We start from the raw sequence: 127,756 nt of genomic DNA on the forward strand, positions 1-127,756 counted from the left end.
TGCGCGTCAGCAGTGTGTCCACCACACAAGAACAGTGACACTCGGGGGCGTCCCTGGGAGGAGCAGGCAGAGGGCAGCACCCTGGAGCCAGCAGGAGTGGGGGCTGGAAACAGATTCAGGGGCTCCTCCAGGAGACCCGCTGCCCCTCTGACTGGGCCCAGGGATCCCTGCCCGGCTCCTGATGGCCCCCATACAGATAACAGTTAAGGGGCAAAGTTCACACCGTCAGACCCCTGGGGAGCAGGCGAGGCCCTGGGGCTAGATGGAGGGGCCTCCCCGTGGCAGGGGACAGGACTGGAAGAGCCGAGAGTGGGTCAGGGAGGCACAGGGCCGTTCCGAGGCGCCACTGTGCCACTTTGTGCATCTGATCTCGTGGAGTTTGGTGGCTGCACCCGCGCACGTCCGGGAACTGCACTCCGGGCACTTGGTGGGGGGCCACGGCCGCGCAGGGTCTGTCTGGGCACAGCACCCCCTCCGGGGGTCACGGCGGCAACAGACACAGGGGGGCGGCTGCTGTCCACGCGCTTTATTAAGACATCCCAGAGCCTGCCCTGGCTCCGCTGTGGAATGTGGTTGGCGGGGCTGTCCGCCACTAGCACCAGGACCAGCGGGCGGCCCTTCACCCCCCCCCCCCCCACCCACGAATGGCCCCAGCCCTGGGAGAAAACGCTGCTCTGCAGGACACACGGATTCGAGAAGCGCCAGAAGCCCCTCCCACCCCCAGCCCCGCGCCTGCTGCCCTGCTGCAGCGTGGTGCTCACGGGGCTAGCTGAGGGTCCCCTTCCCTGTGCCCAGGATGGTGCGGAGTCCTGCAGCAGGGAGAGGCGGGTGGGCTACATCCTTCGGCAGCGAGGTGGGGGGCGGGGGTGGCAGGAGCGGAGCCTACGCACAGTAGGTATCAGCCTTCACCACCTGGCAGTACATGGTCATGGCGAAGGTCAGACCCAGGATCTGCGGGACATGAAGGGGGGCTGGGCAGGACTCCAGGAAGCCAGAAGCACGGACCTACCCCCCAGCTTCCCGGATGGCCTGCACCCCACTTCTCTGGGGGTGCCCCCCCAGCCCTGGCAGTCAGGCCCATCCTGGCCACATCCGCGAGCCATCCCAGGGCCTGCCCACCACAGGCAGACGGGGCTTCCTGGGGCTCGGCCCCGGGACCTGCCTCTCCCTCAGCTTGGCTCCCATGGGTTCCGCTGGCGGCTTTTTCACGTCCATATCACTCAGGACTTCCCTGGGGGCCGAGAAGACCACCCTCACCCTGCACTGGGCAGTCCCATGACTCCCACCCACCACAGCCACCGGGCAGGCCTAGGACCGCAGAACAAGGCCGGCCTGCCTGTGCCTGAGATGTCAAAGGTTACCTCCCCAGGGACTGGTCCCTGAGCATCCCCCATCAGCCGTGTGGGCTCAGGGAGCCTGAACCCGGGTGCTGACGAGCTGGGGTGCTAGGCTGGAGGCCGGGGTGGGTCTGGGCACCCAGCGTACCTGTACCAGTGCCGTGCACAGCCCGAAGATCCCCACAGCCAGGAGGTTCTCCTGGAGCCACATCTTCACGGTCTCGTAACACGGCTGGAGGAAGAGAGGGTGTCACAGGGGCTTCGAGATCAGCCCTCCACCCCCAGGTCCCGGGGCCAGGACAGGAGGGAGGGGCGATGCAGGCACTCACCGCCTTCCACCAGGTGCCAGGTGCGTGGAGTCCACAGCTGTCACTGAACTCCAGGCAGCAGGAGTCGGGCACACGGGTGGCATTATAGACCTCGAACCAGTCGGTGTAGTTGGAGACCCCACAGCAGCGGAACTGCAGAGGGGCAGGCGCTAGGAGGGCTGGGGAGGCAGGTGGTCCCTGTCCCCCTCACCCGACCTGGCACACCCCACCCCACTCCCCAGACTCACATCGGTCTGGATGATGCTCCAGGCATTAGTGAGGCCCACGTTTCCTGGGGTGCCATACAGGTGCAGACCCTTCTTAAGGTCTCGCTGGGCGTACCTGTCGATCTGCAGGTGCAGTGGGGTCAGCAGGGCCACCCCCACGGCCAGCCCTGCCTCCCTCATCCAGACCCTGCAGGTGCCCTGTGCTCCCCCCCCCCCCCTCCTTGGAGTCCTCTCCTGCCAGAAGCCCCGTCCCTGTGCCGGGGACTTTGCCCCTGCCCCCTGGGGTGAACTCTGTGGTCTGGACCAGAGTGAGACACGCCAGCATGAACCGGTGTCCGCTCAAGGTCCGGATACTGACAGACAGGTGCAGAAACCCGAGAGCTGTCTGTACACACGGGTTGTTTGTACACGTGGCTCCGACCGTCGGCCGAGAGGCCCAGAGTGACAAGGAGCACGCCAGCCCCAGAACGTGGCTCCCAGGACCATCCTCCAGGGAAGGAGCCGGGGCTCCCGGAGAAACGGCTGGGCCCGGGCCCGGGCCCGGGGCAGGAGACGCCAGGAAGGAAAGGAAGTGCCCACCAGCAAGTGCACTGAGGGGAGGCCGCCAGAGGGACACAGGAGGAGCCAGAGGCGAGCTCCCAAGGGGCAGAGAAGCCCACGTGTGAGCAAGGTAAGGCCCAGGGTATGACCCGGAGTGTGAAACACGCAAAAGAGCCCTCAGTAACGTAAATAAATGATTAAGCAAGTAAATGGAGGCAGGAGATTTTCCCACCCAACAAGCATGGCGCTGAGGACAGGAGGAGCCAGAGGCGAGCTCCCAAGGGGCAGAGAAGCCCACGTGTGAGCAAGGTAAGGCCCAGGGTATGACCCGGAGTGTGAAACACGCAAAAGAGCCCTCAGTAACGTAAATAAATGATTAAGCAAGTAAATGGAGGCAGGAGATTTTCCCACCCAACAAGCATGGCGCTGAGGACAGGAGGAGCCAGAGGCGAGCTCCCAAGGGGCAGAGAAGCCCACGTGTGAGCAAGGTAAGGCCCAGGGTGTGACCCGGAGTGTGAAACACGCAAAAGAGCCCTCAGTAACGTAAATAAGTGATTAAGCAAGTAAATGGAGGCAGGAGATTTTCCCACCCAACAAGCATGGCGCTGAGGACAGGAGGAGCCAGAGGCGAGCTCCCAAGGGGCAGAGAAGCCCACGTGTGAGCAAGGTAAGGCCCAGGGTGTGACCCGGAGTGTGAAACACGCAAAAGAGCCCTCAGTAACGTAAATAAATGATTAAGCAAGTAAATGGAGGCAGGAGATTTTCCCACCCAACAAGCATGGCGCTGAGGACAGGAGGAGCCAGAGGCGAGCTCCCAAGGGGCAGAGAAGCCCACGTGTGAGCAAGGTAAGGCCCAGGGTATGACCCGGAGTGTGAAACACGCAAAAGAGCCCTCAGTAACGTAAATAAATGATTAAGCAAGTAAATGGAGGCAGGAGATTTTCCCACCCAACAAGCATGGCGCTGAGGACAGGAGGAGCCAGAGGCGAGCTCCCAAGGGGCAGAGAAGCCCACGTGTGAGCAAGGTAAGGCCCAGGGTATGACCCGGAGTGTGAAACACGCAAAAGAGCCCTCAGTAACGTAAATAAATGATTAAGCAAGTAAATGGAGGCAGGAGATTTTCCCACCCAACAAGCATGGCGCTGAGGACAGGAGGAGCCAGAGGCGAGCTCCCAAGGGGCAGAGAAGCCCACGTGTGAGCAAGGTAAGGCCCAGGGTATGACCCGGAGTGTGAAACACGCAAAAGAGCCCTCAGTAACGTAAATAAATGATTAAGCAAGTAAATGGAGGCAGGAGATTTTCCCACCCAACAAGCATGGCGCTGAGGACAGGAGGAGCCAGAGGCGAGCTCCCAAGGGGCAGAGAAGCCCACGTGTGAGCAAGGTAAGGCCCAGGGTATGACCCGGAGTGTGAAACACGCAAAAGAGCCCTCAGTAACGTAAATAAATGATTAAGCAAGTAAATGGAGGCAGGAGATTTTCCCACCCAACAAGCATGGCGCTGAGGACAGGAGGAGCCAGAGGCGAGCTCCCAAGGGGCAGAGAAGCCCACGTGTGAGCAAGGTAAGGCCCAGGGTATGACCCGGAGTGTGAAACACGCAAAAGAGCCCTCAGTAACGTAAATAAATGATTAAGCAAGTAAACGGAGGCAGGAGATTTTCCCACCCAACAAGCATGGCGCTGAGGACAGGAGGAGCCAGAGGCGAGCTCCCAAGGGGCAGAGAAGCCCACGTGTGAGCAAGGTAAGGCCCAGGGTATGACCCGGAGTGTGAAACACGCAAAAGAGCCCTCAGTAACGTAAATAAATGATTAAGCAAGTAAATGGAGGCAGGAGATTTTCCCACCCAACAAGCATGGCGCTGAGGACAGGAGGAGCCAGAGGCGAGCTCCCAAGGGGCAGAGAAGCCCACGTGTGAGCAAGGTAAGGCCCAGGGTGTGACCCGGAGTGTGAAACACGCAAAAGAGCCCTCAGTAACGTAAATAAATGATTAAGCAAGTAAATGGAGGCAGGAGATTTTCCCACCCAACAAGCATGGCGCTGAGGACAGGAGGAGCCAGAGGCGAGCTCCCAAGGGGCAGAGAAGCCCACGTGTGAGCAAGGTAAGGCCCAGGGTATGACCCGGAGTGTGAAACACGCAAAAGAGCCCTCAGTAACGTAAATAAATGATTAAGCAAGTAAATGGAGGCAGGAGATTTTCCCACCCAACAAGCATGGCGCTGAGGACAGGAGGAGCCAGAGGCGAGCTCCCAAGGGGCAGAGAAGCCCACGTGTGAGCAAGGTAAGGCCCAGGGTATGACCCGGAGTGTGAAACACGCAAAAGAGCCCTCAGTAACGTAAATAAATGATTAAGCAAGTAAATGGAGGCAGGAGATTTTCCCACCCAACAAGCATGGCGCTGAGGACAGGAGGAGCCAGAGGCGAGCTCCCAAGGGGCAGAGAAGCCCACGTGTGAGCAAGGTAAGGCCCAGGGTATGACCCGGAGTGTGAAACACGCAAAAGAGCCCTCAGTAACGTAAATAAATGATTAAGCAAGTAAATGGAGGCAGGAGATTTTCCCACCCAACAAGCATGGCGCTGAGGACAGGAGGAGCCAGAGGCGAGCTCCCAAGGGGCAGAGAAGCCCACGTGTGAGCAAGGTAAGGCCCAGGGTATGACCCGGAGTGTGAAACACGCAAAAGAGCCCTCAGTAACGTAAATAAATGATTAAGCAAGTAAATGGAGGCAGGAGATTTTCCCACCCAACAAGCATGGCGCTGAGGACAGGAGGAGCCAGAGGCGAGCTCCCAAGGGGCAGAGAAGCCCACGTGTGAGCAAGGTAAGGCCCAGGGTATGACCCGGAGTGTGAAACACGCAAAAGAGCCCTCAGTAACGTAAATAAATGATTAAGCAAGTAAACGGAGGCAGGAGATTTTCCCACCCAACAAGCATGGCGCTGAGGACAGGAGGAGCCAGAGGCGAGCTCCCAAGGGGCAGAGAAGCCCACGTGTGAGCAAGGTAAGGCCCAGGGTATGACCCGGAGTGTGAAACACGCAAAAGAGCCCTCAGTAACGTAAATAAATGATTAAGCAAGTAAATGGAGGCAGGAGATTTTCCCACCCAACAAGCATGGCGCTGAGGACAGGAGGAGCCAGAGGCGAGCTCCCAAGGGGCAGAGAAGCCCACGTGTGAGCAAGGTAAGGCCCAGGGTATGACCCGGAGTGTGAAACACGCAAAAGAGCCCTCAGTAACGTAAATAAATGATTAAGCAAGTAAACGGAGGCAGGAGATTTTCCCACCCAACAAGCATGGCGCTGAGGACAGGAGGAGCCAGAGGCGAGCTCCCAAGGGGCAGAGAAGCCCACGTGTGAGCAAGGTAAGGCCCAGGGTATGACCCGGAGTGTGAAACACGCAAAAGAGCCCTCAGTAACGTAAATAAATGATTAAGCAAGTAAATGGAGGCAGGAGATTTTCCCACCCAACAAGCATGGCGCTGAGGACAGTAGGAGCTCAGCACAGCTCCCCTGCCACCCACTCCCGAAGCCTCCAGGGAGTCCTGGAGTCCCCTCCAGGCCTGGCCTCTGGCAGCTGTGCTTAAAGCTGAGTCCCCAGTGGGTGGGATGCCCGGGACCGCTGCCTGTCCATACAGAGCGTCCACGCCGGGCACAGGGCTTGTGACTGCCACTGTCAGCCCCGCCTGTACCCGTCACCCACGGTGCCATGGCCCTCGCTGGGTGGTGAGGACGGAGGGAGGGAGGAGGTGACCGACCTTGTCAGTGTAGGCGAAGAAGAGGATGGTGATGGTGGCCTCCAGCAGGAACACCAGCAGCAGCAGCACAAAGAACTGCGGGGGAGACAGGCCCCAGCGACTTGGCCCCCTCGGCCCCTGGCTGCGCCCCGGCCCCTGGAGCCTTCCGAGGGTGGGGCTGCGAACTTCAGATACCCCAGTGCTGGGGGGAGCCCCAGCCGGGTGTCGGCCCCCGGAGACCAGCACGTCCCCTGATGCTGCCACACCCGCCTTGGAACCCTCCCCTCCGGCTGGGGGTGGAGGGGGCCTCTGGTCTTGCTCGGGAGCACAACCTCACACCTGCAAGCAGGCACCTGTGCCACATACCTGTGTCCCTGTGGTGGGCGGGTGGGTGGGGCGATGCCTAGGGGGGCCCTGGGGAGGGGGTGTCCGAATGCAATGGCCCTGAGCCCAGGGTCACGCTTCTCAAGAAGCGGCCCCACCTGACTGCACAAAGCTTGCCCACTGGGTGGCAGTCCCCCACTCAAGCACCCCCTGAGGCACAGCCCTGACCTTGGCCACAGAGGCCCCAGGCCAGCCGAGCAGCAGAGGCATCCTTTGTCCACCATGCCTTTCCCGCAGACAGGGACAGGGCCAGGAGGTGGGACCATGCAGAGCAGGCCCTGTCCTCTCCTGGGGTCCCCGATCTGGCCTCCCCTCGGTGTGGGCTCAGGACTCCGGGCCCACCCTGCCCCCAGAAGGCCCCGGGCCCTGAACTCCCAAGTCACCCTGTGGGGAAGGCTGAGGTCAGGGCCCCACACACACCACGGCTTCCTGCCCCAGGGCAGCTGGGGACGCAGCCACACCCCCACCTGCTGCTCCAAGGGACCAGAGGGGCCCCCAGCCTTGATGGGAGCATCTGGACACACTGAACACCTGGGGGAGCTGCGCCCTCTGAGGCCCCACCCTGGGCAAGGGCTCCCCAGACAAGATCGATGAGCGTGTGATTTAGGACTTGGAGCTGCCCGAGGCCTCGGCCAGACATATTAATAGGTGAGGAGCCCGGCCCGGGGATCCTTCTCCGCCTCCGTTATCTGTGATTAATGTTCCCGACGACGGAGGGGAGACGCAGCCTGCCTGTAAATGGGCCTCCGAGGCGGAGGTGGGGACCGCGAGCCTCTCAGCGGAGGGTGCGGGGGCGGGGAGTCCCAGGAAGGGTGTTCTCAGAGGAAGCAGGCTCGGTACAGGCTGCACCCGCCTGCGTCTGTCTTGTCGAGGGGCTGCCACGGGCCACGGTGTCAGGGGCACTCACGGTGAGCAGCAGACACTTGTTCTCCTTGATGGCCCCGATGCAGCCCACGAAGCCGATGGCCATGACGAAGGTGCCGGTCACGATGAGCAGGTTGGCAGCCGACAGGGACGGGAAGGAGGAGGACAGGGTAGCAAAGTTCCCCTGCGTGGCAGCCAGCCAGATGCCAACCCCGAGGATGCCGCAGCCCCCCAGCTGGCACCGCCGGGACAGGGGAGAGGGCGGTGAGGCCGACGTCTGTGTGCCCCACACCACCCAGAGCGACACCCGAGGGGCCCTGCACACCCTCACCCACCCTGCTGACCTCCCAGGACCAGCCACCCCTCGCGGTGTCATCCCAGCACCCAGCCGTTCCCCCCTCAACACACCCCCAACCCACGGCATCAGTGATACGGACCCCAAGGTCCCCCACCTGTGGCGCTGGGGATACTCTGTCCCAATGACCCTGGTGAGGCAGCCTGGGCAGGGGGCCCCAGGGCTCCCCCAAACACCACCCCTCCAGGAGGCACCCCCCTCTGCCCCCACAGCCTCTCTGGACCTGGATAGTCAGGGAGACCATCCCTGCAGACCCTGCCGGACCCCACGCTCCCCTGGTCCTAAAACCACCTCCCCACGGGCCCCTCTGGTGTCCCCAGCTGTCCCTTCTAAGTGTGAGCGCCAAAGCACCCCTCGGGCCCCCACGTGGAGGCCAGCACCAGAGTGCAGCAGGGAGCCCGATCCCGACCCGGGCCGCCCCTCTCGACCACTGGAGCTTTTACTGAATGTCATCGTTGCTCTTATCACAAAAACAAAACGACAGGAAGGAGGAGAAGGCAGAGTGAAGAGTCGGGAGAGGGCCCTCGGCCTCGCATGGTGACAGGAGAGCAAGGTGGGCCCGGGCTGGCTAGGGGGCCCCGGGCTCTGGCCCCCACCCCTCAGACGCTGGGGCTAGGGCCCTGGGTGGTCTCAGAACGGGACGGGAGAATGTGTTCCAGGGTGCGGGCTGGAGGCGGTTAGCCCCACTAACACTGACCAGCACCTAGACCCCAAAACCTGGGCTTCAATGAGACCGCTTGGGGACCCAAGGCTTTCCCAGACTCTGGGAAAGGCCAGCCTCCTCACCATCTGGCCGGGCCCACACGGCCTCAGCCCCCAGCACACTCCTGGGCATGACGTCCCTCTAAAATCAGCCTAAATGCCCAGGACAGGCTGGGTCGCAGACCCCAGGGTATACGGCATCCACCCAGGGCTACCACAAGCCCTGCACACCCCGCACGAGCTTCCTGAGCCCAGATGGCCAGATTCCACCCCATTTCCCAGACAAGTAAACTGAGGCTGGGAAATGAGCCACCTGCCCTGTCGGTCGGAGGCAGAGCCAGGGGGAGCCGGGACTATCTGCACACAGCGCCTCCCCGAGCCTCGCCAGGACCCCGTGACACAGCAGACCCCACGGGCTCTGAGGCCCCTGCCCGAGAGGCCTAACCCCAAGTGCGCTGGCTCGCCCCTTCCCCCACCAGCAGGTCAGCCTGCCCCCCGGTCTCCACGACTCCCTGGGGACTGCGCACACCATGCAGTAAGCCGAGCTGGCGGGAAACTGATTATGGGGGGGATCCCTCTGGGCCTCACCTCGGGCCGAGTGGGGCAGGACAGCCCCCCAGCTGAAATGGCCACCACCATCGGGGGGGGGGAACCAGTCAGCACAGGGTGAACACGCGGGGTTCTGCACCACCCCCTCCCCGCCCCTCTTGGCACCTTCGACAGAAGCGAGAACTTCTGTCTAGAAATTGTAAACGACACCTGCTCTGAATGCTGCTGGCTCGGGACAGCATCCAGGAAGCTGGGGCTCCTGCTTCTGGTCTGAGGTCATCCTGCTTGTTTGAGCCCCTCCCAGAGTAAGGGTGGGGGTCTGCAGCTCAGGCAAGGTGCGCTAGGGGCGGGGGGGGGGGGGGGCTGTGCTGCCGGGTACCTACCAGGTTCGGGGGACCCTGGTGCAGGGGCTGACCTGCCCACCATGGACGGTGACCTCTGCCTATGGCCAGGGTTTGCACCTGGGAGGCCACCTCTGTGCCGTAACCAAACCCAGGGCCATGACCAGGTGCCAGAGGTCAGGGGGTCAGGGGAGGCTCAGAGGTGGGAGGGCAGCGGGGGGACCCGCCCAGAGGAGGGGCTCCCTAGGCCTGGATGTGTGCCCCATGTGAGGACCCAGCTGCCTGGGGGGGGGGGGGGGCACAGCTCCAGAGCAGGACAGGGTCCGCTGGCTCTATGGGGACGCACGTGTGCCCACACCTGCAGGATGGGCGTGACTTCCATGCGGGATGCAGACAGGCCCCCAGCCATGGTGCTGGCCTCAGGCAGGGCCGCAGAGGGGACACCCAGCGCCTCTGGGCACCCCACGCCCGCCTGCGACGGGCACCACTCAGCGCCACGGGGCACAGAAGCAGCCGGACAGGCCCTGGCCCGCCTCCCGCCCCACCTACAGGTGAGAAGCGGAGCCAAGCCCCTCCCCCGTGCCTGTTGGGACAGCCAACACCTCGTCCCCACGGCCTCTGGGATCCCCAAAGCCCCAGGGGAGGGTTGAAGCTGGGGCCACCGAGTAAGGTGACTGGGGAGGGGCCCGGGTCAGGGAGGGCGTGAGGGCGGGCCACCTCCCCCTGGAGGGGGACACAGTGACGGCTGCCATCTCCAGGCCTCACACCAGCTTGTCCCCCACTTTGGGGGAGTCACATCTCTGAGCTGAGCCCCCAGGACGGTGGGCAGTCCCATGCGGCAGGTCCCCGGGCAGAGGACAGAACCGTCCCCTGTGCTTCACAGCCCGACTGTCTGCCTTCAAGGACATCGGCGGACGGCTCCGTCAGCAGGAAAATGAGCCCGTCTGAGCGCCCTCACCCCATGGGGACACGTGGAAGGGCGTGGGGAGGACATCGCGGGCAGGCGCCTATGAGGGAGGGGCGGTCCAGGTCCCCGGAGCCCCCACCTCCAGCCCTGCTGGAAACAGATTTCCTTAATCAACACCACAAAACGTCCCCACCTGTCCACCCTGAGATGGCAGGGGAGATCCACGCGGTGACACACACAGCCCACACTGTCACCATGTTACCCCACGCTGTCACAGACACCCTCACCGTCACTGTCACACACACAGACACCCTCACCGTCACTGCCACACAGGCTCATCTCACAGACGTGCTGCCCTACGACCTGTCAACCCCATAAGCTCCAAGGCCCTCCGTGTTCACGCAGACCAGTCACCAAAAACTCAGACGCACACTAACAGAACGCATACACGTAGTTAATAAAATTATCTGTAATTTTGAAAATGTTTCTGCATACGCAGCTTTTAAAACATTTTGGCAGGAAAATTACAGCCTCCGAGTGCAGGAAGAAACAAGCCCCTGTTAGACTCGGACGCAGAACATCAAACACGGGGTAAGTGGGGCTGCGGTCGCCGGGAGGCCAGGACCCCACTGCGACCCTGCAGATGTCCAGCCGCGCTCACTGCCCAGGGCACTGGCTGGACCCTCCTCCCCAGCCCAGCTGGGTCCCGGGAGCAGAGCCCACGAGGCCTGAAGCAGGAGCCCAGCCCCACGGTCAGCCGTGGCCTCCCCGACTGCCTCCCATGCGCCCCGAGCACATGCCTTGCCTCGTGTCCTCACCTGTCACCAGCCCCAGCCCGGTCCCTGGCTTACGCTCCCCGTCCTGCGGTCCCCTCCCTCGTCTGCATTTTTCAGGTTGGCCCAGGGCTGGGGCACAGGGACCGCATGGTCAGCGATGCCACCCCCTCCAGGCCCATGAAGGGGCAGGTGTCAGGAGGCCCTCTGCCACTGCCCCTCCGGCCGGCAGATGGCAGGACAGCTGGCCGCGGCCTCGGAACACAGCGGAGGGCTGGGCGCCCACAGGGGCCACGCTGTGCCTGGAAGCCCCTCGCCTGGCAGCCGGCATGGCCTTGGGGGGGCCTGGGCACGGCGAGGTGCTCTACCACTCCGGGCCAAGAGCCGCCAGGAGGGGACCCCGTCCGCACGAAGTTCAGGAATGGCAACCTTCGTCCGCCGTGCCGGAGACCAGGTCTGCAGCTGCCCAAGGCCGGGGATCAGGGACACTGGGTGACGTGGCCTGGGGTACCTTCCGGGCTCACAGACACGCTCCCTACCTTGGCTGGAGATTGTTATCTGGGTGAAAACGCAGCAGGCCGCTCGCTTAAAATCTACACAATTGCCTGCAGTTAATTTTCTTAACCGCCGGCAAGCTCCCGGCGCCATCACCAGCCCCATTGGCTCACCCCCAGCCGCGGCAGTCCCCCGCCCCGGCCCATCAGGGGACAGCCCCACCGCCCGGGGACCCCCTGAAGCCACTGTCCAAAGAGGAGGGGTTGGGCCGGGGAGCAGAACAGCCCTGGCCGGAGGCTTCGGCGAGGTCCAAGATGAGGAGTTGCTCACTGGGCCTCAAAAGGGTCTCCAGGGGCCAGGTAAGAGCCACAGCAGCCGGGGGGGGGGGGGGGGGGGGGGGGGGCACCCGGCGGGCTCGGTCGGTGGAGCGTGGGACTCTTGACCTCGGGGTTGTGACTTCGAGCCCCACGTGGGGTGTAGAGATGACTTAAAAATAAATTTAGGGGGCGCCTGGGTGGCGCAGTCGGTTAAGCGGCCGACTTCAGCCAGGTCACGATCTCGCGGTCCGGGAGTTCGAGCCCCGCGTCAGGCTCTGGGCTGATGGCTCAGAGCCTGGAGCCTGTTTCCGATTCTGTGTCTCCCTCTCTCTCTGCCCCTCCCCCGTTCGTGCTCTGTCTCTCTCTGTCCCAAAAATAAATAAACGTTGAAAAAAAAAAAAAATTAAAAAAAAAAAATAAATAAATAAATTTAGGGGGCGCCTGGATGGCTCCGCCGGTTAAGCGTCCTCTCAATTTCGGCTCAGGTCACGATCTCACTGTTGAGTTCAAGCCCCAGGTCGGGCTCTGTGCTGACAGTGTGGATCCTGCTTGGGATTCTCTCTCTCTCTCCCTCTCTCTCTCTCAAAATAGATAAATTGTTTAAAAAGAATCTCTAGAAAACAAATTAGGGGGCGCCTGGGTGGCCCAGGCAGTTAGGCGTCCGACTCTTGGTTTTGGCTCAGGTCACGACCTCGGGGTTTCACGGGTTCAGGCCCTGAGTCCGGCTCTGTGCTGACAGCACGGAGCCTGCTGGGGATTCTTTCTCTCTGCCCCTCCCCTGCTCACGCTGTCTCTGTTTCTCTCTCAAAAAAAAATTAAATTTTTAAAATATATTAATAAAATTCAATTAAAAAAAAAAAAAAAAGAACCACAGCAACACTGCTTGCGGGGCGGGGAGGGGAGGGAGAGGCCATTGCCAGGTACCTGGGGCAGCGGGGACGGGGCTGCGGGGGTGGGAGGCGCCCCACCGCAGGTAGAAAGACGGGACCAGGGCTGCAGATGGCCGGTGCAACAGGGACACAGCCCCCCTGGCTGCTGCATGGGCCTCCTGACCTCCAAGACCCGCCCCAGCCCTTAATGGCTGAGGCCACATCTCTGCCCCAGACAGAGCCCACTCCACCCCTGCCTTACACGTAGAAGGTTCTGTCCCTGGCCCTCCCTCCCAGCAGCTGGACTCCAGGGACACTCACAGAGCCCGTCCGGGTCACTTGGGTGGACGGGCCCAACAAGCACCCAGCACAGAGCTGCAGCTGCCTGGACCCCCCGGCGGGGCAGGCAGGGCCCCCCCAGATCCCCCAAAGCTGTCAGGGGAGCCGCCAGCTCCCCAACAGGCACACGGGGCCTCCGGCGTCAGGGCCTCTGTTCGGAAACGGGTTGCTGCCGCTTAGAGTGCGTGCCTCCTGTCCCCACCGTGGGAGCGAGGGCTTGGTCTAGGGGGCTGGGCCCAGAGAAGTGGCACCTGCCGGGCCCCAGGGTCCCGGTCTGTCCCATCAGCCAGCATCGGGCCTGAAGGACGAGAGCGTCCTGACCCTTGACTTGACCAGGGCAGTCAAGCACCCCCACCCCCAGCACCTGCTCCCATCCCAGGATCTACCCGCCCTCCCCCCGCCCATCACAAGACTGCCCACCTACCCCTACTTGCAGCCCGCAGGCAGCGGGACACCCCTGCCCAGCCCTGTCGCAGAAAGAAGCAGAAGCCAGGATACGAGGATGCCCCCAGCACCACCAGGAGGCCGGAGCCAAGAGGAGGCACAGGGTCTGAGGGCTGTGACCTCAAGCAGGTCCCCGCGGCATGCCTGTTCCCCCAGCTGTAGGGAGGACTGGGGGAAGGTCACGGCCCCCTGCTCTGCAGAGCCCTTGCCACCATGGGTCCCCTCCTCCAGCAGTCTTAGGGGCCTTGCCCAAAGGCCAGTGACAGCAGACCGCGCCACCCACTTGGACGTCACCCGCGGCTCATCAAAGAGGAAAACTCAGGGGCCCACACGTGGTGCCGGTGGACAAAGTGCATCCTGGGCAGCAGGAGACGGCAGGCAGGGCTCCGACCCCCACCCCAGCCACGCAGAGGGGCCCTGAGCACAAGTGCAGGGAGAGGAGAGCAGGGAGCAGCTCAGAAGTAGGGGAGGTGTGGAGAGCAGGGGCCCTCAGCTTGGCTGATCCAAACTGGGGAGGAGTTAGGCCACAAGGCTGAGGCCCGGGCGCGGGCCCTGGCTGTGGGGGGACACAGAAGCAACCTTACCTTGCTGAGCTCAGCCCTGCCTCCCCCCAGGTCCACCCCCAGGACCACCTGGGCCACAGGGACTGCCCCCTGGGGGTAGCCCTGAGCACTCTGACCCAGGCAGGGAAGAGCCAAGAACCGCTTTCCTCTCGCCCACCCCCTGTGGCCTCCACCTCTACCTCTGTCATGGTGGAGGCCTGAAGTCCCCAGGGGCCGCGTAGGGGCTGCACACCCCACCTGCTCCCTGGCCCCATTTTAGGGACTCTGTGCACGTCTCAGAAGAGCTCCCTGTGCCCTAGGAAGGCCTCATATGCCGCGGGGAGGCAGGACGGGAGCCGCCGCCCCCTGCACCTCTGTTCCTCCCCTGCGAGTGTCACCTGTGCCTTCCCAGCTCCCCCGTCCCAGGGCACCCCAGCTCCAGGCACTGGTGACAATAAGCAGGCCTGTTTCCTTCCCTGAGACAAGCCAATGACCCAGGCAGGCTACACAGGACCAGGACAGACAAGCGGTGACTCTTTCCTGCAAGGACCCAAGGCTGGAGGCCTCAGTCCTGCCCGCCCAGACCCGAAGGAGCACCGTCAAACCCGGCACATGAACAAGAGTCTTAAGTAAAAAAGGGTCTTAAGTCTTAAGTAAAACGCTTAGGCCAAGCGTCTCCCGAGCCAGCCCCTTCCCCATCCTCAGAGCACCGCCCCCCCGCCCCCCACCAGACACAAGGCCCCCCCCATCCCACCCCCACGCTGCAGCTGATGACCTCCCCACTAGCCAGGGCGTCCACGGTGGCCCGGCGGGGCTCTGCAGGGTGAGGTCAGGACTGGCACAGGTGAGCATCTTGAGGTCCTGCCCCGGGGACGCCCCTCCCACTACCTGGGCCCTGATCTTACAGTGAGCTCCAGTGGGTGCCGGTGCGGTCCGTCCCCTGGCCTCCCAGTGACCGTGGGAAATGGGCTGAGGGGCCAGCACCCCCAGGGAGCCAAGGGGCTGGGGTCCCGGGGAAGCGGTGCTGTAGCCTCTGGCCACCTGCACTTACGTGGCACCTTGACAGGGACCCAGACTCCTGACTTCTCACCACGCCTCACCTTGGGTGCTTCCTGTGCACCGTGGGCAGGCCCGGATGCCCTTCCTGACCCACTGGTCTCAGACCCTGTCTGGGCACCACGCTGGCACAGGGAGGGGCACATGCCAGCAGCAGGGGCCCAGTTTGCTGGGCAGGGAGCTATAATTGTATAATAAAAGGGACTTGGATTTTCCAGCCCAGGAGGGGGTCCCAAAGGGGTTTCTGATTTACTCGTTTCCAGGTTGAGGACGTCATCCATGGCAGGGACTGGCGAAGCATGTCTGTCCTGCAGCCAGTACGGTCCCTCCTTTAGGGTTCACAGGGCAGACACAGCTCTGCCTGGGGAGCCGTTAGGGTGGGCAGCTCTCAGACCACCGAGGATGGCAAATCAGGGACAAAGCCAAGTCTTGCCTACCTCCCGGGACCAGACTATCTCTGTCCCCCATCCCACCCCCCACCGCCGCTCCCTCCAGTCAGTCCACCAACTACACTGTCACCACGGTCAGACCTGGTCACCTGCGGTATCTGCCATCAGGTTGCCCTGGACGTGCCGACCCTGCCAGCCACTCCACACGGGCGCCCGCTGCAGCTGGTCAACATCCCGCACCAAGATGTTCGCCCCTCCACACGCCTGGGCCCGAGCTCCCGCCGCCAACACCCCCTTCCTGGCTGCTGGCCTCAGGGGTGCTTCACCCCAGACCTGGGCCTCATCCCTCCCAGGATCCCCCTGTAGAGAGAGAGCAAGCCCTCGGGGCGGCCACCTCGAAGCGGGCATCTGGGCCCGGAGCCTTGGGTCTCACCCCGAATGCAGCCCGGGCTGGCTGCCCCTGCCCCCCAGCGACCCCTGATGGCCCCCCTCCACCAGCTGGGAAGAGAAAACTACAGCCCAGGATGGAAGGGAGGTGAAGAAAGACGGACCCGGGATTCTGGGCACTTGGCCTTAACGGGACTGCGTGCAAATGAGCGTGTGCAGGACAGCCGCCTCGCCTCGTGGGGTCCAGGCTGCAGCTAACGCCACACCCCCTTCCTCCTAGCTGTGGGAAGGAGGGCTGGCTCAAGAATTCACCATGGAGCAGAGAGTGACCTTGGCATCCTCCCTCCACCAAGCCTCGGGTAGCCCAGCCAGGGGACCCCAGCCTGGTCGGGTGGGACACCTGTCACAGCCAGAACCCACCATGCTCCCAACCATTATGGGGCTGGGGCCGGGTGGCAATTCTGTCAACTCCGTCATCATGCCTACTCTCCTCTGGAGGAGGAAGGGGCCACCCTGTGGCACCATCGCCTCTGACCCTGGGCCCACACATCCCGTCTGAGCAAACCCAACCTATTCAGCAAAAGTTCTGGGCACCAGCCCACACACATGCACACCGCGTAGGAGGAAGAGCCAGCAGGGAGGCCAGACACCTCCCCAGCACTCACGGTGGGTGGCCCAGCATCCTGTTCAGTGTCAGCCCCAGCCAGGGAATTCACCCATGTGCACACACCCCCTCTCCCTTCCCACAGCACCTGCAGAGACTTGGGGGGGGGAGGGGGACCACCGGGCCCCCAACAGCCCCTCGGCGACCACAGTCCTTAGGCCTGGTGGGTTACTCCACTGGGAGGGCGAGGGGGGTCGAAGAAAGGACGCCGGCTGGCGGCGCGGAGGGAGAGAAGGGGAGGGGAGGGAGGGGGAGCGCCGGAGCTCCAGCGCACTGCCGGCCACGACCAGCACATGGGAACCCCGGCGCAGGCGGGCGCAGGTGCGGGCCACGTCCGGCCCCAGAAAGAGGGGGAGCGAACGCGGGCAGAGCCTCGGCCACAGCCCCGCGGTACCGGAAGCGCGCCCCAAGGGCCGGTCCACCGGGCCCCCCGCCGGAGCAGCGACCCCGGGCACGCCACCGCCACCACCCCGCCCCGCCCGTCTGCGTCCTGGAGCCTCGCCCCCCATCCCTGCCGGAGCAGCGACTCTGGACCGTGCTGAGAGTCGGGCCGGGCCGGCGCCGCAGCCCCGGGCGCCCCGGGCCCGCCGCCACTCACCCAGAAGAGCAGGTTGAAGGCGAACATGAGGAACTTGACGCCCTGGAGGCAGCCGCGCGCCATGCTGCAACGCTTCAGCTCTAGGAGGAAGACGAAGGAGAGGTCCAGGTAGAAGAACACGTACTTGCTGCCCTTGGGCGACGCGCAGCGCGCCGGGGCCGCCCTGGGGCCGGGGTTGGCGTGCAGGCCGAAGAAGGGGCCGCCGTCCCCGCCGTGCCCGCACAGGCTGCTGTAGCGCCGGAAGGGGCCGCCGCGCGCGAAGCCCGGCTCCTTGCCCTCCGGCGACGGGCTGCGCCGGTAGGTGGACTCGTCCGTGCTCGAGCGGCGCATGGCGCCAGGGCCGCCGCCGGGCTCAGCGCCCCGCGCCCCCCGCCCCGGCCCCCCGCCCCGGCAGCCGGGCGCGCAGCTCCTCTCCGCCCCGGCGGCGGCCCCGGACACCTGCCCGGTCCGCGCGCCGCAGCCCCGGCCCCCGCCCCGCGCCCCGCGCCCCGCCAATCCGCGCCGGCCCCGCCCCCCGAGGACCCCTCCCCTCCCCGCCGGCCCGCCTCGCCCGCGCCCCCCTCCCCCCCTCGCCGCCCCGCCCCGCGGACCCCTCGCCTCGCTCCCCTCCGCCCCCCTCCAGGCCGCCCCGCCCCGCCAATCCTGCTGCTCCGCGGGCGCCCGCCAATCGCATTCCCGGGGCGACGACCCCGCCCCGCCCCCGGCCCCGGCCGCTCCGCCCGCGCCGGCGCCCCTGGCTCTCCGGGTCCCCGGGCTCGGGAGGAAGATGCTCTCGTAGGGCAGGGGCAGCCTTGGAGGGGGCCGAAGGCCACGGCCCAGGCAGCGCTCAGCCCCGGGAACGAGGCCCCCAGCCTTCCGCCGCGACCGCTCTGCTCCTCCCCTCCCCCCCCCCCCCCCGACCCCACACCGGGCCTGGAGACCCCCGACCGCGCTCGAGATACCACAGCGCTATGCAAATGAAGGGATGGCCCAGTTGCTTTCTGGTGGTGACCTGGGGCGGCTTTGACTTTGATTCCCACAGCGAGAGAGGGCTTACAATGTAGCCCCGAGCACGCCCTGGGGTGCGCTTTCTCCAAGCAGCATCCCTCACCTCCAGCCCGGGCTGGTGACGGCCGCGCGGGGACCCCAAGACCCGGGCGGCTCACAGCCTGGATGGGGAGAGGCGTCTGTGGGCACCGGAATCAGCCTGGGGTACCCAACCTGGGCGGGGGGGGGGGGGGGGGGCGAGAGGGAGGGAATCTTGCTGGGGCAGGAGGCAGGACTGCAGCTTAAAGGACGAGCCCCTCAGAGGGGCTGGGACGAGGGAGGGCAAGTGGGGAGGGTGCCCAGGAGGGCAGGTTACTCGGCAAGACCCGTGGGGAAGCTTTCAGACTTACAGAGAGGGGCGGGAACACACAAGAGGGTGTGGGTGATCACCGGGCACCTGAAAACAGGCGCGGATCCCCACTCCCGCGGCCCTTTGCTCCTTCAACTCAGCCAGGGTGTGCTGGCAGGGCTGCTGAGGGCAGACCCCCTGCCCTGGCCCTCGGCTTCCCTGCCGTAGGTCACACGCAGCCACACAGAGCCCCTCACTGCTTTGATGCCCTGGCGCCACTGTCTTGGCATTACTGGTCATTTTTGAAGGGGCCTCACAGCTCCTCGTGCACCAGCCTGGCCTGGAAGTCAGACCCTGCACCCCCCGGACACATCCACACTCGCACGCAGACGTGGGCCCGAGCCAAGCTCACAGGTTCCCTGGGTGACTTACATACACACGCTGGAACGTGCACGAGTGCCCCTTGCACTGCTGGTGTGCACACTAGCCTGTCGTTCTGGATGTGCCACGTGCTCGCGTACAGGCACGCGTACCAGGAACTGTCTACAGGTGCATACACACACCCCCAATGGCAGATGGGGACAGCTGTCCCCCCCAGCTGCGCCCCCACGGCTCACCCCACTGGTGGGGGCAGCATGGTCTCTGGGGCCCCCTGGTGTTTGGGGGGGGGGGTGCAGCAGCATGTAAGCCCGATGCCTCCTCCCTATCTGACCCTGGGCCTGCACCCCAGAGGCCAAAGGAGAGCTGAGCCCCCGCCTCTCAAGGCTCTGGGCCTGGGGGATGTGGGTCCTACACCTTGGGCTCAGGGCTGCAGTCAAGGCCTACCAGGTCGCCATGGGAGTCCACTGGCAGTGTCCCCCCCCCCCCCCCCCAACGGGACGGTCCCAGACTCTGAAGTCCAAAGAGGGAAGGGCTGGCTCAAGGTCCCTGAGAGTCAGGTAGCAGAGGGGAGAGAGAGGAGGGGGTGGGAGAGACAGGGGAAGGAGGAGGAGTCAGGAGAGAAGGGAAGGGGAAAGTAGGAGCAAGGGTGCAGGGGAGAGGGGGTGGGGAGTGACACTGACAAGGTGACAAATTAGAGACTGAGTGGTGCGGGAGACAGCGGGTCTGGGGGGCTGTGCAGCAGCCAGAGCAGGACTGTCTGGAGGGCTGCAGGCCGAGTGCCCTCTGGCAGCCCTGCTGGGCCCTGAGGCCCCCAAGCATGAACCCTCTGCTGCCCCCTGACGACTCTTCCGAGAAGCGCAGCTCTGCCCCCAGAGCAGAGCTGGCGCTGGCAGGGAGTGGGGACAGGACAGTCCCAGAGTCTCTGCCTGTCTCCCGCTGCTGGCCCACCCAGGGTTTCCCATGGCCCCTCTACCCTTTTCTTTTCCCAGGGTTCTTTGGCACGTCTGGGCCCCACGAAAGGGACAGAGCAGTGACGTGCCAGGGTCCCAGTGGAGAAGCAGGTGGTGGAGGGCCCCAGGCCCTACAGAAACCAGGGAACAAGCGGCAGCCGATGAGCCTGGAGACCCCCGTGCCCCCTTGGCCCAAGCCGGCCAGCTCCACAGCCCAGGCCGAGGGTGGGCACTCAGGGAGGCCCGCGTGTGAGACTGGGTGTTCAGAGTGCACTTGTGGGCGCAGGTGGGCCAAGGGAGGACCCGGGCGTGACTCCGCCTCACCCTACATGCCCCACACAGACACCGCCTCCCCCCACCCATGCATCACCCCTGCACGCCACGGCCAGACAACTCAGGGAAGCACAGTCAGACCTCCAGGGGCCGAAACAAATCTGCTGCCAGCCTGTCAGCTTTGTCCCCAAGGAGGCTGGGGCCAGAGATGTGTGGGGACAGGGCCTGAGGGCCGGAGCCTTCCTTCAGCCTGGCTCCCTGGGCCAGGCTTCCAAGGATGCGGAAGTGGCCTTGGCCACAGCTGGGGGGGGGGGACTCCCCATGGAGCCCTGGGCTCCCCTCTCTACCACCCCCCCCCATCACGCTGGAGCGGGGCAGGGCGGGGGGCAGACGGGGAACAGCCTGGGTTCCCCCACTGGGCCCCAGCACCCAGCTCTATCTCACTATCTCACTCAGCTGTCACCGTCCCAACGTCCCCCACAACATCCCATCTACAAAACCCTACACCCACTCCCCCCCAGGTGACGAGAGTCCGTCTGAAACGACATTGGAAAACTCAGCCAAGGGTCTTGGGGCCAGTTGGAATGAGGACACGCATGCATCAGGGCTGAAGCCAGGTAGGGGGGACCCTGTCCCCGAAGTCCAGCCTCTCCCCAATAGGAGTCCCCTTCCTCCAGCAGGCGGGGCCCCAACGAGACACATTCAGGAGACGGCATCTGGCTGGCTCAGACTCTAAGGACCCGGAGAGCATCCTGCTGGCCAGGCCCCCGGGCCAGGAGTGGGCGAAACCACGAGGCAGCCCAGGTCCGCACCCCTACTGCTCAGCCGGGCTGTGACATACCTGGGCTTGCCGCAGAGAAGAAGCCGGGTGGTGCTTGATTCTCCTGAAAGTGAGCCGGCAGGTCGGCCTGCGGTCAATACAGCCAAGGCGGGCGGGAGCCCTGTGGAAAGAAAGGTGGGCACGATGGAGGCCACCCCGCGCCCTCCGTGGGGGCTCCCCGAAACGGGACAGGCTCTTGGGGGGTTAATAGCAACCCTCCACTCAGGACCAGGTCCCTGCAGGGGCAGGCGAGAGCAGCTAGGGGGCGGGGGCGCACTGCCAGATTCAGGGGACCAGCCGGGGGTGGGTGTCAAATAGGGCTCTGCTCCCGACCTTGGGTCGCTCGTCCTGAGACGCAGGCTTGCACACACACACAGCACGTGCGGGGGCCACGCGCGCAGAGAACACACGTGTTCAGAAGCAGGAACTCAAGCACAACACGGGCCATGTCGTGCTGTCCCACCCCCTTGAGGTCGGCCTCCAGGGTCCGCTTCCCCCGAGACGCTCTGCACCCCGCCCGTTCCTTCCCTGAGCCACCAGCCTCACTGTCTCCCCACAGAGCCAGCTGGGGGTGACTCACCAGGCCCGCTCATCTGCCATCGGCACTCACGGGAGGGTCCTGTCCTCCCCCACCAGCCAGGGTTTTGAGAAGGGGACTCCAAGGTCACACGGGGTGGGGAGGGGCGGTTCTGAGGGCATCCCAGGCAGACCCCCCCAATTCTCCCTCCTCAGACCAGGTGCTCCTTGCAGCCTGGGGGTGGGGCAGGTGGTCCTCTCGGCAGCCCAAGGGGGGGACGGCACCATGGCGGCCATCCACTCCCTCACGCCCATCCTCCGTGGGCCACCCACTGCCCGCCAGTCCACCAGACCTGTGCCTGGGGCCGACGAGCAGACCAATTCCCAGGCCCTCAGCAGTCCCCGTGCCCAGGAATGAAGTGTCTACGGAGGGGTTTCAGGCCCGGTGCAGCAGCAAGGGCAATGGGGGTGGTGGTGGGGGCACACCTCATCCACTTTCCTTGATGAGCCCCCCCCACCCAGGGGCTGTGGGGCCCAAAGCCCACAGCAACATTCTAGAAGCTAAAACCCATGTATCATACCCTACCATGCCCCCACCCCAAGACCTGGGAACCGGGAGGGGCAGGGGGGCGGGTACAGAGGAGCCTCCTGGGCAGGGCCTAAAGGGCAGATCCACCAGCGGCCCCCCCAACCCTCCTGGGGCCCCTACGTGGGGAAGTCCCACGGCCAACACAAAGCTGAGGCTGGATGAGACCACTGTGCAGCCACACTCCCAGCCCTCACCCCCAAGGCAGCCCGGGACCCTCCATGAATGACCTCTAGCCCTTCTGGCCCCCACAGAGTCCTCCATGAGTCCAGAGCCCCCCGCTCCCACCTAGGGCAGCCTAGACAGAACCCTGTGGTTGGGGCAGGGCACAGGGGTTGAACAGGACCAGGACCGGAGCTGTCTCCGTCTCTCTGCAGGCCCGGCCTCCTCCTCCAGGAAGCCTCCCTCCCCATTCCCTGCTCTGGGCTTCCTTTGCATGCAGGGTCTGCACGCCCACATCCCCCAGAGCGGAACCGCAGCAGGGACAGGGCGGAGGGAGAGCCCCAAGACAAACACACCGGTGATCCTGGGCTGGGTCTTCTCGACTCTGCAGGGCAAGTGAGGGACCCCAAGGGAACCTAAGCCATGAGAAGGCCGTGGGCACCTACCTGGCCAGACCAAAGTCCCACTCAAAGAGGAACGAGCCCGAAAGCCGAAACAGAGATGGTGGGGGGGCGGGGGGGGAGGGCCAGTGGCGTGGCCCACCCTGAGCCCCAGAAGCTGAGAGGCAGCAGGGGCCTGGCCGGGCAGCAGAGCCCCAGCAGAGGCAGATCGGCAGGGAGAGCAGAGCCGAGGCCTACCCGGGGCCCCCCGGCCGAGCAGGCTCGGAGGCAGCTTGGAGGAGCCCGGAGGCCAACACAAACAGTCCTGTGCTGGCAGCCTTCCAGCTGCTGACCCAGCCCGGCAGGCCCGACGCCCACCCGGGCCCCCACCCTGCACACCCTCCCCACACGGAGCCCAGGCAAGGCCACCCCCCCACACCCCCCAACTGCAGCCGCCTCCGGGGCTCAGAGACACCCACTCCGGGGGAGGGGTCCCTGTGAAGAGGCCACCAAGGGGCCTCCAGGCTCTCCTGGGCCCAGCAAGGCCAACCCCAACCTCAGGTCTTCCCCCCACACCTCTGCTCCTCTCCCCCTCCCCCTGACCCTCAGGTCTGCTGGAGGCGGTGGTGGAGGGGACACAATTAGGACCCAGGGCGGGGGGCACCTTTCCACCTCCCACAGGCGCTGGGGGCCTCCTGCCTCTGGTAACCAAGGGTGTGCCCACCCCTGCTCCCAGCCACCAAGACCCAGACAGAGCAGTACCCTCAGGGAGCCCCAGTCGGGCCCAGGCAGCCCAGCTGGCAGACAGGCTCGTCCAGAGGGGGCGGTCGTCAGCTTAAGGCCAATCCAGCCTCAAGCACACCTGCAAATGGCACCACTCACGACCCCTGCGACCCCAGGGCCAAGGGCTAGTGTGGGTACAGCAGGCAAGCGACCCGCCGGGCCCTGGCGAGGCATCGGAGCATGTATGTTCACGGACCCCACCCCGCCCTGCGCACCCCTGTATGAGCACACATCCACCCAAACAAGAGGGGCCAGGGGCCAGGCCCGCAAGGTCAGGATTTTGACCCTCCAGCTGGGCAGCTTCTGGTTCCACCAACTTTACAGGTGGAGAAACTGATTTCAGGACCAGCTGACTCCCAGGCCAAGCTGGCCCTGCGGCTGGCCTGTTGACAGGGCAATGCTCCGGGCCAGAGCCTCTCAGCAGCAAAAACTTCAGCCGCTGATCTCTCCTTGTCCCCTGCGTGCCCTGCAGTGACCCTCTTCTAGCGGGAAATGTGGCTCACGGGTTCCCAACCACATGTGAGCACAGCCCTCCCTTCCTCCCTCCCTATGCCTCCCACCACTGGGGATAGGATGCCCCATTCTCAAGAAATTGGCCCTCTCTCTGGCCGGAGGCCTGGGCCACATCTGTGCTGACACTGCACGCCGAGAGGAGAAGCGAGGTCCCCCCACCTCCCACCAGTGCCCTAGGCCCCCACGGCTCCCTCCTGCCCTCTCTGAAGAGAGCCTGGCCCATGGCACACACACACACAGAGGAACATGGTCACCCACGACAGAGGCAGGGGACAGGGGGCAGGGCTGACCTCTGAGGCTCCCCAGTGTCCCCTGGTCAGGGCTGAGCCAAGGCAGAGTAGAGACAGACAGACGACAGGATCAAACGCCCGAAGGGGCCTCCGTGAACACCTATGTTGAGGGCACACAGGCTAAGGTGGGGCAGCCATGATGCTCCCCGTGGCCTCTCCTCGGAAGTCAGAGAGCTGGAGGGAGGAGCCCGGGAAGAGGAGGCCACCACCGCCCCCAAAACTACACACAGCTCTCAGAATTCCAGGAATGTCAACTTGGCTCCAGCCAGGATCAGGGCGGGAGGCTCATTCCCCTCACTCTTTCAGAGTAAACAACTGATCCGGGTAGGAGCATGGGTGGGGCAGGCCCTGGGCTCCTCCTCCAGGAAGCCTTCCACCCCCACCAGCTCCCCAAGGTCCACCCAGTTGAAGCCTGGATCCCCTCCCCTGTGTCCCTCACCTCCACAGTTGCCAGCAGCCTCTGCAGCTGAGCCTGGGTCTGCCCCCAGGCCACTGTGACTCAAGGTCCCCAATCCTGCCCCTCTGCCCAGGGACAGGATGTGCGTCCAGTAGCGGGGGGGGGGGGGGGGGGGGCAGCTGGGAAGGGAAGTGGCCTCACTCGTGGCTCCGCACGTGGCCGCGTGCGGGATGACAAATGCACTGGGCAGTCTATCCAGGACCCAGGCAAAGGTGGGGGCACAGACGCCAGGCAGGCAGCAGCTCTGGCCAGCCCCACCCAGGCCTCGGGGGACCCTGCGTCTCCCTGCCCCTCAACTAAGACCGGAATCCATCATCCACCCGTGAGAGGACAGTGAGCTGATGCCCGGGACTCGGCACAGGCCCTACTCACCCCTACCGGAGATCCAGAGGCCCCAGGCCAGGGACCCTGACAAGCCCCTCCCCCACACACACACATACCTCCGTCACAGGTGCCACTCTGTAACACATCCATCCCCCACAGCCCAAAAGTTTACCTCCTCCAGGGAGCCTTCCTGCCTCTCACCGTACACTGCTCCTCCCCATCTCCCACACCAAGATCAAGGAGCTCACGTCACCCACCCCATTTCCAGAGACACAGCTAGACCTTCCTCTAAATCCTCTGTGGCTCCTGCCCCTTCACCCCTAGCTCCACCTCTGGCTCTAGTACAAACCTGTGGCCGTGAGCCGTCGGGCAGGTATAGCCTCCAGGCCTCCGTCCAAGGGTTCCCTTTGCCAGGACCAGTCCACTCCCTTACACGCACTCAGGCTCACCCCCATGAAATCTTCCAGTTCAGCTCAAGAGGCACCTCTTCCACGACGCCCTCCCGGACCACCCACCCTTCTCCAGCCTCCCCCCTCTCCCGAGTCCTCAGAGGCCCGACGTCCCCAGATCAGAGGCTACCCAGCACTGCCTGGCCCAAGTTGGGTGCAGACCCATTCCGCACCCCACCCCCAGACCCTTCTTCGGGAGGAAGGGAGGGGGGACGCGGGCCGAAGCGGATCGCTGCAGCGCTGGGGGGGAGAGGAGCTGCCGCTGAGCCCGCCGCGCCCTCCCGCCGTCGGGGCTACAGGCTACTGCCGGGCCGGGACCGACACGGTGCGGACGAGCGGGCCAGGCCACGGCTGAGGATGGGACCGCCAAACTCTGCCACAGAGACCCCCGGGTGCGCGCGGGCAGCGGCTCCAGGCGGGGAGGGGCGGCGGGAAAGCCCGTGCGTGTCCGCCCGCCGCGGCAGGTCCCCGCCGGCCACCGGCCGGCTCCTCTCTGCCCCCCGTGTCCCACCCCACCCCATCCCCGCCGCGCGGGTCGCCGCGCCCCCGGCCCCGCCACTTGTTGCTGCGGCTAGGCTCGGGGCTCCAACTCCGCGCGGGTTCAGCTCAACTCGGCTCCCGGACCCGGCTGGGGGGCTGCGGGGGGGGGCGGGACCCTGGCCTCAGCCCCCGCGCGCGGACTCGGTACCTGCGCGCGGTCCGCCCGCCGCGCAGCTGTCAGTCATGCGGACACGAGGAAGGCGAACGGCCGCCGTCGGGGCCTTTCGGGCCCTCTAGGGACGCCGTAGGTCGGGATGTACCAAAGAGAAGGCCGGAGGGGGGGGTCCGCCTGCTCCTGCCGCGGCCGCGCGGGCCCCGGAACCCCCGGTCCACGCGAATGGAACTCGGCACGGGGGGAAGCGGACGCCGACGGCACCGGCGCCGGAGGGGCGGGCTGGGGGGCGGCTGGGGGCGGGGCTGGGCTCCCCCCCGGCGATGGACGCGCCCTAAGCGGGGCGGGCTCCGCGGCGGAAGCGCGGCGAGATCAGACCGAGCGAGCGCTGAGCTGCCGCCGCCATGATCATACCCGTGCGCTGCTTCACCTGCGGAAAGATCGTCGGCAACAAGTGGGAGGCCTACCTGGGGCTGCTGCAGGCCGAGTACACCGAGGGGTGAGGCGCCGGGCCGGGTGGGGGCGTGGGGAACGGGGGTCGAGGGGTCCCGGCCTGCGGGACTGAAGGGCGGGGGGTGGGGCTCTGGGGTCGAGGGGTCCCGATCTGTGCGGACAGAGGCGGAGGACGAGGTCAGGGGTCCCGGTCTGCGGGTGGGCTGCTGCTAGGCGCGGGGGCGAGGGAACGGCGGGACGGGGTCCCGGGTCCTGGCGGGGTGGGAGCGGGCATTTGTATCAACATAGGTGACTCTTCGGGCGCTTTCATTCCCTAGGCTCTCTCCCAACCCTGCTCCACTGATGTGTTCTCACTGGAGCCTTGCCACCGCCCCCACCCCCACCCCCTCCTTGCAGTTCGGGGAGAGGAGGGGAGTTGGGTATCAAGCCGCCGGTATCTTGGGGACTTCTAGGTATCCCCTGGCAAGCCATGGCACCTAAGTCGTCAGCTTCCTCCCTGTCCTCCTGCTCTCTCTCCTCTCTCTGCCATTAGACCCACCCCCGTGTCTTGGCAAAACCATTTGCCCCTTGGGGATATAGAACAAGCTTCCTGGCCACATAGCCATGTGTATCACGCTGTGCTGGGTGGCGGGGGCTCTTTTCTGGCTTTGCTCCTTAACACTGCAGTTACCACCACAATATTGTCTGAATCCCTGTTGCCACTACAGTCTGACTCTTGGCTGTGGACAAGTCTGTGGACAGACTGTGGACAGTCCCCTGTCCTGACCACATTCAAACCCCCTGGGGCCTGGGGTTCGAATGTTTTGGATGAATGCGGAGGCCCAGGATGGGCTGAGTGCTCATGCCGGGTACTAATGAGTCTGTTCCAATGTCCAGAGTGTGAGTGAGTGGCCGGTAGCCTGCACAGGACCCCCTTGCAAGCATACCACCGTCAGGGACCTCCCAACCTGGCCTGCTCTGTCCCAACCTGCCACCTCCGGAGCAGTGTTCAGGGTGACTGGGGCTCAGTCCCTGGCAAAATTGACAACTCTAACTGGCTTGAGAAATGAGACGGGGGGGGGGGGGGGGGGGGGGGGGGGGGGGGGGGGGGGGGGGCGGTGCTCCTGGCTCTCTGACTTGTGGAGCCGAGCTGGAACCATCCCACGGCAGCCGAGTGTGGCTTGCCCGAGCCTGGGCAGGGCCCTCCATCTGCCCGGAAGTGCCTGGATGAACGGAGCACGGCCTGCTGTCCTTGCCCACAGGGACGCTCTGGATGCACTTGGCCTGAAGCGCTACTGCTGCCGTCGCATGCTGCTGGCCCACGTGGACCTGATCGAGAAGCTGCTCAATTATGCACCTCTGGAGAAGTGAGGGCGCTGGAGCCCACCCGCCCGCTGTGCTCACCAGGCGCCGGCAGAGTCTTGCCCAGAGTTCCTCCCTGTGAGGTGTGGATAGCCTGGAGCATGCCCGTGCATTGCCTGCGGGTGTGTGTCTTCCAGTGTGGAAGGAACCGTCCAGTAAAGGTCTTTGCAGAACAACAAGAAGGTCCTAACGGTTGGCCTGGTTTTGTGGGACTCCCTTGTCTCATGCCTGAAGCTGCTTAGGGATGGACATGGCCCTCACTGCCCAGGGGGAGGAAGAGCCATTCAAATGACAGCCATTCAGCCTGGGGGTGGGGGGTTCCTGGAGTGTGGGCTCTCATAGCCCAACAAAGTCACAGACGGCCAATAGCACTTGGGTTAGGGGGCCAGGGGACACTGGCATCCCCACCCCCATGTTCTGGGTGCTCCTTAGACCTAGCACAGAAATTCCCCAAAACCCCTCCCAGGATCTCAACAACCAGATTTCCTGGGCCCTGAATAGAGTGGCTGCTGTGTCTCAGTTGCCCATCCAGAGGGTCTTGCTGCCAGAAGCTTCTAGGCACCAGCCAAGCCCAGCAGGCTCCTTCCCTTGGCCATGTTCCTGTAGGGGGAGGGCCCAGCCTCCACTGCCACCCTTGAGACCCTCACAGCAGCTTGAGGGTGGGCCTAGGAGGCTCTGCTGGGTGTCAGAGCCGGTCAAGCTCCCAGGGCCCTGGGCACTAGCATTTAATCCTGTGGCCCCACCGAACAGCTGTCTTCCGGGGACTTCCGTCCTGTTCCAGCTCAGGCTGAGGCTTAGAGCCCGCAGCCATCACCCTGGACGGGAGTCGGCAAACCCTGGTACCCTCCGGCAGGCGGAAGGCAGGAGCCTGTGGTTAAGAGAAACAGAGGCAACTTTCTCTGGCACCTTCTTCAGGGCCAGCCCCACTGCCCAGATGTCTGACATGGGGTCCTCTGAGAACCAGTAAACACACCTGTGGCAGGAAGGTAGGGTCTGCCCAGAGGAGACGGCCTAAGCCTTGGCTTCTGTTGCCAGTTCACGTCCTGCCAAAGCTCAGGCCTCCTTCCTCATTCCTGAGCCCACACCCCCTTTCCTAATCCCTACGTGAGCCAGAAGGGGGTTTAGAAACCAGCGTTCGAGGCCTCTGTCGCCTCTATGAGGCTCTGGCCACACCACCGTTCTTCCGTCCCAGAACCGGCAAGGCTCTGCAGGCAGCCTGTGCTCAGCTGTCTGCCATTGGCCTCTCGGCCCTGGAGTCCCATCAGTCCTTGGCTCCCGCGGGGCTGCCTGGGACCACCAGGATGCGCCCTCCTGGCCCCTTGTGGGACTGGGTTCTGTCCCCCTTGTTGGGGAGAAGGCCCTGAGGACCAGAACCAGGTCTGTCGCTCACGGAGTAAGCCCACTCAGTCCACAAACTTTTATTGAGTGCCTGTCACATGGCAGCAGCAGTTCTAGGCATTTGTGATACAGCAGTGAGTGAACCCACAACCCCCTGCTTCTGCCAAGGGGAGGTGATCGTGAACAAGTGAGCTTGTGGCCTTTCAGTGGGGGGAGTGGTGGGGAATCCAAGCAGGGGCTCGGGCAGCAGAGGCCTGACTGGGAGGGCAGATACAGGACCTGCAGGACAGGACCGGGCTCGCTTGGCTTTCCTGAGCGGGGCTGGAGGGTGGGAGGGGTGGCGATAGGCAACCCAGCGGCAGGTGCATCTGGGACTCTTTGCCTGCGGCTGTCCCCACCCGGCAATGCCCTGACCACCATGCAGAGGTGTGTCCAGGGGTCTAGGAGCACCCTGGGGGGGCCAGCCCCTTTCTGCCCAGTTCACCCCAAACCAGCCCCTCTGGCGGAGCACAGGCATGGGGGGTGGCCCCCCCTCCCAGGGCCCCAGCCCCACAGGAGAAGCAGAGAGGGACCTGACTGTCAGAAGCCAGTGTCCCCACACCAGGCAGAGTATTCCTCCCTCCCCGCAGCCGGAGGGCCCCGCCTCAGTCCTCTGGTCTGGAGAGAAAGGCACTTGAAGCTCCCTCTGAGGGAGGGGGTCCCCAGAGGTCACGGTGGCGGCATGGGGGTGCACACGTGAGAACGCCACCTCCCTGGCAGAGCGGGGGAGAGGGTACGGAGCAGCGTCCTGGGACTCTGGCCCTGGGGCCATCAGTAGTGTCAGCTCAGTAGTCAGGCGGCAAAGCTGCGGCACTCGCGGGGCGCCCGGCAGGGTCAGTAGTGTTCCAGCTTCAGGCTCTTGTATAGGCAGCACGTGAAGATCATGCCGAAGAGCTGCGGCACAGAGCCGGAGTGAGCAGGGCACGGCCACCGGCCGCCCGTGTCCCCTGCACCCGTGGGGGCCTGCCCGCCCCCCCGAACCTGCACACAGGCGATGCCAACGCCCACCGCCCCGATGATCCTCAGGTGCTCCTGGATGAAGGTCTCCAGCTTGGTGATGCAGCCACCCTGGCGGGGGAGGGGTAAGGTGCCAGAGGTGGGCGAGTCCGGCCCCTCGGGTGGGCCCCCAGCACCCGGGGCTGCCGCGGCTCCTCAGCCCTTCACCAGGGAGCCCAGGCACCTACCTCCACCTTGTAGATGTTGGAGGCGTGGTCCCGCTGCCCGCAGCCGGTCACCACAGTCTTGCAGCAGCTGTCGGGAACCACGCGGCCACCCGCCTGGCCGGAGCGGATCCACTCGCTGTCCCTCCAGTCATGGGAGTTGTTGCTGCCACAGCAGCGGAACTGCAGCGACAACGCGGCCCGGGCTGAGCCCCTGGGGCAGGGACTCCCTCAGGGGCCCCGGGGGGCCCGCAGGGGTGTGCACACCCACCCCCGTGGTGCCCACATACCTCCTGCTGCAGCTTGTCCACCGCACTGGTCACACCCTCGTGTCCTGGCTGGTGGTACCGCTTGGTCATGGTGTCCTTCAGGTGTTCCTTGAGCTCTGTGTTCAGCTGGGGGTGAGGGGACAGCTTCAGCAGAACAATCCAAGACCCTCCAAGCTGGGGCACGTGGAGGCAGGGACAGACCGGGGGGTGGGGGGGGCGAGGGTCTCCAAGCAGAGCTAGGGCCAGATGCTGGCTGGGGAGGGGCTGGGCTGGGCTGGACAAGTGTCCCAGGTGGCCGTGGACAGGGTTGAGGACAGGGAGGGAGCTCCAGGTCCCATGGACACCTTCCTCCCTGCATGAGCCCCCAAGTGGGCCTGTTGGGCACTACAGCAAGTTGTCCATCCGCACTGTGAGCCCCTACCCCCCGGGGGCCTCTGGAACATGGGGGAGGGGGAGCGTGTGTGCCTGTCTCACGTGCCCATCTTTGCCCTTGCACGGGCACGTTTCCGCGTGTGTGTCTGTGTCCCCGCGTGTGTGCGTCCCCGCGTGGCCTGTCTAGGCCCCTCACCTGCTGGTAGTAGATGTAGGCCAGGATGCCAGCGATGACCTCCAGCAGAAAGATGAGGAGGAGAAGGATGAAGTACTGGGGGGCGGGGGGGGCGAGGACGGTTAGCTGGGGTTGGGCGCAGACACCCCTGTCCCGTGAGGACTCCTGGCGCCCAGGCACGACAGAGCAGAGCCCCCAACCTCAGATCCCAAGTGGCCACAGAGGGCTCATGGCAGTGGGTGGGTGCTGGCACTCCCTGACAGTTCCCCTAGGCTGGCCGAGCTGGGATGCAGGGATGCCCCCCACCCCTGGCACAGGTGAGCACCGCAGAGGCTGTCCTGCGGCGTCACACTCGACCCCCACCACTCCCTTTCTCACCGGGGCCCCAGAGCCCGTCCCCCCCCCCCCCCCCCCCAGCAGCCCGGTGCCCTGCTAACCAGGCGCAGCAGGTTCCGCCGTTCCTTGAAGGTAGCGCAGCAGCCCAGAACGCCGGTCACCATGACAACTACGCCAGCCACCACCAGGATGTAGGCTGTGGCCAGGTAGGTGCCCGAGGCCAGCAAGCTGATGTAGTCACTCTTGAGGGCCAGCGTCCAGATGCCCACCGCCATGACGGCCAGACCAGCCAGCTGTGGGCAGCGCACACTGGTCGGCACGCCCGCCCCCAGGCCAGGGCTCCCCTTAAGGACCAGGAATGGGAGCGGCGGAGGCCAGCGGGAGGGGGTGCCCACTCCTCACCCAGAAGCAGCAGTTGAAGACAAACAGCAGGTACTTGAGGCAGACGGTGCCACACGTGGTCTTCTCGTTGAACTCCCCCATCCTGGGGCCGAGAGGCCAGGGGAGGTCAGTAGGAGGGGACACAGGCACCCAGGCCAGCCCCTGGCTGAAGCCAAGCCCACCACTGGCCCCGAGTGAAGGTCCTGGCAACGCATCCGTGAGATCCTGGACGCTTCCTGGAGGGGCAGTTCGGGAGCCCCCTTCCCACCCCCCACCCCCCACCGCAGCCAGGGCGGATGTCTAGTGCCCACAGCCAAGCTGAAGGCCGAAGGGCCTGGCTCCCCTGACCAGAGCCCAGGGCACCAGGGGGCCATGAAGGATTCCAACCGTCACCAGCTGACTCACCCCTGCTGGCAGCCAGGGTCAGAAGCCCCAGCAGGTACCTCAGGGTGAGCTCATGCAGGCCCCACCCGCCTCCCCACACACACACAGCATTCCCGGGGCTCCACATCACAGGCCGGCAGGCTGGCAGGCACCTACCGGCTGCTGGGGGAAGGAGGAGGCCACTCACAGATGGACGGACCTGCCCCTTACCAGCCCCATGGCCTCAGGGAAGCCCCTCAAGTGTCTGTTAAAAGCCAGGCCTGCCTTCCTCCCCACCAGCGTGAGAACAGGCGGTTCTGGGCATGCGGAGCCCGCAGAAACCCATCCCCCAGACCTGGGGGTACTTCCTCTGCTGGTCCTCTCTGCTGGAAAGGGGGCGGTCCCACCAGCCCCAGCAAGATGTGAAGCTACAGGAGCTCCCAAGTGGCACCCCAGGGACCCCTTCCCTGCTCTCCTGTGGGGTGTCCGCACTGGGGTGGGGGGAGAGGGCCCTGGGGCACAGATGGCAGCTGAGTGCCCCAGGCTACGTTTCCAGACTACACAGCACCACTCGGACCCGAACTTTCACCTGCCCCACCCCGCGCTCACCTGGTTGGCTAGTGAGGACGGATCCTCTCTGAGACAGGTGGACGGAAGTTCCCTAGGAGGCTCCACTGGGAGGGCAGGGACAGGGCACCGGTCTGGCCCACGCTGGATCAGCAAGGGCCTGTCACCCGTCCTTGCAGCCGCCCCTGGCAGTGGCTCTGACCAGCTGGGTTTCCAGAGCAGGCAAGGGAGGGGAGAGGCCAGGCCCGATATTTCGGTCTGTGCTTGGGCGGGGCAGGGCGGAAAACATTTCTGCATAGTGTGATCCGGGGAGGGACCACCCGCCTTCTCCAAGCACCCCGCCCCGGGGCCTTCCTGCCAGACCCGCCACCGTCCCTTAGCCCACCAAGCAGCGGTCCCTTCGGCCTCGGAAGGGAAAAACAAAACAAAACCAGACGCAGACCCCTGGGTTGGAGCTGGGCTTACGGGAGCCTCACGTGCCCGCAGGCTGCCCCTGGGCCCGTGGTGAGGTCCCAGCCTTCTGAGGAGGCTGATTCTCCCGACACAGGTCCGGCCCCCACGCGCGGGCGGCGGGCGGAGGAGGGGCCCCTCTTTCCGGGAGTGCCTGGCGGATGTGAGCCCCCTGGGAAGGCGCCGGCCAGAAATAGTTCCCGCGGCCCGGGACCGAGCCGCCCCGCCCTGGCCCCTGCAACTCAGCCGGGCCCGCCGCGGCCCGCGGCCCACGCCCCAAGCAGGGCAGCCCCGCACTCGGCGCCAGCCAGGCCCGAGGAGGAGTCCCCGCCCGGGCGAGCCCGCGGCGCGCCCACCCGCACCCCGGGGGAGGGACGGGCACCGGTGTCCAGAGACAATGACTAGGATGTTCGGGTGGGGTCGTAGGGGGCCGCCAGGCCTGTGCGAAGGCCCAGGAGGCGCCCGGCCCCGGGCCCCCACTCCGTCCCGCTCCGGAAAGGGCCGGGAGGGGACTGCTGCCGGCCGGCGGGACCAGGCCTCCCGGCGCCCGCAGCCGGGCCTCCGGGGCCGGGCCGCGCAGGGTCCCGGGACACTCGGCCCCTCCCGGCCCGCCCAGCCAGGCGGCGCACTCACCGGCCACGCGTCGGAGTCCGGGCGCGGGGGGGGGGTGGGGGCGGCGGCTCGGAGCGCGGAGACTGCGCGGCGGGTCGCGGGCCCGGGAGTGAGACGCGCCCCGCCCCCGGCCTGCAGGCCCCGCCCCCGGCGGCAGACACAGGGCAGGTCTCGGCAGTGCTCCGCCAGGGCGGGCGGCGGGGACGCCCGCCGGTGCGGGCGCTGGGGTCCGCCCGCGACTGCGGAGGCGGGTGTGCTGCACCCGGGGGTGTCCGCAGCCCAGCCCGGGCTCACGCCCTCTGGAGGCCGAGGAGCTGGGCTGGGGGCGGTGGAGGCGGCGGCCAGGCCAGCAGGCCCTCCTCCAGCCCCAGGCCCGTTCTCCCCACAACGCAGGGACACCCGGAGGCTTGCAGGGCCGGCGGAACAGATGCTGGCTTGGTGGGGTAGGGTCTGGGGGTGCGGTCAGACACAGGAGTGCGGTTGCTCTAGGTGCAGTATGGAGGACAGCCTGGAGTGGAGGCCTGGGGTCCCTGCCAGGGACAGTCCAGTCTGGAAGGCATTGGTCCTGGGAGGGGTCGAAAGGGGTGGGGTAGACAGGGCCGAGCCTTCTGACCTGCTGGGTTGGGAAACCCGCAGTGGGAGTAAGGAAGGGGAGGGGACTCCCAACCCACCAGGTTCATTCCCAGACCCAGGCAGGGTGGGTCAGATTTTGCAGTCATTTGGAAGCTCTCCATGGATAGTGGTCCCCAGCTCCTTGCCCATGGTTCACGGTCTGGCCAGCAGCTCCCCACTTCCAGGGAGGCGGCAGGGCGGGGTGGGGTGATGGGGTGGGGGGGGGTGGAGGAGGGACGGGCATGGGAAGCGGCCGCAGGACTGCCCCAGGAGGTCCCACTCAGGACTGGCTCAACTCCAGTGGGCTGAGCTGGTCCACCTGGGGCTGTGTGAGGACGGGTATGGGGAGGGGATTGTCAACTGGGGCCGGGAGCGGGCCCAGACAATGGGCCTCGGTCCCCTGGTTCCCACAGAGGGCCCCACGGGGCTTCAGCTTGACTGGACAGTGAGGGCTTGAAAGCATGACCAGAGACAGGCAGGAACATCCACAACCCCAGCACCTCAGGACATGTGCCACACGTGTACTGTCCAGTTGCCTTGAGAGTACCATGGATACCTCGTGTGCGTACCAGGGAAATGCTGTGACGCACATACACATAGGCTGAGAAGGTCACAGTGTAGTCAATGGACTTTATTAGGAGGAGGGAGTTTTTCTGCTGGTCAGAGATGGATTTGATGGGATGGGACAGGATGAGGCCCAGCAGGGGGGCACGTGAGACTCCCACCGACCCACCACTCCCTGGGTAGTTCCTTCATGTCTGCATGCAGGCAGGCCTGCAGTGCCCTGAGCAGAGCCCGAATGCTGGATGGGCCATGACGCCTCGCCTTCGAGGGGTGGCCTCTCCGAGGAATGCCCAGTGAGTCTCTGGGGGATGGTCAGCGGGCACTGGGAAGGTGGCCAGAGCCGCATCTTGGGGGGCGAGCCCAGCTGCAGCAGCAGCAACAGCAGCAGGTGGGGCCCGGCATGCGAGCCATGGCCAGAGCTTTCCTTCGACCGCTGGCTAACCGCTTGGCCTCACAGGCATCCCTCTCATCCCGTAGCCTCGCATTCAGCTCCCTGGGGAAGGGGAGCCCAAGGGCTCTGAGAGGCAGCATTCCGGGGGCAAGGAGGGAATGCGGGCTCTGCTGTCCCTCAGACGGGGTGCCTGGCTGAGGATGCCCCCGAGGGATGGGGGACAGACATGAGGACGGACTGCCTCCCAATAGGATGAGGCCGTGGTCGGGAACATTTGAGAGCTAGGATACCCCAAACTGTGTGGGCCCCTCCCCTCCGGCCTGCGCCTGACCGCACCTGAGGAGTCCCAGTTGCCGCAGGAGGCTGAGCTTCTCCTTTTGCATGTTCCTTGACACAGCGACCACATCTCTGCAAGAGAGAGGTGGTGACCTGGGTGCCGGGAGGCTCCTCGGCGCGCCCCACGACCCTGACCCACGCAGACCCTGAGGGCTGGGCCGGGACGGGGGATGGGGATGGGAGTGGCCCGGACCCGAGCCCCCAAAGCTATTCCCGCCCGCCGGCCGCAGCCCCTCCCCGGGCCCGCCCCTGATGGTCCGCCTCCCCCACCCCCCCACCCCCACCCCCCGGCTTCCCAGGCACCGTAGGGCTTGCTCCTGGCGGCTCCGCAAGTCGCCCTCCAGCCTGTGGAGCTGCTCCTGCGTCCCCTCCAGCTGCGTCCGTAGCGCCTCGTTGGCTAGCCACAGCTGGGCGTTCTGCGCCTGCACCTCCAGCTGCTCGCTGGCCCGGGCCTGCAGCTGCTGTTCCAGCTGCGGGATGTGGGCGGGGGGGGGGGGGGGGGGCAGTGCAAGCTGGGGAGGACCCCTCCACCTCTTCTTCGGGGTGCTGCGCTTGCCCCTGACTCCCAGTAATTCCGGGGTCGGGGACACTGAGGCACCGGGACCTCAAGTGTACCAGAGAGTGCACGGGTGACGGCGGGGATAGGGCCCCGCGCTGGGTCTGTCAGCACCCCAACCCTGCTGGGGCGGGTGGGGGGCCACTCACCTCCCGCTGCCGCAGGCCTGCCCGCTCCAGCTCCTGCTCGCGGTCCTGCAGCTCCAGCTCCAGGAGGCCTGTGCGCTCCTCCCGGGGGAGGTCCTGGGACGTGCGGGGAGCTCCTGAGCCCAGGCGGGCGGGGGAGGGGCACGCGCCGGGGGAGGGGCCGGGTGGAGCCAATCTTGAGGGGGCGGGGCCATGAGACTAGCGCGTCTGGGATTGGGCCGGGGCGGGGGCGGGGCTTTGGGCCCACCTGACTCCGGAGACGCTGGCGCTGCTCGCGAAGCTGCTGCTCCGTCTCCTCGTACAGACACCGCACCTCCCTCTGGTGCTCGCTTTCCCGCCTTCGAGGACGGAGGGGTGGGGGGGGGGAGGGGACTGCTGTTTGAGCCCGCCGGCACCACAGACCCCAGTCTCGCCTCTACCGCCTCCCGAGCCCAGCCGCCCAGGCCCCACTCCTCACCGCCGCAGCGCCTGCTCCAGGCCGTCCCGCTCTCTAGCTGCCTCCTCCAGGCAGGCCGACGCGCGCACCAGAACGTCCTCGAAGGAGCCCAGCAGCTCGGGTCGCTCGCGCTGCAATCGGGTCCAGAATGTCCGCACCGCTCGCTGCCTGCAGGGGGAGGACAGGGGCTGAGGCTGAAGCGGGGGCTCCCTGACCCCATCCCTAAGGGTAAGCCGTCTGGAGACACCTGCAGCCCTGGATAGACCAGCCGCGTTCGCCTCCTGAAATGCAAATTTTGCGGGAAATCACGCTCAGCCCCTCCCAGGTGTCACAGCAGACGGAGAACGACTGGGCCCGTCCCGGCCTAGGGACCCCGGCCTGGAACAGACACGCGGGCAGTGTGGACAGGCAGCATGCAGAGGGGGAGGCAGCAGAGGAGGGAACTGGGGGCCGAGTCAGCGCCAACTCACTCGCCCAGGACTGGGGCCACCCCCAGCTGCTCCAGCGCTTCCCGGAATCTCTCCTCCTCCTCCTCCTCTTCCAGGGAGCCCCCAGTGCCCTGCACATCTGACCAGCCCGACTCGAAGGTTTCCTCTGGAGCCTGGGAGGGCGGTGTGCTCTGGGCTGACTCCACCCCCACAAACTTCCCTGTGGGCATGGGAAGGTAAGATTACCAAAGCTGTAGGTTAGCACCCTGGCTCAGCCGCCACTCACCACCCCCCACCACACACACACACACACACACACACACACACACACACACACACATACATCCTGTCCTTATTCTGAGCCCAGTTTCCTGTTTTTCTTTCCTTATCCTGGTCAGACTCGTGGCTTAGGAATGGGAGGTGACAGCCGGGCCAGAACGGGGCAAGCCTGGCACCCGGCCCCACCTGGGTTTGGCACGGATGGGAGGGGGTCGGGTAGCAGGAGGGGCAGCTCCATACATCGCCTGGTGGTGGGGGGGGGCTTCCTCAGGGGCCTGTGTGCACTGACACCAGTGTGTGTTCCGCAGGGACACGACGGAGAGTCACAGGCTGCCATCTGTGTCTGCTGTGGGCTCCAGAGCCACATGTGCCACCAGAGGGTCTCTGGGCAGCGGGGTGGGGCGGGGGAGGGGGGCTCCGCTCACCCAGGCCGAGGCAGAACTCCCAAGCGGTGAGGAAGCCGGTGCCGGCCTGATCCAGGCTCTCGAACACAGCCTCTAGCTGCTCCGGTGTGAGGGGCACGTCGTTCTGCAGGCCCTAGCCAGGCAAGGGTGGCAGGGCTGAGTAGCCAAGGTCGCCCCCGGCTGGGCAGCCTCTTGGGACTGGGGATTCACCTGCAGGTCATGCCGTGTGAGGAAGCCCTTGGCGTCTTTGTCACACAGCAGAAACAGCTCCTGGGCCTGCTCCAGCGTCTCTGCCCGTGGCCTCCCGGAGCCCCCTTCTTCCTCTCCCTCCTCCTGCTGGTCCTCCCCGGCCCCGGGCTTCCCGGGCCTGGCCATGGGAGTGGGGGTCTCGGCCATCAAGTGCTGCAAAAGCCAAGGAAGAGTCAGGGCCTAAGCAGAAATGAGGAGGGAGAAGGGAAGGCAGAGAGGCTGTGGGTGAGGGCTAAGCTGGGGTGCTGGGGTCCCGGAGTGAGCAGCGGGGCCTCCTTCCAGCAGGCGGGAAGGCGGGAGAAGGCTCCACAGAGGTCCAGAGAGGAAGGTAGCTGGGGGCAGAACCGTGCTGCAGACAGGGGTGTCGTGGGTGGGGTGGGGCAGGCTCACGGCCTGTGGAGGCTGCGTGGGGCGGGGGGAGCCGGTTCGGGAGAGGACCTGGGGGAGGGGCAACCCGCAGTGGGGTGGCGGGGGAGTGGTGAGGGTGGGGAGGCAGCTACAGGAGAAACTTGTGATGCAAAATAAGGAGGTAGGGGCTCCGGGGCCGCTGAGGGGAGAGAGCTTGGGTGACGGACTGGCCAGCGAGGGGAGGAGCTGAGCAGGCCCTGAAGGTGGGCAGCTGGAGACCTGGCTGACCGGGCCGGGCCAGCTGGAGCGTTCAGACAGTCCCGGCCGGGTCCTAGCCCCCGAGTCTGGGCCTCAGCGCCCTCGGCCTCCGGGCGGCCGGCAGGCGGCGTCTGCTCCTGCCCTTCTGCCGCGGCCCCTCCCTCCGGGCCCCGGGCCCCAAGGGGTGCAGGGTCTCAGCTTGGAGCACCGGTGACTTCCACTGGCCTTGTCGGGAACGCGCCAGATTCTAGGCTTGATGGCCCTCCCCCTGGCACGAGGCCCTTCTGCTCCGCCAGACTTGCCCCCTCCGGGTGGCGCAACCTCCTCGCCCCCCACCCCCCCGCATGGCGCTCCGCCCCCTAATCAGACCCACCTGTGGTCCCCCCGGGCGCCCAGGCCCCGGATTTCCCAAAGCTAACCCCCAGCCTGGGGGATTCTGGGGTCCTCTCCCCTCCGTCCGGGACCCTAATTTTCCCTCCGCGCTCATACTCCAGGAGCGGCAGGAGGGCGCAGTGTCCAAAGAGGGCAGGTGTGAGGAAGGGCGGGAGGAGGCGGCCGGGGGACCGACCGGAGTCGTCTCCCCCCGCACGCCGTCGCCTCACCCCTGCGGGAGCGCCACCCCCACCGGCGGCCCGCGGGCTCCCCGGGGCCAGAGGTCCATCCCAGCCGGAAGCTGCGCGGCGCCGGGCCGGGGGAGCGGGGCCCACTGGCCGGCCGGGTCCCGCCAGCCGCCGGCCGCGCCCACCGCCGCTCGGCCCCCCAGGGCACCGGAGGGTCGGCGCGTCCCTCGGCGACCGCAGGGCGGGGCGCGGCGGCGGGGCCCGCGAGGCGCCTACCTGCGAGCTGCGCCGCCGCACCTGGCGCGAGGCCCCGCGGCTCCTCCGGGAAGGCGGCGGCGCGCGGGGGGCGCGGGCGCGGAGCGGCTGCTGCTGCCCCGCGGGAAACGGAGACCCCGGCGTGGGCGGCCCCGGGCGGAGCCGCCGCCGCCACTGTCGCCGTGTCTCCGCCTCTCCGCGCGGCCCCGGCCGCCTCCTCCTTGCTCGGCCCCCGCGTGCGGCCCCCCGCCGCCCCCCGCGTCTGTCCCGGCAGAGCTGAGTTCACGTCGGGGCGGAGATGACCCCGGTGGCTTGGGGACCCCTCCTGAGCAGGGCCGAGGCGAGGAGGGTGGGGCTGTCCCGAGGATCCCGATTTAAAGCGCCAAAAAGTGTGTGCAGGACCAAGCCGGGCAGGAGACAGAGCAAGGTATTTTCAACGGTCATGGCCAGGAGTGGGGGCGGGCACTCTGCCTATGCCTTCCCAGTTGTGGTCTTTCCCGTGGTTCAACAATTAGCAGGGAATATATTACAAAATGGTGCGTGCATCCGCTGCCTCGGCGTAAGGCGTGTACAAGTGGGGTGGGGGCACAAAGGAGCCCCCACCCCCGCCCACGGCGGCCTGCCCCCAAGCTGTCCTTTTGGGGCACAGCCTTGACTCGGGTTCCCCTTGCGGGCGAGCTGGGAGACGGAGCTGGGCAGGACTCGCACGTGACCTTCCTGCCGGGAGGAGACCCCATTCTCTTGCCGAAGGTTCCCCCCCCTCCCCCCCACCCCAGCCCAGCCCCTGAACCCACCTGGGAGGTGGTCGGGGGTCTGGAGGCCTCTGCTCCTGCAGGGGCCTGGGATCCTGCTGAACTAGAACAGGTTGGGCCTATGGGACGGGACGGGAACTGGAGAGCGAGTGGGGGGTGGCTCCCGGCACCGGGGACCTGCCCGGCCGGCTCTCCCAGTCGTGCAGTCCCTACCGTTATTGTTGGCCGGGGGCCTGCCAGCGCCCAAGAGCTCCGGCCAGCCAGCCAACCACCCGGCTGTGCTCCAGTGCCCCTCCCCCATGGGCCCTTTTTGGTCACCAGGAAGGGCTGGCTGCACCCCCTCAGACTGGCCAGGGCAGAGGACGCCTTCAGGAAACCATGTCCCACAGAACAAGGTCCAGCCTCCTCTGGGTCAGACCTCACCCTGCCTGACGTTCCAGACCCGACCTACATATCTGCAGGGGTCATAGGGGTGTGGTGGGAGGGGGACACGCGATGGAGAATGTGTGTGCACTGGCCGGTGAGGTTTGCCTTGATAAGGGGAGGCCCAGCGCCCTGCGAAGAGCCTTGTGCCACAGGCCCACAGTGGGGCAGGCCCCGTGGCTCCCAGGTCCCCAGGCCTCAGCTTGGGAACCTCGCCCTCCCAGCCTGAGGTCAGCCCCACACCACCTGTGTCACCATGGAGTGGAGATGCGGACACCACCTTTGGTAAGCATTTGTCGGTTTTTATTTAGTGACGATCTTGGTCCCGGCATTTCCGCTGGCCCTTGGAAAGCTGTGCCCAAGGGTCGGGCAGCACACCTCCGGGCAAAGTGAGGCAAACACAGCAGTCCCAGGCGGAGAAGTGGGCTAGAACCCGGGCCCACCAGGGCCTTTAGGGGAAGGCCTCAGGCCCGGAATGCCAGGCTGGAGGACAGTAGGGCCCCTGTGGCCCGGGAGTCACACGCAGTGAGAGAGGCGGGGCCGAGCTGTGGCATTTATTATATCTGCTTTGGCGAAAATAAATAATTCTTCACAAACGTTCTTCTCTGGCAAAACTTGCCGAATGAGGGAGGCGCAGGTGCAAAGCTCTAGGGAGTAATACTGCACGGACTGGGGGACGCTGGGCTGGGCCGGGGGGGGGGGGGGGGGTGGGGGGGGGGTGGGGGGTGGGGTGGGGTGGGGGGTGGTGCAGCCCAGCCCTCCTCCCCAGCCCTGGGGCAGGGCCTGAGGGGGGGGGGGATAAAGGCACAGGTGAGGGGAGGGGTACTCGCTACCCCTCTTTCTTCAGCGCAGCAAGAGAGTGGTCGGTGGAGGGGTCGACGGCAAGTCCCCTCCTAGCAGCCGTGAGGGGCCCCTTGTCCTGACTCCTGCGGTGGTCATGGAGAGAGGCCCAGGAGGGGGGACCTCAGCCCGCCCCAGGGCCCCCACCTCACGGGGCAGGGAAGCTGGGGGACCCAGCCCTCAGCACCGGGACCCCAGGGGGCTGGGGAAGGGCGGAGCAGGGTGGGGTGGGGGGAACACTCAGCAAGGGGGCGAGCCGGGTGGCAGCTGTGGGGGCGCAGGGGCAGGACTGGCGGGGGCGCGCATGCGCAGGGCATCGGGTGGGAAGGCCACGTTAGTGCAGAAAAGGCCCAGGAGCAGCTGGCGCTGGCACTCCTCCCACTTGGCCAGCGCGTCCCCGAGCGAGAGGCTGGTGCGCATCCAGCCGGGCAGGGCCTCGCTGTAGGTGGCACAGGACAGCTGCACAGACGGCAGTGACTGGGCGCGGCGCAGCTCCACCTGCTTCGACAGCCTGCAGGTGGGGAGGGATGGAGGGCGGGAGGGCTTTAGAGGCGGCCCCTGGGGCTTCAGGCCTGGGGGAGACACAACGGTGAGGGGGGCTCACCTGGAGGGCAGGTGGCTTCCCAGCTTCCTCTTGGCACGCATCACCAGGTACTGGCAGATGCTGCCCGTCTGCTCCTTCATCCACCGGATGTCCTCAGGGACGTCAGGCAGCCACTCCAGCAAGCTGGGCGGGGACGGGAGGCGTGGCCTCAGGGCCCGTGGCTCCTCCCCCTCCCCCACGCCCACCCCTCCCCGGCCTGCGCCCCAGCTTCTGGGACCCCCGACCCGGCATCTCTGCCGCATCCCCCCGCCAGCGGCCTTCTCCCCACGGTGTCCACCACTCACGGATGACGAAGTCTGGTCCCCCACGGTCCCCGCCCAAGCCCCCTACTCCCCTCACCGGATGGTGAAGGACACAGCGCTCTCCAGCGGCAGAGTGTAGGGCACCATCATGGCCGTGGCCAGACGCACAGGCAGCATGTTGGAGAAGGCGGTCAGCAGGTCCTTGGGCTCTATGCAGGCCTCCAGCAGGGCTGGGGGTGGGCGCAGGAGGGACGCTGACCAGCAGCCGGGGAAGCCAGGCCCTCCCCGCTCCTCTGCTCCCCACCAGCCAGGGACCCCCATCCCCCACGCCAGCTGCACACACCCTCATTGAGCCTCGCAGGCAGACGTTCCAGGATGTGGTCCTCCAAGGGTGGCTGCAAGGGGCCCTCCGCCAGGGCCCTCTCTGTGGCCCCCTGGGCCTCCTCCACATCCTCATCCTCGGGGGCACGGGGGCGGGCCGGAGGCAGCGCCAGCAGGGGGTTGGGCCTGTTCAGGAGGCCTGGGTGGGGACCCCCCAGACAGGTGATCAGCACAGGAGCAGGGGCAAAGGCGAGGAGCCGCCGCGCCCGCCCTCCCCACCCACGCCTGCTCCAGGGGGCACCCACGCACCGTTGCGCCTCAGAAAACGCAGCCCGTCCCTGTAACCCTGCTTGCACATCTCCCGCAGCACCTAAGGCAGGGGGACGATGAATAGGAGCGGGGAGGCACCAGGAGAGAGCCGGGGTGCCCTGCTCCGCCCTCTGGAGCCCCCACAGCCCCTTCCTTCCGCCAAGGTGACAGGGATCCGGGCTGCTGGATGGGGGGGCCTCGATGGAGAGTCTGTGCAGCGCCCACCTCTGCCTGGTCCCTCAGGAGAGGCCTTCCGGCAGCTCGCTCCCCTGGCACTGAGCCGGGACAGGCTCAGCGGGCCCCCTGGCCAAGGGCTCACCGTGGGCTCGGGCGGGAACAGGGCCTTGGACAGGCGGTAGAGATTGCACAAGTTGAACTGGATGCTGGTGTTGGTGAACCGGAGCTCGTGGATGTTGGTGGAGCTGTCCTGTGGGCAGATGTCACTCTCTCCCGAAAAGGGGGACACGGTGATGGTGTTCTTGAGCTCGTAGAGTGGCAGGTTGTCTGAGATGCCGCCATCAACATAGCGCTGGGGACGCACGGCCACACAGGGAGAGGCCTGAGGACTGAGCTGGCTAACCCACTGGGCCACCTCGGGCCCCACCCCGTGGCTATTTCCTTCGAGCCTTTCACCCACTGGGCACTGGCCACGGGCTGCCGAGCAGATGGCCAGACCTTGGGGGAGGGGCAGAGACAGCCACAGGAAGTATGCATCTCCAGGGGGCCCGCCTGGCTCTTGAGTAACGTGGAAGTGAGGCAACAGGCTGGGGGGGGGTTGGGGGGAGGCACCGCTGCCCTTCCTCCTCCCCACTGCCTCGTCCCACTGCCTGCCCAGGGAACAACTGTGGTCGCCCGGGAAAGGTGCCCCGGGGATACTCACTACGCCCTGGAGGGCCGGAGGGATGAGGCCGCAGTACACAGGGATGAAGGTACTGCAGACGTTGGCCTGCGGGGCAGGGACAGAGAGGGCGTGGTGAGCGGGGACCCTGAGCTCCTACGGTGCCCGATGCGGGATGCGGCCCACCAGGGCCCACCTGGATGAGCTCGTCCTTGGAGCCGAAGTGGGATATAATGACGTTCTCGCCATCAGAGACGCGGGTCAGGGAGATGCCCAGACGCCCGCTGGCGCGCTCATGGCTGTCAGCAGGCAGGGTCTTCAGCAGGCAGCCACGGATAGTCTTTACCAGGTTGAAGGAGGGGTGCAGTGGACCCAGGAACCGCTTCCGGGCCTCCTTAGACACCTCGATGATGTTGGCACCTGCCTCGCCTGGGTGAGCAGGGCCAACAGTCAGGGCTTGCCACCACCCCACGGTTCCACGCCCAGAGCCACAGCACGCACAGTCACGGCACCGCCATCTACCCTGGAGAACTCCCAGTATCCATCACGAGGCCTGGCCCATGACGGGGACTCTCGCTTCCTGCCCCCAGAGAGACAGAGGTAGGCTACCACCCCTGGAGGGCAGACAGCTGGGGCCAAGGCCTTCCCTCTGCCCAGTATTTCCCAACTGCTTGCCCTGATCCATGAGTCACTGGGCCTGACCTGGCGTGGCCCCCAGCCTGTGAAGGGGCAGGGGGGGGGGGGGAAGCAGAGGTTCAACCCTGACCGGCCTTAGCCTTCACACACTTGGCCAGACCCAGGGAGTCCAGCACAGGCCTGTGCGCATGGGATTGGAAAGAGTGGGGTCCCACCGCCCCTGAGAAAGCACCCCCAACACTCTTCTTGGACAGAGCCCGCCATGCTGTGGAGACCGTAGCTGCCCAAGACCGCTCCTGAAAAAGAGGCTCCTCGGGGGTAAGAGGGGGTGTCCTGGGAGCCACCTCCACAGCAGTAAGTCAGGTGTGGCCTGAGGCCAGCACGCAGGTATGACAGACACCGGCTGGAAGGCTTCCAGAGAGGGAGGGGCAGGGCCCCCAGGTCCCAAGGATGCGGAGCTGTGCTCCTTCTACCCCAGCCCCTCAGGGCAAAGGTCACCGGAAGGGGGCAGTGGAGAACCCCGGACAGGCTCCTGCTGGGCAGGGCATTCAAGGACCTGTTGACCCTTCTGTCACCCTGGCTGCCCTAGTAGCTGGGGGCTGGGCACCTTTCCCAGGACTCCTGAAGTACTCAGTGTGCTGTAAACAGCACTTGACGCGCCTGCCTGAAGTGCCTGTGAGTAGAGAAGGCCATCCCGGTGCACACCCACCTCTGCACTACCGCTGGAGGGGCTGGAGGGCCCGGAAGCACCCCTCACCCCAGGGGAGTGGGTTGACCACACCTGGGAACCCAGGCCCACAGTGGGCGGTGGGCAACGAGGGAGAGGGTGGGGAAGAGTTTGCCTTGCCCAGGCCCTACCGGCCAAGTTCCTCCTCCAGATGCCCTGGGAGGCACCAGGCTACGGTACCCAAATACTCTTCAGAGGCCACCCCCTTCAGGGCCCCAGGGACACGGCAGCCTGGAACAGCGTAGCCCCAGGACACAGTGACCTGGGCCACTGCCGGGCTACCGGGGTAGTGAGGCCCCTCCCCCGACTCTCACGGTCCCGCCCACGAGTTACTTTCTCTTTCCAGTGAAATACCTTTTGCCGCACCTGTCCGTCCTCCAGCCTTTGCGCCCTGAAAGGCCAGAGCCTCGGCCCCAGAGGCGCGCGTGGCCCCACCCCAATCCCTGGGCACCTCGATGCAAAACAAACCAGGCCCCGCCCCCGGGCCGGCGCCCGAGCTCGGACCTCCCACCCGGGTCCCGGGCGCGGGCCAAAGACCCCTCCCCACCCGATCCGCGCCCCTGCCAGCTTCCCGGAGCGGACGGGCCGGGGCGGGGCGGGGGGCGCTCTACCCTCTGGAAGAACATCCGCCCGGCCTCCGCTCACCCCGGCAGGACCCCTGCCGGATCCCGGCCCCGTCCCCTCACCGAGGCAGGCCCCCTGTCCCGCCCGCTCACCTGGCAGGACCCCTGTCCCGCCCCCTCGCCCAGGCAGGACCCCGCGCCGGATCCCCGCCCCGCCCCCTCACCCAGGCAGGCGCCGGTGACCAGCGCCGTGGCGGTGAGCGCCCCGGCCGAGGCGCCGTAGATGTGCGTGGCGTTGGCCACCAGGAAGGGCGCGTGCTCGCGGAGGCAGGAGGCCACGCCGATGTGGTAGACGCCCAGGAAGCCGCAGCCCGCGAACGAGATGTTCCACGTCGCCTCCTTGGGGAACATCGCTGCGGCCCTCCGGGCTCCGGGGCTCGCTGCGCGCCGCGCGCTCCCGCTCGTTCCGGGGCCGGGCCGGGCCGGGCCCGCGGTCGCTCTAGCTCGGGTCCCCGCCTGCGGAGGCGGAGACGCTGTGCCTGGCGGTGGCGGAGGCGGTGTTTTTAGTGGGGGATGGCGGGGGCGGGGCCAGCACGCGCCGCCCAATCGGAGCGCGCGGGGAACGGCCGCGCCCTCCGGGGGCCTTGGGGCCCCGCCCCCGGGCCCGAGACCCAGTGCCCGGCCTCGCGGGGAAGCTGGAGGGAACACACAGTGGCCCAGGGGTGTAGGGAGGGGGAGCGCAGGCCTGGGGCGCGCGGAGTCTGGGGGCCCGAGAGCCTCGTACAAATCCGGAGACTTGCGAGGGGCAGTCACCGCCCCGCTCCTGAGAGGCCCACCTACAACACCCACTCGGGACGCTGAGGAGCTCGCCCCAGGGCGAGGACCCCAGGACTCATCCACAGACGGACTCATAAGTATCTAGGGCTGGAGGCGAATCACACACAACTCCCAGAGCTAACACTAGCGCTATAGACCCCAACCTGACGCCCAGGCCCTAGCCGCTCGCGGGGGCGGCCCCTCCATAGCTGGGCGCTAACCAGGGTTCTACTTGAGTAAGAGTCAGGCCCTCCCCTTCCCCCTCCCCCCCCCCCCCCCCCCCCCGCTAATTGCCCCAGCAGGTGGAGCACTCCTGTGATGTCACCCTCACACCCTTCCGCATTTTTCTCCTGGAGTGTAGGGCAGGCATAGTCTGGCTTGGATCCAGGAGCCAGCCCTGCACCTCACCCCACCTTCCAGACAAGGGGCTGGTCTGTGCTGGGGTGGTGGGATGCCTCTGCCTCCTCAGGAACACCCACACCCTAGGCAGAAGCCGGTGCCAGGGCTATGGAGGTCTGGGCTGCGGCTCAGGACTGCACCCCCCACCCCCTTCAGGCCCAGGCTGAGAAGCCAGAGCAGGGCTTCCCCAGGACGGGACCATCTGGGTCATGCTGTCCATCCCTCAGCCTCTGTGCTCTCTCAGCCACCCATACTTGGCACCAACGGTGTGTGTTGATAGAGCAGTGGAGCAGGGTCAGTCCAGACCCAGCCCTATTTGAGGGGTGGGGGGAGACATTGTTTACATAAGCTCAAAATGAGGACTGATGGGGGACGGGGGGTGGAGGGCACAGGACTGCCTAGGCTGCGGGACAGCATGCGCAGAGGCCAGCATGCACAAAGGGGTGGGGAGGGGAGCCCAGACCCGGGTATTGGGAGAGAGGAAAACAGGAGATATTTAACTGAATTTGACTTAGACCAATTGACCTTCTCTTGCACATGGGGACCCTAACCCCCAAGTGCCTTGGATGGATGTACAGTGCAGAGACTATGGCCCCATCAGGATGATCAAGGCCCCTTCTGACTGAGACCTAGGGGAAGCTGCTGGAAGCGGCAGGGGGCAGGAGGTATGGTACAGTGGGGATGAAGCACACCCCAAAGCTGGCCTGGAAAGCCCAGGGGTTCACCAGGGTGACCACCAAGAGGTGCAGGCTGAGCCAGGGACCTGCTCCAAGGACAAGCCAGGGTCCAGGCCCTTCCTGCTGCTGAGGGACTGTGGGGCCTCAAAGGGTGGCCCTGCCCCAGCGCCGGGAGACCTCTGCCCCCGTTTCCACATCAGAGTTGCACTGTTTTGGATACACATCCCTCTCTCCAGGCCCCTGGGACTCTCTGCTCTGGAGCCAGGAACATAGCAGCACTTCCAGGAACCCTGGCTGGGGGTGGGAGGTGGCCCCCCTCCCTCCCAGTGTGGATGAAAACCCTGGTGTTTGCTGTGTAATCATATAAAAAAAATATTTTGAGAGAGGGCACATGTGAGCACGTGGGGAAGAAGGCAGGGGAAGAATCCCAAGATGTGGGGCTGGATCCCAGGAACTGAGATCATGATCGGAGCTGAAATCAAGAGGACCCTCAACCATCTGAGCCACCCAGGCGCCCCTAAAAGGTGGTTTGACTCAAGCAGAGGTACGGGACCCGAGCGTAAGTACTGACCTGCTGTGTAAGCATTCTGCCAGGCGGGTGTCATGCTTCCAGTCCCACACAGGACCCTTCTCTTCCCGGTCTAAGGTCTGCCCACGGACTTCAGGCCCCCTCCTCCAGGGAACCTGGGGCACCCACAACCCCACCCTCCTTGCCCCTTGCGGCACATGCTGCTGGAACACGTGCGGTGATGCCTCGTGGCCCGTGTCCCACCGACCACAGGAGCGGATTCCACCTCCTCCCCCAAACCCGAGTCCCACGCTAGTCCCCACTCCTCTGGGTAACCAGGAGGGCCTCAGGCCTTCTTTCTTACATCCGTCCCATACACGCTCCTGTCCCACAGGCCTCATCCTCCCTCCCTGAGAGAGGCCCTCCACCCCAGACGTTCCTTTTATGCCCCTTCCTTACCTGTTCCCTGCAGAACCACCCACGAGGACGTCAGAGCTGTAGCCTGGCACGAGATGCACATACAGTACAGCCCGGTGCTGACCCAGAGCCATCAGAGGGAGAATCAGAGTGTCTACTGAGTGGTCTGGCATTGGTGGGCAGAGGACCTAAGGCCCAGGAGACTATAAACCACTGCAGGGCCAGGATGGTGGCTGGATGGGCACGGGCAGGCCTGCCCCTGGACTCAGTGGGCACCTGGCCCAACATCACTGCCTACGAGCCCCTTCCTCATCTGGCCAGACCGTCAGATAGCTGTGGTAACCAAGCCTCAGAGCAGGAACGTGACTGCCCCGAGGTGCTGAGATTAAAAGTGGAGCTTGAACATGAACTGGAGCCCAGACTCCACAGGGAAACCTACAGATTGCACACGCACCACCACACCTCTTTCTCGTGTGTAACTGAAAAATGCTACCAGTCTTGGGGCAACTGCTGGCCTCCACCAGCCAGAGCCTCCTGAGAGCACTGCAGACCATCCACTGCTGCCTTTGAAGTGTTCCTGTGTGTCCCCTGAAGGCTTCGCTTCCTGGGGAGGCCCCGGCAGTCCTCAGGAGTCAGGACTGTGCCCAAGAAGGCTTACATCCCCTCCAGAGCCTACTCAAGGATTGGCGCACCCTAGATCCACAGGAGGTGCCCCCCCCCCCATCCCAGGTACCCATCTCTGCACCAGATCCCCAGTTCCTCACGTCACCAGGAAGGGCCTGGGTTTCTCCTGGAATGAAGGCCTGCCCACCCACTGTGGGACCCCCTCTTCCCCCACACCTGCCCTGTGCCAAGGCCGCACTCTTACAAAACACTCACAGGTCGCTCAAAAAATACGTAAAAAGGGTTTTATTTGCAGGAGAGCAGGACTCTAATCAAACAAGCCAAATCCCATGTCATCATCCGACTCCTCTGATTCTTCCTTCTTTTCGTCTTTCTTCTCCTCTGCTGTGGGGAGGAAGGGCACAGTGAGCAAGGCCCACAGCACATGCCAGATTCCCAGCAGAGACCCTGCCCCAGCCTCCACTTACCTGCAGCTGGGGTGGAACCAGCAGCGGGAGCTGCAGATCCTGGGGCAGCAGAGACGGCCACCGCCCCACCAGCAGGCACACTGGCCAGCTTGCCAATACCTATGGAAGTCAGGGGAGAGGAGATCAGAGCAGGTGCTCGCCTGAAGGCCCCTTGGGGGTGGACAAGACAGTCTGCCCGATATAGGGAGACATCACCAAGTGCCAGCGTCACAAGCTTCTCTGTCCTCCCACACAGGCGGCTCTGCCTCTGCCACATACACGCACACCAGCCCCCTACGATGTCCTGTCTGGAAACTGTCTAGGAATCCCTCCCTGCCCCCCCCCCCCCAAACACCCCTGGGTGACCGCACCCACCCCAAAGGAAGCTGGACAAATGCATTTACATCCGGGACAGGACTAAGTCAGCTACCTGGGTCCAGATCCTCATCCCCAGCTGTTTGCCGAGCTGGCTGTGCCCCATGAAGTACACACACAGGGACAGAACCACCGTCCCAACAGCACCACTTCCAAACAATTCCATCAGCTGCAGCCTCATGCCACCAGAAAACCATCTGCCCGGCAAAGAGGGGCAGGGACCTGTGGTCTCTCCCACACCCAGTCGGTGCTCCCAACCCCCCGAGAACACATGTTCTGTTCATAAAACCCCAATTCCCGGCTGTCTGGGTGGCTTAGTCAGTTAATCCGGCTTCAGCTCAGGTCATGATTTTACAGTTCGTGACACATCGGGCTCTGTGCCGATAGCACACAGATCCTCTGTCTCCCTCTCCCTCTCACATTCTCTTAAAAAATAAGCAAACAATAAAAAATATATTTAAAGATGGAAATAATACCCAGTTCCGAACCCTGCAGGTGGGGTGGGCAGCCGGCCCGGTGACAGCACCAGCACCCTCTGCTGCCCTCCCACGCAGAATGTCTAGAAGCATCCCCGGCACAAGCCCACTGAAGCTTGCTCACTTCTCTGGGTGAGGCTTCTCGAGTGCTCTGGTCCACAAGCGAAACCTGGCAGGCCACAGGCTGACCGGCAGGGATTAGGATGGACCACGAGAACGAAACCCCCCCAGCACACAATCTCACCCTGGGCAATGACGTCTTCGATGTTTTTTCCGTTCAGCTCACTGATGACCTAGAACCACAACCAGCAGTTACCAGAGGCTCACTACTGCGCCCCACACCCTAACTTCATCTCCTGGAACCAAGGAGCACAGAGAAAACGCCCCCGAGCCTCGAGCTCTGCCCTGTCCAGCCCAACCCTTACGGCCTGCACGTGCGTTCTCTAATCTAAGCCTGCCGCTAGCGGGAACCGGACCACTCCCGGCATTTCCCGAGCAAGCATCGCACAGCATCTCGGCTTATCCTAGCCACACGCCCGAACGTTAGCGAGGCGGATGAAAGACAACGCCATTAAAACGCGTCCTGCCCTTTCCATTTCTCTAACACAAAGTCACTCGGACGTTTTAAACTGCGCTGTAACTTCCATCTCGGGTCCCCGGAACCAGGCTGGAGTCCGCCTCACGCCCCCCCCCCCCCCCCCCGCCTCACTGTCCCTTCTTTGGGGTCGCAGCAACCCCACGCCCGCCCCGAGCACACCAAGCCGCGCTTTCTCAAGGGTGAAACCCGCGCCGCCGAGGCCACAGGCCTCCATATGCACAGCGGCGGGCCAACCGGGGGCTGCGGGGCCTGCGGGGCGGCTACCTTGTTGAGCCGGTCGTCGTCCGCCTCGATGCCCACGCTGTCCAGAATCTTCTTGATGTCCTTGGCACTGGGGGAGGCATTGCCCCCGAGGGCGGCTAGCAGATAGGAGGCGACGTAGCGCATCCTGAGGCGGGAGGAGACGGCGGCGGCGTGACTCGGAGGCCGTCCGCCCCGGCCCCCTCCAAGACCCGGCCGGCGCCTGCCCGCCCCTCCCCGGGACCCCCACGGCCCCCACTGCCCGCGCCCTGGCCCCGCCGCCCACTCACTCGGCGGCGGACTAGCCTCACGCGTGCGACCTCGGCGGCGTCAGGGACGGAAAGGAAGTCGCAGGCGCGGGGGGCGGGGGTAATCCGCTACCCAGAAGCCCCCGGGATCCGCGTGCCGCGCCGCGAGGGCGCCTCCGAATGACGTCACACGGCGCCCAGGCGGCGGAGGCGGAGAGGCCTCGCTTCGTACAGTCCCGCGGCAGCAAAGGCGAAGGGCAGCTCCAGGGCCGCCTTCCTGTACCACGCGGGGACGAGTGTCCCCCGACCTTCTTGGGATGGCGGGGCGAGCGAGCTTGCAGCGCGGCCGCGACTCCCGCCACACATCTCTGTGCGGCGGACGTGGCCGTCGCCGTGGGAGGACTCCAAGTCCCATGGTGCACCGCTACCGGAAGCGCAGGCGCGCTTTCTGTGCCGACGCACGCGGCCGGCCGGCTGCCGGTTGGTTCCTGGCCGCGGGGACTGTGGGGACCCGCGGTATTCCCGCGCAGCCAGGCCAGTGAGGTGGGCGAGTCCGGCCCGCGCTCACACTGCGGAGCCGAGCGGTCTGGGCCTGGTGGCTGCACCCCTGCGGGGTCGTGTGGACTCCGAACTCACCTCTGTGTCCACGTGCCACTTGTTCACTGCACGGTATCCGGGACCCCGCCGCCGGTTGGCGTGGCGAGAGGGAGCAGGCCTGGCCCTGCTTCTCCGGAACCTAAGTTTAGAGCGCGCGAACACACAGAGTAAATAAACGAGTCGATCCAGACTGAGATAAGCTCGAAGGGATGAGGTGGCCCTGAGAACTGGGGCGAGCGCCAGGCAGAAGGGTCAGGTGCAAAGGCCTCACCGTGGCTGGGGATGGGTCCAGAAGCAGGAGCCAGCCCAGCCCGTGGGGGGCTGTCACAGCGAGCCCAACCTTCGGGTGTAGTGCATCAAGCACGGGTGTGTTCATGCAAACCACACGGTTCCTGTGGGCGGCCTCGCTGTCTGGCGCAGAAAGGTTTTCTTGTTCAAGGTCTCACAGTTGGGGTAAAGTGGGGAAACTCCTTGCAAGGAGGGGACTTCTGCAATACCTAGGGAAGTAGCCGGTTGTGATTTTTATTTTTAGAGATAAAATAATACATGAGACCTACCATTTTAATCACCGAATTCAGTCGTATTGGGTCCATTCACGTTACACAACTGTCACCGTCATCCATCACCAGACTGTTGTTGATCTTCCCAAGTTGGATTAGACAGTAACTCCCTATTCTCTTCCAGTTCCTGGCTCCCACCATTTTAATTTTTTGTCTCTATGAATTTGACTACTCTGGGGACCTTGTATTAGAGAAAGCACACGGTGTTTGCCCTTCTGGATCTGACATTTCGTTTAATAATCTTCTGAAGTTTCAAGCACGTTGTAATGTGTGTGTGCGCGTATCCCAATTTTGTTCCCTTTTAAAGCTGAATAGTATTCCTGTGATTTATTTAAGACTTCCGGCAGCTATGTAGAAACTGAGTGGGAGACAGGAGCCAGGAAAGGGGGGGCCTGGCAGAACTGCCCATCCTGGGGGAAGGGACGGTGATAGCTAGGGAATCGGAGGAAAGAGGGTGCGGCAGTGTGGGCAAATGAACACAGGGAGGGCAGGCTCTGAGAGTCAGACCTAGTTTGAAGTTCTTGGCTTTGGCACTTACCGGCTCTGAGTCCTTGGGCAAGATCTAATCTGTCATAGCCTCCATTTCCTTTCCTTCGAGGTGCAAAGATTGAAAAAGGCAACGTGCGGGGAAGCCCACTGCTGGGTCACTTGGCCCAGAGCGATTGCCAGTTAATAGGATCACAGGAGCCGGGACGAGATCTCTAGAGGAGCCCCAGGAAGGCTCCAGGGAGAAGGAGGCCCCTGAGGCTGGCTGGGAAGTGGCCCATTTAGAGCTCTGGCTTCTGGCAGCAGCTGCGATCGGCCCCCAAAGCCTTCCTCCGTGCCGAGATTTGCACCAGCTCACTTTGACAGGGGCCCAGAATGCCCAGCTCCGGAGCAGGGCGGGCCTGAGGGCCAGGAACCTCTGAAAGGGCGGGTTTCCCAGCCGCTACGCGGGCCCTCGCGGCGGGAGAGGCTGGACTGAGACAGACTAACAGGAAGCCGAGTGCAGCTGGGCTGGCGGCTGCCGGTTGGGGTCCGCGGCCGCGTCTGCAGGGCTGCAGGCCGGCAGAGGGCAGGCGGGGCGGGGAGGGACCCCGAGGCCGTTGCCTGCGGTCCCACCACAGAGCTAGGGGTGTCCTGACTGGGCGGGACCGGGAGTCCCGGCCCGCTCCGGGAACTCACCGGCGGAAACCCGGTGCCGGACGCGCACCGGGGACCGCGCACAGCCTGGAAGGCAGGTATGCGCGGGGTGCTGGCGGGCGGTGGGGACGGTGGGGGTCGGGGGTGCTCTCGGGGCCAGGACCGGCCCCCAGGCGGTCGGAGCTCTGAGTGTGCAGACCACTGCCTTCATCTTCCGACCGAGATGCGAACGGGAAGCGTGGGAGAACCCTCCTCCAGCGGTCACGAAGTGGGGTCCCATCACCCCACACACACGTTCGCTTCTCTGACACATGCCGGCACAATCACCCTGTTCCACGTCTGGGCCACTGCCTCCACGCGGCAGATAAGAGTCCTTGACCTCTGGTCAAAGCTCCTGGGTGTGAAGGCTGGAGGTGGGGCTGGACCCAGAACTCTGAAAGGGGCGGGGAAGGGAGACAGCCAGGATGAGCTGACAGCTCTAGGAGTCCCTCGTGCCAATGTCCAGAATTGGGATGTGAAGCCTCACTTCTCCCTCCTCTCCCACTACATCTGCCCCAGCAGGTTTCCCAGGCTCCTCTACACACAGGTCTCCCTGCGTGCTGCCCTCCTAGCTCTAGGGCGCTCATTTCCCAGCCCTATTCCAGCAAAGATCTGTGCAGCCGAGGCCCTGGGCTCTGTAGGTCGGCTGGCCTGGCTCAAGGACTCCCCTCCAGCCGGAGTCTCCATTCCCCTGAGCAGGAGGAGGGCCCGGTCCCACTCCCTCCCACTCCTCCCCCTGACTGCAGCCTTCCCAGGCCCTGCCTGAGCAGGCCTGCTTGGCAGGCTGGGACATGTCTGGCCCCCGAGGACGGCCAGTGGGCGATGGCTGCGGTGGCGGAGGGGCTGGAGCCCGAGGCAGCTGCTACAGAAGATGCCGCACAAGATGCTGTAGATGCTGTGGATGCTGTGGACGCAGAACCCGGGGACCCCCCTGTCCTGGTTGGGAGCCGGCTGAGCCTGGACCTGTACCCTGGGGGCTGCCAGCGGCTGCTACACCTGTGTGCCCGGCAGTCCCCGCAGCTGCTGGAGGTGCAGTTCGTGCAACTGAGCAGCCACGAGGACCCTCGGCTGCTAGAGACCACCCTGGCCCAGGTGCCGTGCAGCTTGCGGCATCTTCGCTCCCTGGTCCTCAGAGGTGAGCCCCACCTGGTCCCACCCCCTCACATGGTGCAGCTGGCTGGGCCCGGGCTCCTGGACACCGCAGCTCCCAGCCGACCCTAGCGTGGCTGTCTTTCCTGGGGCAGGTCGTGGGTGACGGCTATCAGCCCAGAAGAGCCTGCAGTGTCCGTCTGCTGGCGTCTCAGTCTGTCCCTGTGTGGGTGGGGTTAGGAGAAGTCTGTGCCTCTGAGCGGGGACCTGACTTTGGCTCTGAGGGCCACATCTGCCTTCCCCCTTTCCCCTTTCCCCTTTCCAGGTGGGCAACAGCGGGATGTGCTGGGGGCCTGCCTCCGGGGCTCCCTGACCACACTGCCTGCTGGCCTGAGTGGCCTGACCCACTTGGCCCACCTAGACCTGAGCTTCAACAGCCTGGAGACACTGCCGGGCTGCATCCCCCAGATGCGTGGTCTGAACACCCTCCTGCTCTCCCACAACCACCTCTCAGAGCTCCCTGAGGCCCTGGGCGCCCTTCCCGCCCTCACCTTCCTCTATGCGACCCACAACTGCCTGCGAACGCTGCCCAAAGCGCTGGGAGCCCTGTCCACCCTGCAGTGCCTCGATCTCTCACAGAACCTTCTGGACACTCTGCCCCCTGAGATTGGAGGCCTGAGCAGCCTCACCGAGCTCAACCTGGCCTCCAACCGGCTGCAGAGCCTCCCAGCCTCCCTTGGTGAGTAGGAGCCGTGGCCCTCTTGGCTCCCTGGGCCTGACGGGGAGTGCCTGGCCTCCACTCTCACGTGGGCCCCCTTGTCCTCCACAGGGGCCCCTGCACACACAGGCTTGGCCCACCTCGGAGCCTCCACCCCCCTAGGTGACCCTTGCCTGCCTTCCCTTCCCCAGCTGTGGAGGCCCCTGCACAGACTTCCCAAGCCCCCTGAGTCTGGCCGGAGCGGGCAGAGACGGGACTAGTGCGAGTGTCCCGTCCTGGCCAGGGCTGGGGTGGCCCTGCATGGCCCTCTGCCGGCCCTGAGCTGGCACCTGCCCGCAGCGGGGCTGCGGTCCTTGCGGCTGCTTGTTTTGCACAGCAACCTCCTGACCTCGGTGCCCACCAGCCTGGCCCACCTCCCGCTGCTCACCCGACTAGATCTGAGGGACAACCAGCTCCGGGACGTGCCTCCTGAGCTACTGGACGCCCCCTTTGTGCGCCTTCGGGGGAACCCCCTGGGCGAGGCCCCGCCTGCCCTCCCCAGTCCCCCAGGTAGGCCTGTTGCTGGGGGAGGTCAGGCCACAGACAGGCCGAGGGGGCAGGTGCCATGGCTGTTCTAACAGCTTTCCTGTCCCTCCATAGGGACACCGACGTTCCCAGAAATGCCCCGACTGTTCCTGAACTCAGATTTGGACAGGTGTGTTGGGGAGGAGAGATGGGGCCAGAGAAGCATGTCCTGGCCCTGTCACCCTGTCCCTGATGGACACCTTGCTCATGCCTCCGGGGTCTCCCACGGTTTCCTAGGGGTGCCCAACTCAGATGTACACATGCCTTCCGGGTCTGACTGGATGTCCGCCCTGTCATGCAGCTTCCTCGTGACCCCCCAAGGCTGCTCGGTGACCTTGGCCTGTGGCGTCCGCCTGCAGTTCCCTGCTGGGGCCACTGCCACCCCTGTCAGCATCCGCTATCGACTGCGGCTGCCGGAGCCGCGACTCGTCCCCTTGGGTCCCCACGACTCTCTGCTCAGCCACGTCCTGGAGCTGCAGCCCCACGGGGTGGCCTTCCAGCAGGCACGCCCAGAACAAGTCAGGGGTGGGGTGCAGGTGATGAGGGCCCAGGCCTGGGCCCAGCGCTCACGCCACCCTTGCCTGGCAGGAGGTGGGCCTGTGGCTGCTCTTCGTGCCCCCGCGGGCCCGGCGTTGCCGTGAGGTGGTGGTCAGGACCCTGAATGATGACAGCTGGAGTGACCTGGAGACTCATCTGGAAGAAGAGACACCCAAGGTGAGAGCCGCTGTGGCCCTCCCCACCCCCCCCCCCGCCCCCGCCCGACGGCTCTGCCCAGACCCCGTCCCCGCTCTGACCCTGTTCCCTCTGACTCCCGTCCCCCGTGCCCAGCGGCTCTGGGCCCACTGCCAGGTGCCCCACTTCTCGTGGTTCCTCGTGGTTTCGCGTCCCGTGTCCAATGCCTGCCTGGTGCCACCAGAGGGCACGTTGCTGTACTCCTCGGGACACCCTGGGGTCAAGGTCACATTCCCCCCTGGGGCCACTGATGAGCCTCGGCAGGTCTATATGCAGGTACGGGCAGGGCCAGGGCGGGCGGCGGGGGCCGCCTCGAGACAAAGGTGAGCCTTCAGGTGGCCTCTTTGCCCCAGGTGGTGCGCGTGGCCAGCGGGGAGCTTCGGGCCCTGCTGGAGGAGCCCGGGGCGGCGGCCAGCCCCCTGCTCTGCCTCTCCCAGAGCGGCCCCCCCGGCTTCCTCCAGCCGGTCACAGTCCAGCTGCCTCTGCCCCCCGGCGTCACAGGTGAGAGGCGGCCGTGCGGCCGGCCGGCCCACCCGAATTCCTGGCCGCTGGGTTGAGGGGGCAGCGCTCGGACGGGGAGCCCCTGCGCGGGCGGCCTCAGCCTCCCACCCCCTCGCGTCCCTAGGCCTCAGTCTGGATCGCTCGCGCCTTCACCTGCTGTACCGGACCCCTCCCGAAGCCACGTGGGATGACATCACCACTCAGGTGGCCCTGGAGCTCACCCACCTGTATGCCCGCTTCCGGGTCACGCACTTCTCCTGGTCAGTGCCCCCCCCCCACCCCCGCTCCCTCGGCCCCTCCCCGCAGGACGCTCGTCCGGGCCACACTCACGCGCAGCCCCGCAGGTATTGGCTCTGGTACACCGCCAAGACCCGCGTGGAGGGCCTGGCTCGCAAGGCCTGGGAGAGGCTGCGGCTGCACCGCGTGAGCCTCATCGCGCTGCAGCGACGCCGCGACCCCGAGCAGGTGCTGCTGCAGTGTCTGCCCCTCAGCAAGGTGGGCGTCTGCCAGGGCCGAGGGGTGAGGTCCGGGTGCGGGGGTGCGGGCGTTGAGCTCCGAGCCAGCGGGCGCCCCCCTCCCCCCCCCCCCCCAGGTGGATGCCACCCTGCGGCGGCTGCTGGAGCGGTACCGAGGCCCCGAGCCCTCTGACACGGTGGAGATGTTCGAGGGCGAAAAATTCTTCGCTGCCTTCGAGAAGGGTATTGACGTGGATGCTGGTATGCACCCCCCCTCCTTGGGGGCGGTGGGTGGACGTTGGGGTCTGCTCCCCAGGCTCCCCGCTGAACCCATCCCCGCCCCCAGACCGCCCAGACTGCGTGCAGGGCAGGGTCTGCTTTGTCTTTTACTCGCACCTGAAGAACGTGAAGGAGGTGTATGTGACCACGACCCTGGACCGACAGGCTCAGGCTGTGAGGGGCCAGGTGGGTCAAGTGGGCAGGGAGCCCCAGGCTGCCTGGGCAGAGGCCAGAACACTGAGCCCCACCTCATCCCGTCCCCAGGTGTCCTTCTACCGGGGAGCAGTGCCCGAGGACGTGCCCGAGGAGGCCGAGGCGGCCCGGCACCGGAAGGGCACAGACAGCCCGTGGATGGCCACTCTGCCCATCAAGCTGCCGGTGTGGCCTGGGGTGGGGGGCGGTGTGTGTGAAGGGGGCACGGGTGGCACAGAGGCCGGGAGCGGGGAGGCCGGAGGGGGGCGGGCAGAGGGCAGGGCTCACTGCACCCCTTCCTCCTCACAGAGACTGAGGGGGTCCAAGGCGCCAGGGCAGGGGCAGGGGACTGGCCTCTCCCTGGCACCTTTGAACCTGGGTGATGCTGAGACCGGCTTCCTGACCCAGAGCAACCTGCTGAACGTGGCCGGACGCTTGGGCCCCGACTGGCCAGCTGTGGCCCTGCACCTCGGCATGCCCTACCGTGAGCTGCAGCGCATCAGGCATGAGTTCCGGTGAGTTCCTCCGGGCCTGCTAATGCTGGCTTTGGACCAGCCTCAGGCCTGGGTCCTGGCAGCCGCCAGGAGGACCTTCCCTGAGGCTGGCTGAAGTTCTGCCCCAGGTGGGTGGGGACAGGGCCAACGGGCAGGAAAGGGAGGGTCTGGCCACATCCCACCTAGGGAGCAGGGAACCTGCCCTAGGAGGGTGAGCAGAACGTTGGGTGTGGTGGCTGGGCCTCTGGGTCACCACTCCCCCTGCCCCCCCCCCCCCCCCAGGGACGACCTGGACGGCCAGATCCGTCACATGCTCTTCTCCTGGGCTGAGCGCCAGGCCGGGCAGCCGGGGGCCGTGGGGCGCCTCGTCCAGGCCTTGGAGCAGAGTGACCGGCTGGACGTAGCCGAAGAGGTGAGGGCGGTGTTGGAGCTCGGCCGCCAGAAGTATGAGGACAGCATCCAGCGCACAGGCCTGGCCCCACCGGACCCTTCAGCATCACCGTCCCCAGAGTCTGCCCAGGCCTAGACCCCACTGACTTTGGGCTGGCCCCCGATGCACCCTGGCCAGGGGGTGCCTTCCCCGTGTGTGGGCACAGTGACTCCCTGTTCCCCTCGCCCCTACCGCGTGTAACACATATGTACTGTTCTGGCGGCTTCTCAGAGCTCAGTTTATTTGTTGGGTGGAAGGCGGGTGGCCTGAGATCAGAGGCCTGGGCTCAGCTGGGATGGGGCCCTGTGTGAAGACTTCACTACCTGCTCGCCTGCTGCTCCCATGTGCCCGGGAGGGAGAGGGGCTACGGGTGCAAAGTAACGGCGAGGCACCGGTGGGTAGGGTCAGCTGTGTGCGGGGTGGTGCGTCAGCCCTGTTGGCGGGCAGGTGCCGGGCCAGCTCCCATCTCTCCAAGCACCTACTGCGAGGCCCGGGACACCACCCTGCCCTAGGACACCGCCGTCGCAGCATTCTCTGCCACCTGCTGACCCGGCAGGACTAATCACTGGGTCCCTGGCCCTTGCGGGGGCGCGAGGCCCAGAGACGAAGCAAGGGCCTTTTGGGGCCTCCGGGCCGCGGCCGGGCCGGCGCAGTGGCCGCGGCGGCCGGGAGGGGGAGCCGGAGCCCGCTTGCCGAGGGCCGGGGGCAGGGGGCGGAGCGCGCAGCGCCGAGCGGACGCGTCTCCGCGCCTCGGAGCAGCCGGGCGCGCGGCACGGCGGGGAGGCGAGCGCGGCGGCGGCGGCGGCGGCGGCAGAGCGCGCGGTGAGTGCCCGCCCGGCCTGTCCCTTCTGCGGCGTCCACCCGAGTGCGGCCCGGCTGCGGGGGCGAGGGGCGCCGAGGTGGCCGGGGGAGGTGACAGCTGCCCCGACAAGGCGCCTCCGGGGTTGGGGGGTGGGGTGTCCCGGGCCGGCGGATGCTCCGACCAGCTGCCGCCCGGGTGTGGGAGGCCGTGCGCGACCCCGGGCCGTGCCGGGCGCGCTCCCCGCGCACACGTGTCCCCACGGGGTGGGTACAGCTGGGGCTACTGCCCAAGCAGTAGAGGCCAGGCCGCGGGGGGGGGGGGGCACACACGTGGGACCCCCGCCGGACTTGTGTGGACACGTGCGTGGCTGGAGTCGCCATCGCCTGGTGGGGGCAGCGTGACCGCCCGGGCCCGGTCTGCATCCCCCTCCAGAGGAAGGGACAGGGGGGCCTGAGCCGGCCTCTGAGCTGGAGTCCGCAGCCCCCAACCCAAGCCTCCTTTGTCTGCGGATTGGGGCCCCTCTGACCGGATAGAAAGCGCCCCCTCCAACGGGGACGGGACTAGCGGGGGGCGGAGGGGGGGTTGAATGGGGAGCCTGCGGCCAGTGCCAGACTGAGCGTCACCCCCATCGCCTTTCGTGGGGGTAGGGGAGCTCCGCAGCTTCCCTGGTGGGAGATTTTCTCCCCGGGTGGGTCTGGAAGTAGCGGAATCATCCCGTGAATGGTGTCTCTGGGCAGCACCGGCCCCAGCCTGCTCAGGTCCTTAGTTTACCTGGCCGCACAAGTGGAGAAGGGGACAGTGAGGACGGACAGCCCTGGGCCTCAGGCCTGGCTCTGGAGGCCGGGTTTCTGTGGCAACGAGAGGGGCAGAGGGAAGGCCTTCCGCAGCTGTCTCATAAGCAGGGGTGGGAACCACAGAGTGAGGACGGACAGAGGGGGTTTCGGGTCCACTGGACCCCTGGCCAGTCTCCCCAGGCAGAGCCCCTCCATGTCACGGCTGTCGGTCCAGCGACCGTCTTCCCTGTTCCATTCTGCAGCCTGTGGCTTGTGATGTGGGGCCCCAGGACTCACTCTCTTCTCAGGCTTGGGATCTCTGGGCCTGCCTCATTGCTCCCCTCCTCATCTTGACAGTCTGTCTGACTTCGGGACCCCCGTCACCCAGGGGTCCCTTCCCTTGGATGGGAGGTGGGATCTGGTGATGCTCCAGGAGGCAGGGCTCACTCAGTTCCCCAGAGGGCAGGAGTAGACCTCTGGGAGACCAGAGGGAGGACCCGGACCCTGCCCCTAGGGCAGCAGGGAGCTGGCTGTGGCCAGCCTATACGTGGCGGGGTGGGGTGGGGGTGGGGAGGGAAAGGTCAGGCTGAAGTTCAGAGGTCACACCCTTATCTGTAGGATAGGGCCTGGGGAAGCAGGTCCTGAGGACTGAGGCCCTGGGCGTGTGCGTCGGGGGCCCTTGGCAGGGCAGAGGGCTCTGGGAGTGCCAGTCCTCATGCCCTCTGGACCTGGCAGGTGAGTGGTCCTATGGGCGGCAGCCAGTGGCCTCTGGAGACCTAGCCACCCCTTCTCTGGTGTTTTTAGTAAACAGGTTCGTCTTCCTGTGCCCTAGGGTGAGGTTTCCACGAAACGTGTCTTCATCCAACATACAAGTTTCACAAAGAGGAGTGGGCACAGACTCCTGCCCCCACCCCCCTAGGGACCAGATATTCTCCATATCTGTGCTCAGGGTGCCTGGGCACAGAGAGCGCCCCATTCTCTGGGTCCCAGAGTCCTAGACAAATCCAGCCTGTGGGCTGCAGACGGAAAGCCACTGGGCAGCTGGGGTCGCGGCAGCCGTGGGCTGGGGTGCCTGTGGGCAGCTGGCTTGGCTTGGCCAGGTCGGCCTGAGTCAGGCCCACCGCCCCTTCAGGCCGATCAAATCTCTGAGGCTGGCCCTGCCTCTCTGAAGCCGTCACACCCCTTCCCATCCCTTCTCCCAGGGCTGTGGGGAGCCTAGGCGCGCCCAAAGTGAAAGAGAAAGTCGCCCCCCCAAGGCCGGCCCCGCCCCGCCCAGCGGCCAATCCGTGCCGCCGGCACCTCCCTCGGCCACTGGATCTCCTCCGTGAGCCCCGCGGGCTGGAGTCCTGGAGGAGCTGAGTGCCGTCCTCGGGGTGAGCGGGACTGGGGGCTTCGGAGGTGATGGGGCCGGAGGGCCGGGGACACGGGGTCGGCTGGCCTGGGAAAGCCGAGGTGAAGGTCACCAGTCCTCAGAGGGACCACGGGTGTGAGCCAGCCTTGTGACCCTGGGCGGCAGTGCTGCGGGTGGGGGCCCCGGCAGAGGCAGCGGGGCCGGCCCCAGGACTCTGGGGGGCCCCCGACAGGAGGCCCTGAGCTCGGCTCTGGCTTTCCTGCCCGGCGCCTAGTGAGAGGGGCCCTGTCTCCTCCAACCCCTAGGGTGGATGGGGGAACCAACCACATCGAGCCTCAGAGAGCCAGCCATCCCCTCCCAGCTGCCCCCTAGCCTGTGCCCCAAACACCCCTGAAGCTTCCGAAGCCCCGGTCTGTGTGTGTGTGTGTGTGTGTGTGTGTGTGTGTGTGTGTCCGTGTGTCTGGGAGAGAGATTCCTGGGAAGGGTGGACCGGAGGGTGGGTGCAGGGCTGGGGTGGGTGAGCACGGTGCTTGTCTGCGGGGAGGGGTCTGTCCTAGAGGAGCCACGGCAGTGGAGCCGGCTCCTGGCGTGGTGTCATCTACCTGGGTAGCTGTGAGCTGAGCTCGGGCTGGGGGGCTCCTCGGCGCCTCCAGCCCCATCCCGAAGAGGGCAGGCACCAGCCGCCGCTGCTCAAGGATGAGGGGGTCACCCGCAGTCCAGGGCTGAGACGCCCGGCCGGCCGGGAAATTGACTCCCCGAGAGGCGCCTGGCCCTTTAAAGGCAGAGTGCGCTCACGTGTGTGTTCAGTGTGCACGTGAGTGTGTGTGAGCGTGAGCGAGGCCAGCTGGGAGGACTCACAGGCAGGGGGGTGGCTGCGGGGAAAGCAGGTGGCCCTAGAGATGGGGCCACGGGTGGGTGAGGGGCTTGGTGACCCGGCACGAGAGCTGGGGAGGGCGCCTGGGGGGGGAAGCTTACTTCCCTGATGTGCCTCTGTGTGGTCTGTTCCTCCCTCTGCTGATTCCTCACCCTCTTCTAGAAGAGAAGTGGTGGTTTTGAAATTCCCCAGAAAGTGGAGGACCGCCCCTCCCCCTCTGTCCCGCCCACCCTCTGCCGCCTCTACCTCGTCCATCCGTCTTCCACCGTCCACCTCTCCGGCTCCCACCTGGGCGCGCTCAGTTAAATGGCTGATAAGCAGATCAGGTCAGAACGCGACCCTGCCTTTGGTCTTGGCTCCACCCTACCCCGTGTGTCCTGACCTATGGCCGGGGAGGCCACTCTCCTGACGCTGCCTCTGTTCTCAGTCTGCCAGCCAAGCTCATCAATGGCGGCATCGCCGGGCTGATCGGGGTCACCTGCGTGTTCCCCATCGACCTGGCCAAGACCAGGCTGCAGAACCAGCAGAATGGCCAGCGCGTGTACAGCAGCATGTGAGTGTGCGAGGGGGAGGGGGTGGGGGGGGAGTTCGTGAGCCTGCGGGGGCGGGGGGGGGGGAGCGGGCAGTGCGGTGAGGCTCAGACTCCTAAGCCCTGCTCCTGCCTCCCTCACCCTGTTCCACAAAAGGGGAAACTGAGGGCAGGGCAGGCCTGGGGAGCTCTGTCTCTGGTCCCCAGCTCACCCCCTCCCCTTGGCTGCAGGTCTGACTGCCTCATCAAGACCGTCCGCTCGGAGGGCTACTTTGGCATGTACCGAGGTGAGGCCGGGGGTGGGGCAGGCGTGGGTAGAGGGGCCCGGCTCTAGGAGCTGGGAGGCAGGTGGCAGCACCAGGCAGGGCGGCACGCTTGGGCCAGGTGTGTGGGTGTGGACGTGACCCACGGGGGTCTGGGTGCTGGGCCAACGACACAGGGTGGGACCCGCGGGGAGGGCAGTCCTCTGCGGCACCGCCCCCACCCCCACTGCCTGCCAGCATGGCAGGACACGGTGTCTCTACCACGGTGGCTGCAGCCTTCTCCCTCGTCTTCTGGGCAGGTGGGGCTCCATCTGTGCCGGGAGACGGGAGGGGGTGGGGGTGCTGCTGCAAAGCCGATTAGGAGACAATCCTCAGGCCTGGATCTGCCCAGACGCCGTTCAAGGGGCTCGCCGCTGCCTCCCCAGCAGCCCTGGCCCCAGCAGCGTGAGCACCCCGTCCTCCAGGGGAGGTGCTCCTCTGGGAGGGGGAGAAGAGAGCCTGGAGGAGGCACTGCTCCTGTCCCTACCCGGTCCTGCCCCGCCTGGCACCAATGTGGGTGAGAGGGCAGGAGAAGCGGGCCAAGGAGTGACGGGGGCAGGGCTCTGCCAGCTGGGAGGCTAGTGCTGGCTGAGAGCCTCCCCAACCCCACAGGAGCCGCCGTGAACCTGACCCTCGTCACCCCGGAGAAGGCCATCAAGCTGGCCGCCAACGACTTCTTTCGATATCAGCTCTCCAAGGACGGGTGAGGGGCTGGGGGCCAAGGTTGTGAGGGGGAGGGGTGTGTGTCTCCTGACAAAGGACAAAAGCTCTGCTCTCCTGGGCCCCTCACCTTGACTCCCTCCCCGCCTCCTGCCCAGGGAGGGAAGCGGATGCTGAGTCAGTGGTGCTTAGGCCCCAGTGGTCCTGGCCCCTGGCCACTGTGAACTGCCCCTTGCGGGGTGGGATTTGGGAGGTGCTGACCAGCTCCCCTGTCACCCGAGGGTGGGACCGAAAGGGTGGCCCGTTGGGTACTCGAGACCCCCAGCTTTTCCAGGGCTGTGTGCGTGAGAACGGTCCTCCCACCTTCCCAGGCCCTGCTCGTGGGGCCATCTGTCTGTTGGGCTCGGTGCCAGGGCTGGAGGGCGCTGTACCCCCACAGGACTGCGTCCGCCTCTCCCACTCCCTGTACCCTTCACCCCCAGGGAGGCAGGGGCTTCAGCTTCTGCGCCTCGGGCCTTACTCCTTCCCCGCAGGCAGAAGCTGACCCTGTTTAAGGAGATGCTGGCGGGCTGTGGAGCTGGCACCTGCCAGGTGATTGTGACCACCCCCATGGAGATGCTGAAGATCCAGCTTCAGGACGCCGGCCGCCTCGGTGAGGGTGCAGGGTGGGGACGCAGAGCTGGGACGGGGGCAACAGCCAGGGCCCCGCTCCCGGCGCCCCACCCCCCCTTGCAAGCAGGCCCATCCCTTCTCTCCCCAGCCGCCCAGAAGAAGATACTGGCTGCCCAGGCCCAGCTGTCGGCCCAAGGGGGCGCCCAGCCCTCCGTGGAGGCCACGGCCACCCCCCGGCCCACAGCCACCCAGCTGACCCGGGACCTGCTTCGGAGCCGGGGCATCGCCGGCCTCTACAAGGGACTGGGGGCCACACTGCTCAGGTCGGTGGGGCGGGGGACGGTGAGGGTCAGGGGAGGAAGGAGGGAGGCCTGGCCACCGCACACCCGCAGGTCACCAGCGTCCCTCCCTCCCCCCCCCCCCCACAGGGACGTCCCCTTCTCCATCGTCTACTTCCCCCTCTTTGCCAACCTGAACCAGCTGGGCCGTCCGGCATCCGCGGAGAAGTCTCCTTTCTACGTCTCCTTCCTGGCTGGCTGTGTGGCTGGGAGCACGGCTGCCGTGGCTGTCAACCCCTGTGATGGTCAGTGCCGGGGCCACGGCTGGGGATGCAGGCCCAGGGGTGGGGTGGGTGGTGGGCAGGGCCCCACGCTGATCTGCACGACCCGCCTCTCCCCCCGCCTGCCCCGCAGTGGTGAAGACCAGACTCCAGTCGCTGCAGCGCGGAGTCAACGAGGACACCTACACTGGGTTCCTGGACTGTGCCAGGTGGGAAGGCCCCGTGGGGGTGGGGTGGGGCGGGGGATGGGCCGGCCCCAGCACTGACCGCCCCGTCCCCCACAGGAAGATCCTGAGGCACGAGGGCCCCTCGGCCTTCCTGAAGGGTGCCTACTGCCGTGCCCTGGTCATCGCCCCGCTGTTCGGCATCGCTCAAGTGGTCTACTTCCTGGGCATCGCCGAGACCCTACTGGGGCTGCTGCAGCCACCCCAGCACTGAGCCCGGAGGCCACCCATGCCCTCCAGCCGCGTGGGACCAGAGCGGGGCCGGAGCCGGGTGGCCTGCCCAGGACTGAGCGAGAGGAAGTCTCTGTCTGCCTCTCCGCACATGGATGGGGGGGAAGCAGAGGAGGGGCACAGGGTCCACGTGGGTGGTGCGCACAGGGGCCCCTGAGGGGTCCTGCCTGCACGACCATTGGGATCAACGTCGTATTTATGTAGAAAGCGCAGAAATCTTTACATTCCTGGAGCCAGCCCCCGCCACAGCTCCGCCCCGGCCTGAACACCCCCAGGGACAGAGCTGGTCTCTGGGCTGGGGCCCCCAGGCCTGGGCTGGGCAAGCGGGACCCTACCCTCCAGTCTACCAGCTCTCGTCCCCGAGGCTTGGCCCCTAGTCTACAAAGGGGACCCCGCACAAACCTATTTATTAACTTGCTGAGCACAAGTGCTCTGTCCATTCTTGTGTCCATCCGTCCAGCCTCCCCTTGCCGTCGCCCTTCTCGCCTCAGCCCGGACTCCACATTGCCCCCCAGCCAGCCTTGCAGGAGGTCTCCTGCCCCCCATATTGAGCCAGGAGTCCCAGGTGCAGGGGGGTCACTGGGTTCTGACTCCCAGGGCAAGCCCCCCTACTCTACTGTGGGACCCAGCATCCCTCCCGGTGGGGCCTCTCAACCCCCACCCCAGGCTGGGGACCCATGGTGTATAAGGTCTGTGTGCATGTGAGAATGTTCTGGGGGGCAGATCGTGTCCACCAGCCCTCAACCGGCCTGGCCTCTCAGAGACGGGGCTGTGGCAGGGCCGCCGGCCTTACCCACGTGGCCAGGCAATGTGTGCGTGTTTGTGCCGTGTGCTCTAGGCTCCCCTCTGACCCCATCCAGGCATTTATTTTTCCAGCCTGGTTCTTGTTGCCTCTCAGCAGACCCCTCTTCAGAGACACCCCCCTGCCCCCCGCCCCCCGCCCTGGGTCTGAGATTGGCCAGTGGGGAGGGCAGGCATGAGGACCAGTAGGAGCCTGGGGGTACCCACTTTATTTCTGGGGGCAGTACATGCCCCCTCAGCCCTCCCAGGGCCCACCCTACTCTCTGGGCCTCTTCTTAAGGCCCCTGACCACACTCCAGAACTTCTGCCCTCCCGGGACCCCCCTCTTTCATTGATGTTGTGAATTGAAGCCGGCCTGCCCCCACCCCCGCTCCGCCCCACCCCAGGCCACGTGATTGTGTTGGTGATTGATCCTGATGTGCTGGTGCTGTGTACCCCCACCCGGGCTCCCTCCCCGGAGGCCCCTTCCCAGTGACACTACCTGGGGCTCAGGCCTGGGCCCCCCCCCCACCCAGTTCACGGTTGTTCCTGGGAGCTGTCCTCTCCCACCACATCTGTACCTTGGAAGCTGCTGCTGCTGCTTACAGAATTATATTTTTTTCTTTTGAAGAGATTTAAGAAGTTGTAACTTTTTGTGTCTTGTCCTGTAAGAAGATAAATAAATATTCTAAGTAGATACCCTCTTCTCTGAGATCTGTTGGAACCGACTGGGGGAGGGCAGCCTTCTCTTTGGGACTGGCCTCCCTCCTGCAGACCTCCCTCTGTCCGCCCACCCGCTGACCGGCACCAGGCCTGGGCTAACCACCGGACTCTTGCTCTGGCTGGGTTGGGGGTGCGGGAAGGGCAGCGTCCACCCCTTGCTTTCCTGACTGCAAGCCGCCTTAGGGATCAAAGGCGGAGCTGGGTTTGGGGGCCCCCCCGGGTGGCTGCGGGTGGGCGGAGCCGGCGGCGAGGTAGCCCCCGCCCCCTCGGCTCTCTGCGCTGAGAGCAGTGCATTGTGGGAAACTCCCAGTCCCCGCAGCCGCAGCAGCCGCAGCAGCCGCAGCCGCCGCCCGCCCGCCGCCGGCCCTGGTCCCGCGGTGAGCGCGCAGCGCCGAGGTGGGAGCACCGGGAGCAGCAGCGTAAGGCACTGGGGTCTCTGGGGCCGGGGCGGCCCCGCGGGGCGGATCGCGGGCTCTCGCCTTGAAGGTCACTGGGGGCGCGTGCCGGGCCCCTGGCTCGCTCCAGCCCGGCGGCTCCTGGGAGGGGGAGGGGGGTGACGTCAGTGTGAGACAAAAATAACGGGGGTGGGGGGGTGGGGAGGCAGACCACCTGCCCTTTGCAAACTTGGCGCCTAGCAGCTGGATGCCCATCCAGAACAGCAGGGCTTGCGGGGCCGCTGGAGCTCCCTGGGAAGTGGGCCAGCAGCTGGGCTGCTCTCAGGACACCCCCATCATGCTGTGACCTACAGGTGACCTTCAGGTGTGGTTAGTGTGCCTGGCCTGGGTGGAAAACCTGGGCTGCTGCTTCCCAGTGGGCGCCCTCTCCCCGTGCAGGTGGGGGTGGAGGCGGGAGGAGGGGCTGGGGGGTTCTAATCCTCACGGAGGAGAGGCAGACGGCTGGTGTCCCGGTCTTTGGGGAGAGCGAACTCGGGCCCAGCCCAGTGTCCCCGGTACCCCCAACTCAAACACTGAGGGTCTGGGCCAGGCCTCTCCTACAGCCCCGAGCCCCGATGCTCTGCCCTGGCCCAGATTTGAGGGTGCTGGGACTGACTGACGTGGTCTGTCCACTCGAGGCTCACACCAGGAAACCGCCCCCCTTGCCCTAGAGGCAGGCACAGCCTCAGACTCGGGAAGGACTCCCTGCCCTTGAGCTGGAGCAGGCGAAGCTGTCCTTGGGGTGGGTACCAGGGGCTGGGGAGGGGCGGATGCCTTCCAGGAGGCACAGGCCTGTCACTGCCTGTCTGACTGGCTTCTCCAGCCTCCTGGGGAGACACCTCAGGTGTGTTGCATCCCTGCTGTGGCAGCCTTGGGCCCACACCCACCCTGCTGGCACCAGAGAGCCCGGACTCTGGATTCCTGCCCTGCCCCCTCTCTACTTGGACCCGGTCTTCCCGAGACGGTATCTGGTTGGTTCTGCCCCAGGCGCACCCTAGCTGCCATGCCCTACTTTGACCACATACCCTCCTCGGGGCCGGGTGGGGTCTCACTTCCCCATCAAGGGCCTCCCTACCCTGGCGTCAGATGGAAACAGCACGTGTATGGGCAGGACCATTTTGCAAAGCAGGAAACTGAGGTCTCTGGCCGGTCTCCTCTGGCACCCCCAGCCTGTTCAGGGCCCAGAGGCTCTGCCTGTGTGGTTGGAGGGGCTTCTCAGGGAGTGGTCGGGGGTGCTCTCTGGATGGAGAGCAAGCATCCAGAGCTGGGGGTTGGTCCGGAGAACTGGACAGGGTCTCTATGGGGGCAAGGTGGTAGGGGCTGAACAGGAGGGCTGAGTCTCTGGCCACAGCCTCATTGTGTCTCTCTCCAGGCCTAGATAATGCCCAGGAGTGAGCTGTCCTGAGCCGCTGTGGTCCAGCCACCTGCCTGTTCACGCACACCCCACGAAGCCTGCCAGCACCACCCGCCATGGAGTCCAGAGGGAAGTCGGCCAGTAGCCCCAAGCCCGACACCAAGGCTCCCCAGGCCGCTGCTGAGGCCAGAGCCCCGCCAGCTGTGGATGGCAAAGCTCCCTCGGCTAAACCTGGGAAGAAGGAGGCTCAGGCAGAGAAGCAGGAGCCTCCAGCAGCCCCCACACCACCGACTGCCAAGAAGACCCCTGCCAAGGCAGACCCTACGCTTCTCAATAACCACAGCAATCTGAAGCCGGCCCCTGCAGCCCCCAGCAGCCCGGATGCAACCCCCGAGCCCAAGGGCCCCGGGGACGGCGCTGAGGAGGACGAAGCCCCCAGCGGGGGCCCAGGGGGCCGAGGCCCTTGCCCCTTTGAGAACTTGACCCCGTTCCTGGTGGCTGGGGGTGTGGCTGTGGCAGCCGCAGCCCTAATTCTTGGTGTGGCCTTCCTGGCCCGGAAAAAATGATGGCTGGTGCCCAGGTGGGGGGCCCAGCCACTTCCTGTACAGACCTCGGGAATGTAGTGCATGCCGAGCTCACACACAGCTATGTATACATACGTACATACATGATATACACATATATACACGTTTGCCCCCACATACACGCAGAGGGAGAGAGCTGGACAGGCGAGCCATGGAAACCAGGCCCCCTCACTGGCCCCCCAGCACTTTTCCTTCCCAATCTCTGGGGCAGAAGGAGCCCAGGCTCCAGAGTTTACTGAGGAACACAAGACAGAGCTCCAGCTTGGGGCAGGGGTCTTGGCCGGGGGCAGTGGAAAGAGTGGACTGTGAGTGTGGCCCACCGCCTCTGGGCAGGTGCGTCCACAGCGGACCCACTCATGTGCGCCAGCTTGCGCCGAGAGGCCCCAGGGCCGGGTAGGGGTCTGGGACGGGCTCTGGCAAGGGCCCAGCCCGTGTGGAGACATTAAAGGGTACGGCTGTTTCACTCTCCCCATTTCTGCTCTTTGTTTGTAGCTGGGCAAGGTTGGGGGAGGTCCATCTGGGCGGAGCCGGTGCAGTGGGACCCCATTTCTGCCCTTTGTAGCTGGGCAGGGTTGGGGGGGGTGTTCCACCTGGGCAGGGCCGGAGTAGTGGGGCTGCCCTGAGTCAAATAGTCACAGGGGCAGACCTTCTATGCCACCCCTGCCCATCACCTGAACCCTGGCTGGGCGGACACACGGCCCAAAAGCCGGTCTGGGGAGGGGGCTCCCATTCTTCACCCGGCTTGTGCTCCAGGGGAGCCCCCGAGGCTGGGACCGCCTCACTTCCTGCCCTGAGCCTCCTCCTTGTCCTGGGGCCAGCTGGGAGCCTGGCGGGGAGGACGGGGATGGGGGCGCATGGAGGGGTCCCTCCCGCCTCTCCCAGCACCCTTTGATTCTAACAAGCGTATACATGCAATAACACAGGTAGAATAGAGCTGCTTGGTGGGTGATCAGCACCCACGTCCATCGCCCCTCTGTGCCCGCAGGGACACTGCTGTGCAGCCCCTCCTTAGCACATCTGGTCCCAGCTTGGCCCCTGGCACGGGGACAGTGGGCAGGCTCTGGAGGGTGGCCCTGGGCGCTGTGGGAGCCCGACGTGTCCTTGCCTGGCCAGCCAACCACAGGAACCCCGGGCCTGAGTGGAGGCCAAGTCTGAAATAAACTGTATTGTTCAATGGCTGGGCTGGTGTCCTCACCTACATGGGGCCGGGGGAAGGCTTCCCGGCCGGGGTGGGGGGTGGTCACATCCACACCAGCAGGCTTTCCAGGGAGGAATGGGGAGCTTCAGGTGGCCCTCACCGGCCCCTCCTGCCACCCCTATGCCTCTGATCCTGGGCCCTGCCCCACCTCAGGCACCCACAGCCAAGCCTCGCTGCCCGCCCTGACCCTAGATGGGCTCCTGCCCGCAGGCCTGGGCTGCCAGCCACGGTGCACAGGGCAGGGCTGGGACTGGAGCAGCGAGGACACGGGATGCGGCGGGGGGACCTTGCTCCCCAGGCTGACCCTCTGGCCAGCGGGGCCGGTGGGGGGTGCTTTCTCCGCCACTCTCTGCGGTGAGCTCCCCGTCTGTGGGGGGCACAGAGGACACCGTGGAGGTGGGCTTTCCGCTTCTTACCGCCCCGCTGCCCACAGCTCCCTGAGCCCACTCTGGCCAGACGTCCCACTGGACTGACCCCGGCTGTGGGCAAGGCTGCAGGCGCGTGGGCTGAGGGAGCTAGGTGCCACGGGCCCCAGAAGTGCTCCCGGGGGTCTGCTGCCTTGGGCCCCTCCTGCCCCCAGCCTCGTGGAGCTGGCATGCCTGCCCTCCCAGGGTGCGCACCCCATCTGGGTGTCTGCTCCTCAGGCCCAGACAGGCCCTGAAAGCTTCCTCGGAGTGAAAACATCCAAAACAGACCTGACGGCCTCGCCCGGACACGCCCCCTCCGGGTCCAGGAACCTCCTTCTGACCCGGCTGCTCCGGCTGCCCGGCCACATGGGGGCGCCTGCGGGGTGGACACTGCCCAGAGGTCCGGCCTCCTGCCTGGCGGCCCTCCGGCCACGCGGGGACACCCGCCACCCGTCTGCTGTGCAGTCCCTGCTGCCATTTTCTCCACTCTGTGGCTCGCTCCTTAAAAACAGACAAACCCCTCGGATATTTTAGAGGATTTTTGCAACGAGCAGAGGCGACCGTGAGGACGAGTCCGGAGTCCAGAGCTTGGCCTTTGACACACATATCCCCCCGAGGCTGCCCATCGGATTCACCGGTTCACAGCACACTCAGGTGGTTTCCAAACGTTTGCAACTTCAGACACAGCAGAGATGAAAATCCTTGTAACTCCCCTTGTCCCATGTGGCCCTGGGGTGGGACGTGTGTGTGATTCAAGCACATCTTTCTTTCGTTTTACTGTGGCAAAATACACGTAACATAAAATGTACCAACTCTTTTGTTTAAGTGTTTACCTTGAGAGAGCGCGACAGCAGGAGAAGGGGCAGCGACAGAGGGAGAGAGAGAATCCCAGGCAGGCTCCGCACTGTCAGGGCAGAGCCCGACTCAGGGGCTCAAACCCACGAACCGTGAGATCATGAACCTGAGCTGAAACCAAGAGTCATCGCTTCACCGACTGAGCCACCCAGGTGCCCCTAAAAAGTACCATATTCGCCGACTCTAAGCGCGCAGCTCAGGGGCACTGAGCACGTTCACGCCGTTGTGCGGCCGTCCCCACCCTCCGTCTCCAGAACTTTCCATCTTCCCAAACGGAAACTCTGTCCCCGTGAGACACGAACCCGCGGCCCCTCCCCCAGCCCCGGCGCCCACCGTCCGCTCTCCGTCTCCGGGAACCTGGAGACTCCAGGGGCCTCGTGTGAGGGGATCCCACGTGAGCATCACGTCCCCCCGGGTCCATCCACGTGGTGGCAGGTGGCAGAGCCTCCGTCCTCGTCAGGGCCGAGCGACAGTCCTGGGTGCCGACGGACCGCGTCCAGCCGTTCCCCGTCGGTGGACGCGGCGTCGCTTCCACCGTCTCACTGCTGTGAGTTAACGCTGCTCTGAACGTGGCCGCGCACAGACCTCTGCAAGGCCCCGCAGCCTCTTGTCTTGGATGCGAGGCGGCAGCGGGACCGCCGGGTCCCCGGTGGGGGGGGGGGTGCGTCTTGAACCCCGCCGCTCCGTCTGGTGCCTGGGGGCCGGCCGTGACAGCACTGCTCCCCTCTCCACCGCGACCGGGGGGTGGGGTGAAACACTCCAGCCCAAATGAGGCAAACTGCCCTCTTCTGGTGGTTTCTATTGGCACTGATGTGACGTACTCCTCTTCACAAAGTTCTTGGCCAGTTGGGTCTCCCCTTGGTGTGATTTTTCCTGTTGGCGCCGTTCGCCCGTTTTTTTTTTTTTTTTAATTTTTTTTTTTAATTTTTTTTTCAACGTTTATTTATTTTTGGGACAGAGAGAGACAGAGCATGAACGGGGGAGGGGCAGAGAGAGAGGGAGACACAGAATCGGAAACAGGCTCCAGGCTCCGAGCCATCAGCCCAGAGCCCGACGCGGGGCTCGAACTCACGGACCGCGAGATCGTGACCTGGCCGAAGTCGGACGCTTCACCGACTGCGCCACCCAGGCGCCCCCGCCCGTTTTTGTGGTACATGGAACGCCTTCCTCTCATCTGCCTGGGGGACTTCTGTAGGTGTGTTGCGTACGAAGCCTGTGCCACACTGCAAACGTCTTTACTCGGCGGCCGGCTTACCTCTGGCTGGGTCTCCTGAGCGCAGAGCTTCTGAAGCCTGAGTCGATCCCTCGTAACCACTGTTCCCTCCAGCGCATATGCTCGCGGATCTCGGTTAGGAGGAAGGACACTTGCTTATCGCCCGCTAATATTCTCAGCATTTGCTGGTGTTTAGTAAATGCCATTTCTCGGGGCGCCTGGGTGGCTCAGCCAGGGAAGGGTATGACTTCGGCTCAGGTCATGGTCTCACGGTCCGTGGGTTCGAGCCCCGCGTCCGGCTGTGTGCTGACAGCTCAGAGCCTGGATCCTGCTTTGGATTCTGTGTCTCCCTCTCTCTCAGATATGAATAAATGTTTTCAAAAGTGTCATGTTTTAATCTGTCTGGACCTCGGGCTTTGTGTGTGGAGTCAGCCAGAAATCCAGTTACTCCTTTCCCATCGGCAGATCCGACGGAGCACAGGGGGGTCCCTGTCACGTCAATGACACCACCTCTGGCTGTCACCGGTCAGCACAGTCAAGGCCTGTTCTGAGCCTGGCTCAGCCAATGCCTGCCTGCTACCTGTTGGTGTAGCTTTGTGACATCACTTGGTAAGAATCTCCTGTTTCTTTATTTCTGATTTCCCCCCATGCTCTGTTACTGGAGTCGCTTCCCTGGGAATGTTAGAATAAGTTAGCCGAGGTCCGGCGGGCCCCATGTGGGGTTCTGACGCTCAGTTTGTGTCTTGTTGCGTCCGCAAATCAGCAATGTAGGGACCTTTCCAAAATGAGGCAACCTCTGAGGGATAATCAGGGCTGGCTGAAATTGTTACTACAGAACTACTTTTAAGGTCTAAAAAAACTACCGTGTATGAAAAAGTACACACAGGGGCGCCTGGGCGGCTCAGGCGCTTGAACGTCTGAGTTCCGCTCAGGTCATGATCCTGTGGTTCGTGAGTTTGAGCCCCGAGTCGGGCTCTGTGCTGACGGCATGGAGCCTGCTTCAGCTCACCTGTGCCCCTCTCTGCTTCTCCCCCACTCATGCTCTCTCTCACAAATAAATATTTTAAATATATATATTCATATAAAAAAAAAGTACATACAACAGGGACGGCCGGCTGGCTCAGTCAGTAAAGCATGAGACTCTTGATCTAGGGGTTGTGAGTTTGAGCCCCACATTGGGTTGTAGAGACCACTTAAAAAATAAAAACTTTAGGGGCGCCTGGGTGGCGCAGTCGGTGAAGCGTCCGACTTCGGCCAGGTCACGATCTCGCGGTCCGCGAGTTCGAGCCCCGCGTCGGGCTCTGGGCTGATGGCTCAGAGCCTGGAGCCTGTTTCCGATTCTGTGTCTCCCTCTCTCTCTGCCCCTCCCCCGTTCATGCTCTGTCTCTCTCTGTCCCAACAATAAATAAACGTTGAAAAAAAAAATAAAAACTTTAAAAATGTACATGCTCTAAATCTAAATCGCACTTACAAGGACATCAGAAAAACTCAGGTGCGAGCATCGTCTCCTGGACAGAGGCGTCCACTGGCTGGATGCTGCCAGACGGGGACCCTGCCCCCCTCCCCGCGCCACAGGGGCTCCCCGGAGACCCAGAGTCTCAGCCCCTGTTTGCTGAGCCTCTTGTGCCGCAGCTAAGGTCTCCCTACGCCCATGCCATGTGGTGTCACGTGTGGGCTTCGCAGGGCACGTGTGAGCGGGTTGTGAGGACGCAGGCGACATGCGTGTGTGTCCAGTTCGCTTTCCCCTCTAGCACCCCTTCCTCCCCCGAGAGCGTGAAACTCCTCTTTGGGGAACTCCCATCCTGGCAGGTGTTCTCGGTGTGACTAGGGGGCAGAGCTGGTCACTGTCTCAGGACCCTGCCCTCCCCAGATATAGGCAAGGGGCCCAGTGGGGTCCCGTAGATCCTCTCTTCCTTGGTTGGGGCAGACTGACCAGGCACGGTGGCAATCTCACTGCCCCCGAGTCGCCGGGGCCAGTCCTCCCTGACTTCTGGGGCTTGGTCTTTGGGGCCTGCCCTGGCCCAGCGGCCCCTGACCTCACACTGGGTCCCAGGGCCACACTGGCAGAGGCTCCTGGGTCCCAGCGCGCCTGCACATTTCTGTCTGGTGTTTTGGCCAAGGCAGGGCTGGCGAGGGCTGTCAGGATTGCCGCGCAGGGTGAGGGGCTGTGCCGCCTGCCTGGTGGCCGCAGCACAGCGGGGGACTGTTGCCAGGAGAGCAGCCCCTCGGGCTGCTGCAGAGAACGCTCGGGTGATGTCCCTGGGACCCATCTGGGAACGGAGGAGGAGTGGAAGCCAGCAGCTGCCTCCCCCCAGCTCGGTGGTACCTGGAGGTGTTTGAGGGGACCCCTATTCAGACTCTCCTCTGGGTCCTCCCATCCACCCGCTGATCCCTGTCCTAATGTCCTGGGCAGGACACGCAGCCTGCCTGTCACATCACCCCACTCCAGGCCACCAAACTGCCCACTTGTCTGACATCTTCCAGCCACACCCTGCCAGCCCGGAGGCGGGTGGGGAACCAGCTACTCCCACCCTGTCAACAGCACCACCGAGCTCTACACGAGGTGAAGGCATCCTGTGCTCCCAGCCCACTGCCCTGGCCTCAGCAGCCCCCCATGCCCTAGGGGCTGCCATCTGCCACCCCCCCCTGCTGTCTGGTTCACAAGTGCCTGGGGTCTAAGTCTCCAGACCCCACCCGGCCCAGCCTCAGCCAAAGAAAAACCAGGAGCTGAGGGGTCCGAGCCCAGCTGGGAAGAGGGGTGCATCTGGGGCCAGAGACATGAGTCACCTGGCGGGCGGCCTGGCCGGCAGGGCTGCCCAGGACACACCCGCCCTGAGAGAGAGGCCAGTCCCAGGTCTCCTGAGGTCCACCCAGTGGTTGGGCTGAGCTAATGGGGGTGAGGGGCGAGGGGGGCTTGTAAGTTTGGAGGGTGTTCTCAGGAGGGGAGTGCTGGGCAAACGGTGCATCTGGTGCCCATGGGCTTTGAGGAACAGTTAGGAGTCTGACAGACAAAGAGGAACTCTAGCATTTCAAAGAGAGGCCCAGCCGATGCAAAGGCACCCAGGACAAGGCTCAGACATGCTCTGAGAATGAGGAAGTCGCCAAGGAAGGAAGGAGGGGAGACTGGAGGTCCTGAGGCATCGGTCAGCCCGCCTGCTGGAAGGCCCTCCAGGAATGGCTCCTCACGCACCCACCCTTCCTCCATCTGGGGCAATTTCCATGGACAGGAACGAAACGACGAAACCTTTTCCTGGTGCGTGACGACAGGTCATGTGATCCCTGCACCTGGTGTTTCAGGATCCCTGAACAAAAAGCCAAACCCCGGGTTCAAGGGCATCCCCACACCTCCAGCAGAGCCTCTGTGCTCAGTCCCCAAGCACCCCTCCAACCTTACCTGCCCCACCTGAGCAGTCACTATTGGAGGATGAGGTTCCCAAACAGCTTGTAGACGATGCCCCAGAACTCCACGCCCATGAGCCCCATACCCCGAGACCTTATGTGTGACTCTGGGCAAAGGCCTAGGGAAGAGGCTCAGCAGGATGGAAATGGGAGGTGCCCCCTCCACGGGGCCCTAGAGGGGTAGGCCCTTCCCCTTGGGCCTGGATCCTTCCCAGGAGACAGTCATCCAGATGTGGGCCACTGGCTGCAGACCCGTCTGGTCCGCCGAGGCCCTCCTGTGCTCCACCCCTGGGAGGAAGGGTTACCTGCCGGTCTTTCCCTCTGCAGCAGCCCCAATCACGCCCAAAGCAGGACCTGAGTAGCACCCTCTCCTCGCCTGCTGGAGGTGAGGGGGTCTAAGGGGCAGGGGGGCTGACCCACTGGAATGGGAACCCACTCAGGAAGTAGGCAGATGAGCCAGCACAGCTGGGTGTGTGCAGAGGGCAAGAGACCACAAGCCCACCTGGGGGGCACCCCCACCTCGGGCTCACCCCAGTCACCGTGACAGGGCCTCAGACGTCATCCTGTCCAGGTCCTTACTGTCCACAGGGACACACACCGAGTGGCAGGCTGCTGCCAGACCCGGAATGAGGCTCCTGGTTGGCAAGGCCCCATATCAGCACACCTGTCCCTGTGCAGGCTGCCCACCCCAACTCCACATGCCACGGGGGACCCAGACCCTTACAGGTGCCTGTGCTGGGAGCCGCTGAGGGGCCCAAGCACGCCGCCCTGGACTGGGGTCAGGGTCATGCACACGTGCGAGAGCAAGAGCGCACATACGGGGGACGTGGACTAGGTGTGCTCCGCCTGCTGGGGTGGGTGGGTCCAGCCGGCAGCCATCGTGCAAGGGCCTGGGTGTGCAGCGGGGCGCACGCTGGTGCACACACATGCATACAACAGCCTTGCTGCACGGTGTCACAGCCAGGCTTCCTTTTCCATCCTCTTAGCGACGGAGACGACCAATGTGGCTTAATGAGCCTGTGATGCAGGAGGAGGTAGGTGCTAGGGCTGCCCTGGGGTGGGGGGGACAGTGCCAGCAGGAGGATCCCGTGGTCCCTGCTGCAGCCTGGCATCTCCAGCCCCTGGGTCCCACGAATGTGCATGGCGGGGAAGCTCTTCATGTGGCTAGGCCCAGCTTGTGGTCGGACCTTAGGCCTGTTGGTTTCCATCCAAAGTCCCTCACCCACCCAACACGGCTCCTGTCCCCTGTCCCCTGTCCTGAGGCCCTGCCAGCGCCAGGAGGCCCTAGCTCCTGCCTCACTCGGGAGGGAGGGTCCTGCAGGGGTTGAGGTCCTGACTGTGTCGCTGCTAGTCAGGACTCCTGGGAGTGTGGGGCTTAGCCAGGCAGAGGATAGAGCCAGGGGCGGTGGAGGAGGGGTGCCCAGGAGATGCACCTTGGCCTAGACTCACCCACTCTGGCATTTCTTACCCATGACCAAGGTTTCCCTACTCAGGGCAGAGGCTGGCACGACCTTGGGGGAACCCTGCTGCCCGCCCCTCCACCCTGGAAGCAGGGGGTCCTGGAGGTGGCCTGTGGGGCCAAAGGGTGAAGCTGCTTCTCTTAACTATCAGCTTGCGCCCAAGCCCCTCCCTGCTCTCCAGCCCAGGCCTTAGAGAACACCCAGGAATCTGCTGATGGCCCACCTGACTGCCTCCTAGACAATCTGGAAACACTGCTCCAAATGCAGCTTGGCCAAACAACATCCTAGATTTCCTTACCAAACTCAGCACCCTGAAGCATCTCAGGAAGTGATACCCACATTCCTCCAGGGACTCATTGAGCCCCAGTGACCCTGGATACCTCTGTCTCCCCACAACCATCCTGGTGAGGCAGAACCCATCCATCCTGCTCCCGCTTCCGTGGACACCTGCACACCCCTCCCTGGCCTCCAGACTCCCACCCTGCCCTCACCAGGACCCACCACTGCAGGCCCACCCTCCGTGCCCCAGGTGAGTGGTTCATCCAGCTCCTCAGATGTGCCCCCCTATTACCCATCTGAGCTCCCACCCCAGCCCCCACCCCCTCTCCCTGTTAGCCTGCCCACTCCACTGCTCTTCTCACTAACAAACGAATGTCACCTTCTATGAATCCATATCCCAGCCCTCACCCCCAAGACATGAGCCCCACTGGGCAGGGCGCTTTGCCCCTGGCATTCCACGTTATGTCTTCAGTTTCAGTGATCAAGTATTAAATGTCCAAATCCACGAGGCAGCGACCATCATCCACGGGAAGGGACCCTGGTCCGCTGGGGGGGGGGGGGGGAGGGGGCGCGGGAACCTTCGCCTACAGGGAGGGACCTCCATCAACGAAGAGAGACCGTGATGTACAGGGAGGGGTCTTCATCCACAGGGAGGGACCCACGTCCACGGGGCGCAGACCTCCGTCCACAGGCAGGGGTCTTCTCTCCCGGTTCACGTTCCTGCCCCAAGGGACGAGGGAGGCACCGTGTTCCTGACTGTGTCCAGGGGCCGGGCCAGGGGTGTGCTTAGGGCCGCTGAGGGGTCCCGCCGGGAAGTCAGCCCGCGCTCTGGGGCCAAGGTCTGAGCCCCCGGACGCCCTCCGCCCCGCTCACGGAGCTGGAGGGGTCTCGGGCCCAAGGCGCAGTCGCACGGGGCGGACTCCGCCCCTGACGCGCGCTGGGGGGCGGGGCCGGGAGGGAGGAGGCACGGCGCGTGGGCCTGGCGCCGCATTGGCCCCGCAGCGAAGCGCCGCGACACGTGACCGGCGATCCCGGACCGCGCGCGCACACGCACGTACACTTCACGCACGCGCAGGCCGCCCCGGCCCCGGCCGAACCCATGGCGTCCGAGCGGCTGCAGAGCCGCCCCGCCTGCCTGCTGGTGGCCAGCGGCGCCGCCGAGGGTGAGGCTCGCGAGGGCGGGCGGGCGCCCCGCGGCGCCGGCGGGGAGGCAGGTGGAAGCCCCGCCGTGGACAGAGAGCGTCGCCAGTGTCCCGGGCGCGGGGGCGCTGGCTGACCGCAGGGGGGCCCCGCGCCCCGGCGTTTCTGTGGGAAGAGAGCGGGTCCCGGGCTGGCGCCCGCAGGTGCCGCCTCGGGGGCGGGCAGGCCTCAGTGTGGGGAGGAGCGGGGGGGTTTGTGAGGGGGCGGCAGGCCCGGGGGCCGGGGCCTTTCGGAGCAGGTGGGTCATGAGCCTGTGCCCACCTGTCTGCTGGCTGGCCCTGCGCACACCCAGGAGGGTGAGGGGTTGGAGAAGTTTGGTTCTGGGGGCCGGAAATGTGCGGGGACAGAGAACCCTCAGACCCGCCAGATGGTGAAGGCACCCGGAGGGGCCGGCGTGGGGCTCGAGCAGGACAGCGGGGCTGGTGGGTCTGCGATTCCGTGCAGATTCTCGCTCAGGGCCAGCAGGGAAGGGACGAACCGACGGGCGGCGGGGGGCAGCTGACTGTCCTGAGCATCTGTGCTTCCTTTGTCGGAGGGAAGTGATGAGCCCTTGGTCACGTGGTGGGGGAGGTGGCGACCCAGGGTTGGGACCTGGGGTCTGGCGCTGGAGCCCGGTCTTCTTGTATTCTAGTGGCGCAGGAGGGTGAGGGAGAGGATTGCAGGTCGTGGAGTCACTGTGTGCTGAGCCCCAGGGGCCCTGAGCGCTGTGCCCACACTGAGGGTGGGAGGAGACACGGGGAAGGGGTCGGTCCTGGAGAGGCAGGTTGGGGGGTACAACCAAAGGTGGCTGTGGAGTGGATGAGGGTGAGGAGGCGTTGGGCCAGCTTGGCTGTGCGGTGCGGAAGGGATGTTGAGGACGTGGGGGGGCGGGCACAGCTCTGACCAGGCCACGAGGCACCGTAGGCAGGATGAGGGTTCCCGCCAGAGTCCCTTGAGGAGGCCCTGGGGTGAAGCAGTGTTCAAGGAACTGAGAGCACCATCAGGCAAAGTCTGGGGGATGATTTGCGGGTACCGTCTTTGCTCAGCGCGTGCACTCTGCTCGATACGTACTAGTACAAAAGGACGAATAAAGATAGAGAAGAGGTTTAGGGGTGGGGTCGGGGATTGGGGTAAAGGTGGAAGGGTGCACACCAATCCCGTTTAGAAGCAGGTAGCGCCAGCCCCAGCAGCCAGGAATCTTGTGGGCCAGACGTGGACAGAAGAGGGCTGTGAGCAGTACTGGGGATGGGGGCAGGGTCCGGGAGCCTGGTGAGCAGAGGCCACGTGTCCTTCAGTGAGGGCGAGGCCTGCCCGAGGGGAGTGAAGAGGGTCCTGCTGACCCTTGCCCACCCCCCAGGACATAGGGCTTGCTCAGTGTTGCCTCTCCCTGGCTGAATGTAGGGGGAGTGGGGGGTGGGCTCAGTCGATGCCCTTGGGTTTGCACTTGGGTTTGCCTTCTGGAAAGGCCTTTAGTAGTCAGGCCAGGGAGAGAGCCTGTCCTTTGGGGGCGGGGCCTGTGGGCTGGGGCTGTGAGAGGGGGTCCTCCATTGGGGTGGGGGACCAGGAGAAGACTCCAGGCTGGAGCTGGGAGTGTGTGCCCTGCTGCCCCTCGTGCTGCCCCCAGAGCCTCGTGGCCTTTTTAGAGCCGTGTTCACCTTGCAGGTGTGTCCGCCCAGTCCTTCCTGCACTGCTTCACGTTGGCTGGCGCCGCCTTCAACCTGCAGGTGGCCACCCCTGGGGTGAGTCCAGCCAGAAGCACGGACGGGCTCCTACCTTTTTGGGGGTGAGGCCGGGGGAGTGCTGTTGGTCTCAGGGAGGAGCAGGGAGCCTCAGGTTGACGTGACCCCGAGAGAGGTGGCCGGGCTGAGGACTCGGACCTTGGTGGCATCGTCAAGGTCTGGCCCCACTGTGGTGCGGGAGACCTTTTGTCGTAGGTCAGCGCCTGCACACGTGCGCGAGGGTGGTATGGACCTTCACCAGTTCTCCGGTTTTCTCTGGCGCGGGCTTTAGGGGTCACAGCGATGCCTCGAGTGTGTGTCACTTGGCATGTTTCTGTGGTCGTCCCCAGTGGGACAGTTGCTGCCACCTTATAGGTGGGAGACGAGGGCCAGCAAGGGGTGGCTGGGGGGTGCGGCGAGGAGGGGCGAGGGGCTGGGCTGTTGGTGCCTTTGACCCCGAGCTCTCGTCAGCCTCTGAAGTCCCTGTGAACCGACAGTGGGGTGTCTGCCTCTCGGTGCTCCTGCAGGGGAGGACCATAGACTTCGTGGACGTTAGCGACAGCAACGCCCGCTGGGTGCAGGATTTCCGCCTCAAGGCCTACGCGAGCCCCGCCAAGCTGGAGTCCATTGATGGTGAGGGGCCCCGGGGGCCAGAACCTTGGGGGCTCGAGGTGTGGGATCCCAGGGGGGTTCGTGGCCTCCAGAGTGCTCCCTTGCTTCTGTTTCTGACGCACTTGCCGCGGAGCGCCACGACCGAGCCGCCCGCGTCCTCGCTGTCTGTGACCGAACTGCCGTGGTCTCCCCCCAGGTGCCCGGTACCACGCCCTCCTGATTCCCAGCTGTCCCGGGGCCCTGGCCGACCTGGCCAGCAGTGGGTCCCTGGCCCGCATCCTCCAGCACTTCCGTTCAGAGAGCAGTAGGTGACCCCTGGGACTGGGGGTGTGCGTGGGGCGGAACCAACGGCCGGGAGAGGCCAGTGGGGATGGTTTGGGGGGGCAGACAGGGCAGACGCAGAGAGCCTCTGGCTGACCATCGAGGGCGCACGTGCTTGCACGCACAGGTGCACACACACGCGGTGGGGCGCCCCTCCCTGTGCCCCCCACCATGTGCCCCTCGGTCACTCCCCCTGTGTGTGACCTCTTCCTGGCCTCCGTGGGGGCTGGTGGCTGTTTCCCCCAACTCGCTCTGAGGCGGGTGGGCGACCTGCCGGCTTTGTTCGTCACGGGGTTCAGGGCTGGAGGCCAGCAGGGCCAGGAGAAAGGCTGTTCTGTGGAGATGTGGCACGCTGCCCAGACCTGACAGGGATGGGGACAGGATGCTCATTAGGGACCAACAGACAGAAACCCAGGGCTCCACACAGCGACCTTTGTCAGTGGGAACAGGGCCGCCTGTGTCCAGTGTGGTCTGGACAGAGAGTGGTCATTCCCGGCCGCCGCTGCCACCGTGGGAATGCGCTCCAACTCCCCCCACCCCTGCAGTTTGGTCACTGGGCCCATCGCGCCCCATCAGTGGAGGGAGCTCTGAGCTGGGAGGTGTGGGGAGAGGGGCAGGGGCCCCGGCGGGTGTCGGCCTCAGGCCCCGCCCCTGCTTCCAGAGCCCATCTGCGCTGTTGGTCACGGCGTCGCCGCCCTCTGCTGCGCCACCAACGAGGACCGGTCGTGGGTGTTCCAGGGCTACAGCGTCACGGGGGTGAGTGCGGTGCAAGGGAGGGTCCCAGGTCCCAAGCCGTAGAAGGCTTCAGAGGCCCGCATACGTGCTTGGAGGCACGAGGACTGTCCTCTGGCAAGGGTGACAGTCATGTGTCCAGCCCAGGATCATGGGTTTCCAGCCCCAGGCAGTGGTGCTGTTTGTTTGCCCCTCCTCACCCCTCCCCTGCTGCCCTCCGGGATGGCCCCAGGGCACAGGCACAGGCTCTGGACAGGGGAGGGGAGCACAGGGTGGGGCTCTTAGTGTGTGTGTGTGTGTGTGTGTGTGTGTGTGTGTGTGTGTGTGTGGTGGGGGGTGACTTTGGGATGCCGGGGAAGGAGCAGGGGTCAGGTCAAGACCTTGCTTTTGTCCTTGTCAAGTGCACGGCACCTTTTGTGTCCAGGAGTGAGGGAGAGGGCCTGGTCAGACAGGAGGCTGGAGGGAGGGTCCAGACCTTGAGGACTGCGGCCCGACCACTTGGGTCTGCATGGGACCGCCCTGGCCAGTGGTGCGGCCGAGGTTGGGAGGGGGGAGAGCCGCAGGGGCATCTCACTGGGTGCCACCGCGGCCCTGGGGCGGCTGTACCCACCACCCTGTCCCTGGACTCTGCCTGTTGCTACCGAGGGGCTCAGCCCTGAGGCTGCTCGCCCGGCCCAGCTCCTTCACTGGCTCATGCGCCCTGGGGCCGTGGAGGGGTGCCTGATGGTTCTGTTGTCTCAGCACCTGCGGCGGGAGGGCGGACCCCCTGGAGCAGCGGCGCCCCGGTGTCCCTGCTTGATTTGGACCTTCCTGACCCCGGGGTGGGAACCCCCTCCCCTCTCTCCCCCCTCCCCTCTCCCCCCTCCCTCCACAGCCCTCTGTGTACGAGCTCGTCAGGGCGCCTGGCTTTGCCCGCCTGCCCCTCATCGTGGAGGACTTCGTGAAGGACGCGGGCGCCAACTTCAGTGGTGAGCTGGGTGGGGGCCGCAGCGGCGGCTGAGCCCTGGGGGAGGCCCAGGCCAAGTCCTCCCCAGCCCCTGCGAGGGGAGAGGGGGGCGAGCCTGGCGCGGGCACTGCCTGAGGCCCACGCTCTTGGGGCCCCTGCAGCCAGCGAGCCTGACGCTGTGCACGTGGTGCTGGACCGCCACCTCGTCACGGGCCAGAACGCCAGCTCCACCGTCCCGGCTGTGCAGAATCTGCTCTTCCTGTGCGGCAGCCGGTGAGGGGCCGTGGGGCGGGGGGGGGGTGCGGGCTCCTGGCTCCTGGCAGGCCCTTTGCCGGAGCCTGACCCCTGACCTGACCTGTCCTGCAGGAAGTGACATGGCTTCCCGCGGAGCCAGCCAGCCTGCCAGTGGACGCTGCCACCTCAGGCCTCCGGGGACCCTGCCTCCGCGACCGCCCCTGAGAGCGACTTTCCCGGCCCCTGCCTGACCCTGTGGGATTGCCGGGGGCCTCCGGGACTGAGCCCTGAGGGGCGTTTTCTTTGGAGCACAGGGAGAGCTGAGGGCCGATAGGTGGTCTCTGAGAATTCCAAGTGAGCGTAACGCGCAGAGCGGGTCTGAGTCAGCCGCGGGGGTCCTGGTGTGGGGTCTCGGCGCCCCCTGGTCTTCCTGGGCGCTGGGTCTCTCGCCCTTGCCTGTCCCCGTCCGCCCAGGCTGAGCCTCGCCAGGGCACCGGGATCCCATTTTGTGTGGTGACGGTGCGTGGGCTGCTGCCCCCACCGCTGTGGGTGTTGGGGAGGCTGTGCTAGCTCCCGGCCCCCAGAACGCCCCGGACCGGCGGGTGCTGAAGGAGCCGCCCTAATTGTAGCCCTTGCCTGGTGTGTGGTTTCGCACTGTGATGGCGGCACTGCGCCAGGCCAGGGTGGACCCAGGGGCAGGTGTCACCACGCTCCTGAGGGAAACGTGCTCGTGCGTCTTCAGAGCGGTACTGCTGGCCCGCAGCGCTGCTGCCGGGCGGCCTCCAGGCTTGCAGCCGCACCTCTGCTTATGAAATAGAAGTGACAGCGACACAGGCCCTACCGGGCGGGAGGCCTTGCGTGTGGCCGGCCTGGGTCTGGGGCGGCGGTCGGTCCGCACCATCCAGGACCCCGCAGGCCTTTGCTGGGGAGGCCCCTTCCCGGTGCGTCCGGATCACCCTGTGGTCTCCTCGGGGTGCCTGGCCCAGGCTGCGGCCCACGGTGGGACCTCCAGGAGCCGCCCGAGCCTTCTTGTGGGTCCCACCTTCCGCCGGCCCCTCCCCATCTGGGCCCAGCTCTGCACCCAGCCCCTTGGAACAGAGGAGGAGCAAGGAAGCAAGGCATCCCTGGGTCTCAGGCCGCTCCTTCCAGTGCCGCAGACCACTCTGAGATGCTCCCACGCCCTCTCCGCTTCGGGTGTTTGCTGGGAGCACTGTAGCAGGAGCTCCTGACACCGCTGTCGCCCTGCTCTGTGCCCACTGCGGGCTGGCCACCCGCACCCAGGGGCCTTGGTCCTACTCTGCCTGCACGGATCACCGCAGGTTTCTTAAAGATCACGCCCCGTGGGTGTCATCTGTACCATCTACAGAGAGCTAGTGATGGTTTTGCTTCTGAGTGTCAGATCAAGGTGCCGGCGGGCCCTGCCGAGCGCCCCACACAGCCGCTTCCTGGGCAGCCGCTGTGGCTCGGCCCTGGCTTTGCCAGGTCAGGGTGTGGGGCTGGGGGTGCCTCCAGGCTTCGAGAAATGCGGGCCCCCCCGGAAGGGGCAGGGTGTGGGTGTGGGCGGCCTGCTGCTCTGGGATGCCCCCACATGCCTAGGGCTTTAAAACAGACCCTGACGTCCGCCTGCAGGAAATGACCTACGGGAACAACGCGTAAGCGTCTGTAGCAGCATTAGTCACAATAACAAACGTAAAACAAATTGTAGTTTCCACGACCCGTGTCTTTTTTTTTAAGTTTATTTTGAGAGTGAGTGCGAATGGGGAAGGTGCAGAGAAAGAGGGAGACAGACTCTAAGCAGGTTCCATGCCGTCAGCACAGCGCCTGGCACAGGGCTTGAACCCATGGACCGTGGGATCATGATCCGGGCGGAAACCAAGAGATGGATGCTTAACCAACAGAGCTCCCCAGGCGCCCCAAGCCGAGCATTCTCACTACCAGACGATACTAACGTCCAGGTGGTAGAGCAACGAAGCTCTGAGAATATCCTCCAGACTGGACCCTGAGAACATCATGCAAAGAAGCCAGATGTCAAGGGCCATGTGTGCGAGCCTATTACCCAAACTCCCTAGAAAACCCAAAGTACCGTTTGTGGGTGGGAGGCTGGGGCGAAGGAACAGGAAACCTTTCAGGGTGGGGGCAGCGTTTCAGAGCTCCGTGGTCTGCAGGGTCTAAGTACTGATGTCACCAGCCCGTACATGTGGATGAGTGGGTGGGCTCGATGCATGTTGATCATACCCAGTCACACAGACCCGAGGCCCGGGGTCGGGATTGGGGGCAGATTCCAAATCCTAGGGTGCAGCCTCTTGACCAGCTTGGAGGGCAAGGCCTGGCCCCAGCCTGCCTGTCAGCCGAGGCCTCGATGAGCCTCAGGTACAAAGCCGCCAGTCAGACACCCAGCAGCCCCCCCTGCTGTGACCTGCCTGCTCCCTGCACACCCTAAGGTGGTTCTCAGCAGAGGCTGGGCCAGCTGGGGCCAGGCTCGTGTACCTGAGGTGATGCAGCCTACCGTGGGCCCTGTGCCCAGAACCCCACCCTTGGCAAGGTGGCCATTCTGGAACCAACACCACGCCCTGATGCTCTGGCCCCAGCAGAAAGTTGGGGGGGCCTGGGCATCTCTAGAAAGCTGTGGGCAACAGCTTTGTGCACTTGGTGGGCGCTCTCAGGGAGAAGGGGGCACTGGCCTCCCTGCTGGCCCTTAGTGGGACCCAGGGCTGTGTCTCAGGGCTGTCCCTGACCCCTGTCTTCACCTGCACAGACCCGGAATGGTCAGCCGGAACCCTCCCTACCTGGAGGGCAGATGGGTAGCCTGTGACCCTAACGTGACCTCTTCTGGGCAGCCTTGCCCAGCCTCCTGTGCCTCTTCTGGTGGGACAGAGGGGCTACCCCGGGGGCCCCCGTCACTGCCCCCAACAGGCCCTTCCCGGTGTAGTAGGTGGTGCGCCAGTGGACGTGTCCATTCGAGGCCACGCCACACTGGGCACTCAGGGCTTGGAGGTAACAGCCAGCACATACCCAACCGTCCCCCCGGGTGGCACCCACATGGGAACCAAAGCAGCAGGGATGCCCCGGGTGCTCCCGCCCCCTGGCTCCAGCCGCACTCAGCACAGGCTCCAGGCCCAGGTGAGGGCCTGTAACTGCGTCACCCCAGCTGGACTCCGGTTGTAGCCTTGGTTGTAGCCAAAGGCGGGGGCAGCGGTGCTGGGGGGAGGGGCTGCGGTGAGTCAGGAACGGAGCACAAGAAAAGTGATTGCTTTAATGAGTTAGGCAAAATTTTACACAGAATCCAGGATCCGTCCAGGCTCCAACCGGTAAAAAAATGCACGATTCATCGCCAGGCCTATCACTCGCCCCCTCAGGTGGTGCAGACCCATGCTCCGGCCTCAGGCACCTCCGGCCTCAGGCACCGGGCTACTTTCCGTTCTCTGCGCCGAACATGCGTTCCTAGGGAGGGAGAGGCAAAAGTGTGACAGGTGCCAGGAAAGGCCTTCGGGACCGGAAGGAAGCGGCCCCTCTGCCGGGGCTGCGCCAGAGTCCGCCTGCCCAGGCTGCCAGAGGAGCCGACACCCCCGAGTCCCCAGGGGAGGTCCCAGCCCTGCCCGACTCGAGCCCTGGGGCGCTCACCATCAGCACCCGCTCCAGCTTCACGGCGTCGGCAGCAAACTTGCGGATGCCGTCCGAGAGCTTCTCCACGGCCATCTGGTCTTCGTTGTGCAGCCAGCGGAAGGCCTTCTCATCCAGATGCACCTTCTCCAGGTCGCTCGCCTGGGCTGGGAGCACGGGCATCACCCAGGGCCTTCTGCGCCGCCCCCCCCCCCCCGTGCCCCCCCCAGGCCCCAGGCCCTTGGGCTCCAGACACAGGTGGGACATGGTCCCCGCCCCCGGGCTGCACCCGCCCCGCGGTGGCCAGGGTGAGACGGCCTTACCCGCCTTGGCCGACAGCATGGGTGCCAGCTTGCTGTTGTCCTTGAGCAGCTCCCCCAGCAGCTTGGGCGAGATGGTGAGGAAGTCACAGCCCGCCAGCGCCTTGATCTCGCCGGTGTTGCGGAAGGAGGCGCCCATGACGATGGTCTTGTAGCCAAACTTCTTGTAGTAGTTGTAGATCTTGGTGACGCTCTTCACTCCTGCGGCGACACACACCGGGTTCCTGAGTGGCCTCCCCGCCGACAGCGCCGCCCAGAGCCGCCACCCCCCGACCCTGCGCCCTGCCGCGCCCCTCACCGGGGTCCTCCAGGGGCTCGTAGGCCTTCTTGTCTGTGTTGGCCACGTGCCAGTCGAGGATGCGCCCCACGAAGGGGGAGATGAGCGTCACCCCCGCCTCGGCGCAGGCCACGGCCTGGGCAAAGGAGAAGAGCAGCGTCATGTTGCAGTGGATGCCGTGCTGCTCTTCCAGCTCCCTGAGGGGACAGGGCGGGGTGAGCCAGGCCGGGGGGCCCCGGGAACCCGCGCGGGACCCCGTGTGACCTGGAAAGAGGCTCGCGATTCACTCAGGGGACAGGCGGGATCGGGGCGGCCCCCCCCCCCCACGGCACCCACATCTGCCGCAGTCACCCGGGCTCTCCCTGGCCAGTGGGTGATGGGTGACTGTGAGTTTCGTCAACCCCGCGTTTCAAAACCGAGAGAAAAGGCAAGACAGGCCCCCTGGGAGCCACAGTGGGCCTCTCCGGCCCAGACACGCACATCTGCACCTGGGACCCCAGTCCCACGCCACCTCCCAGAGCCGGCCGGGGCCAGACACCGCGGACTCACCTGACCACGGTACCGTCCCGCCCTCTGTCCCCCACCCCCTCCCCGCATCCTGCAGCCTCCCCGCGTCACCACCCACCAGGACGTGCTGGGGTTGACCCCCGAGATGGGGCGATGCCCACTCCGCCACGCGCCGCGGAGCGAGCTGGGACGGCCGAGCCTGTGCTCAGGCCCCTCCAGGCACATTTCTACCCCAAGGGACAGCTTCCAAGTGGCCTCCGTGGCAGCGTTCGAGAAGTAGGGCTGCGGAGAGCGAGGACTGGGCGGCGGTGGGCGGCCAGCCTCTACCACGTCTCGTGCGTGGCACAGCCATACGCGTTCCCGGCGCGGGCACCCGCAGCTCAGGCCGGCCCACGGGAGGTGCCGCGCCCGAGGCCAGGCCCTCCTATGACCACCACCTCGATGACCCCGGCAGCTGCGCGGGTCCGACCTGACTGGCTAAGTGGAGGCATTTTCGGAAGCGGCCGGTGGGGCGCTCTGGGAAGGTGGCTTTATCAAAGTGTGAGACAGGAGACAGACACTGTGGGGAAACAGTCCCTGAGCAGAGGACTCACGAAGGACAGGACTCTGTTCCATCTAACACTGAGATGGGGAAAGACAGAGTGCAGAAGAAACAAGCCAGACTTGGCAGCGAAGGACACAGTCGACGCAGCTAATCCTCAAGAGGACTCTGGTCGGATCTGGACGGGGCTCCGTCCGCACAGCAAGTTTCCAGCGACCACGAGGACTGCGCGTGGGCGCCGCCCCGCCTTGCGTGCTGCGCGCCACCTGCCATCGGGCACGGTCCCGGGCTCCGCTTACTTAGCCCAGGCGCCCACGTGCCGACCGTGCTGCTCAGGGAGGTTTGCAGCCTCGTGGCACCATGTGGATGTGGCCTCAGAAGCGGCTCGGACACGGGGCACCTCGCTAGCTCAGTCGGTTCCTCCGGGTCTGACTGGCCCAGGTGATGATCTCGTGGTTTGTGGGTTCGAGCCCCACGTCGGGCTCTATGCTGACAGCCTGGAGCCTGCTTCGGATTCTGTGTCTCCCTCCCTCTCCCTCTCTCTCTGCCCCTCCCCCGCTTGTGCTCTGTCCCTGTCTCAAGAATAAATAAAAACATTAAAACAAAACAAAACAGAAGTGGCTGGGACACATCTCAGCCCCATCCTGACCCGGATCTCAGTCTGTCTGCACGAGTGAGTGCTGGAGGCGGTGCCCAGGACCCTGGGATGTGCAGCTGCCTGTACGTGTCCATGTTAATGGCACTTTCTTTCCGGCCTGGCCGTGCCGCCCAAGGACTCGGGACACTTGCGGGAGCAACGAGCCGTGGAGGGCTCAGGAAAGGGATGTGGTGAGCGGGACCAACTGACTCGGGGTCAAGAATAATTTCTAGGGTTCCCAAAAGATTTTCCAAACACTGCTGACAGAAATGACAAGTATCAAAGTAGAGGAGAAAAAACTATGGCCACAGACGGCATAGCCAGTGGGACACGGCCGGGACCGCGCTGAGGGGCGGCACGACGTGGCAACCCTACCCCCATTGGCGTGTCCCCAAGACGTACGCCACGTGCCCAAACCTGGACACGGACGTTCAAGGCAGCATCACCCGTGACGGCCCCAAGGGAGGACACACAAAATGCGGTGTGGATACGAGGGAGCATTAGCCTTAACAGGGACGCAGCCCAGACACACGCTGCCACTTGGGTGAACCTCGAACACCTGCCACGTGAGGGAAGCCAGACACAAAAGGTCACGTGTTCTGCGATTCTGTTGACGTGAGACAGGCGGAACAGGCAAAGCCGGAGAGACAGAAAGCGGGTGAGTGGCCGCAGGTGTTAAGGGGCCCAGAAAACCCACGCCCCATCGTGTGTGAGACGCCCTCGCTGGCACGGAGGCTCAGGTGTCGGTGGCCTCCGGGCAGGGACCGCTCGGGGCAGCTCAGCACATCTAGGACGACAACCAGTCGGCTCTTCACAGGTGGTGCCGGCGGGAGGACGGGAGCCTGGGGCCTCATGGAGGCCTCGCGCCTCTCTGGACGCGGCCACCCCGCACCCCGCCGCCGGGAGGAGGGCCCCCCCACGCGGCGCCCACCCCGGAACCTCCTGCAGAAGCCCCCTCACAGGGGTACTTACTTTCCGGCCTGAATCCCTTCCCAGGTGGACGACAGCTTTATAAGGACCTGGTCCTTGCTGATCCCGGCCTCCTGGTAGAGCTCGATGAGGCGCCTGGCACGGGCCACCATGGCGTCCTTGTCGAAGGACAACCTAGGACAACAAGCAGCGGCCTCGCCTCGTGACACCCACCGAGAAGGACCAGCCTGGAGCCCGGCTCACCCTCACACCCCTCCAGGGGCCTACGCGGAACACAGGCTGGACACCCGTCGCCGAACAGGGGGCACCGCCCCGCGCTCCTCACTGAGCGAGGCTGCGGCACCACGCGGGCCTGCGGACCCCCGAACCCGTCCACTCGAGTCCTCACCTGGCATCCACTTCTGTGGATACGCGGCCCGGAACCTTCTTCAATATTTCTGCTCCAAACAACACAAAAAGCTTATCCATAGCATTTTTAATCTGTTCCTCCTGTGACCTAAAATTCAAGGGAAAAAATTAAGGTCAAAAGCTTGTTAGTTTTAAGGGCACGGGATTCTACAAAACAAATTCCTTTCCCTCATCTTCCCCCCCTTTTTCTAATGTTTATTTATGTATTTTGAGAGAGAGAAAGAGAGTGAGCAGGAAAGGGGGGAGGGGCACAGAGAGAATCTCAAGCAGGCTCCGCACTGTCAGCGCAGAGCCCTACACGGGGCTTGATCTCAGGACCCATGAGATCACCACCTGAGCTGAAATCGGGAGTCGGATGCTTAACCGACTAAACCCCCCCAGGCGCCCCTCGTCTTCCTTTTCTTAAACAAACCAGAAAACCCCAAGAAAACAAAACACACACTTTTCCCCCTGAACTATGGTAAAACACACACAGCATAACAGTCACCACCGTAACCGTGTCTAAGAGCTCAGCTCGGGCAGGCCAACGGTACCGTCTGCCTGCGGAACTTCCGTCGTTCCAAACCGAATCCCTGCGCCTTGTGGCACTTGACAAAAATAACCTCCTCCGTCCCCTTGCAGTGGCCTGGGCAGGCGAGTGCGGAGCGCAGTGGTTTCCAAAACGGCCCCCCGTCCGGGGGTCCTCGCCAGCCCAGCGCACACGGGAAAATCTCCAGCCCGTGCGTTGCGGGCGAGGACCCGTGGGGTGGCTGGACACAGGGGTCGCTCAGAGCACCACCTGGTCACCCAATGCCAGAAGCACCGAGGCCTTGGGGACACAACGAGGTGAAAGAGCATGAGAAGGGACAGGCAGCTGGCTGAGGCGGGGGCCGTCCCTGGTGGAGGGCAGGGCACACATCACGCCCGCACGCCGCCCCGACCCGCGCGTCCCCCAGGTACGCCCTCGGCTGTGCACTGTCACCCTGATGAAAACTTAAAGTGACATCAGGAAGGGGTACGTGGAGGGGGAGGAGCAGGGACAGCTGGTAGATGGGCACCAGGGAACGTTCTAGGAGGTTCACGTACTCCAGGACCGGATTGTGGGGACGGCTGCACCACTGAATACATTTATCAGAACACACGGTGCTGTGCGCTTGGCGAGTCTTACTCTAGTAAAGCTGTTAAGAGATAACAAAATGACAGAAGGCAGGTCGCTGATTGCCGGGGCCGGGAGACTCGCCACAAGAGGGGAGGGAGGGACTTTCGGGGTGCTGCACCTTAACTGGGGAGTTTACAGAGGGTACACGCTCCGGTAAACGACATTCATTGAACCGGACACGTGCTATGGCTGCAGTTTCCTCCATGTAAATGACACTCTGAGAAAGTTGATAAAAACAAACATAAAAAACCCAGCTTCCAGAGTCTAAGAGGCTCAAGAACTAAAATGCGGTTGCGGCCCTGAGCTCACCCGCCCAGCTTCTTGCCGTAGGCGATGGCCTCGTCCAGCAGCCCCTCGTAGGCGGGCATCTGTGCCGCGGCCAGGATCAGGGAGGGGTTGGTGGTGGCGTCCTGGGGCTTGTACTCATCGATGGCTAGGGAAGAGATCAAGGAGAGCAGGAGAGTTGGTGGGGTGCTCGCTCCCCCCCCCCCCCCCCCCCAGTCCTCCACGAGTCCCCCAGACACGGACACAGAGTCGCACTTCGCACACATTCCTTCCCTGTCCCGGAAGGCTGGGCAAGGGGCGGCGGTTTGCACACTAACAAAACAACAACCAAGATTAAGGCCAGAGATCAAATAGAAATGTGCTCCTGTGAGGGCTGGTTCACCGCTGAGGCGCAAGGGAGGCCGGGAGGCGCTGGAAGAAGCTGGAAAGGCACTTCCTGCTGCCACACCGGGGCCAGCAGGCACGCGGGCAAGTCAGCGAGTGACAGCACGCGGTTACATTCAACGACCACTTGCCTTCGTTCCACTCTCCTTTCTTTTTTCACCCTAGCTTGTTCTCAGTAACCAAGCCAGGAATGAGGAGAGACCAAGGAGGCTGAACCCGGAGCCTCACTGACCCGACGCTGTCAGGGCAGAGTGTGGGGGAGCAGGGCCGGCCAACAGCCACCACCCCCACCGCCCACCCCCCACCCCACCCCGCCCCCTGCATCACGCTGCTCACCTCTGGAGGGTTGGCTGGGGCGGTAAACTGACTGCGTGTCTGAAAAGTAGCATTTGCAAAGTGCCCTTTGATGATAAGAGTACAGAGACGGAGAACAGATTGGGGGCTTCCAGGAACGGGGAAGGGGGGCAGCTCTCAGGGGCCCAAGGGACGTCTGTGTTCTAACTGTCCGGGGGCACAAGAGTCTACGCGTGTTATCACTCACTGTGGGCAATGCTGCTCCCCACCCCCTTTCAGGTTTCAAGCTGGTGAACACTGAGCCACGCCTGCCACCGTGCTGGCACCAAGTTCCTGCTTCTAACAGCACACCCACGGTCACATATAATGTCACCTCTGGCGGACAGCAGGCGGAGTATACATGGGATTCTATGGGCTAATTTCACAACTTCCTGGGAGTCTGTATTTCAAAATAACGAGAAGTGCTCTGGGGTGGTGTTTATGCAGGTGTGTCAAAATTCACGGAGGAATGCACTGAAATGGTGCCTTTTGTTACATAAAATTAGGTCTCGATAAGGCTGACTTTCAGCAAACTTAAGAACAAAACCAATACTTATCTTGAGTCAACATGTGGGCTTCAGGGTCCAGGGACCTTAAACCGAATGTGAAACTGGGGGGTAGGGGCATTGTTCAGTAAAGAGCACCCATGGCTTGGCTTGCATTTTCAAAGAGGTGTATGACCCACCCCACCCCCAACTCCTGCCAAGGTCACTTCACACAATGACCACAAAACCGGATACTCAATTTACAACTATGTAATGTTTACGGATATACGTTATTAACTGATGCACATTTGTTAAAAATAAAAAATGATGGGCACTTGGGTGGCTCAGTGGTTAAGCATCTGACTTCAACTCAGGTCATGATCTCCGTGGGTTCGAACCCCACATCAGGCTCTGTGCTAACAGCGCGGAGCCTGGGGCCTCCTTTGGATTCTGTGTCTCCCTCTCTCTCTGCCCTTCCCCTAGTTGTGCTTTCTTTCTCTCTCTCAAAAATAAATAAACATTAAAAAAACATGTCAACACTTGGGTTTAGATTTTGTTTTAATTGTTAATGTTTATTCACTTTTGAGAGAGACAGAGCACGAGCAGGGGAGGGGCAGAGAGAGAGGGAGACCCAGAATCCCAAGCAGGCTCCAGGCTCCAAACCTGTCAGCAGAGAGCCCGACGCGGGGCTCGAACTCACAAACTGCGGGATCATGACCTGAGCCAAAGTTGGACACTTAACTGCCTGAACCACCCAGGCACCCCTAGATATTTCTTTCTTTTTATTATTCTTGAGGAGACAGAGAATTCCAAGCAGGTTCATTCAATAAGTGTCCAAATCTTGATTTCAGCTCAGGTGGTGAGATCACGGTTCGTGAGTTCCAGCCCCGTGTCAGGCTCTGGGCTGACACTGTGGAGCCTGCTTCGGATTTTGTGTCGCTCACTCTCTCTGCCTCCCCCACGTTCATTCTCTCTCTCTCTCAAAAATAAATAAATAAACATTAAAAAAAAAAAAAAAAAAGGCAGCCAAATGTGCGCGTTCACTCTCCTAGATAAACAACCCTCTTACTCAGAGTTGCCAAAGAGGAATTAAGTCCTGTTTGTCAAGCCACCATGAGAAAGCAGAAAAGAAAGGAAGTCACTCTGTATTGTGTGCCCCACAACACTCATCCCATGAGCGTTTCACAATTTTCCTGAAAATCTTGTTTGTTAGGCTGGGCACGGGGCGCTAGGGCTTAACGGTATCGCCCTTCCCTCCGCCCGTCTGTGTTTCCCTGGTTCTCCCCGGTGAGCACAAGTCTAACTCCGGAAAATCTAAATTTTAACAGCAGGACAACCTTTGCTTTCCTAGGAGCACTGAGCTTTACCCACACAGTGCCGCGGCCCCAGGCTGTGGATGTCCACCCAGGGGGACACCCTGCCACTGACAGTCACCTGCGGCTATGGCTGTCCCCGGCGGGGTGGGAAGATGTGCAACAGGAGATTGCAAAAGCTGGTCTTTCTGGGCCCAGAACTGACCCAAGTTCCTGCTCAGTAGGTCAACCTGTGCCGAATAAACCTGCACCTCGTGGGCAAGGGGTCCAGGTGGAAACCAGTTCCAGGTCCTCCTCGAATTTCTTCTTCAGCATAAAGCCTCGGAAAGCCCTCCCGGGGTTCCCAACAGCTCGGAGGGGGCCCCCTGCCCACCCCAGCCTGCTGCGCTCTTCAACCGCTCCCCTCAGCCCCTGCGCTGCCTCCTCCCCTACCCGCACCGGCCCTCCCCGCTTCGGGACCCCCGATCCCGGGCCCGCGCCCCCCTTCAGGACCCTGATTCCCCGGCCGCCTCGCCCCCCCCCCCCGCCCCCCCTCCCCCGGGCCCCGCCGGCTCTCCGCGTCCACGAACACCCGCCCCCAGCACGGCCAGTCAGCGCGCCTCACCGTGGAAGTCGCCCGTGTCGGCCACCACGGTGGTGAACTGCTTGAGCTGCTCCAGCGCGCTCTCCATCCTCTGCCGCTTTACGGGGGAGCCCGACATGGCGAAGCGGCGGCGGAGCGCGGCGGCCCACAATGCCCCGGGGGCCCCTCCGCGCCGGCCAATCGGAGAGCGGCGCGGGAAGGCGGGGCCGAGGGCGCCTCCGCCGCAGGGCGAAGCCCCGCCCCGGCGACGAAGCCCCGCCCCGGTTAGAGTGGGCCTGTGTCCGTGTCCCCCAGTCTTCGTGGGGCTGCAGGCGTCCGGGATGCACCTCCCGCCCTCAGCCTGGCCCGGCGCCCCCTCCAGGCCCTCACTCCCAAGACAGACGTGCTCATTGCCTGGGAAGGAGCCGGCTGGAGACTAGGGCCCTGTGGATTCGTCCTCTCCCGCACAGATCCAGGGCCCTTCCTTGCCTTTGGTTCTGGGAATCTGTCCCAGATAAGGAACATGAAGTTCAGAAAGTGTCCCAAAGGCACTATCCATGAAATCTGTCGCAGGAAGCATACGACTGCTGGTTTTATATAGGTTGTTTCTCTCTCTCTTTTTCTTAATGTTGATTTAGTTTTGAAGGAAAGAGAGACAGGGTGTGAGTGGGGGAGGGGCAGAGAGAGAGGGAGACACAGAATCCGAAGCAGGTTCCAGGCGCCGAGCTGTCGGCACAGAGCCCGACGCGGGGCTCGAACCCACGGACCATGAGATCTTGACCAGCGCCGAAGGCAGATGCCTAGCCGACTGAGCCCCCCGGGCGCCCTTCGCTCTCTCTTAATTGCTAGGTGGTTCTTCATTCTGGACCAAGTTTTTTGTCAGAGGTGTGTGTATTGTAGGTGTTTCCTCCAAGTCCGTGGCTTATCTTTTCATTTTCTTCACAGTATTTTTAATGAGAAATTTTAAGTTTTCAACGTTTATTTATTTTTGGGACAGAGAGAGACAGAGCATGAACGGGGGAGGGGCAGAGAGAGAGGGAGACACAGAATCGGAAACAGGCTCCAGGCCCTGAGCCATCGGCCCAGAGCCCGACGCGGGGCTCGAACTCACGGACCGAGAGATCGTGACCTGGCTGAAGTCGGACGCTTAACCGACTGCGCCACCCAGGCGCCCCATCTGATGGTTTCTTTTAGAGATGTTTTAGTTTGACTTTCATATTAGTTTGTGGTTTTTTACGTTTATTTACTTTTAGAGAGAGAGGGAGAGAGAGCATGAGCCGGGGAGGGCGGAGAGAGAGGGAGAAAGATAAAATCCCAAGCAGGCTCCACACTGTCGGTGCAGAGAACAGCGCAGGGCTTGAACCCGCAAACTGCAAGATCGTGACCCGAGCTGAAGTCACCCTCAACTGAATGAGCCACCCAGGAGCCCCTGGCTTTCGTGTTAGTCTTTGATGAATCTCGGATTGATTTTGTGCATGTTGTGAGGTAGAGGTCAGGGGTCATTTTTCTCTACTTGGTCAATCTTTGTTGAAAGAACCTTCCACTCGTCGTGGAAATACAAAAATAGGAAAGACACACCACAGAAGAAGCTCATTAAATTAAAACCACAGGGAAATATCTCCAACCTCTTACTCCAATGGCAAAAATACCCAAAGGCCAGCAATCCCCAGCGCGGGGGAGGCCGTGGAGGAGTGGAACTCTGGAATGTACCATGGTGCGAATGAACTGTTGGGAGAAGGGTTTTGTGGTTTCTTATATGAAATTCAGCACCTACTGACCCCGTGAACCAGCCCTTCTGCTCCTCAGATAAAAACACGTCCACGCAACAAGCTGCACACATAATCATAGAAGTTTTAGTCCAGCCCCAAACTGGAAACAACCCAACATCCATCAGCAGGAGAAGGGGACAGGCGGGCGGCCCCACGCAGGGAAATGCTACCCTGCGACGACAGGAAGGGCTAGCGAGCCCGGCAGTGCCCTGCACAGCCCTCAGGAGCGCTGTGCTGCCTGACAGGAGCCAGACACCGAAGGACGCATGCCAAGGATTCCGGCGTGTTAAGTTCACGGACAGGCGGGCTGCCTCTGGGGGAGGCTGGAGCTGACCGGAAGGGCCACAGGGGAGCTTTCTGGTGCGATAGAAATACTCGCCCCGGATGCTTAGGAGTGTGGGCAGGTGGGTAGCAACAGGTCCCAGGAACTCTCGACATGTGCGTTCTCTCCCCGCCCAGACCCACCGAGCCAGGAGCCGTGGGGCAGCGAGGACGCTTTCCCGGCATGTGAGCGTCTGAAAACCTCAGCCCTGGATCTTTCAGGGGCAGCGGACACTCAGTGGAGACATTTGTCAAAACACTTTGAAATGTACACTTCACTGTATCAAGTGAGACCAGGAAAAAAAAAAAAAAAAAGACAATTACAGCAAAACAAAACAAAATACGAACCATCAGAAACAGCCCCTGTTTGGCAGCTGCCTGCTGGTTCTGAATGTGACGGCCTAGAGGGGACAGTCTGGCAGATGCAGAAAAACGGGTGCCGTGTCAGTAAGGTGTGGGCAGCGGTGTAGGGCCCGTGCCCCGCGTTGTGGCCTGGGAGGCGGAAGGCCAGGGGCGAAGGCGATCTGCGGCTCCGGGGGAAGGACCGGCTGGTCCGCCTGTGGAGACCTCGCCCTGGCGGTCCTTGTGCTGGCGCTCGCCCTCCCTTGGCCGAGGCCAGCAAGACGCTGGGCACGGTTTACTGCCTGCGGGGTGAGAACGAGATGGGTGTGCGTGCGGGTCCAACCCCTGGTGCGATTCCCCGGAGGCGGAGGCGGGAGCTCTCACGGGCCCTTTTGGCAGATGCAGAACGAGGCGCTGGGTCAGCAAGAGAGGAGGACATCCCGAGGGGCCTAGCCCTCAGTCACTCTCAGGGGGCTGCCTGACTGCCAGGGCAGAGGAGGGAAGGGTCCGTGGACTTTGCACCTGCTAATCACACTGACTCAGGGAAGGCCGGGACTGTTTCCTCCAGCCTTGCACGGAAGGGGCTGTGCCCGTCCCTCAGCCTTCCGGGAGCCCCGGGAGCCTCACCCTTTGCTGCTGTGTTCACCACACTCCCGCATTTAGGAAGGTGGGTCTGTAAACCTTTGTCCTCAATATGGCCATCCCACTTTGCAATTAAAAACCCGGAATCGTCGCCCGACATTTACAATCATCAGGGGACGCCTTCCCAGGGGCACCTCAGGCCTCCCTTCCCACAGATAATCGGGCCGCTCTCTGGGCCAGCCATCCCCCCGGAAAGGCAGACGATGCTGGGCCTCGACGGCTGGATCCCTGCCCCAGAAAAGTCACTGGTGCCCCTGGCGGGAGGCCAAGAGCAAAGACAGTGGCGGCGAAGGTATATTTGCTCCCTTGCTGCCAACTCCACGATCCCAGTGTGTGTGTGCTTCAGGAAGGGGGGGGGGTGGCGGCTAGAACCCAGAGGGACCCATAAGTCACTATATTGCCACACGGATGTTCTGACAGAAGCCCAGACAGTAGCCTTAAAGGGCCAGAGTTTGAAATGTAAGTTTTGGCGGAGGGGGGGAGGGGGGTGAAGGGGTGAAGCCAAAGCCTCAGAGTTATAGAAGCAGAGGGTGAGGAGGGGAGCTTGGGGGCTCTCTCTGGGGGAACATCTGGAGGCCTGCTGGCCAGCTCTGGCGCCATCCAGGAGGGCTAGGGTGGGGGCCAGGGGCCCGGCCCCTGTGCCTCAGCCCGCCCTGGCTCAGCCCTCCCCAGGATACCCCGAAGCCCTGATCCAGCAGGCCTGTGCAGCAGAAGACAGGGATGACACCCAGGGCCGTCTCGCTCGGGCTGCAGGGGACCCCCAGGAGCCTCGCTGGCACCTCTACCCAGGTGCCTGGTGTACGGAGCCCTGGGGACAGATCAGGCGGGGTCAGTGGGCGGGGGGCCGGCCCGGGAGGTCCAGCCTCACCGCAGGCCTTGGAAGCCGTGGACGGCCCACACAGCCCGGCATTCGTGGGAGGGGCCCCAGGACTGCGGCCAGACCAGGGCAGCCCCAGGGCCCGTGGCAGGAAAGAAGAGGGGCGGCTGAATGGATGCCGACGCTGTGCAGCCACATACCAGGAGCCGCGGGCCGGGCTGCCCACGGCGGCTTCAGAATAGGCCTCTGTGCGTGTGAAACGGCGCCTCACGCAGAGTGTCCCGAGTCCTCTCTTGCAGCAAGAGCTGAGCTCGCTCTGGGCGCCGAGCGGGAGCACGGCGGATCTGCCGCGCGGGCCGACTGGGCGTGGGGACCAGGAAGCCCGTAGGGCAGAGGCCATTGGTCTGTGCAGAGCAGGGACAGGCAGCAGGGAGGCCTTGCCGAGAAGCTGGCCTCGGAGCAAAGGCTCCAGGGCCTGGAGGAGAGCCAAGCAGGGCATCGCAGACCATCCCGCCCTCCACAGGGACCTGGGTCAGAGCCCGGAGGGCTTGGAGCACGGGGCATTGGCAGCGGGTGGGGGGGGGGGGGGCTGGGGGGGTGGATGGGGTAGGACTTGGGTTTTATCTTTTTATTTATTTTCGAGTTTTATTTATTTAGGTAATCTCTACACCCCAGGTGGGGCTCAAACTCACGACCCCAAGATCAAGAGTCACATGCTCCACCGACTGACCCAGTCAGGCGCCCCAGGACTTAGGTTTTAAAGGATCTGTCTAGGGGCTCCTGGGTGGCTCAGTCGGTGGAGAGTCCGACTTCGGCTCAGGTCATGATCTCCCGGCTTGTGGGTTCCCGCCCCGCGTCGGGCTCTCTGCTGACAGCTCAGAGCTGCTTGGGATCCTCTGCCTCCCTCTCTCTCTGCCCCTCCCCTGCGGGTGCTCCAGCTCTGTCTCAAAAATCAATAAATAAATGTCAAAAAAAAATACAGGATCTCTCCGGGCCCCGTGTCATGTCAGACTGACGCTGGGGGGGGGGGGGGCACCGCTTTTCCCAGGGGCAGGGACAGTGGGTGAGGCCGCACGCAGAGTCTGCTGGTAGAGCTGGCTGTGTGGGAAGGTGGGGGGGGGGGGCGAGCGGGTCAAGGGTGGGGGGCAGGGGCACCCTCTGGTTCAGGTGGGAGGGGAGCAGCAGGAGGGTTAGAGGTCTAGAGCTCAGGTCTGGGGTTAGCCTGGAGAGGCACTGGGTGTGGGAGCATCGCTGGGGGGAGCGTGGATGGCCCCGGGGGACGTGATGCTCACGTGTGATCCCCTCACACGAGGCCCCCGGAGTCTCCAGGTTCCCAGAGACGGAGAGTGGACGGTGGGCGCCAGGGCTGGGGGAGAGGCCGGGGGTCCGGGTTTCACGGGGACAGAGCTTCCGTTTGGGAAGATGGAAAGTTCTGGAGACGGAGGGTGGGGATGGGCGCACAACGGCGTGAAGGTGCTTAGCGCCCCTGAGCTGCACGCTTCAGAGTCGGTGAAGACCGTACTTTCTATGTTGTGTGTATTGTATCACAATTACAAAATAAAAAGAATCTGGGAGCGGCCTAGCTGGGTGGCTCTGCCCGGGCTGTGTCACCCGCAGGTGTAGACGGAGCCACTGCACCCTGTCCCACCCTCGTGGCCATGGCGGGAGGCCCCTGTTTGCAGCCACGGGTGCCTCCCCGCGGCTGGCTTGTCCTTGTTGGCGACCTTGGGCTGGGGCAGGTGAGGCTTGCCTTAAAAACTCTCTTGCACTTTTTAAACTTCCTGCTTAAAGACGCGAGCGGCGACCACGAACGGCATTCGGGGCAACGCACGCAGGTTGTGAGGACAGAAACGCGCTGGTCGGAAGGCCCCGCGCCTGTCAGGACAGCGGTTACTCTGGCGGTCGGGCCGCCAGACTCAAGGTCATGGGCGGGAGGGCGACTATTTGGTCGTCTGAATCTGTTCCTGCTTTTTAATTTATACGTTGCTTCCCTTTCAGATCCTTTTCCTGCCACTAAGGAGCGCTTCCAGCGTCTACGCTTACTCGGTTTACTCCCCTTCTCGCAAGAGGGGTATCGTTTCTGAATCTCGATTCTTCCCTTTTCGTCCGCGTGCTTCGTTCGCACGGTGTGACTGTCACCCTCTCATTTCCTCACTGAGCACCCTCTCCCACATGCACCTGCATTCAGTTTCTCCCCCTGCCCGGCTCTGCTGTGGCACCCACACGCCGCTCCCCTGCTCCCCGCACCCGCAGGGGGCCCTCGCCCCTCCCCCGTGTGCCCGCCACGGAGGGTCCCGGGGGGGGGGGGCGAGCTCCGGGGGACACGCAGACCCCGGGGGCCGTCCACGCGCCCGTCAACCTTGGCCATTGGCCAGCTTCCTGCGTTTGCCGCTTCCCTCTGCCTTTCTCCGCAGGCTCACTTCGAGCACCTTCTCCGGGGTGGCGGGGTGGGGGGGGGGGAGGGAACTTGCGGCTCCCCCACAGCTGCCCACGCACAGCTCGGCCATTTCCCACCGCGAGTGCGGGCTCCTGTTCCTCGGCAGGGGTGCACCTGTGGCGTCCACGTCAAGGGCTCTCAAAGCCGGGCCTCGGGACCCTTTCACACGGTCAAAAATTACCGAGGGTCCCGGGGAAGTTTTGTTTACGTAGGTTGCCTCTGTCGGTGTTTACTATAGCAGAAAACACAACTATGAAAATGGAAAGGCACACGCTTATCCTTCCTTCAACAACGGCACCGATAGACCAGGCGCCGAACCGCCCCCAGCACACAGCTCGTCAGCGGCACGAGGCAGGAAACACTGGGAAGATGTCGTTCGGGGGGTTTCCCGAGGCTGTGGCCCCAGCGGGTGCGTGGGTCCCCCGGTCGCTTCCGGCCCTCTACGCGCCCGCCAGTCCTGAAGGAACAGGTCTCGCGTTTGCCCGGTCCTCGTCAAGCGTCTAAAAACCCTGGCTTAATCCAGACCCTGAAACCTCACAGTACCCCTCGTCGCCCGCTCACCCCTCAGACCCCGCTCAGTGTCGACAGGCAGGCGAGCCCCTGTAGCTCGAGATCGAGCCACAGTCACGTGGTGGTATCTTGGGGCGCCGGCGCAAAACGGGTCTTCTTCAAGCAACGTGGCGAGAGGAGGGGCACCGACGGGTGTTGTGCAGATCTGGACGCCGGGCTCCATGCAGGAAGGAAAAGGAAAAGCCTCTTTTTAAATGGCAGGGAAGCCTCCCCACCCCCTGGCCGCCCCGTGTGGGCTCAGCCGTGGGATGTGAGATCAGCTGTCGGGGAGGGGGAGAGGGGAGCCACGCCGGTCGCGGGAGGGCCACAAAGACGCGCCCGGCCCCGAGACAGAGACGGGCGTCGTCTCAGGAGACATTGGCTCCAGCGTAGCCGGGCACAGGGCGGATGCCGGACGGCAGCCCACCCCCCTTGCCCAGTGTGCGGCTCCTGGCTCCGCCCATGGTCAGACGCTCTGTGGTCCCCACCACCCCTCCAGACCCTCCTCTTCCCCGCTTGGCCAGTCCGGTGTGGGAGGCGAGGAGGTGAGAGGTTAGGGACGCAAATCAGGCCAAGCCGCGTTGGAGTCCGACTCCTCCCCTGCTCTGGGGCCCTGGGCAAGTGGCCTGGCCCCTCAGTGCCTTGTTCCTCAGCCTTGCCTACTCCACAGACACTGAGGTCACCAGGGGGCCAGGGAGGGCGGAGCTCGGACATCCCCAGTCTGGGAGCCCCGGCCAGCAGTGCCCTCAGAGCAGAGGGCACAGTGACTCCTCGCAGCTGTCCCGATAGCTATGGGACTCTGGGCCCATCCCTGCGCTCCCCAGCGCGAAGGCGGTGTCCCCAAAGCCCGGACCATCCTGGTGAAGGCAAAACCCTGCTGGGTGGGGGCAGGGGGCGGGCGAGTGGGGGGACTGGGAGCAGGGGGAGCCGGGGTCCCCACCACTGCTCCAAAGGAGGGGTTCAGCCAAATAGGGCTGGGGGGGGGGCGGTGTCCAGTCAGAGGCCCATCCCTCCCGGTGGCTCCGGACTGAAAGTAGCTGTGGGTTTCTGGAAGGAGAGCCAACACCCCATCTGATCCCTTTTCCTTCTGCGTACTATTTCCCTGTCTCCCGGGTTCTGCCTGGGAGGATCGACCTTCCTCTCCCAGCCTCGGGTCTGGGGGAGGACCGTCCTCTCCTGGGGTGAGGAGGCCCCAGTGGTCAAGGCTGGGTGGTGGTCCAGAGGGCACGGCAGTCCCAGCTCCTGCTGACCCAGCCCTGCTGCCTAGACCCGGCCCCACGCGGCCTGTCCCAGCTGAGAGTTGGGGCTTCTGAGGCCTGAGGGCGGGGCCGGGCTCAGCGCCAGACCCGACGACAGCCCTCTCCGTCCCCCAACCCCACAGGTACAACCTCTGCATCCGAGCCCCCTGCGGTTGTCCTGCCTGCCACATAGAGACCCCAGGACTGGTCCACCAGCTGCTTGGGGGAAACACGGGTGGAGACGCCCCCCATCCCGCCAGGTACTAGGGTGCCCCCCGGGACGCCAAGCACCACAGCACTCAGAGCTGCCAGCAGAGGGCGCCAGAGGCCTCCTCCGAGGGTGGGGCCCATGTGAGCTCAGGTGGGCACTGGCCTGCGGTCAAGTGTCCTGGGGCTCAGAGAGCAGCCCACTGTGTGCTCAGGGACCCCTCCACTCCTGCACTGACGCCATCACAGCTGACGGCCAACCCAGTCCCATGTCCGTCCATCCACGCCCTCCCCTAGGGTGCCTCCCTCACTCAGCTTGGGGCCGAGATTGGGCCTTCTGGACCCCTGGCCTGAGTCGGGGGTCACGGCCAGCAGAATGGGCAGGGCCCCCCTCAGGCCCTCACCTCCCAGAAACATCCCCCAGGCCCGCTCGGACACATGTGCAGGCGAGGGGCTCCTGGGCGCACCCCCTGGGGTCAGGGGTAAGTGGCCTCACTTGGGATGTCCACGGCCTGCCCTCTGCCCAGTGGCTCTTACAAAGGGTGCCATCGCAGGGGGGAGCTCCAGGCCCACAGTGACCCCATCCCCACCCGCAGGAGACAGACTGGCTGCGAGCATACTTAACTGGTTTAATGACACGGCCTTTGAACCTTGGTCACCTGTCATCTCTGCAGAGTTCAGGGCTCCAAGACTCACCCACCACCCACACAGCACGCAGGGTGAGCCTGGCCTGAGACCCGGTCAGAGAAAGTTCCTTTCTTGGGCTCTGCCTTGGGGGCAGGAGAGGCGTTGGGATGGGGGCGTCGCAGGCCATGCTTGGGTGAGAGCATATCCAGTCCAACCTGGCTCCCCGCTCCCTGAAAGGGTGGAGCACGCACCCTGCCCCAGTGGAGCCTGGAGCCACCCCCCCCCCCGGCCACCTTTGGGGAGCGATGCGCTGGGTGGGTGCTGTGGGCAATACCTGGGGGCGAGGCCCCGCTCGGCGCCCAGGGTGGCTGAGGCCTCCTGCCCTTCTGGCCCACAGCCCATCCACAGGCACGTGAGAAGCAGCAGCCAGGGGCACGAGGTTGGGGCCAGGGTCACAAGCGCCAGGAGGAGCCCCCATGTGAACGGGGCGGGGGGGGGGGGCAAAGGATAAATCCCGGCCGCCGCGTGGGGGTCCTGTGGCCTCAGGGAGGGGGTGGGTCTGAAAGCCGGGAAGGGGGCGGGGCGGGGCTGGAAAGGCCACGGCTCTGGCTTCAGGGGCAGGTGCGTGAGGGGCTGGCATCTCCAGGCGGCTAGTTTGGCGGAACAGGGCCTTGGGGCAGGCAGCCTGGGGGGGGGGGGGCCGAGGCGCTGGGGAGCCTGAGGACAGGCCACGTGCCATGAGGCAGGCGAGGGCCCCCAGCCGCCCCCCACTCCACGTCCATGATACGAAACATACACACATCCAAAAATAACCCTCCATGCACTGGGGTGGGCCCTGCCGGCGGCTCTAGCTGTCCTCCTCCACTCTCCTCTGGTTCTTGGAATGAAACCTGCTCATGAGTTCCTCCAGCTCCGAGCCACCTTGCTGCTTCTGGGGAGGGAGGGGTGCGGCAGCCTCAGCCTAGGGCCCCGCAGGCCAGGGCCCCAGGGCCTCCCCCTCGGCAGGCGGCAGGCCATCTAGGAGCGCGGGTAGGGGGGCGGCGGTGGGGAGCGAGGCGCGGGGCGGCGTGGGACGCCCACTCACCTCCAGGACCGCCTTCTGCACGGTGAGCTGGCTGTACACGCGGATGCCCTCCTCCCCACACACCTTCTTCAGTTCCTCTTTGTTGAGCGAGAAGAGCTGGGGTCCGGTCAGAATGCCCAGGTTCTCCACGATCCTGGGGCCGGGGGCGGGAGGGGGGTGGGCGTCAGGGCGGGCCCCCCCCCCAGGTGAAGGCCTCGCGCACCCCCGCGCCGCCCCGCCTGCGCGGCGCCCCGCTCACCGCGGGCTGAAGGCCTTGGCTTCCAGCCAGGCGCGGACCTCGTGGGGGTCGGACTCGTAGGTGAGCGGCAGGCCCACGGGCTGGCTGCGCTCCACGCGGAAGTGCCGCTGCGGCTGCGTTTTGATGTTGCTAATCTTCTTGATGAGCTCGTCGTTGACCTCGTCCATGTGGTGGATCAGCTCTGCGGGGGGGGGGGGGGGGGAGGGGACCCTGCACTCAGGCCCCACCCGAGCTGATCCAGGGCTCCCCCACACTGGACGGGGACCCTCCTCCCCCTGCCTCCCCCAGGGCACCCCGGGCCCCGGACCCGCACCCCGTCCGCCGGCCCTCATCCCCCAGCAGAGCGCCTCTCACCTTCTTTGTTCCCTGCGAAGCTTGGGGGCAGCTTGTGGGTGGGGCTGGCAGGACCCCAGTATTTCAGACTGGCCTGCAAGGGTGGGGGAAAGAGACGAGCGGGTGGGGGTGCCACCAGCTTCAGCTCCCCCCCTCCCAGGGCCTGGCCAGCAGGGAGGACTCCAGGCCTCAGAGCAGGGGGTGGGGTGGGGTATTTGGGGGGGCGGTGGGGGGGTGTTTTGTGGGGGGTAGGGGGTGGGGGGGTGAGGGATGTGGGGGTGGAGGGTGGGGGGCGTGGGAGTGTTTTCTGGGGTGTGGGGGGTGGGGGGTGGTGGGGGTGAGGGGGGCGGGGATGTTTTGTGGGGGGGGTTGGGGGTGGGATGGGGGGAGGGGGTGTCTCTCCTGAGATGTGGCTGCCCCCGCTCCTCCACGACAGCAAGGTCCCCCTCCTCCCGCTCACCTGCTCTGGGGGGACGTCCTCCAGCCGAGTCTCGTCCAGGATGCTGCAGGGCACGTAGCCGGCCTGGCCGCTGCGATTCCGAAGCTTCCACCACTGGTGGCCATCTTCCAGCACCTGTGGGCCCCCCTTCCTCTCGTCGGGCACCAGCGCAGGGTGCGGGAACCCCTCTTTACAGGTGCGCCAGAGAGAGTTCTAGGCGTCTCTAAGCTCAGCCTCCCCCCAGTCCTATGGGGCTGCCATGAGCCCCCCCTAGGAGCCCCCGCCCTGCGCAGCCTTCCCTCCCCCCCACGCGGCTACCTCTCCCCACCCCGCTGCAGCGGCCTCCTGCGAGGTGCCTCTAGCCTTGTACATGTAGATCACCCACCCCCCCAGCCCGCTCCACTTTCTGTCCCCCGCTGGATGGCCTGGATTCAGGACTGGCACCAGATGGACGGGGCCTCAAGGGGGCTCCAGGGCTGGGTGTGAATGGCGAACCCTGGCTGAGTTGGAGGGTCCCCCAGATGGGCACAGGGAAGGCCCATCCTCCAGCATGAGCCCAGCCTAGCCGAGCACAGGGGCCCCTGGGCCCCCTCTGAGAGACCCAAGACTGGGAAGCCTTTTAGCCAGGCTGTTTGGGGGGGGGGGCAGGCTGTGGACCCAGACTGGAGTCTGGGGGTCGGGGTCCCGGGGACGGGGTTGGACTGACGTGCCACGGGCCGGCATCAGGCAGCCTGGCTGCTGCCTGCGGTCCCCCCTGCCCCCCCCCCCCCCACAGCCCAGGCCCCTGCTCACCTCCAGGACCTCGTCCTTGAGCACTGACAGCTCGTTGGCATTCCGGGCCGTGAAATCGTAGAGGATCCTGACGTACTTGGCCATGGCCGGTGCAGGTTCGTAGCCCCTGCGTGGAACAGGAGGGCTGAGGCCCAGGGCTGGGCCCGGGGAGCAGCTTCGCAGGTGCGTGCTGCTCCCGTTCAGCTCTCTGAGGTCGCAGAGGAGACAGGCTGAGGCGCATCAGCCGGGAACAGAAACTGTTACAGCCCCAGAGCGCCCGGGGCCCCACGCGGAGGTGGGGGCCGTGCAGCGGGGTGGGACGCCGGGGCCCGTGGGCACAACAAGGCCTGCCCCAGCCCAGCCCATCTCAGGGGTCTCCGGGCCCGGCCCCCCAGGGGAACCAGAGCCAGACCTGTACCCGAGAAATGACAGGGCACTGCCGCGCCTGGAAGCAGGGGATCGCTGAGGGGGGCCGTCGGTACGGCACAGAGGACTGCCCGCGAGCTGCAGGGGCGTGGGGTGAGGGGCTGCCCTGAGCGAGGGTGTTCCCGCCACAGCAAGGAGCTGGCCCGTGGCTGCCCCTGGGCTGGGCTGTCCCCCCTGGTCAGTCTGGGCAGCCTCCTCACACAGCTGTGGGCCTCGGGACACCATGCAGGCGAGGGGGCCGAGGCTGACATGGCTCGGGAGCCAGGACTGGCCGGGCTGGAGATCAGAGGATGAAAATGTGTCTTCCGGTGTGGCCCTGGGCGGGGCACCAAGGACATCAAGCTGCCGGTGTGCAGCAGAGAGGGGCGTGCTTGTTTAAGGTACAGGTTTCGGCCCCCTCCCCTCCTGAAACCGAATCCTGGGATCTGGCAGGGTGACGAGCATCGCAGACAAATCCGGGGCCAGGAGTGGGAACAGAAAGGAGGAGGTGGGGGAGAAAGGGGAGGAAGGGAGGGGAGTCCCCCAGGCCCTGAGTCTGTTGAAGGGTGTGGGGGGGGGGCGGGGAGAACGACTGTCCGTAGCTCAGACCTTCAGTCTCCTCTCTGGCTCTGAGGTTAAGCCTAAATCAGTGCCAACGAGGTGACAGGGATTGGTGGCCTCACTTAAGTTCGGCGCCTTAGTAAACTTCTAACGGTAATTCTGAAACACACGTGAGAAGACGCAGAAAAGGATGATGGCTCAGGCTGATGAGTTTATGGCTAGTCTGGGATATGTTCTAAAGTCAGAAGGAAAACCTGGTTCTAGTTTGGAAAAACGCTATTTTGAACATCACGAACAAAACATTTGCCGCCACCTGGTGGCAGCATACTCACGTCAGAATCTCCGCATTTCCAGGAGTGAGTGCCACACTCTCGTTTTTAAGAGGAACTTACCTGTGAGCATGCGGGGAGCCGACTGGTGGGAGGACGTCCCCCGGAGGTGTGGGCTCAGGTACGAGGCTGTGTTTTGGGGAGTTTCGAAAGGAAGGTCGGCTCACTGGAGTCGGCTGTGGGGAAGAAGGGCCACCGGGGCTTGGCATGGGGTGAGGGCCAGGGTAGGGAGGCGTGGTGAGGGCAGTGGACAGAGGTGGGCTGAAGAGGTGAGCACCGGTGGAGGACGCAGATGGCCAGCGGCGCTGGGGGGGGGGCGCTGTGGCTGCTCTGACCTCGTCATCTGGGGCAGACGCCAGCCCCTCCACTTCCCAGGGAGCCTCCTGCAGCACATCCAGGGGTGGCTCCCAGCCGCTGTGGAACTTGGGCACGTAGAGGGGCACCTGCGGTTCCCGTGGCCACTCAGAGCTGGGGGGGGGAGGTCCTGGGGGTGAGCTACGCCCACCCACTGGAGCCCAGCCCACCCGCCAAGTTCGCACCCCATGCCCTGCCTCACCCCTCCCGCCCTCCCTGCCTGCTGACGCACCGGGGGCGCGTCCATGTCTCCCCCAGGGACTCCCACAGCGTCGTCTCCTTGGGGACTAGGTGGCCTCGCAGGAAGCCCACGGCGTCGCGGGAGAACATGGGGCTGGTGACGGAGCATGCGATGTCTGGGCCCCCACAGGTGCTGACGATCTGGGGCACAGTGGGGTTCAGAGAGGGCCCTGCCCACCGGCCCCCAACCCCAGCTCGCTCACTCGCAGCACCACAGGCCAGCACGCTCGCCGCGTGGACGCGCGGCCCCAGCCGCCTGCGCGAGGTGGGCACTTGCGTCCCCCCACCTTCAGCCAGGGGCAAACCACCCCGGGGCCCTGCTCCCCACCCCCCCAGCCCCAGGCACCAGGTCTAGCGGTCCAAAGAGGAAGTGCACCAGTTCCGCCGCGCTGGGGTTCTGGATGTGCTTCTGCAGCTTGGCCTGGGGCGGGGGGCACACAGATGGGCGGGGGGATGGCGTTGGGGATAAGGGGGGCAAGGACCCGGGCCCCCCAATGTCGGCACAGAGGAACAGGACGTGGGGGCAGACAGACGGGGGGACGGCGTTGGGGATAAGAGGTGGCAAGGACCCGGGCCCCCCCAATGTCGGCACAGAGGGTGGGAAAGACTTAGTGTACTCACAAGCAGGTTGATAGCCAGCTTGATTTTCTGGAAACAGTCAACAAACTCGGCCTCCGAGGGGGGCCGTGCCCGGAGCGTAAGGACGCCCTCTGGAATGTGGGGCAGTGGCTATGAACCTGGCTGGCCCAGTCACTGCCCCCAGCAGCCACCCGGCAGCCACCTGCTCAGGCTGGACCTCTTGCAGCCCAGTAGCCACCTGTCCCCGTGACCACTATCCACCCGCCTCAGCTGCACCGCGGTCTCTCCATCCTCTCAGGCACCCCCCCCCCCCCCGACCCCAGCCGCTGTCCCCTCCGGCCTCCACCCCACCCCCTCCGCACCTGCTGGCCCCTTCTTCCCCTTCTTCTTCCCCCTCTTGCGCTGGTTCAGCTGTTTGAAAGCCTCGGCCGCCTTCTGCAGCCGAGCCACGAACCACTCGATGTCGTCCAGGGCGCAGTTGAGGATTTGCTGGGGTCAGAGCGGAGGCAGGGGTCAGTCTGAGGCGCCCCCACCAGCTGCAGGGACAGTCCCACGCACTGTCTCTTGGTCCCTGGCCTGGGGGAGGAGGTGGCTGCTGGCTGGGGGCTGGCCGGAGGGGCCCACGCCTGATGGGGGCTCGGGCCGCGAGACCCACCGTTTCCTTCTCTATCTTCTGGGCCAGCACAGCCCGCGGCTCCTCGTCCTGCGACTCCCGACGGCGGAAGCCTGGATGCGGGAGGCAGAGTCAGGTGCCACCGACGGCGGCCGCCCCCTCCCGCTCCCTCCGGCTCCCTCCGCGTACTCGGCTCGCTGAGGGGCACGGGCGGGCCCACTCGGTTCTTGCTGGACGGAGAGTCACCGCCGTGGCGCTGGAAGGGGATGGGGGCTGGGCCCTTGGGGGCGGGCAGGACCGACTGCCGCTGCCGGATCTTCTCCCGGTGGCCCCTGCAGTGGGGGGGGGGGGGGGGGACAGAGGCCCGCTCAGCCCGGCCCCGCCGCACACCCGGCCCTCCCCGCCGCCGCGCTCCCCCACCTACTTCAGGGTCTGCGGCCGCATCTTCTTCCCCAGACGGCAGTCGGCCAGCGCGCTCTCGATGTCCTCGTGCACGAGCTCCGCCTGGCGGGACGGGGCGTCAGGCCGGCTCGGGACCCCGCCCCCGCCCCGGCCGCCGCCCCCCCCCCTCACCTCCACCTCGTCGCAGTAGAAGAAGTGGATGTCGGGCTTGCTCTGCTCCGAGTCCTGGCACACGAGCAGCAGCACGGACGGGTACCGCAGCTGGTCCAGCACCGTCTGGCTGTGCCGCACGGTGGGCAGCGGGAAGTTCTCCAGCTCTTCCTGGGAGGCAGGGGGCTCGGGTGTGGGCTCAGCGGTGCCTCAGGGTCGCCACCCCCACTCGTGACTCGAGCGCGGGCACCGCCGCGGACGCGCGCTCCCAGCCCCGGGGGCGTGGGCGTGAGTGGCGAGCCCGGCCCGTCGGGGGCGCCCGCGGACACAGACGCACGCGGGAGGGGCGTGGCTCCGACGCAGACCCAGGCACGGACTCTGCCAGGCCGTGGCCACAGCCGTGGCACGCCGGACCCCCGGACACAGCCAGGCCCTGTGTTGGTACGGCGGGTGGACGGGCTCTTGCCAGGGGTGGACAAGGCGCTGCTGTCGGGACACGGCTCCCCCGGATGCTCAGCCCCGCCCAGGTCTCCCTGCCCTGCCTGCTGCCCCGCGCCCTACTCAGCCTGCCCCGCCCCCGCGGGAGCCCCGCCCCCAGTGCAGGCCCCGCCCCGCGGGAGGCCCCGCCCCCAGATGGAGCCCCTCCCCGCGCCCCGCCCGGCGGTCCCGCTGAGCGGCTGGGCCGTGTCCCTGCGGCCCTGCCGCCACCCACCGCACCTGGGACTCCACGTCCAGCAGCCGCAGTGACTGGTCGTTGACCTGCAGCAGCATCTCCTGTGTCCAGACCTTCTCCTTGGAGCTCAGCTGCACCAGTTTCCGGATGGCGTCCTCCACAGACGCGATGGCCTCACTCTTGTCCATGATGAACGTGGCCAGGTGCTGGGGACGGGCGGGGGAGTCACTCTGGGGAGAGCCCTCCTAGTGCCCAGAACCAGGGCCGAGGGGTTGCACCCCGGGGGCCTGAGGGGTCATGCCCAACCCTGGGAGCCTGGGGTGGGGGGGGGGGCGGACATCCCCTGCCCTGGGGGGTCTGAAGAGACACAGCCCTACCTTAAGGGGAGGTCTCTGCTCTGCCTTCGTGGATGTCCGTGGGGCCCGCGGACATGCCCTGATAAAACCCTTGGGAGTCCTACACGGCCGATCCCTCGCCCTTCCCCATCTCCTGTAGCTGGGCTCCAGGAACGCTAGCCTCCCTGCTCCCCAGAAGACCTGGTTCAGGGTCACCGCAGGGCCTCTGCATGGTCTGTCCCCACCTTGCCTCCCCTACTCTTCTCCAGCTCTCTTTTCCTTCAGGGCTCTGCTCAGACCTGCTGTTCCTGCCTGGCCACGGCATCACTCCAGCTCCTGGCCTGCCCTGTTTTTATTGACCACGATCCGACATTATGCTGAACATGATGTGCTCCTTTGTTTCTTTTCTGGCTGCTGGGTTCACTGCTGTCTCCCCAGTGCCAGGGACAGTGGCTGGCACACAGTGCTGGAATGGCCATGTGGGGAGCTCATGTGGGGTGGGTCTTGGGGACTCTTGGCCAGCCAAGCCCTCCCTTTCCAGGGACCCTCCTCCTTCCTCTGTCTCCAAGACTGACCCAGGCTCCTCCTCCCTCCAGACTCCCCCGTGTGTCCCACCGCTGAAGTCAGTCAACAATGCTTCGACAGTCGGGGAAACACTATATTAAATTCTAGGCAGTCAAGACCCAGCTACAAAAGTGCTAGAAGAAAACACTGGATGATTCCTGAAGATCTCAGAAAGGCCTTCTTCACAGAGGGACTTCCCTAAGCAAGGAAGAAAATCCAGATGCCCAGAAGAAATGAACGAAAAATGTGACTTAATCTGCTTGGGAAAAACAACCAACCAAACAAACAACCACATACGAAGTAAAAAAAAAAAAAAAAAAAATTGGGAAAAACAGATGTAATAGATATAGCGAAGGCTAGTTTTCTTAATATTTATAAAGACCACTATGCATTACAGTGACAGCTCTTACTTGTTCAAGGCTCTACTTTGTTAAGCAAAGTTATTAAGAATACCGACGATAAACGAATACACGAATGAAAGAGATCTGTGACTAAGTAAAACAGTAACACCCCGGTAGAAAAATTGGCAAAAGACACGAACCAAGAGTCTCCAGGAAAACCAACATTTTAAAACTAACGTTTTAACATAGGAGACTGCATATAATCTCAATAAAATCATCGTGAGTGCAAGTCTGGCACTACTCCTTCTGGAATGAATCGACTGCCGAACGTTTTACTTTCTTTTTCTTCAAGTTTATCTATTTTGAGAGAGGGAGAGAAGAGAGAAATCCCAAGCAGAGCTGGACGTGAGGCTCGAACTCACAGACCATCAGATGATGACCTGAGCCAAAATCAAGAGTCGGATGCGTGACGGGCCGAGCCCCCCAGGTGCACCGTTTTACGTCTTCTATTGCCCAGCACTGACGGGTCCTCGCGGGTCACATGCGCAGGTCAACTGTGCAGAAGTGGGATCCCCACCCTGCACGCGCCAGGTGCTCTGGGGAGAAGCCCAGGACACCTGGAAAGGCGAACGCACTCCCTTGTCACAACTCAGATAACCCGAACACGTGTGCAACGTGGCACGGGCACCAGGCTGCTCCCTGCAGCCCTGAGCGTGACAAGAAAGGGTGGTCCCAACCTACGTGAGCATCAGCAGTCAGAGGGATCAGTGGGCGGCGGGACACGAGGCTGGCCGTCCGCGCGAGGCAGGGTGAGCCCCAAAGCACACGTTGTTAGCAAAACCCGCACAACCAAACCAAAGAAAGCCACGCACCCGGCCGCAAAACAAGTCTAGCATTTTGATGGAAACCCCGCACAGCGCGCTCTCTGACCCTCGTGGTGGTGAAATAAAAAATCAGTACCATTTGATAACTAGAAAACCCTCAAATAATTGGAAATTCAGCAACACGCTCCTACATAACAACCGATGGGTGAACGAAGACACGAGAGAAATAAGAAAATCCTCGAGAGACAAACGAAAACGAAAACACAGCACAGCACAACGTAGAGACGCAGTACGAGCAGCGGGCGGGGGCGTTCGGAGCTGCAAATGCTCACACGGTCCCCAGGGACAGGCAGAAGATGTTCCGAACTGAATGACAATAAAGGCGTGGGCACCAGACTTGCAGGATTTCGCTAAAGGAGTTCATGGAGGGGGACGTACAGCTGTAAATGAATATTAGAAAAGAAGGGAAGTTTGGGGCACCCGGAGGGCTCGGTTGGTTGAGCGTCTGACCTCGGCTCAGGTCATGATCTCACAGTTTGTCAGCTCGATCCCCGAGTCGGGCTGGCTGCCGTCAGCACGGAGCCTGCTTCGGACCCTCTGCCCTCGCCCCCTCTCTCTCTGTCCCTCCTCCGCCTTGCATATGCTCTCTCTCTCTCTCTCAAAAATAAATAAACATTGGGCGCCTGGGTGGCTCAGTTAAGTGTTTGACTTCAGCTCAGGTTATGATCTCGTGCTCCGTGGGTTCGAGCCCCATGTCAGGCTCTGTGCTGATGGCTTAGAGCCCGGAGCCTGCTTTGGATTCTGTGTCTCCCTCTCTCTCTGCCCTTCCCCAGCTTGTGCTCTTTCTCCCTCTCTCAAAAATAAATCAACATTAAAATAAATAAATAAACGTTAAAAAAGAAGAAATATTTAATATCAGTGATATAAGCACTTCCTTTAAGAAACTAGAAAAAGACAAATAAAACCCAGAGTAAGTGGAAGGAAGGAAATTAAGAGCAGAAACCAACAAAGTAGTAAACAAACAATAGAGAAAAATCAACAAAGCCCCAATTTGGTTCTGAAAAGATTAATGAAAGTGATAAACCCTAGCAAGATTGATTGAGGGGCGGGGGAAGAGAAACATAAATTATCGATAACGAAAAATAAAAAAGGAGCGTCTGTGTGGTTCAGTTAAGTGTCCAACTCTTGATTTTGGCTCAGGTCATGATCTCAAGGTCATAGGATCGAGCCCTGCACTGGCCTCTTCACTGACATCTTGGAGCCTGCTTGGGATTCTCTCTCATTCCCTCTCTCTCTCTGCCCCTCCCCTGCTCTCATGTTTGAACTCTCTCACTCTGTAAAAAAAAAAAAAAAAAAAAAAATCTGGGGCACCTGAGTGGCTCAGTCGGTTGAGCGTCCGACTTTGGCTCAGGTCATGCTCTCGCAGTCTGTGAGTTCGAGCCCCGCGTCGGGCTCTGTGCTGACAGCTCGGAGCCTGGAGCCTGCTTCGGATTCTGTGTTTCCCTCTCTCTCTGTTCCTCCCCTGCTCTCACTCTGTCTCTCTCTCAAAAATAAATAAAGATTTAAAAAATGTTTAAAAATCTATCTAGAGATATGTGTGCACTCTAGAAAAAAAATATAATATATATATGCATGTACTCTCATGCTCTTTAAAAAATATATTCAGGGGCGCCTGGGTGGCGCAGTCGGTTGGGCGTCCGACTTCAGCCGGGTCACAATCTCGCGGTCCGTGAGTTCGAGCCCCGCGTCGGGCTCTGGGCTGATGGCTCAGAGCCTGGAGCCTGTTTCCGATTCTGTGTCTCCCTCTCTCTGCCCCTCCCCCGTTCATGCTCTGTCTCTCTCTGTCCCAAAAATAAATAAACGTTGAAAAAAAAAAATATATTCATATATATAACCTTTCTTTCCCACAAAGAAAACCTCGCATTTAGAGGGCCTCATAAGTGAATCCTATCAAATACTTAAGCAAGAGATAAAAACAATCTTCCACAAATTCTTTCCGAAAACCAGGGAGGAGAGAATGCTTTCTCACTCACTTTTCCAAGGCCACCATAATTCTAACACCAAAACCTGTCAAGGCTTTGCAGTAAAAGAAAAATTACAGACCAACATCTCTAACAAAACATTAATGCGAAGACAAAATATTAGCGAATTCGTGCATCAACACATAAAAAGAATAACACACACGCACACATGAAGTCTGTCCCGGAAACGCGAGGTCGGTTCAACATTCGAAAAAGTCCTATCAGTGTGACGGACTTACGTTAACAGTAGTGAATACAACTCTAGATTCAGAGACAGCATTTGACAAAGTTCAACACCTTCCACGATGAAAGTTCTCCGCAAACAAAGAATGGAAAAGAGCTTCCTCGGTAATAAAACGTATCTACAAACATACAGCACATACAATGGGGAAATCCTGGATCTTTTCTTCTAAAATTGGACACGGGGCAAAGATGTCCACTTTGCTGCTTGTACTCAGCACTGTGCTGGTGATCCTAGCCAGGGCAATGAGGTACGAAAAGTAACGTGGCTCCGAATAAGGTATTAGGCGCTGTATTTCAGGCAACCTGATTGTGTACAGAGTAAATTCGATGGATCTACAAGCAAATCACTAAAACAAGTAAGTGAATTCGGCGTCTCAGCACACGCAGTCCAGGTGCAAAGGTTCCTCCGTGCGCTAGCCACGGCCAATTGGAAAATGGCTTTAAAAGAAAAACCAGTACAGGGGCGCCTGGGTGGCGCAGTCGGTTAAGCGTCCGACTTCAGCCAGGTCACGATCTCGCGGTCCGTGAGTTTGAGCCCCGCGTCGGGCTCTGGGTTGATGGCTCAGAGCCTGGAGCCTGTTTCCGATTCTGTGTCTCCCTCTCTGTCTGCCCCTCCCCCGTTCATGCTCTGTCTCTCTCTGTCCCAAAAATAAATAAAACATTAAAAAAAAAAAAAAGAAAGAAAGAAAGAAAGAAAAACCAGTACCGTTTACAACAGTGTCGACAAGCCAAATACCCGAGGAGTGTTTTAACAAAAGACACGCAAGTCCTCGGCGGTGGAAACAACAAACGCTCCGAGAGAAGTCAGACAAGCCACCGATACGGGACGAGATCCCGCGTCCACAGGCAGGAAAGACTCGGGATCATTTAGATGTCAATTCGCGCTACGTGGATCCAGAGGTTTGACTCAATGCCGGTGGAAACTCTAGCGGGCTTTTCTGGGGGCGGGGGATTGAAATGGACAGTTTGATTCTAAAAGGTAAAAGCAAGCACAAAGATCTTGGAAAAGTCGAGAAAATCTTGAGGGAAAGATGAAGTTGGAGGGCTCACGTTGCCTGATTTCAAGATCGATGATACAGCTGCTGCTGCAAGTGAGACCGTGAGGCAAAGGGGTCCGTGGACAGATCCGTCCACATTCAGCTAAACGCTTCTTGACAAAGGCACCAAGCAAGTCAACCTCCGGGAGGAGGACAGTCTTCTCAGTATGGCTGCACATTTGCTACAGGGAAAAACTTAGCCTTAAGTCTCCTACCCAAAAACTAATTTCAAATGGATCACAGACCTGAGTGTAAAAGCCTCAACTCTGGAGTTTCTAGAAGAAAACACAGGAAGAGATCTTCAGAGCCTTGGGTCAGGCAATGACCACTCCCCACCCTCCAAAAAAAATAAACAAAAAACCCAAGAAAACAGCCCTGACCATAAGAAAAAGTGGATATGGTTGGATATCATCAAAATTAAACACTTCCGCTCCTCGAAAGACAGGTCAAACCCACAAGCCAGACTGGGAGAAGATATTTCTCATCCACACACCTGACGATGTGCGCAAACGACTCCTCGCGGTCCAGAAGGCGGATGTGTACACGCAGGTGGACGGAACGGACCATAGGAAGGGTCCCCAGGGGTGGGGCACGGCTGGTGGAGATGCCCCCTCCCCCCGCCACTGCAGCCTGCGGCACAGACTTGTTCTACACGTGCGCTTTCTTGAAATAAGTTTACCGAGCAGAACAAAGTGTTATAAGCTATATGAATTCAGTTATGGGAAGGGAGGGATTCTCCAAAAAGTAAAGCTTCAGGGATGTAGGAGAGCAGTGTTGTTGACAGTGGGGAAGACTGACCACCGGGGTCAGCATGACTGAGCTTTGGGGTAATGGAGCTGTTGTGTCCTGACCACGGTGGCACTGACTGCAACCGAACCGCCCCCCGCCCCCCTCAGCGTCACTGTCAGCTAACTTAGAGGCTTGAGCAGCCCCCCACTGCCAGGGTGGGTCTGATCTTGCCCCCACCTCCCCCCCCTCTCTCTGTGCTTTGGCTTTCTCGTCTGGGAGGGCCAGGCCAGACCACTCACTCCCCCAGCCTTGCTGCCTGCTGGGTGGGCAGGAGGGGTGCCCCTGGGCTGGGGTCTTTCCACAGGCTAGCTTGGACCAAAGTCCAGAAGGGCTGGGAGTCCCCGGTGGCATAGATGATGGCTCACCAAGGACGGCAAAGTCCCCACGACCCCGAGAGAGGCGGCTGAGCTGCCTGGGAAGGAAGGGGACGCGCTGACCTGTCCTCACTAGGTACCCTGCCCTTGGGCCCTGAGCCAGCAGCAGCCACCAGCCTGGCAGGGAGGGCTGCTCCCTCAACACAGCCCAATTCAAGAACCTTGGAACTCCCAATGTCTCTGCGGACCCATTGTATAGACCAGGAACCTGAGGCTCAGACAGTAGTGACACGCCCGGCTTCTGTGGGTGTGAGGGGGTTCTATGTGCGTGTGGGGGTCTTCGTCTCGCTGGTCCAGGGCCCCCCTTCCTGGCCCAAGCTCTTCCTTCCCGGTGCAGGGCCCCCCTTCCTGATCCAAGCCCTGCTTCCTGGTCCAGGGCCCCCCCGCCCCTTCCTCCCTTCTCAGCCATTCTCAGCCCTGTTGTCCTACAGGTTTGGACAGTGGCTAGGAACCAGGAAGGTCACTTAAAAAACATATTTCCGGAGTTCTAAGTGTGAAGCAAAACTGACCTAGAGTAAAAACCCTCCTGAGCTGGCAGCTGGTCTTAAGTTCAGTTAAGCAGTCTGGACTCTCACTGAGCCCGCCAGAACTGGCCATGCCAGGCTTTCTCTGCAGAAGCTCAGGAAGTGTGTCTTTGTCCCACCTAATGCCTCCTAATCTAGTCCCTTGTTTGGGGGCCAGGATGGCCAGTTTCCCTCCGGCAGGTTTTCCCATCCGAGCGTTGCCAAACAGCACCCGAGGCTTGTCCCTGCCTGGCCTGTGTCGGCCACCGGCATCTCCCCTCCCCTGACATAGCTCCAGGGCTCCTGTGTCCCCCAGACTGTGACCTCCCCGGGACTGGAGGATAGGCGTGGGGCAGTCCTTGGCTCTGGCTGCCCGCTGTGGGTGTCAGAAGCTGGGCTGACCCCTTCCCTCTGTGCCTCAGTTCCCACACCTGCCCAGGGACCGGAGTGCTCCTCAGGGGCTGGCCTCACCTGGACGTGGTACTGGGAGGTCTCGTGCATGATGATGTTGGAGTTGGAGTACTTCTTCCTCTGTTCTGAGCAGGGAGCCACCGGTCACTCACCCCCCAGGGCAGGACCCACAGCCCCTAGTTCAGGTGGGGCTGGACTCCCAGGTTGGGCCACAGGGAGGGCCAAATGGAGGCGAGGGGTGCTGCCACCAGAAAGGACTCAAGGGTATGAGATGTGAGTGAGCCCCCCCGCCCCCGCCCCAGGATGGTCCCTGCCTAGGAAAGGACCCCCAGCTCAGAGCAGACCTCAAGGGGTCTGTCCTTGAGGGGTGCAGGAGTCTCAACAACTCCTCCCATGGAGGCCCCTTGCCAACCTTCCCGGGAAGGGGTCCAACCCAGGGCTTCCCCCAACTCCCAGAGCTGCCTGCCAACATCTCCCGGCCCCTCCCCGGCGCTCCTGACTTTCCAGACAGGGCACCGAGTCCAAAGGCACAAGTGTGTGTCTGCGGGGAGGGGCAGAGTCGGGGGAGGTCCTGGCTGTCCAGGCCCCGCCCCCGCGGAGCAGACACCTGGCGCTCCACCCAGCCTGAGCCCCGCCCCCCTGGGCTATCCGGTTGCAGCGAGGAGGGCAGGGCGGCCGAATCAATATTGATGGTTCCTGAATTATTAGTAAAGGCCTCTCTCCTTACGGCGAGGGAGGGAGGGGCCTGAGCAGCTAGCTGTTGCTTAATTAGGGTCCCGGGGCCTCCTTTGGGCACCCAGGGCTCACGTGCCTCTCCCCTGGTGCCCCAGCCCCAGCACAGCCTGGGGGAAGGGGAGTGGGCGAGACCCCACGGCCCCGTCCGTCCAGGAGACTCACTCACCAAACAGGTCCTTGGCACTCATCTTGGCCACACCGTCCGACCGGCCCAGGCTGCCGCTGCAGGGGAGGGGCGCCGTGAGGGCGAGGCCCACACCTCGCCCCTCCCTGGGGACTGCTCCGCAGGTGGGGGTGGGGACTCACTTGGCAGCACCGGGGCAGCAGCTCACGGACCCCAGCTGGCTCATGGCGTCCCCGGTCGTGGCTGGCGATGGGGGGGTGATGGAGGCCTGTGTGGCCTGGGTCCAAGGCCTAGCGGACAGGGTAGCTGAGCTGACACCTCACTGGGGCCTGGTCAGTGGCTTCAGGGCTCCCAGGGCGCGGCTTGGTCTCCTGCTCCACCCACCACAGGTCCAGAGGCTGCAGCCCTGGCGTCCTGGCCAGATTCCCCAGTGTGCTTGGGCGGGGTGTCTTCAGGGAGCAGAGCCCTGCCTCCTGGATGTGGCAGGACCTCCCAGCCCATGTCCCAGCTGTCAGACGTGTGCCCCTATCTCACTCCACAGGGAGCCCCAGGGCGGGCCAGTAGAGGGGTCCCACTCCCGAGGCTATCTGGCGTGGGGCTGCAAGGACAGTGTCCTGGTGATTCTGAGATGGGACTGGGGGAGGAACCACCTTCCAAGCAGAGGGAATGCATGTTCAAAGGCCCTGAATCAGGTGGGAGCCAACATGAGAGGACAGCAGCACAGAATGAGACTGAGTCTGGGATGGGGTTGGGGGGAAGGGGTGGCCCTGGGGACCCAGAACCCAGAACCCAGTCCAGAGGGAGCCCACCCTCAGGGGGGTGAGCAGAGCCTGGTATCCCTGGGCCAGGCTAACATGTCCTATGGTGTCTGCGCCCCATGGGGACCTCTGACAAGACTGTCCCTCTGTGGGGGGTTCAGTATTGGGGGTCTGCTGGAGTGGGTACTCATAGGCCAGGAGTGCTGGTACCTGGGGGTGGGGAGCACCCTAGGACTTTCTGGTTTGATCAGGTCCCACCTATGAGGAGGGCTTCCAGGAGGTGTGAGGGGTCTGGGGGCTTCGGATCACCCCTTCCCATGTGCCACTGAGGGTCCTGGCTCTCTCAGGATGGGTGGGAGTAGGGGCTTGGTCAGATTCCTCTGACCATCTGCCCGTGGAGAATGTCCGGAATGCTCATGACCTCAGTGAGTGAGCCAAGTGTTTGCTTAATGGGATTCCTGATGGGCTGAGCCAAGGGCACTGGGCACGTGTGTCCAGGTACACACACACCTGGGCAAAATCCAGGCCTCTGGGCACACACAGACAAGCACAGGTTGACACATGGCCCTTCTCCTTGGGGAGCCTAGGCTGGGAACACTGTGGCCTTCACCTCCCTGGAGCAGGGCGGCGGGGGGCCTCGGCAGGGCCAGCCAAAGAGCTGAGTCCAGGAGCTGGCATCTGGGTTGGGGAGCAGCTGGGGGAGGGGCCGCCTACAGGCCCATTCCAGTCAGCTGACCGGGGCAGGGGAGCTGGGCAACCCCAAGGGAACCGGACAACACCTGGGGCCCAGGCTGCACTTTGGTTTTACTGCGGCCATTTTCCGGGTGCAAAGGGAAGGCCAAGCAGGGTACCTGGCTGGGCCGTGTAGGAGGCCCGAGCAGGGCAGGGAGGGTGGAGGCACCAGCCCCAAGTTCAAATTCCAGCTAGGGCAGGCAGGCCGAGTGACCTTGGGGAGGAGTCGGCTTAAAGCCCAGAGGAAGCTGGGTGGAGCCCTGGAACAGGGGACCCCCCAGGCGCTGGCTGTGCTGGGGTCTGGGAGCTACAGGCTGGGGAGGGCCCAACCAGGTTGGTAAGCAGGGACAGGCCTGGGAAGCCTGAGTGGGGGAGGAGTGGGCTTAAGGCTCACTGGGGAGGCAGGCACAGAGGACCCAACAGACAGGGCCAGGGGAGTGACGAGCCACTGAGGCCCTGTTCTAGGCAGGCATCAGGAGAGGCCTGGGCAGGGCCCTGGGGGGGGGGTGGGGGGTGGGGGAGAGTGCAGAGGTGGGGAAGGAGAGACGTCACCAGCTGGGCCCCGGCTCCCAGCGCTGCTGGGGCCACCTCCACCTGGAGTGGGGGCAGAGGTGGTTTGTGGGTACGCCTGAGAAGCACCTCAAGCCTGCCTACCCTCCTCCCCTGCCACCAGGGACACCTTCATGCACAGGGACCACCCCAGGCCAGCCTGGCCCAGGGAGGAGGGACCCAGGGTAGCCTCAGGCAGGGCACCGGCAGGCCCCTGCAACACAGCACCCAGCCTCCTCCTCCCTGAAACTCCCACACCCCTTGACCCAGAGCCTGACCCTAGCCTGATGTTTCCTTCTCGCTCAGACACCCAGGAAGTGCCTCCTGACCTGACAAACAGAGAGCCACTGGCTCACCTCTGTCTGGTGTCTGGCCGCCAAGGAGGCCCAGCCTGTCCCGTGGAAGGGGGGGGGGGGGTTTGGGGCCCCTTCACCGGAGGAAGAGGGGTCCCCCCCCCCCCCCCCCCGCCAAGCCCGGGGCTGGGAGGGGGCCGGCTGACTCAGGTCACCGCCGCCGCCCCAGGACCAGGCGGGGCAGACCAGGCCGCAACGGCACCGGCCTCCTTGGCCGCGGGTTCGGCTCAGCGCTCTCGCACCCCGTTGCCCCTGGCGCCCCGGCCCGGCCCAAGGATTCAGGCCAGAGCCTCCAGTTTCCTGGCTACCTGGGGAAACTGAGGCCGAGCCGGACCGCCGTCCGTTCGCGGGGCTCCTGGGTCGCTCCTTGGCCAAAGCGCGGGCGGCTGCCCGGCAGGTCGGGGTGCGCTGGGTGGGAAACCGTGGGGGCGCTCACCTGCTGCTCCCGGCCCCGTGCCCGCGCCGCCGGTGGGTGCCCTGGTCCGCGCGTCCGTCCGCACGTCTGTCGTCTCCTCGCCTCGGCGCCCAGGCTCGGGCAGCGGGAGGGACGCGCGGCTGGGCCGGGCCGGGGCGGGGCCGCGAGGAGGAACCCGAGCGGCAGGTTAGAGACCCGGGAGCCGGCGGGTGCGGGGGGAGGGGTGGGGACAGGACGAGGACGCCCCGCCTCTCCGGCTCGGCCCCGCCCCCCGGGGCTCCCCGCGCTCGGCCCCCCCCACCCACCCCCGTGGGCCCCCTGGACCTGCAGACCCCACCCACCCCCAGAGCCGGGGCGCCCGCGGGCGGACGGAGAGGCGGATCTGGAGCCCCTCACCCCGGAGATGCGCCGGTGTGACCGAGCAGGGCGAGGCTCTGAGATCTTCGCGAGGCAGGCCTGGATGAGCCCTAGCAGATGCCAGGTACCCCCAGCCTCAGCTGCCGCGGCGGAGGGGCTCTCTCTGGGGCCCCGGGACAGACTCCCCTCCCCTTCAGCTGGCCCCTCTGCTCTGGAGGGATGGGGGGAGTGCTAGGGCCAGGCTTTAGTCTGCAAGTGGGTGTCAAAGTTATGATCGGAGGCCAGAGACCCCAGGGCTCTGCGCGCTGAGCCTCCCAGGCGGGAGAGGGGCCCTCCCCTCCACAATTCAGGAGATCCTGTAGTCTTTTCGCGTAGCCTCAACCAACATGGGCATCCCCAGAGGGATGTGGGTGTCAGACGGGAGGGTGGGGATCCTGTGGCCCAGACTGTTCACTGGTGCCGGGGACCAGAACAGGTCGGGGAGGGCACTCCTGGCAGTGCCCCCCTCCTTAGGCCCAGGCCCCACCCTCTGCCCTCAGCGTAGGGCAGGTGTCCTGAACGGACTCCCAGGATGCCCCTGCTCAGCCAGCTGGCTGGGAGGAAGTGGAGAAGGAGCAGAGGGCAGGTCCGGGCAGCGGTGGGCACCCCCAGGCACGTGCAAGGACCCAAGGGCTCTGGCTAGGATTCCTGGGGTGGTGTGGGGGTGGAAACGGGTGTGTCCGGAGGCAGGGGCCCAAGGCAGTTGGCCTTGTTTGCCTGGAACTGACGTGGAGCGCTTCCTGGGGAACCGCCTGGGGAAGGGAGGCACACTGGGTCCTGGACGGTCAGTGGCACTGCCTTTTCACGGGTCACCAGGACCCCGGGGGCGGGTCTCCCTGCCTGCTGTCTGAAGCATCACAGGTGAGCTCTCCCAGGTGGGGCAGGAAGTGGCCTTCTCCTTGGGCCCAGCCCTGCCCCCGAGCCCTGGCAGGACCTGGCTTCCTGGTTCTCTCTCCTACTCTGCTGAGCACTGGGAGAGGAAGGCCCGGGCCTGCCCTCGTCCTTCCTGGAGACGGAGCCTGGACGGGCAACAAGTGGGAAGGCCGGCACACAAGGGAGCAGCTGAGAGCCTGGAGTCCCAGGCTGGCTGGGGGCCACGTGGAGCTGTGGTGCCCTCCGTGGCAGCTGACTGCCACCTGCATGTAAACAAAGTGATAGGGGTGTCCGGAGCCCAGCTCGGGGCAGGAGATCATGAACCCTGAAGGCCACAGGTGTCCGGCTGCCAGAGTCTACAGGGGAGCTGGCTGGGCGCTCCCAGAGGCAAGCGCACCCGTCCCGTCCTTCCCGAGTCCGCACGGCGCCAGCAGCAGGGAAGGCAGCGGGGAGGCGGGAGGACGCCCGCCGGTCCAGAGCCAGAGTGGGCAGCGCAGAGAGGTCCTGCTCCCACTTGCCCCTGCCAGGACAGAGGCCATGGGGGGCGCCGCTGCGGCCCCTCGAGGAAGCCAGTCCCCGGGGAGGTCCTGGACTGGCCCTGAGGCCTGGCTTGGCTGTCCTCCGGGGGAAGCCCTCCTCCTGGGGCTGCTGGGGGAGGCCTGGATGGGGTGTGTGCTCTTGGGTACGGAAGAGGTGGGCGGCCTCAGGAGGAATTCGGGGAGGTATAGACATTTATTTCCACAAAACGGTAGAGAAAACGTCCAGATACCCAACGTTTTGTTCCAGACGTGGACGGTGCACAGCGTGAACGGGTGAAGGTCCTGGGGAGCAGGAGCTCAGTGTCTTCCGGGAGCCATTGCGATCTGCGAAGGGGGAAGAAGGCACAAACAGGATGCGAGGAGCACAGTGCAAACGTCCCTGGCGTTTTAACGACCGAGGCTTGGACGTGGGGGCACTGAGGCACCAGGCTGGGGCAGTGGAGGGCCGTTCGCCACTGGCCCACTCCCTGCCTCCCTCCCGTCAGTGCCAGGGTCTCGGCCCGTCCTTCCTTCAGGAGCCCCCAGGGGAGAGGAGCCGCAGCTGCCAACATCCCCCCCGGACACCAGGGCCCACGGTTCCTAAGCAGCCCGGGGCCTGGCTGCCCGCTTCCCATGCTGCCCCTGGAGCCCCCGGCAGAGCAGCAGCGCGGTGGGTATGGAACACGCACCGCCCCGGCCTGCGCCCTCACACCCACGGGGGAAGCGGCAAGACACGGCCAGGCTGCTCCTCCCGGCAGGGAACGGTGGTTTGTGGCCACAGCTCGGCCACCTCCTTTCCCAAGGGCCTGTTCCCTTCTGGGTCGGGGGTCAGGGCAGCTGCCGGAGGGAGATCCTCACCAGCCAAAAGCGGGGCCTGAGCAGATGTTCCCGTGGTCCCCCTTCCCGACCCTTCGTGCGGCTGTTCCCGGCAACTCCCCCGGCTCTCTGCTCTGCCCTGGGTTCCTGACCACCCCACCACCCAAAATTCGTAAACCACTCCAAACCGCCCTACCCGTCCACACCGGTGCCCTTCCGTCCAGCACTGGGGGAGGAGACGGCTGAGCTCCTGTGCAGGGGGGGCTTCTGTGCAGAGCTGTCCTGCCCGGCGAAGCCGGGGGCTGCCCGCCTAGCTGACAAAGGCAGCGATGGCCACCAGCTGCAGGACGGCCTCCAGGCCGTGGAGCGCGAGGAGCGCGGCGCTGAGGGTGGAGTCGGCCCGCAGCACCAGCGTCTGCCAGAGCAGGAAGTAGGTGGACAGCAGGGCGCCACCCGCCGTAAGGACCAGGCTGACGGCCAGCGGCACCTCGGCCTCCATCAGGTTGCCCTTGGTGCCTGGAGAGGGGGACAAACAGACGAGCGGGTGCCGGGCTCCGGGACGCCTGCTCGGACCCACGTGCATCCAGGACGGCCCCGAGGCTGCAGGGAGGCCAGACGCGAGCTCATCGCCAGCACATCCCCCTGGACGTAGGGCTGACAGCTCCCAGGGAAAGGATCTATGGTGGCCACCACATCCCTCAGGACATGTCACAGAGCAAAAATGCTGCCGAGGGGTTTGCTCTCCCCAGTGAGGATAAAACCAAGTGCAGTTGTAATTTTTGAACCTTAGCCTCTGGGTCAGTTGTCGGGGTGGGAGAGGGAACTTGGTTTTCTAAGAATGATCCCAATTGCATTCTGACACCTTTCCCTAATTCCAAGTGGATTGAGGAGATTTTGTTTAAAATTTCCAAAAATATTTTACTCTGGGCTAAGATCAGTTCTGGAAGGTCTCATGCACACTTGCAAAAAAGAAACAAACAAAAAAAACAAACCAGCACGGCATTTTACAGACAAATAGGCAGTCACAAGAAATGCTGATCCCTGACTGCAGGTGTCCGAGGCGCCTGGGCAGGGACAGGCAGGACAGGCGCCCCGCAATCCCAGCACCTTCTGTCCCCCTCCCAGGTCTGTGGGCTCGTCCGTGACGGCCCAGGAGACCTGCTTCTGTCCACCAGAGTCCGGAGGGTCTGATGACCATGGCATGTGCCTGTGTCCCCACTGGTGATGGGGCACCCTGGCGTACACGTGCAGGCAGAACGTGCTATGTGCCAGGGCCTGGAAGTGTCAGCTGCCATCGGCTCCCTCTGCTATTCCAACAGAGGGAGCATTTCCTACACCCATCAGCAGAACACGCATGGTGTGAGCCTGT

General features: G+C 64.2%; 14 protein-coding genes and 1 non-coding gene across 41 annotated transcripts in view; 5 read left to right on the forward strand and 10 right to left on the reverse strand.

Annotated features, from left to right (window-relative positions):
* Window positions 1-511: 511 nt before the first annotated feature.
* Window positions 512-26,124, reverse strand: TSPAN4 (tetraspanin 4). 6 transcript variants are annotated; one of them, XM_045486394.1, is made up of 9 exons: window positions 25,999-26,124; window positions 20,872-20,971; window positions 17,112-17,191; window positions 7,428-7,619; window positions 6,158-6,232; window positions 1,894-1,995; window positions 1,667-1,798; window positions 1,486-1,569; window positions 512-951 (listed from the first exon to the last, which is right to left on the reverse strand). In XM_045486394.1, exons 3-9 carry the CDS (start codon window positions 17,172-17,174, stop codon window positions 883-885), a joined length of 717 nt encoding a protein of 238 aa, XP_045342350.1. In that variant the 5' UTR covers window positions 17,175-17,191; window positions 20,872-20,971; window positions 25,999-26,124; the 3' UTR covers window positions 512-882. The 6 variants fall into 6 exon arrangements, with proteins under 6 accessions (XP_045342350.1, XP_045342353.1, XP_045342351.1 ...); XM_045486397.1 differs by lacking the exon at window positions 25,999-26,124 and adding an exon at window positions 25,211-25,405; XM_045486395.1 differs by lacking the exon at window positions 25,999-26,124 and adding an exon at window positions 24,520-24,643.
* Window positions 26,125-26,273: 149 nt separating this feature from the next.
* POLR2L (RNA polymerase II, I and III subunit L) lies at window positions 26,274-27,935 on the forward strand. The gene is made up of 2 exons (XM_045486399.1): window positions 26,274-26,461; window positions 27,657-27,935. The coding sequence occupies exons 1-2, from the start codon at window positions 26,367-26,369 to the stop codon at window positions 27,763-27,765; spliced, it is 204 nt and encodes a 67-aa protein (XP_045342355.1). The 5' UTR covers window positions 26,274-26,366; the 3' UTR covers window positions 27,766-27,935.
* A 1,223-nt stretch (window positions 27,936-29,158) lies between these two features.
* CD151 (CD151 molecule (Raph blood group)) lies at window positions 29,159-33,890 on the reverse strand. Its single transcript, XM_045486392.1, has 9 exons — window positions 33,840-33,890; window positions 32,799-32,863; window positions 31,848-31,929; window positions 31,547-31,738; window positions 31,131-31,205; window positions 30,584-30,688; window positions 30,318-30,476; window positions 30,115-30,201; window positions 29,159-30,027 (listed from the first exon to the last, which is right to left on the reverse strand). The coding sequence occupies exons 3-9, from the start codon at window positions 31,926-31,928 to the stop codon at window positions 29,968-29,970; spliced, it is 759 nt and encodes a 252-aa protein (XP_045342348.1). The 5' UTR covers window position 31,929; window positions 32,799-32,863; window positions 33,840-33,890; the 3' UTR covers window positions 29,159-29,967.
* A 293-nt stretch (window positions 33,891-34,183) lies between these two features.
* CRACR2B (calcium release activated channel regulator 2B) lies at window positions 34,184-40,610 on the reverse strand. 4 transcript variants are annotated; one of them, XM_045486388.1, is made up of 10 exons: window positions 39,199-39,484; window positions 38,181-38,372; window positions 37,992-38,103; window positions 37,330-37,507; window positions 36,881-37,027; window positions 36,671-36,761; window positions 36,427-36,519; window positions 36,025-36,191; window positions 35,722-35,793; window positions 34,184-34,383 (listed from the first exon to the last, which is right to left on the reverse strand). In XM_045486388.1, the coding sequence occupies exons 1-10, from the start codon at window positions 39,310-39,312 to the stop codon at window positions 34,281-34,283; spliced, it is 1,269 nt and encodes a 422-aa protein (XP_045342344.1). In that variant the 5' UTR covers window positions 39,313-39,484; the 3' UTR covers window positions 34,184-34,280. The 4 variants fall into 4 exon arrangements, with proteins under 4 accessions (XP_045342344.1, XP_045342346.1, XP_045342347.1 ...); XM_045486390.1 differs by lacking the exons at window positions 34,184-34,383; window positions 39,199-39,484 and adding exons at window positions 35,050-35,487; window positions 40,435-40,610; XM_045486391.1 differs by lacking the exons at window positions 34,184-34,383; window positions 39,199-39,484 and adding exons at window positions 35,050-35,487; window positions 39,662-39,818.
* A 486-nt stretch (window positions 40,611-41,096) lies between these two features.
* On the reverse strand, window positions 41,097-46,449 carry PNPLA2 (patatin like phospholipase domain containing 2). Of its 2 annotated transcripts, XM_045486382.1 has the most exons (9): window positions 46,120-46,449; window positions 44,166-44,398; window positions 44,012-44,077; window positions 43,451-43,660; window positions 43,132-43,192; window positions 42,845-43,021; window positions 42,599-42,731; window positions 42,260-42,382; window positions 41,097-42,166 (listed from the first exon to the last, which is right to left on the reverse strand). In XM_045486382.1, the coding sequence occupies exons 1-9, from the start codon at window positions 46,304-46,306 to the stop codon at window positions 41,896-41,898; spliced, it is 1,461 nt and encodes a 486-aa protein (XP_045342338.1). In that variant the 5' UTR covers window positions 46,307-46,449; the 3' UTR covers window positions 41,097-41,895. The 2 variants fall into 2 exon arrangements, with proteins under 2 accessions (XP_045342338.1, XP_045342337.1); XM_045486381.1 differs by having other exon boundaries at window positions 43,451-44,077; window positions 46,120-46,441.
* A 3,157-nt stretch (window positions 46,450-49,606) lies between these two features.
* Window positions 49,607-53,570, reverse strand: RPLP2 (ribosomal protein lateral stalk subunit P2). Of its 3 annotated transcripts, none has more exons than XM_045486411.1 (6): window positions 53,415-53,570; window positions 51,762-52,455; window positions 51,496-51,619; window positions 50,878-50,926; window positions 49,804-49,902; window positions 49,607-49,720 (listed from the first exon to the last, which is right to left on the reverse strand). In XM_045486411.1, the coding sequence occupies exons 3-6, from the start codon at window positions 51,616-51,618 to the stop codon at window positions 49,644-49,646; spliced, it is 348 nt and encodes a 115-aa protein (XP_045342367.1). In that variant the 5' UTR covers window position 51,619; window positions 51,762-52,455; window positions 53,415-53,570; the 3' UTR covers window positions 49,607-49,643. The 3 variants fall into 3 exon arrangements, with proteins under 3 accessions (XP_045342367.1, XP_045342368.1, XP_045342370.1); XM_045486412.1 differs by having other exon boundaries at window positions 51,762-52,813; XM_045486414.1 differs by lacking the exon at window positions 53,415-53,570 and having other exon boundaries at window positions 49,607-49,717; window positions 51,762-51,897.
* Window positions 50,711-50,844, reverse strand: LOC123602824. The gene has a single exon (XR_006714592.1). It is a non-coding gene; the product is annotated as a small nucleolar RNA SNORA52 (small nucleolar RNA).
* Window positions 53,571-53,626: 56 nt separating the features above from the next.
* On the forward strand, window positions 53,627-59,710 carry PIDD1 (p53-induced death domain protein 1). 4 transcript variants are annotated; one of them, XM_045486404.1, is made up of 16 exons: window positions 53,628-54,096; window positions 54,821-55,172; window positions 55,452-55,865; window positions 56,184-56,393; window positions 56,484-56,538; window positions 56,710-56,911; window positions 56,997-57,122; window positions 57,237-57,416; window positions 57,494-57,641; window positions 57,766-57,901; window positions 57,986-58,136; window positions 58,234-58,339; window positions 58,443-58,561; window positions 58,640-58,753; window positions 58,877-59,082; window positions 59,344-59,710. In XM_045486404.1, the coding sequence occupies exons 2-16, from the start codon at window positions 54,860-54,862 to the stop codon at window positions 59,585-59,587; spliced, it is 2,724 nt and encodes a 907-aa protein (XP_045342360.1). In that variant the 5' UTR covers window positions 53,628-54,096; window positions 54,821-54,859; the 3' UTR covers window positions 59,588-59,710. The 4 variants fall into 4 exon arrangements, with proteins under 4 accessions (XP_045342357.1, XP_045342360.1, XP_045342356.1 ...); XM_045486402.1 differs by having other exon boundaries at window positions 53,629-54,096; window positions 58,234-58,357; XM_045486401.1 differs by having other exon boundaries at window positions 53,627-54,096; window positions 54,784-55,172; window positions 58,234-58,357; window positions 58,640-59,082.
* A 490-nt stretch (window positions 59,711-60,200) lies between these two features.
* SLC25A22 (solute carrier family 25 member 22) lies at window positions 60,201-67,885 on the forward strand. Of its 2 annotated transcripts, XM_045486405.1 has the most exons (11): window positions 60,201-60,313; window positions 62,269-62,439; window positions 63,454-63,617; window positions 63,719-63,844; window positions 64,052-64,107; window positions 64,735-64,825; window positions 65,316-65,434; window positions 65,543-65,717; window positions 65,823-65,977; window positions 66,087-66,162; window positions 66,238-67,885. In XM_045486405.1, exons 3-11 carry the CDS (start codon window positions 63,598-63,600, stop codon window positions 66,389-66,391), a joined length of 972 nt encoding a protein of 323 aa, XP_045342361.1. In that variant the 5' UTR covers window positions 60,201-60,313; window positions 62,269-62,439; window positions 63,454-63,597; the 3' UTR covers window positions 66,392-67,885. The 2 variants fall into 2 exon arrangements, with proteins under 2 accessions (XP_045342361.1, XP_045342362.1); XM_045486406.1 differs by lacking the exon at window positions 62,269-62,439 and having other exon boundaries at window positions 60,230-60,313.
* Window positions 67,886-68,187: 302 nt separating this feature from the next.
* On the forward strand, window positions 68,188-70,751 carry CEND1 (cell cycle exit and neuronal differentiation 1). Of its 4 annotated transcripts, none has more exons than XM_045486407.1 (2): window positions 68,188-68,330; window positions 69,718-70,751. In XM_045486407.1, the coding sequence occupies exon 2, from the start codon at window positions 69,816-69,818 to the stop codon at window positions 70,263-70,265; it is 450 nt and encodes a 149-aa protein (XP_045342363.1). In that variant the 5' UTR covers window positions 68,188-68,330; window positions 69,718-69,815; the 3' UTR covers window positions 70,266-70,751. The 4 variants fall into 4 exon arrangements, with proteins under 4 accessions (XP_045342363.1, XP_045342364.1, XP_045342365.1 ...); XM_045486408.1 differs by having other exon boundaries at window positions 68,207-68,307; XM_045486409.1 differs by lacking the exon at window positions 68,188-68,330 and adding an exon at window positions 68,564-68,670.
* A 9,371-nt stretch (window positions 70,752-80,122) lies between these two features.
* GATD1 (glutamine amidotransferase class 1 domain containing 1) lies at window positions 80,123-86,547 on the forward strand. 2 transcript variants are annotated; one of them, XM_045486417.1, is made up of 8 exons: window positions 80,123-80,257; window positions 81,936-82,012; window positions 82,519-82,624; window positions 82,800-82,907; window positions 83,586-83,680; window positions 84,531-84,624; window positions 84,764-84,875; window positions 84,969-86,547. In XM_045486417.1, the coding sequence occupies exons 1-8, from the start codon at window positions 80,194-80,196 to the stop codon at window positions 84,973-84,975; spliced, it is 663 nt and encodes a 220-aa protein (XP_045342373.1). In that variant the 5' UTR covers window positions 80,123-80,193; the 3' UTR covers window positions 84,976-86,547. The 2 variants fall into 2 exon arrangements, with proteins under 2 accessions (XP_045342373.1, XP_045342374.1); XM_045486418.1 differs by lacking the exon at window positions 84,969-86,547 and having other exon boundaries at window positions 80,129-80,257; window positions 84,764-84,879.
* Window positions 86,548-88,069: 1,522 nt separating this feature from the next.
* Window positions 88,070-96,743, reverse strand: TALDO1 (transaldolase 1). Of its 2 annotated transcripts, XM_045486416.1 has the most exons (8): window positions 96,599-96,743; window positions 93,504-93,627; window positions 92,037-92,144; window positions 91,691-91,822; window positions 89,055-89,230; window positions 88,760-88,957; window positions 88,458-88,603; window positions 88,070-88,277 (listed from the first exon to the last, which is right to left on the reverse strand). In XM_045486416.1, the coding sequence occupies exons 1-8, from the start codon at window positions 96,693-96,695 to the stop codon at window positions 88,245-88,247; spliced, it is 1,014 nt and encodes a 337-aa protein (XP_045342372.1). In that variant the 5' UTR covers window positions 96,696-96,743; the 3' UTR covers window positions 88,070-88,244. The 2 variants fall into 2 exon arrangements, with proteins under 2 accessions (XP_045342372.1, XP_045342371.1); XM_045486415.1 differs by having other exon boundaries at window positions 88,458-88,957; window positions 96,599-96,740.
* Window positions 96,744-98,382: 1,639 nt separating this feature from the next.
* Window positions 98,383-101,020, reverse strand: LOC123602128. 2 transcript variants are annotated; one of them, XM_045486419.1, is made up of 3 exons: window positions 100,648-101,020; window positions 100,308-100,438; window positions 98,383-99,290 (listed from the first exon to the last, which is right to left on the reverse strand). In XM_045486419.1, the coding sequence occupies exons 1-3, from the start codon at window positions 100,944-100,946 to the stop codon at window positions 99,091-99,093; spliced, it is 630 nt and encodes a 209-aa protein (XP_045342375.1). In that variant the 5' UTR covers window positions 100,947-101,020; the 3' UTR covers window positions 98,383-99,090. The 2 variants fall into 2 exon arrangements, 1 of the variants encoding a protein (XP_045342375.1); XR_006714378.1 differs by lacking the exon at window positions 100,308-100,438.
* A 2,512-nt stretch (window positions 101,021-103,532) lies between these two features.
* EPS8L2 (EPS8 like 2) lies at window positions 103,533-123,935 on the reverse strand. 6 transcript variants are annotated; one of them, XM_045486423.1, is made up of 22 exons: window positions 123,806-123,935; window positions 121,160-121,267; window positions 121,020-121,075; window positions 120,179-120,243; window positions 112,721-112,882; window positions 112,025-112,174; window positions 111,876-111,955; window positions 111,641-111,783; window positions 111,494-111,564; window positions 111,201-111,327; window positions 110,881-110,969; window positions 110,606-110,680; window positions 110,252-110,400; window positions 110,001-110,133; window positions 109,729-109,841; window positions 108,392-108,497; window positions 107,621-107,734; window positions 107,182-107,254; window positions 106,828-107,008; window positions 106,590-106,722; window positions 106,330-106,436; window positions 103,533-103,611 (listed from the first exon to the last, which is right to left on the reverse strand). In XM_045486423.1, exons 2-21 carry the CDS (start codon window positions 121,201-121,203, stop codon window positions 106,353-106,355), a joined length of 2,148 nt encoding a protein of 715 aa, XP_045342379.1. In that variant the 5' UTR covers window positions 121,204-121,267; window positions 123,806-123,935; the 3' UTR covers window positions 103,533-103,611; window positions 106,330-106,352. The 6 variants fall into 6 exon arrangements, with proteins under 6 accessions (XP_045342379.1, XP_045342376.1, XP_045342378.1 ...); XM_045486420.1 differs by lacking the exon at window positions 103,533-103,611 and having other exon boundaries at window positions 105,494-106,436; XM_045486422.1 differs by lacking the exons at window positions 103,533-103,611; window positions 123,806-123,935 and adding an exon at window positions 123,678-123,799 and having other exon boundaries at window positions 105,494-106,436.
* A 1,835-nt stretch (window positions 123,936-125,770) lies between these two features.
* TMEM80 (transmembrane protein 80) overlaps window positions 125,771-127,756 on the reverse strand; it is a 6,758-nt gene continuing 4,772 nt past the window's right edge. Inside the window, exons 5-6 of the mRNA XM_045486430.1 lie at window positions 126,584-126,903; window positions 125,771-125,916 (exon numbers count right to left, since the gene is read on the reverse strand). Coding sequence (XP_045342386.1) covers window positions 126,698-126,903 — 206 coding nt within the window. The 3' untranslated portion in view covers window positions 125,771-125,916; window positions 126,584-126,697. The remainder of the gene's footprint in view (window positions 125,917-126,583; window positions 126,904-127,756) is intronic.

The sequence above is a fragment of the Leopardus geoffroyi genome, chromosome D1, assembly GCF_018350155.1.
Source record: "Leopardus geoffroyi isolate Oge1 chromosome D1, O.geoffroyi_Oge1_pat1.0, whole genome shotgun sequence".
Classification (NCBI taxonomy): domain Eukaryota; kingdom Metazoa; phylum Chordata; class Mammalia; order Carnivora; family Felidae; genus Leopardus; species Leopardus geoffroyi.

Coding starts and splice junctions, on each gene's coding strand:
- TSPAN4 (XM_045486394.1), bottom strand. CDS start 17,174: ATGGCGCGCGGCTGCCTCCAGGGCGTCAAGTTCCTCATGTTCGCCTTC. Junction 7,620..17,111: donor CCTTCAACCTGCTCTTCTGG/GTGAGTGGCGGC, acceptor CGGCGGTGCCAG/CTGGGGGGCTGCGGCATCCT. Junction 1,996..6,157: donor TCTTCGCCTACACTGACAAG/GTCGGTCACCTC, acceptor CTGCACCTGCAG/ATCGACAGGTACGCCCAGCG.
- POLR2L (XM_045486399.1), top strand. CDS start 26,367: ATGATCATACCCGTGCGCTGCTTCACCTGCGGAAAGATCGTCGGCAAC. Junction 26,462..27,656: donor CAGGCCGAGTACACCGAGGG/GTGAGGCGCCGG, acceptor CCTTGCCCACAG/GGACGCTCTGGATGCACTTG.
- CD151 (XM_045486392.1), bottom strand. CDS start 31,928: ATGGGGGAGTTCAACGAGAAGACCACGTGTGGCACCGTCTGCCTCAAG. Junction 31,206..31,546: donor GGCGGAACCTGCTGCGCCTG/GTTAGCAGGGCA, acceptor CCCGCCCCCCAG/TACTTCATCCTTCTCCTCCT. Junction 30,202..30,317: donor CCAACATCTACAAGGTGGAG/GTAGGTGCCTGG, acceptor CTCCCCCGCCAG/GGTGGCTGCATCACCAAGCT.
- CRACR2B (XM_045486387.1), bottom strand. CDS start 39,312: ATGAGCGCGGAGGGAAAATTAGGGTCCCGGACGGAGGGGAGAGGACCC. Junction 38,373..39,198: donor GGCGCCCGGGGGGACCACAG/GTGGGTCTGATT, acceptor TGGCTTTTGCAG/CACTTGATGGCCGAGACCCC. Junction 36,520..36,670: donor GCCAGCGTCTCCGGAGTCAG/GTGGGCCCAAAG, acceptor CGCACGTCCCAG/GACCTCCCCCGGGAGGAGCG.
- PNPLA2 (XM_045486381.1), bottom strand. CDS start 46,306: ATGTTCCCCAAGGAGGCGACGTGGAACATCTCGTTCGCGGGCTGCGGC. Junction 43,022..43,131: donor GCGTTTTCTGAGGCGCAACG/GTGCGTGGGTGC, acceptor GTCCCCACCCAG/GCCTCCTGAACAGGCCCAAC. Junction 42,167..42,259: donor GGAAGCCACCTGCCCTCCAG/GTGAGCCCCCCT, acceptor CCCCACCTGCAG/GCTGTCGAAGCAGGTGGAGC.
- RPLP2 (XM_045486411.1), bottom strand. CDS start 51,618: ATGCGCTACGTCGCCTCCTATCTGCTAGCCGCCCTCGGGGGCAATGCC. Junction 49,903..50,877: donor CGAAGACGTCATTGCCCAGG/GTGAGATTGTGT, acceptor TGACTTCCATAG/GTATTGGCAAGCTGGCCAGT. Junction 49,721..49,803: donor TGGTTCCACCCCAGCTGCAG/GTAAGTGGAGGC, acceptor TCCTCCCCACAG/CAGAGGAGAAGAAAGACGAA.
- PIDD1 (XM_045486401.1), top strand. CDS start 54,860: ATGGCTGCGGTGGCGGAGGGGCTGGAGCCCGAGGCAGCTGCTACAGAA. Junction 56,394..56,483: donor TGCCCTCCCCAGTCCCCCAG/GTAGGCCTGTTG, acceptor GTCCCTCCATAG/GGACACCGACGTTCCCAGAA. Junction 56,912..56,996: donor ACGGGGTGGCCTTCCAGCAG/GCACGCCCAGAA, acceptor CTTGCCTGGCAG/GAGGTGGGCCTGTGGCTGCT.
- SLC25A22 (XM_045486405.1), top strand. CDS start 63,598: ATGGCTGATAAGCAGATCAG. Junction 63,618..63,718: donor ATGGCTGATAAGCAGATCAG/GTCAGAACGCGA, acceptor CTCTGTTCTCAG/TCTGCCAGCCAAGCTCATCA. Junction 65,718..65,822: donor CTGGGGGCCACACTGCTCAG/GTCGGTGGGGCG, acceptor CCCCCCCCACAG/GGACGTCCCCTTCTCCATCG.
- CEND1 (XM_045486407.1), top strand. CDS start 69,816: ATGGAGTCCAGAGGGAAGTCGGCCAGTAGCCCCAAGCCCGACACCAAG.
- GATD1 (XM_045486417.1), top strand. CDS start 80,194: ATGGCGTCCGAGCGGCTGCAGAGCCGCCCCGCCTGCCTGCTGGTGGCC. Junction 82,908..83,585: donor GCACTTCCGTTCAGAGAGCA/GTAGGTGACCCC, acceptor CCCTGCTTCCAG/AGCCCATCTGCGCTGTTGGT. Junction 83,681..84,530: donor AGGGCTACAGCGTCACGGGG/GTGAGTGCGGTG, acceptor CTCCCTCCACAG/CCCTCTGTGTACGAGCTCGT.
- TALDO1 (XM_045486415.1), bottom strand. CDS start 96,695: ATGTCGGGCTCCCCCGTAAAGCGGCAGAGGATGGAGAGCGCGCTGGAG. Junction 91,823..92,036: donor TCCACAGAAGTGGATGCCAG/GTGAGGACTCGA, acceptor TTGTTGTCCTAG/GTTGTCCTTCGACAAGGACG. Junction 88,958..89,054: donor CGAGCCCCTGGAGGACCCCG/GTGAGGGGCGCG, acceptor GTGTCGCCGCAG/GAGTGAAGAGCGTCACCAAG.
- LOC123602128 (XM_045486419.1), bottom strand. CDS start 100,946: ATGCCCTGCTTGGCTCTCCTCCAGGCCCTGGAGCCTTTGCTCCGAGGC. Junction 100,439..100,647: donor AGCCCGGCCCGCGGCTCCTG/GTATGTGGCTGC, acceptor ATCTGTCCCCAG/GGCTCCGTACACCAGGCACC. Junction 99,291..100,307: donor TGCTGGATCAGGGCTTCGGG/GTATCCTGGGGA, acceptor CTCACCCCGCAG/GCAGTAAACCGTGCCCAGCG.
- EPS8L2 (XM_045486423.1), bottom strand. CDS start 121,203: ATGAGCCAGCTGGGGTCCGTGAGCTGCTGCCCCGGTGCTGCCAA. Junction 121,076..121,159: donor TGCTGCCCCGGTGCTGCCAA/GTGAGTCCCCAC, acceptor CCTCCCCTGCAG/CGGCAGCCTGGGCCGGTCGG. Junction 112,175..112,720: donor TGCTGGACGTGGAGTCCCAG/GTGCGGTGGGTG, acceptor CCTGCCTCCCAG/GAAGAGCTGGAGAACTTCCC.